Source organism: Amblyomma mixtum, chromosome 3 (genome assembly GCF_055824585.1).
Source record: "Amblyomma mixtum isolate Tamu chromosome 3, ASM5582458v1, whole genome shotgun sequence".
Taxonomy (NCBI): Eukaryota; Metazoa; Arthropoda; class Arachnida; order Ixodida; family Ixodidae; genus Amblyomma; species Amblyomma mixtum.
Genome location: NC_143014.1, coordinates 316,853,794 through 316,997,972, shown reverse-complemented (window position 1 = coordinate 316,997,972; position 144,179 = coordinate 316,853,794). Strand labels below are relative to the sequence as shown.

The following is a 144,179-nucleotide window of genomic DNA, read 5'->3' as shown; positions in this document are numbered from 1 at the left end:
CTTCAGCTAGAAGTGAACTAGCTACTTCGCCTGACCGTGTGGAGCAGCAGGATTTCCTTCACGACAACCTTTTATGTTCATCCCAGCAACGCGCTTTTTACTTATGCTGTGTACTAGCCATCTTCTCTGATATTTCCACTCTTCTATGAGTAATGTTCGAGACTTTGAAACTTTTTGTGCAGCCACACACATCTTTTGCGTTCATTTCATCACTGATAGTTGAACTGTGATGTTCTTGGGTGCTCAAATAACGTTTTGTAGGGGTTAAATGCATCTGTCCTTGATTATTCGATATTCGATTCGATATTCGGAACCAAGTATTCGTATTCGATTCGTATTCGAAAAATTTGATATTCGCACACCCCTAAGAGAAACACAAATCAGACGGGCAAGAAAATTTGGAATCATGAAATCAGCGGTCGAGTATCGATACAGTAATGTCATCGAAGTTATACCATAAGCAGGTTACCCTCTGCAGGGGCGACAAAAGCAGGAGGGCAGAGTTAAGGCAGCTTGCTTTTTAATCACCAAAGAAGTGGCGGACATGTGTGGGAAAAAAGTAACAAGATGCCCATAGAAAGACCGCGGTTACGATAAACTCATCGGCTTCATCAGAAAAACAGCTGGCAACGTAAAGCAAAAGACCCACTTGAAAGGCAAAAAAGAAATTATGGAGAGCACTAACACTAGTTATGTGCTGTGAATGCGCAACTATGCACGTAGTGCGTTCGGCTGCGGCGATGGCGTCCTATTCTAATGCAGAGCGGAGCTGATCTGCTCGCGCCGCCCGGTAGGAAGACTACGGCGAGGATACCCAAACCTAGCGCGAGAGCTTGGCAGTACAGCACGCGGGGCGTTTAGCTGTAATGATGGCGCAGTGCTGTCATAAGGTGGCCATGCAATGCTGATCTATTCGGGTCGCTGTGGGTTCGAAACCCTCCTCGGAAGAAAGCATTTATGACATTTTTTTCTTTCTTTGCTCGTGATCTAGGTACTGCCGATGACGTCATGAGATCACGTGGGCTTCATTCTCGTGGACGGGATGCCTAATTTTCTGACTGATGAGCCATAGGATACTCTTAGGGGGTCATGTATAAGATTCCTCTCACCTGTGGACAAATATAGACAGAGAGGTGCATTGATACACGTCTGAAAGAACATCCGGACTCACATAAGCTCAATAATTTAGCGGCCCATCGCCGTAATTGCAAATCTTGTTGTCCTTCATTACGTCGTAGTGACAATTTGTTCAAACACCCTGTCCGTTTAACACGAGAGATCAGCGAAGCTTGCACATAAAGAAAAACCAAGATTGTGCTTCAGCCAGCCCTACATGATAGGGGGGCTCATAATAGGGAAGTCATGTTCCTTTCTTAAAGAAGGGAATTGCGCTAAAATGACACGGACGAGAAAGGCCATGGACGGGCGCTAACTCGCGGCTGAATTTATTCACAAAGAACACACATACATATATATATATATATATATATATATATATATATATATATATATATATATATATATATATATATATATATATGTATACCTAGATTCTTATCCACTCATTGCCTTAGCGCACATGCCAGGAAAGCTTTCTCTTTCTCATACAATTTGATACTAGAATCGCTCACGCATTCATCACCTGATTTATCAATGAAAAAAGCCTCTGCGAGTTCACGTGCTACCTGGTTATGACTGCGCCTTAAGATTTTGGTTCTAGGCAGCAAAGGCTGGCATTCTTTATCAATCGTAGCCAAAGGGCATGCGCCGCAATATGAGGGCAAATTTGACCCTTTTCCGTTAACCATAGAAAGCTCATGTTCCCTTAGTCGTTCATTTATACAACGGCCCGTCTGGCCGATGTCAACTTTTCCACATTTCAGGGGAATATCATACACAGCCCCGACAGAACACCAGACAAACTGGGTGGCGTGACGTCTCGTGCAGTCTCTCACGCATTCCTCGCCGGAGACAATCCGGGGGCACAAAGAGGCCAACTTGCGCGGGGCAGAAAATACCACCGGCACACCGTAGCGATTGGCTACATTCTTTAGGTTGTGGGACACCCTATGAATATAGGGGACAACCGCCGGTCTGGTCTTCGGTTGACCGCCACCTACTTGAGGTGTTCTAGGTTTCAAGCTTTGCAGAAGCTTCTCTGCCACAGCAGCCACGACTGAAACGGGAAAACCAGCTTTCTGTAACCTGCCAACCTGATCGTTGAGGCTGTCATTTACCAGGTGAACACATGATTTCTGCAAGGTTTCTTTCAGGCACAGCATAACAATGGCGCGTTTTACCGTCTTAGAATGAGCAGACTCAAATGGCAACAGGTCTTTCCTGGCTCGTGGTGAGTACATTCAACACGTGTGATCTGGTGTTAAAGTGATGTTAATATCTAAAAATTGTAATCTATCTTGTTTTCATTGATTAGTCAGGTGATGAATGCGTGAGCGATTCTAGTATCAAATTGTATAAGAAACAGAAAGCTTACCTGGCATGTGCGCTTAGGCAATGAGTGGATAAGCATCTAGGTATATATATATATATATATATATATATATATATATATATATATATATATATATATATATATATATATATATATATATATATATATATATATATATATATATATATATATATATTTGTGTTCTTTCTGAATAAAATCAGTCGCGAGTTTGCACCCGTCCATGTCCATTCTCGTACGTTTCTTTTTAGCGCAATCCCCTTGTTTAAGTATGTACGACCGACTCGCCCAACAACGTGCTCTCTTGAATTGAGTGTCACATTCCTTTATCCCGTGTGGCAACATGTGCGTTATGTTTGATTGTATGACTGTTTGTCTGTGTTTCTGTTGTATTCGCCTTATTTCCTATCGATAGACCTGTTGTGATGGGGATCGATGGATATTAAGCAATGCGAACACTGTAGAAGGGTGAAATAATTCCCGGGCTAGCATTTTTGGACAACGGCTGGCAGGCTGCTTCTAGGTGTTTATGGAAAGACAAGCAGGGCTTTACTGGGGGATATGGGTTGGCCGTCCCTTGAGGGTCTGAAGCACAGAGCAAAATGTTGTTTTGAGGGGAGACTAAGAAAATTGGATTAGAAGGGGTTGGTATCTGAAGTCTTTAGGTAATCGTACAGTAAACAGGCGAAATACAGGAAAAGACTAAAAAATATTACGACAGGCTACGAAGACAACAGGAAAAAAGGAGGTTATCATGAACACTAAGAACAAAGTCCGCGTCGCCGAAATTGCTAACCACAGACAATAATGTAAACAAATTAAGCATTGCGTGAATTTGGAGCAGGAAAGAGCGCAAGTTGAAGGAAATGTGCAACAATTCAACAGGCAGTGTGTTCGTTATTGAAGCGAGGTAAGGTTGCTTTACAACGGGGCGTTATAGAATTAAGCATGAACAGGGCTACGATATTTTTATAGCATTCAGAAGTCATTGAGCAAAATTGGAGAGGACACTTAAACTCTGCCTTAACGATACGACGCGTTAGCTTTAGTGAATTAACTCCCATATATGCAGAATTGGTCATTCTTGATTTTACATTCACAGATCCATGGGAGTCCTGGTACAACTCCTGGTGCATATGTTCAGAGGATAAGCGATGGCCCTACGATGCCAGGTGCTGCCATGGGTGGGGCTTAGGCAACCCAGGTTGCTCGTCCTCGGCAACTTCTCGCGTTCAATAATTAATTTTACTACCTCCTGCCACGGTGGTCAGTTTGCTTCCAATCCGGCGGGCAGGCTGCGCTGACACTACATGGTCAGTTACACCTTTGGTTGCGCTGTGGTAGACTGTAAAAGTAGGGATCTAGATATCAACGAAAACATCATCAGCCTTCCAGACGCTCTGGGTCTAGGAATCCGGATATAATTAACACACAAGCTGTGGAGACGAGCAAGAGCAGACGAGAGTACGGGTGGCGTAAAGGCAGAATGAAAAAGTACAAGAACTGACGCAGAAAGTACAATATAGCTTAGGGCATAGGAATGAAGTGGTTCCAGATTAGGACTAAAAGAATACCAGAATAGGACAAAAGGTAAGAATTTGCGATGGAAACAAAACAGCCACTGCAGCTCAATAGGGAAAGGGGTGCTTGCTAATGCTCTGCTTCCAAGGTGATGAAGGTCAGAGGAATCTATCTTGGCAAGCAAACTAGGGTGCGTTAGCCAGCTTTTTAGGAAAAAAACATTGAGAATATATGCACACTGCCATAACAAAGCCATTTTTCGCACTAATGTAACAGCTTTGAATATAGTGGTGTGACCCTCAGAGCTCCTCAGTGACCGTTTAAGCCAGCTTCTACAGTCACAACTGCAACTTGCTATGCAGCACTTTCCGAGGGTCGAAGTTGTGGGTTTTGACTCTCAACATCAACCTGGGACAACTGGTAAGTAACCAGTAAATCAAATACTAAGAAGCATATGTTTCGTAGCAGGCATGAAACACAACAATGCTAAATATACTGCTTCTGCTCTACTTGAGCACCCCACAAACCAGTGATGAGTATTGGTATATCACGCGACAGATCAAGACTCCCCTGTTTATGCGAGCAAGACTCTCGATTAAGGGGACAGTACAGGCGAACAATAAAAAAAAAATAGAGCGGACACTTAAATTCCGCCTTCAGGTTATGACGCGATAGAGTTAAAGGTTAAATCTAGCACTCTCGGTTTGGCATTCACAGGTCCCTGAAGGTCCTCATGCCACTCTTTGAGCAGTGGTGCAGCGGTAAAGCGAAGTGCCACTGCCCTGCGATGGCCGGTGCTGCTACCGGTGGAGCTTGTACGATCCAGGCCACTCTTCTCGAGCAACCTCTCGCGAGCAGTCATTAATTTATCTGATACCGGCCGCGGTGGCCAGTTGGCTAAGAATCCGGTGGGTGGTTTGTGATGACCCCACATTGGCACGTGACCTAGGGTGGCCCAACTGGGCTGCTTCTCTGCGAATTTTAAGCTTTAATGCAATCTCGTTAAAATTGGAGTTTTTACTTGTTTTAATTCCGAATGGGACACTCTTTTCTACATCTTTTCCAGTGTCGCACTTCTTCCTGGGCTGTATATTTCTATTTAAACAATAGCTTTTGAAAGGAGGAAGTGACTGGCCAGGCTACTTCTTTTGTACAGACAACGTCTGACCAGCCATTTGAAAGACAATTCCAAGACCGGAACTGTATATTTCTTAGTTCAGTTAGGCAAAAAATACTTAAGAACACTTTTGGGGCTCTTAGGTGCCTTGGTAGCATTTGAGTGCTTCATTAACATCATCTAGAAGCAAGCTCGAATAAATGCGTCACTACTGCCAGAGGCACTAAGAATGTCAACAGTAAATGCTGTCATAACATTTAACGGCGGCAACATAGCAAGAGAAAGATTTTATATGCCTCTGGGCCAACCTGAAGTCGTAACACTGTCCGCTGACTGCGTGTAGGTCTGCACGTAACCAAAGGCCGGGAAACAATACTTTTGTCTTTCAATCTCGCAAAAACGTCTCTTTGGTAAACGTTAAAGCTAAAGCTAAAACGTTTGCAAGAAACTACACCTGGAAGCACTAAAGAATTCACTCGTCAAAACTGAATGACTTAGTTTAACGCTATTCTTCAGTGCTAAGATCCACAAACCGTAATGTCCACTTCTAGTAATCGTAGTGTCAAAAATTTGTGGTAACTTGCTTGAAGAAAATATTTGAAGAACATAAAATGATCTGCATCAGATGCAAAAGAATCAGATTATGTAATTCGTGCTTTAGAAACACAAAATGACAAAGGAATAACGGCCTGCTCAATTGACGTAAAAATTTGTACTATTCACTGCTGCTTGACGAGCTGTTTTCGCGCATAAGGATTATATTGACCGACAAGGTTTTGTGGCTTTCCAAAATGATACAGGGCTTTCCGTGCAGGAATATTTTTGGACTGTTAAGAATGTACTTAGCGTCTATCTTTTGCTACCTGGGAAGATAAAATCTCCCTGCAGGAAGAAGAAGAATGCATACGATCTCTCATTGCACCTGCCCTAAGCGATCTACTATCACCTCGAAAGGACAGGAAACTCCAAAGTAAATTGAAAGAGTCAAAGGATGTTGAATGCTTTCGCTTCGTAGATGATTTTGTGGTACCGATAGACGCCAGTGTTATTAACTTTGGCGACATTTTGCCATCAATCCAAAGTGTTTTTAGAATTGCCTTCATCAGCTCAAATTAACTCGAGAATTCAGGATAATGGTTTCAGGTTCTTGGACCACAAATTGCTATTTATGCTTGACCATATCTGTTGGGCTTACGAACCAGATAACATTAAACCATGCTTTCGTTCGCGTCATCTCATTCCAAACTAGTAAAACGTGCCGTGGTCAAGTCGTGCAATACTAACGCACTTAAAAAATCAATCCCAACGCCTTGTGAACGCTCCTAACCCCAAGCAGCTGCTTATCTCAAGAGCCGAATCAACGTTTAATGTCGCCGAAAAATGTACAGAAATGTTGGGTCGTCTGCGACTCATCAGAAAACTGAAACGCTAACTGTTGTCCTGTACATTCACCCCCTCTCCCACAAAATAAAAACGAGATGTAATCGAGTCAACGTTAAAGTAGTATGCAAGGCTCCTGATAAGGTGGGTAATATTTGCTGAAAGCTGAAAGGCGCAAAAGTTGTTGCACAAAAATGTTCGAAGACGCTCAAAAACGAATTAGGGCCATATCGAGTGAGGGATTGACTACTCCATCCCACTGTCGTCCGGTAATCAATATGTGGGGCAAACAGCAAGATGCCTCAGTGAACGCCTGAAAAGCATAATAACAGGGCAAATGAAACGGTGAATGGACACCTTAGCATACACTGCAGGGATTGTGACAGCAAACCATGCATGCCATACTTCGCGGAAACGAAAGTGATCAGTAGACATAACAAACAGCCAGCTCGTGAAATTCTTGAAGCTGCAGAAATTCCAAGGGTAAAGTAATCTTGTGTCAGCAGTCCCTCTGTGGCAATAACAGAAAGCGTACTAACGTTTTCAGTTACAGGTAAATGACGCCGCTGTTTTCGTCCTCTACAGTTGTTAGTATGTGTCTTCTCTTGTGATTATTTGTGTTTTCTATCCTGTTATTTCCGCCGGCAAAAGAAAGAAGATCAGTTGCAAACACTCGTCATTGAGTGTCTTCATCCGTCCCTGTTTAAGTTCGCTCTGATCAATTTAAGCTTAAGCGTCCTTTTTTACCTCACATGACGGATTTCGAGCTTTGAGAAGTCAACGACCCGTCAAGGAGGGGTAGGCCAAAGAACGTTATCGTGCCAGACATTCCATGCCAGAGGAGCCGTGAACCAGGCCAGGGGTAAAATTCAGAGTTCTCTATACACCTACTTTGTTTAAATGTGTAATTGCCATGTGCTTGAAGTAGAAAAGCTTTCACATTGAGAATGTGAAACAGCCCAGGGTACGCCGCATTCCTTATTTTCACTTTTTATTACAGTGAGGGAAGAAGCAGTCGCTGTCTGGCGTAGTAATCAGTTAATTGGGATAAACGAAACAATCAAAAACTTTAAGCTGACAGAAACAAATTACTGATCCAAAGCATAAGTAACATTGCGCAGGTGCAGTACAAGAGGACAACGCAAAATTCAAAACTCGGGCTCTACGATATAGCCACAGCAACAAAAGTTAGCAACAATTGAATTTCTGCGGACGGAATCTAATTTTGTACAGTAAGGTTGTAATACTAAGTGAAGCGCCTCCCCCCCCCCCCCCCCCCTTCCAGAACTTCCTCACTAAGATGCGTCATGACGGCACAGTTGACGCATGTAAATAGTTGAAAAGCCACGAGTAAACAGTCGTTTATAATGGCACCATCACACAAATATAAAACGCTAGAATATCGAAATAAAATATTACGCGAATTATTGGTAGCTGACTTACTCAATGGCATGGCTTCTTTTGCTTTTGCTTTCTTCCTTCTTTGGTCCCGTAGCCCTGTCTCGGGGCTTGCGTTCCAGCCTGAGTAGAAAAAAAGGTAATGCTGAACAAGTATTGCAGTGATACGATACTCCCTGCTGAAACTGGATCGTGAGATGACAGATCCTCACAAAGCACGCATTGCAATTACGTACAGGAAGAACTCTTTCAAACTAACACCTTTTCTAGGTGAGAAAGTTTTATATGAAAATGTTTAGCAATTAAGAGAAGGCATGGAAATTAGGCAGCTACAATGCTTATATTTTGTCCCTGTATGGTAGTTTGTTTTTGTGCGGCTCAATCACAAGAAGCGAAAATAAGAACATGTATTATGCGGACTTCAAGTTTCAGAAGCTGAAAGTGACCTATGTCACCATAAGGACGCCACAGTGAAGGGCTGCAGATTGGGAAACTAGTTCTCCTCGATGTGCGCTGAGTTAGCCCTGCAGGAGGCCATTTACGTTTTTTGCTTCGATCGAAATGCAGCGAGCATTTTATCCCGCAGCCATGGTCTAAGCAGTAGTAGTAGTCATAATATACATAAGAACAGTCAAGCCATGTTTATAAGAACATTTTACTCCTCCAGTAAACTTCCTCAAAAGGCGAGTCATTGGTATTAACACTGAGAGAAAATAAAAAAAATCAACCAAGAATTAAGAGCCCTTTTTTTGCACACTCCACTGGAGTTGTCATATCACAAAATGTTTGCGAACAGAAGTCCATTTTTTGGCTCAGACTCTCTGAAAAAGCTCAGAGTACATTTGTAAGAGCATCGTAGCATAAAACAGACGAGTGATTCGACGCCAAATGACCTAGGCACTGTGGTCGACCATCTTCCTAAAAAATCATGGTATATTTTGAAACTGTGCTGCATACTGTCCCAGCTTGTTTCTTTCCAACAAAGTTTTTTCGTGTCATATAGCCAATATCAGCATCTTAGGTTCGCAACTGATAGCCGATATTGCATACAAAAACTAAATTTCTTTTCTTTACATTTTGTGCCTGCAAGCAAGAGAACCTTATGCGAAATACGTGCAGTTTTACATGAATAAAAATAACAATGTCTTTGCTGTAGCAAATAAAGAATTTTTTCCCATATTGGCGGAAATATAAAGAAACCGTTAGAAATGTTTCTGGAAGTCACGAACGCAATACTTATCTCAAATATAATTCTAAATTTGGAAATAGCGCTCTTAGTTGGATATTTACCATGTTTGCACCTGAGTTTCCATGATAGTAGTACAGAAAAAGGAGAATTATAGCTTACCACTGGCTATTGATAGCATAATATTGACGAAAGCTCGGCAGCAAAAGTACTGAGGCATCCCTCTAACCTCTGATTTCAAATGAGACATGTACATTGATAACGTAACGTTGATAGTATTACGCAAACATTTTTCTGTGTAGACGACTGCGCTTCGGACACTTGTTTACTCAGCGTCCCGCGTACGCTACTTCGTCACACCAGTTTAAAAGTACTCTAAGAAATTTTAGTTTTGACTTTCAATCAATCAACCTTATTCAGCAATTTTTGTCCTGAAGAACAGAAAACAACAGTTTCTTCACTCGGTGACTCATAAAACGAAAGCAGAAAGAGTGCGTCGTGAAGCGTAGTGGCTTGGTTGTAACAAAATATGAGCCACCGATGCACCTAAAAGCAAGCGGCTATTCCGACCTTAGCGAAGCAGTCATCCAGAGCACAACCAGCACGACTGAAGTTTTTGTTTCAGTTCATTCACACCTATTAAGTGATGGACATACAGAGATGCATATCTTATTCGCAATCACGGTCATCGAGGCACAAGTACGCACGCGCTATGACCGAATACTTATGCGTTCATGTGTTCCAAATTTTCCCTCGTGATCAGTTAAAGTGCGTTGATCTTTCTATCACTACCCCACTTACTACATTTTTGACTTTACGGACAGATTTCGTATCAGTTAATCAAATATACAATGTTGTTTATATCTAAAAAAGTCTCACAACCCCTCATGAGATCCTTAATTTATCGTGAATAGTGTTTGTATTTTGTTGTTCCTGCATTTCCATTTGCTCTTCTTTCGTTGAAATTTCTGCTGCGATGGTGTACCTGATTGCTAGGTATGCATTTTTTATTAGTGCGTTCCTTATTTCCAACCTTCCTCGTTTCTTTGCGTTCACCTTCGCTTGGCTTTCCGGCACAATTCGCGAGTGCTATGCTGTAGTTTTAGTGCGAAAACACTACACTGCCACACCCAACAAAGAACCTTGTGTGAAGCCTCGGAGTAACTCGGGTAAGCTCGAGTTAGTTTGGAGCAGCGTCGCGCCAGCTGCAGCCTTGAAGGCGACCTTGGCCAAACCTAGCATAGCAATGGCCCATGTATAAACTGAACGCGGCCGCGACTGGGTTTCCACTCCGTGGCGGCGCGAGCAGATCAGCTTCGCTGGCCACTGCACGAGAGCACTGCGCTATCGCCGCAGCCGATCCCGCCTCGTGTTAGACTGCAACACACACTCGCTCTGTGCATTGCACATCGTCGTCTTCATCAACTTCCACCTGCGGCGCGAACAGATCGGATCAGCTCAACCTCGATCGGAGCTTAACCTGAGTCTAATATTTTCGACAGACGTTCCGACGACCCAGAAAAGCGAAACCACGAGCCAACCAGGCCAAATACATGCTTCCGCACTCGTCTACTCTGTTTCCTGCCAATTTTTTTGCAGCTATCCCGTACAGCAGATTGCGCGCAGCGACAAGCGCAGCGAACCTTATCCTCGGAGCACCTGAGCACCAGCTCCATGCATCCTTCCCGCCCCCGGCAGCGTGCACTGCAGTGAAAAGCGATCTAGGAGCAGCGTCAGCGTGGGCCGCTTCCATTCTTGTAGAGGTTACAGCAAATAAGTTACCGACTAAAATTCAAATTACTTCACCAGAAATACAACTTATTCCAGTGGTGAAATAAGTCCCAGAAGAATAGCTGAACACTAGCAGGAATGTAATCGATAACTATTACGTAATTTTTTTTTCCACCAGGTATTTCCAATACGCAGATTGACTCAGTTTTTGTAGAATTAACTACTGCTATTTTGGTTGATATTTTGTAACACGTTAAAGTTGTCATTGCTTACTTTTCCACGTTTTCTAGTTGTTGTTGTGTTGGGTTTATAATGAAACAAAGGCAGCTAAGGCCATCATGCACCAAGCACAAGGTATACGAAATGTTTTCTGCGGGATTTAACAAAAATGTGGAAAGTGATCGGTGGTGTAGAGGGCCTAAAATGTTTATCTCCCTAGTAATAACAGAGAAGAGGTTTAGGAATGGCTAATGATAAAAGGTTTAAAAAAGCTCAGGTAGCCTCAGCTGCCATCCTTCGCTAGGCAACGATGTCGAGGCTCCCAGCCAATAAAAAAAAACATCCTTTTTCCCACGAAAGAGAAAGTGGCGAGGGACATCTGGTGAAGCACTGGGTCATGAATCATATCTTTTTCAGAAAATCTCCTTCTCTTAAAAATCTAAAAACAAGATTCCTCGTGAAGAGGCCAGCAGCTATAACTGAACATTTTCTAAGTGCATGCGCTGGAGGGAAGGACGATATTATTATTTGTAACGTATGAACGCTTTCGCACCAGTTAGCGGTTGCGCACACATGCTGGCTTCTAGGGCTTGCATGTCCGGTAGCTTGCGCCACAACAGAGAGCATCCTGCTCATGAGGAGCTGCGCTAGCATGACGGGTTTACAATTTTCACTTGTTTCGTTTTCGTTCGCTTAACTGCCACTGTCACCACTGACGCTGCAGGGTACCCCCCGCCACCGTAATGCTGCCTGCAAACGCCCATTTGCCTCTCTTTACCTGGCTCTGGTTGACTGTGGTAGGTTATGGGCGTGTGCTTCGCGTTTTTTTATGGTACGTCCACCCCCAACATGCTCGAAACTTGTGAACGAGCTTGAAATATTCGTCCCTTTGAACTCGTTTTGTCGTTGCTGAGTTCCGCTCTACTGTCCGAGCGCCGGAACGCGAACTTTTTTTTCACTTTTCCTTCGGTTCTCGTGCCCAACGGGTGGCTAAGAGGTATCTGGTGGAGCAGACAGTGAACCAATAAGATAAATATCGATTAGGCACGAGGCTCGCACGAGGGTCGCTCGCAGTGGCGGGACTTGAAGGCGGAGGCTACTCCCAAGCCGTGCACCCAAGAAGGCCGAACATCGGGTCGGCCCGCGGCTTGTACCCATTTAAAGAGGCCTGTGGACACCTCCGTCACTGAAGGGCCGAAGCCGCGGCCTAGCGATCAGAGCATCCGCCCTGCATTCGGGAGGTGGTGACTTCTATCGCCTGTGCCCCCGGGCATCCACCGGTATGCTAATGAGTACACGGTTTCCCACGGCATGGTGCTTGGTCCTCACGGGTTGAAATGCTAAGAAAAAGGGTCTAAGGCATACCCGCAATCAGTGGCAAAATTTAATAATTTTACCTCCCTCCCCAGAACGGATGCAAGGCCCTAAGTGCAGTTGAAACTCCGTTTTATTTTCATGTTTACCCTGTGTGCCATTTGTTTATCATTTTCTTAAGCCCGCTTCCCGAGACAGAACCCAGACACCTCTCCTTCGTTTATGGTCGGCGGTGCTTCCCCTCGGGGCGACGGGACTCCCGGAACCCGAGGGAGAGGGGCAAAGGTCGAGACAGTTGGGAGAGCTCCCCCATCTGCCGGGGTAATGGAGAAGGCCAGAACGAGCGGGGGAGCCCAACAATGAGCATGTGGTTTTTCGAGCTCTTGCTCCCCTCCTAACGCACACTTTGATCATTTCTTGTTTCTTGCAATAAACGAAGTCACGTAAACGATAACAGTCTACTGTGATCAACAACGAACTAAATCAGTTTCTACAAGTACGCCTCGGCTAATTAGTTTTGAAAAGTATTCGCGAATTGCTCCCATTCCTGTTTTTTCCGCATATCTATGGGGACTAACGACAAGAACACTAGAGGGCTCCGGAATTATTTCGACCCCCCGAGGATATTTAACGTGCACTTACAGCGCAGAGCACACGGCGCCTTTTCCTATGACTCTCTAACTTCAATCACTCCCATCTTCCTGCCCTCCCTCGCGGCGCGGTGGAGGCGTCCACCGAGAAGAGACACAGTTACTGCGCCATTTCTTTTCCTCAAAAACCACTAATTGTGTTATTGACAAGAAAAGTCAGTACGTGCCTGGCGGAAGCAGATTAAAATTTTCTCTTCCTTTCAACTTGGTATCGCAGGTATAGATGTTATTTGGCGAATTGCCCTTCCCTCATTCTCATTCTTTTTCCATTTCCCTGCACCATATTCCACGTGCCCGATGCAGAGAAATGAAAAAAAGAATGATTGCCGCACTAAGCGCGTAGACAGCTTCGTACTTTGCAAAACTGGGGTGGTGCACCAAATAGCCCTCACATGTGGGAATTGTTACATAGGGCAAACTGGACGTTGCCTGAATGTTAGGCTTCAGGAGCACCGCGCACCCGTTGAATCAATGGCAGGGCGGCGGTGAACTGGCAAAATATTGTCGCCATTGTCGTAACTGCACGCCTAGGTTCCGCGACACAATTGTCCTGAAAAAATTAAGGACCCAGCTCAGCAGAGAAATTTTTGAAGCCTACTGCATAAAAAAAGAATACCTTTGCATAAGCACCAGTTTAGTGCCCTTATCCAAGAAAAAATTGAATATCTAGATGCTAACTTGTACCACGCGCGCCCACGTGCCTGTATAATGTGACGGTGTCTGCTGTTTGTCAAGCGCGAGTATGAATCTTGTATAAATGTGGTTTTCCTTGCAGCAAACTTTTGTTGAAATTCCGTGTTTTGTCCTGTGCTTTCCTCTCTTCGTCCCTCGTCGTTTTGCGCGGTTGCAATGTGCACTCCATTGTCGTAATTAATATCCAAATCACTTTTTAGAATTTCGATAACGCGGTTACCCTTGTTGCTGTGGCTCAGCAAATTTTAGCTGTTTTGACGAGTTATGAGCACTGGAGAGTTCGCTTTGCCTTCTAGCTTCTCGAAAGCACATGTATTTTGACGCGATGTAGCCAGAATTTGTTAGGCCGCAGCTCCGAAGGTAAACACGTTTTCGAAATTCTAAAAACTGATATGGACATTACTTACAGTGGGCTACACGCCTCTCAATAATTAAGGACGCTAAAAGTAATAGTTCACAAGTTAACTATTGACTATTAGTTAACCAGCCTGCTAGTTAGCACGTCTTAGATGTATTCTGATGTACTGCACTGGTGATATTGCTATGCCGGAAAAAGCGCTCTTCTAACCGAAAAAGCCAACTAACAAAATGGGTAAAGTCTTAAATAGTCCCCTCTTAGTATATTATAGCACCCTATATTGTCGTTTCTTGGGTCGGCAGCCGCCGCGGTGGCTAAGTCGTTATGGTTCTCGGCTGCTGACCCGAAAGACACGGGCTCGATCCCGGCTACGGCGGTCGAATTTCGATGGAGGTGAAAATTTAGAGGCCCGTGTACTATGCGACGTCAGTGCACGTTAAAGAACCAAGGTGGTAGAAACTTCCGGAGCCGTTCATTACGGCGTCTCTCAAACACTGAGTTGCTTTGGGACCTTAAACCCCATAAACAAACCAACCAACGTTTCTTCGGTGGGCATTGACCCCTCAGGGCCTGAGCATTGAATGCTACAGGAAATGAATTCGTTGTGGCCACTGCAGAAACCAAGGTATCGATGACTGACAAATGTGAAATACTAACCCAGAAGTGCTGTAGAGAACAACCTGCATTCTACCGCAACAGTTCCAGGAATGTAGAAAGCAAATTGAATGTCTAAATTACTTTCCTAATAGCCTCGGCTACCATTTTTTGTTCACTTCTTTTTGTTGACCCATTATAGTACGTCCACAAAAAAAGGCAGCGTTGATCACCAATAAAGAACAGGAAAGTGGAGAAAAAAAAACTACTTACTCGGACTGCAGTGCTGCAATCTTGACGAAAACACTTGAGATCGCGGATGACGTTTGGTTCTGCAACTCCAATAATTGTTGTTGGTATGGACGAATGCGCTCATAGAGCTCTTCCTCCGCTTCCCCAATAGAAAAAGGGCGCCTGCATTTAAAAAACAATTGTACAGTATGAAACAAGTGCCCATGCTACATAACTGAAAATCTACGACTGCTAGTCCCTCAGGAACTACTATTACTTTGGGGTAGCTGTTTTAATTGTGGAAGCCAGGGCAGATTTATTGACAACTCTGGGAGGGGGCAGTCCGATTTGCACTCTACATTCGCCGAACGTTAAGTTTTATATCACGCAAACGACTTACTACAAACTCAGGAGATTTCGACAAATGCATTATTTCCTAGGTGAAAGCTTGGTTGGAAAGCAGTCTATTCGTTGTATACCTACGCGCATGTTTTTCCAGTGATTTTCATTTTATTATGAGCTCATCTCCAGATCCTTAGCTCATTGGTTTATCTTGTATCATGAGAATAAAGTTGTCAGATGCTTACATCCGATGCTAAGGTGACACAAAATCCTTCAATGAGGCACACTTGTCTTCATGATTTCCATTCTGGAACGATTTGCTTAATCAGGTGGTGTTTGCTGCTTATTTAGTTGTCTCATGACGTGCGGCAGTTCCCTCAATTTACCTTCTACGAACTTCATACACTCTTTATGAGGCATGCTTGTTTTATTTTACCATAACGGGCACGCGTGACACATGCATCAGCTCTCTCCTTCCCGCCAATTCTCACGAATCTAGGGACCCATCAGATCTCAATTTTTATATCCTTGTGATTCTGCTATTATTATATTATGTACTGTGTCTTCTGTAAAGCGTTGAAGTGCTTTTCTCGAGTGTAGTGTTGCGCAAATACTGTTTTCAATATTCCTCTTTAGTATTTTTTCTGTAGCCAAAGCGATGGCGTAACACTCTGCAGTGAGAACTTACGCGCACGGAGAGAGCCTGACCATTATCCGCCTTTTCCCTTGTGTTGCTGCACCCCCAACGGAGAGTGCTGTTTTAGAACCATATATGTGAAACGATTTGTAATGCTCATTTTTCATTCAGTGCGAGGAACTCCAGCAGTGTATCTTTCTATGAGCTTCGCTTTTTCTGAATGTGTCTAACGTAAAGTTATGTAGAGAAGGAAAGTGCATCAAGGTGGCAGGGGACCAGGTGTTTCGGCATTATACGGCAGTCTATCCAGTATAGCTATATCTTTGAATTTCTCTTCTGCGCGAAGAAGGAATGGTCCGATGGCTTGAGCTTTGTAGGGGAAGAATGCTTTTGCACTTAGTAACTATGTGGTAAAAGATGTTTTGGCAGAGAATATAATGGAAGGAGAAAGAGTGGCCACTTGATATGCCCGGAAGAGGGCGCCGTCGCTAGGGACAGCACGACTTCCAAGGGTTTTTGCTCCCCCGATCCATCTAGCGTTCCCATGGAGCAGTGGCACACGCGCGCAAAACATTTGTGACGAGTAATCGTTCAAAGAGCCCAACCTTGATACATGCCTATTTATCTATTTAAACACCTAATTCTGAGCAGGTAGAAGGTTTCATACCACTTACTGTCCACATACCTTCAAATACATCGCCGAATTAATGAGGTGCAGCGTATTCAGTAATTTGTTGCCTCGTCTGGCCAATTGAAGAGCCATTTCATGACATGAAGCTATGAATAGCAATCCCCGACGGTGTGATTCGCAGCACAGCTGACAGCTACATGTATGGCGCTGTGCTTGACCGTCTCGTGCGTTCCCTGCGATTGCAACTGCAGAGAAAAGCTTTCATCCGCGGCTTTCGATCCTACATGCACTTGTCTACTCACTGAAGTGCATAGTATGCACTATCATGGGCAGGAACTGCTTTGTAGCTAGTCACAATAGTTGCTACGCGTCCTGCAAAAAACACGTACGCTGCTCTTCAGCCTTCCCGAAGACGGAACTCGCATGGAAACGTGGCGAAAGGCCTTTCCTCGTAGTGACCATGTTCACCAGTCCCCTCACTACGCGTGCAGAATGCATTGTCACGGCGCTATTATAACAACGAAAGCCGTTTTCACAAAAAGGCGCTAAAAACCTAATCCGTACAACCTGTCCACCATCGACGAAGTGCTTGAAAAACATCGGGTAGCATTTCCATGCGACGAGCACAAAGTGGATATAAATACACATGTAAATTACAATGTTGTTCTAAAAATGCAACAATTCAGGATGTAAAAAAAGACCTGCAAGCAGGAAGTGAGAAACTTGAGGAAGCTCGTGAATGCTACTGTTCTTGCAGCACAGGCATCAAATGTGGAAGACGATCTTGATTCAAAGAGCCGACCGTCGAATGATCAAGTGACAGTCCACATTCCGCGTCTTCTACAAGGCTTCGAATGTCCAGGAGCGTATGTAACGCAGAACAGAACAGCTGCACAGCAGCTTTAGTAGAGCCCACGGCGTATGCTAGCCCTGGTAGTTGATCAAGCTAGTCACACTGTATACATGCGTGGGCAAGGGAAACACACGAGGCGCTCCTTGTGTTTCGCTTCTAGCTGTTCTCAAACGATATCAGCGACCTGCTTCTTATATTTCCCAGTCAAAAAATAACAGTTGAAATGGTTGAGTTTCCAAATGGTTGGAATGGAGCTCCAGTTCAATAGTCGAAATGGACTCTCAATTAGACCAGTTAAATTGCTAAGTGGTGAGCCCAATGGGTCTTACCACTCGCATCCAATTGTTCTCTTGAACTCGGAACAATGTATCCCTGTGAGCATTTGCATATCCAACAAACAATGCATAACTAATAAGGTCCGTATAATAAAATATATCAGCAGCTTAATCTACTAAAGTGTATTCATCGTCTGCACTCTGAATGCGGTCAAACTGAAATGAAAAAAAAAACGTGCTTAATGGGCAAGCGCCACAGGCGCAAGCATGTGAGCCTCATAAATGAGTATATAAGTGGGAGCAGAAGTATTCTCTTGATGCACATATTGAGCGTATGCTATTAGCGTTTAAATAAACGTTTCTTGCCTGTTATGTAGGCATGTCGTCTGTTGGTGTTTATTTCCATGAAAAGATGTAATTCTTATTTTCAATTCCCTAATATAAGTCTTTATTCACACTAGGCAGACTCTGCCAGCAATCCCCACAAATCAGATTTCTTTTTGCACAATAATAACAGGCCAGTTAAGTTGTAGGAATACTTGTTAAATTATGTAATTTGCGCAACATATTCTGAGGCAAATTTTGTGACTATTTGCTGGATGCATTACTGCCCATAGGGCCTAATGTGTCCAATTGGTCGGGTGACTATATAAGACAACTGGAACCTGGCGGAATGTCCAATTGGTTGCCGTGAAAATTACCACTGATTTTTTTTTACTTGGTTGACATTACAGTTTTCCCAATAAAATTATAATGTGCGACTACAACGTTAAAAGTGATAAAATTCGGAAATTGATTATTATACCCTCCAGCTTGTGGCATAAAATGAGGCATGTGACAGTTGGAGCAAAAGCTTAGCTTGCGCATGTTGGCAGTTGTGCACTTATCTAGTGCTCTTGTACCCTTCTGAATACATGTTACAGAGCATTCATTTGAGCGCTTTCAATGAATGCCATTATGTTAACTATGTTTCTCCTAAACTTCAAAGTGCCGCCGCGGTGGCTCAGTGGCTATGGTGCTCGGCTGCTGACCCGAAAGACGCGGGTTCGATACCGGCCGCGGCAGCTGAATTTCTTTGGAGGCGAAATTCTAGAGACCCGTGTACTGTGCGATGTCAGTGCACGTAAAAGAACCCCAGGTGGTCGAAATTTCCGGAGCCCTCCACTACGGCGTCTCTCATAGCCTTAGTCGCTTTGGGACGTTAAACCCCATGAACCAAACCAAACCAACCTAAACTTCAAAGTTACATTGGGACGCAGCAACCGCAGAGAAGACAGTTCTTGCACTATGAATTAAGCGGTCACTGACGCGGTCTGCAGTCGAATTACAACACAGAATTTCGGCAGAGATATAAATTGACGTCCCTCCAAACAAGAAGAGTCGTTTCAAGCAGGCGAGTGCCATATGTGCATCGAAATCAAGCACCTGTGCCAGGCGCACCCATAAAAGCGCCAGCGAAACGAGCGACAGAAAAAGTTGGGGCCATTTAAGCTCCACCCGACAAGTGTGACGCGATAGCCTTAATGAACACACACATGCAGAACTGGTCCTTCTGTACTACACATTCAAGATCGCTGGGAGTCCTCGTACCTCTGCTGGCGCAGTGTTGCAGAGGTCGAGCTGCCGGGGCAGCCGCCGGATGGGCCTGTGCCTCCCTTGTCAGACGTCCTGAGCAAATTGAGATGACATCACAAGGTCAGTTCAGAAAATATCTGTGGGGATTTTTCGCTCAAGCCATAGAGTTTTTCGCTGAACGAGACCCTTAACGCTAAAGCATTAAAAGGCCCTCAGTACTGGTGCTGCCCCTTGCGGCCCTGCCGTGCGTAAAAGTCGCACTAACTGGCTGCGCCCCGTGTCACTATTTTATCATCTCTTTCTTCCACTGTGCTAATGGCGTTATTTTGAGTACGTGTGCGCAGCTAAGCACTATTCTGCTGTTTGCAAAGGGAGCTTAGTTGATTTCTACATAAAGACTCGTTTAATTAACAACAAAAAAGCTGCTAATTTCTGTGTGGAAGACAAGTTCAATTCTAAATTACCATGTTACTAGTGAAGGGGTGCGTTTATTATGTGTCCTTGTAGAGACCGAGCCGCTGGGACAGGTCTTGCAGCGTACCAAGATAGCGGGGCAATTTCTTTGCCTTCACGTGGTGGTGGTGGTGGTGGAAACAATTATTAGGAAGCGACAGGAGGTATGTTGGATCAGCCCGTAAGGAACCGATGCTTACAAGCACTAGGTTGGAGGTCCTTAACTCTGGACGGCAGTGGTGGTGGCCGCCGCCCAGGCTCGCCCGACTAAGGCTTGTTGGTCCTGTAAGTCGCGGCAGCCGAGCAGAATCGCCTTCCAGTCCTCCCGGGTTAGGTTGGGGACGGGGAGAATAGCCGGGTTGGAAGGGCAGGCCCACACCATGTGATAGGTGTACGAAGTACCCGCTCTACAGTGCGGGCAGCTGCCGTTAAAGGAGGGGTCAAAATGTTCTAGTGCTGCCGGGCACAGAAATGTATATGTGATAAGGAGGAGAACGAGCCGCTCATCCGTCTTCGCGAGGCTTTTACATGGGCGAGGGTAAAGCCGATGACTGTCTTGATAGTATGTTGTAATATCTTTTAAGGTGTATACCTGATTAAAATACTGTGCAGTCTGTCGGTAAGCCCGCGCAACCATCAGGCGCAGCGTAGTGTCGCGCATGCCGGTAACGAAACCCGCTACAGTTGGTACACTGCAGTTTCCCCGGTGGAATAGGACCCAGCCAAGGTGGCGGCTTATGGAGAACAGAAAAAAAAAACAAGACGGTCGTAGCAAGGCTTCAATCGATTTACGGTGACGGTTTCACGGCCGTCAGAAAATGAAGGATTGTCGGTATCAGTCCTGACAAGAAGGGGATAAAAGGCAATTTCCGCTCGGCCGCAGTCAATAACGGCACGATGAGTCGGAAGGAAGTCTTATCTCAGGATGATGTCGTTTGAGCTGCGAGACAGAACAATAAACTTGGGGGTGTACAAAACATCTTCAACGAGGACACGGACCGTGCACGCGTCTCTGGTATGAATGCGCTGTGAGGAAGCAGTGCGGAGTGAAAAGTCGGAAAGCGGAATGGTAACTTTGAGGCGGAGTACACGGCAGAGAGCTTCACTGATGACGGATACTCCAGCATCTGTGTCGACGAGAGCGTGAACTGTGGCGTCTTCCATGAACACGGCGATAGCAATAGGCGGGACGACACAGAAAGCTCGAGGAGTTCGAAACAAGCGCCATTCTTGCCACCAGAACTGCGCCTGTTATAACACCGCAGCGTCGGAGAACGGGAACGGCGAGGAGGGGAAGGCGAACGGCGTAAATTTGGCGATCTGGGGACACAAAGGGGCGACCAGCTGGCCTTCTCGGCGAATATCGAACTCGGCATCGTACGCGTATGAGCGCAGATCGAGTGTAGAGGGCGGAACGCACTGGCGGCAAAGCCGCGTGACGTGACCGGGCAGACCACAGGTGGAGAAGATCGGTCTGTTGTCCGCACCACAAGGGTTCGTAGGATGTGAGCGAGCTCTTGAGGACGGAGCATGAGACGGGGACTATGACGGCGGAGGAGGTCGGAAAGAAGGGGCGGCCTGGTAGGAAACGGGTGCTGGCTGATGTCGCGGCCTGGCCAACGCTTGGGGTACACCAAGGATGTTGTCACAGTGTATTCATGTGTGGGAGAACAGGGCTAGACGGCAGCCCATCATCAACCTGGTCCTGCATGACAGGGCGTATGTCATAGGGGCCAAAGACGGGGCTGAGTCAGGAAAGCGGTGGACGGGGTCTTGGAAATGTGAAATGAGGGACAGTTGGCGTCTGATCTCTTTGACTACGAAGGCTTTGATTTGATGGAGCAGAGGAGGGTCCTCAGGACTGGGGCCGCCCATGGCCAGTGTGGAGAGGGCCTCGTCGAAGACACCAGAGCACCGCGTACAAGCGCGCTGCTTGTGCAGCTAGTCGTAGCCCTGGCAAAGTTTAATGACCTCTCTGACGGAGGTAGGAATTTTCGTGAGGGGCATCTGAAGTGAGTCGTCATCGATGCCCTTGAAGATGTGATGAATCTTGTCTGCTTTATTTAGAGATCAGCATTAAATGTCAGCATTAAATGTCAGCATGCCAGACGATGAGTGCGCGAATTGAAGGTCGTCGACGTACACTAAATACACATTGGATTCGGAGATTATTTTCGCCATGGAATTCATTTTTTTAGACAAACAGCGTAGCCCGTAAAATGTTCCCGAGAGAAGTTCCTTGAAAGGGTGGCAATCAGACGTGCTTGAAATAAACGGTTGGACAGAAAGTCGCTCAAGCATTTCCGCATCCTTCAGAGGATGCCAAGGTCTCTCTGGTCGCGTAGGCTCCCAAACCTCTATGCTGCATCATAGGCATTCTCCAGGTCAATAAAGTCGGCAAGGCAGTGTCTTCAGTGTACAAAAGCTTCTCGAGCTGTATTTTCGAGCCGGACCGAATGACCAGCTTTTGAGCACACTTTTCTAAAGCCGCAGTGATTCTCGTCAATAAGCACACGGAATTCAAGAACAACCTAATATTCAGAACTCTGCCAGGTTTCAAGAATGGCATAATAACGGTTTTTTTCCCAAGCCTCTAGGATTTCTCCTAATACCCATCCATACCTTCTTAAATCATTTCATAACTGCCTCGACAGAGTGTTCAGGCAGTACTTTTAACTGATACTTTTGTAAATTGCAAAGATTATGGCCGGCCACAGGTCTCTCCATAACAGGGGAGGACGGGTGCAGGGGGGGGGGGGGGGCAAAGTTCATGGTAGCACCCTTTCATGTCTTCTGAGTAGCAAGGAACAGTAATACACAAAAGTTGCGCCCTCTCGCCTATGCCTATTAGGGCACCCAATGCACCTTGCCCCCGCCCCTTCTTGTGCACCGCCTATAACCAAGATATTTGCGCCTTCGCTCTGCCGATCACCGCATCACTTCGTGTGTTGCACGCAGAGGGCGGCTGGTTGCCACAACCGAGAACGATGGCGAGCGGTGGGGCAACGGCGAACCGCGATTCGCTATAACCGTAGTTAAGCTCGGAAACCGTGGTTAAGTATAACCGCGGTCAGAGTGGTCGTGCGTATAATAGTACGTCATTACAAACTCACCCTGCCATATACGTGGAGGTGCGGAGTTGAGCGGGCGTAAAACGAGTTTAGAGGGTTTCTAGCTGATCCAAAGCAACTGCTGGAAAAGAAAAATGCAAAAAACACAATACAGATTCTGGAAAAATGACAACTCTTGCGAAATATTTCGAAAGACTCACGTATACACGACTTAAAGGTTATGTCCCCATATAACTAAAAAACGAAATATAATTTCTTTTCAGTACAGTATAGGAGGTCACGATTTGGTTAATGTTGGTACGTTCAAGTATCTGGGGGTGTCAATTTCTCTCAACCTAAGTTGGCACAATCATGTCTAAAATGTGTGTGCGGTGGCACATAGAAAACTGTGTTTTCTAAGAGGAAAGTTGGGGAGACCAACGAAAGATGTGAAACTTTTCGCATACAAATCTCTTATACGGCCTTCCCTAGGATATGCATCTGTAGTATGGTCTCTCAGCAGAAGGTTCTTTCAACGGAAATAGAAAAGGTTCAAAGACGTGCAGCGAGATTTATTTGTTCAAAATACAGGAAAACAGATTCGGTAACGGAGATGTTAAACTCATGCTGCCTAGAAACATTAGAAAAGAGATGTAAAAAGCAGAGATTAAAAATACTTTACCAAATCATTCACGGAGAAATTAACATGAATAAAAAAAATATCTGCAGCCTGCGGGTAGACTCAGCTCCCGCCTTAATCACAACAAAGCGATTCGGCCATGCTTGAACTAACGTCTTTCGCTGCTCATTCTTTCTGGATGCTATTGAGCACTGGAATAAACTGCCCGCTCACGTTGCTGAGTCTACAGGTGTAGCGGCATTCCTGAATACACTTGGAGATTCCGTCTAGGCATGGGATTCCTGTAGATGTGCGCGTAACTGATTGTCAAATATTTCTTTTTGTATAGCAGGTGGCTCTACAGTGGTGTGAATTGTGTTGTGTTTCTATGCTCTCTTGTATGCGCGAAGAAGCTTGTTCATTCATGGTTACATATGCATTTTTTTTCTCTTCATTTGCCCTCCCTGCAATGACCCTCAAATGAGGGTTGACAGTATTAATAAAAAAATCTAATAAATAAAATCCTCACATTTTTCACATGCAGAGGAAGGCATAAATATCGCGCCTCTTCACAACCACCTTCTTTCAGAATGTCAAAAAGACGCCGCAAAAGCGTACAAATGTGCTGAGCACCAAGTCGCGATTTCTTTTTGAACAGCTGCTTTCTTTAGCTACACTCGGTCAAAGACATGCGCGGAAGAATTAACGCATGCGAAAGTATTGCTCCTTTCGGAGTGACGTTTGCGAAAGCAGAAGGTATTCATTTTTGCTTAGGGCCTCCTGTGATAATTATTTTGCACTATTCATGGCCACACTGTAGTCTGGTACAACTCGAGAACAAAGCGGAAAAAGCCCCTCAAATGATTCCTCCAGTCAAAGCCGTCGACCGATTGTTATGACGCTGCTGCTGTCAATCCCGGTTGCGCCTGCTAGTGTGAGATCGCACGGGGCTGGCAGGTGGAAGCAGATCGACCCCATCGTCACCGTGATTGGTCGACGCCTTTGGTTGGTAGGCCTCCTTTGAGAGGCATTTATTCTGCGTTCTTGAGTTGCATCTCACAGCAGAGCAATCGCTCATGTCGCTTAAGGTAGCCAGTCAGTAGCTGTACACGGAAATGGACACGTACAGCTATGCACATAAATGACGGGAAGCCATTTTCGAGGATAAGTTGGTGTCGTGCATCTTTCTGGGGCCTGCTGTGTCTATGTGCCGTTTGCGCAATCATTCTGTGCGCAGCAAATGTATCGAGCAGCCGGCCAACACGCGTTAATATCGTTTCAAGAGGTAAGCGCAGCCCCGGTGGATCAGGCGAGTATATGGCCGCGTGAAGCAAACGTTACCTTTTTAAGTGTTGTCGCAAGTGGTCGTTAGACTCCCGGAAAACATGCGACCCAAGGCAGGGTCGACAGACTTCGCCCGGATGGTCACCTAAGCGAAAAAAAAAATTCACAGGGCTATCACTCTTAGACTGCGGCGAATGACAGCCGGATTAATCGTCTTATACCTCATGTTTCAGCGGACACTTTCAAAAATTTCTGTAAATAGGCTTTTTGGGGTAAAAATGTGGCTGTTGCGGCACAGTGTTACAAATGTGAACACCGGAAAAGTGGTGTATTGTCTTAAGTACTGAGCTGGATAACTAATTTTTAATGAATAACTTTTTTAAATACTAGAGTTAGGCGCCTATAGCCGGATACAACTTAAGAAGGCAGCGGCTTTTCATCGTCAAAGGGTATCCTTCCAGCCAATGGCGTCGGCCAGTTCTCGTGACCCTGCTAGGGTGACAATGCAGGGAGCGGTGCCACAAAGGGGGATGGGGTCTATCCCTGACTATGGAGGGAGGGAACAATCACCTTCTATCTACCACTCCCTGTTTTGTGACACCAGCATGGTCATGACAATCGGCTGACGCCATTGGCTGGAAGGGGGTCTTTTGACGGGGAAAAGCCGCTGCCTTCGGTTTGGTTTGGTTTATGGGGTTTAACGTCCCAAAGCGACTAAGGCTATGAGAGACGCCGTAGTGGAGGGCTCCGGAAATTTCGACCACCTGGGGTTCTTTAACGTGCACTGACATCGCACAGTACACGGGCCTCGAATTTTTCCTCCAAAGAAATTCAGCCGCCGCGACCGGGATCGAACCCGCGTCTTTCGGGCCAGCAGCCGAGCACCATAGCCACTGAGCCACCGCGGCGGCGTCTTAAGTTGAATCCGACTATAGTGTCAATTATAGAATTGTAGCTGGTCGTTAGTAATAGCAATATCGGTTTTTAGAATTTCGAAAACGCGCTTCCCCTCTCCGCTTTGACTCGACAAAATCTCGCTGTATCGTGCGAAAATACATGAACTTTCGAAAGCATGCAGGCAAAGCGACCCCTCCAGTGCACGTATCTAGTCGAAAAAGCCAAATTTTGTCGAGGCACAGCGCCATGGGTAATCGCATTTTCTAATTTCTAAAATTTGATACGGCTATTACTAAAGACCGGATACAAATGTCTAATTGCAACTGGGTGCCAAAGTCGGCTAGTTAAGAAGTTAAATATTAAAAATTGGTTAAGGAGCTTACTATCTAAGATGATTCATCAGTTTTCTGGCGTCCGCCAACACTACTAATACTGTGCCGCAAAAACCATATTTTTACCTAAAAAAGCTGTGTATGGAATTTTTTTTCAATTTTGAAAGTGTTCGCTGAAACACCCGGTATATTGTTTAGAGAGCTGCTACTGACAGAGCGACTGAGTGTCTATTTGGGAAATGGTTTGCAGACGAGAATATGAAAGGTGATACTGAGAACTGATTGCAAGGGCACTAGTTGCAAGGAATGCTGTAGCAGAAAATGCTGATGAGAGAAATTGTTTACGCATTGCTTTATATATAATCCGACGATAACAAGAGCGGTGCAAAATGCCACACGTCGTGGTCATGGCAGCGCTTTATCACCTCTTCACGCATGTCGTTCGCGGACCTCGGGACCATCGACCGTTTGTGTGGGTCCCGGCATATCTGAGGAAACTCAGCGAGCGACGCACATTTTCACCCGGCCGTCTATATTCCACTTGCCCCGGAATCGGTGGCGAGACCAGGTGAAAGCGCATTTTCCCAACCAGAGGGAACTCAATTTTATGCACATGGATGCGACGAAGAAAAAACTGGAGGGGTCACTTAAGCTCCGCCTTAAGTGTATGACGTCATAGCTTGAACGGGCCCATACAGGCGGTATTGGCCTTTTTCGATTTTGCATTCGTAGATCCCTGGGAGTCCTCGTATATCATTGCTGGCGCAGCGGTGCAGCAGCTAAGAGATGCGCCACTGCCCTGCGATGGCCGGTGCTACCACCCGTGGAGCTTGTGCGACACGGGTTGCTTTTCCCGAGCAGCCTCCCGCTGCCTGTCCTTAAGAAAACTGCCATATCGCCACAATGTCGCGTGACCTATGTGGCCCACGTAGATCTGTGGAGCGACCGGCTGCTCCGGCCGCTGCGGCTGCGAAGCTTTGAACGGTCGCTTACGCCGACGCCGCACAATTGACCTGGCGCTACTCATCCTCGACGTAACAAAAGGCTGACGAAGTGGCTGCAGAACAGAACGTGATAGGACATTAGGCTTAGCCACACTGGCTGGGAGCTGTCCCAAATTCCTGGTAATGTCTAACAAACTGTAAGTACTTTCCCTTCCTGCTGCGTTTCTAGTTTTTTTTTTTGTAACATGTAATAAACTTCCACTTCCTTCCGCAGCACCACTTAACCTCACGGTTTCTAAAAAATGAAATGAAAATCACGATAACGAAGGGGAATGAGGGCAAATTCTTTATATAGCGAAGGAATATGATGTCCAAATTTCAAGCAACGTCTACGGGGTAGTAGAGCAGACTTCAGTGGGAGGGAGATATTTGCTGGCCAGCCGAGTTTATCATAATATAGTAATCTACAAATACAGAGTACGATGAGCTTTTTGATATTTGAGGCATGTTGTAACAGCTTGTTTCGGTTTTAGAGTGTACTTTCGGTCTATTATCGCTGCTACCGGTTCGTCTTTAAACTTTCAAATTTGTGCGTGCGTTTAATTCCCTTGAGTTGAATGGACGTGTCATGTTTTTGCCAGGAAAACTCCATTATTTTCTTTGCACTCTCGCCCCACGTTTGCCGCGCGGCGTATTTAGATTTTAGAAACCATGATTAGAGCGGCGAGGCCTGGTTTCATCATCATCCAGACTGGTGGTTGATCAAGCAGTAATTGTTACGCGCAGTCGGCTGCGAGTGCCTTCATCCTCTCCACTTCAGCATTTGCTGCAACTGAAGACAAGCAATGTTTTCAATTTTTCTAGTCTCTTATTGAGCGCATGGACATTCTTCTAAATTTAAGCCTGCTTATAATGAGTAGTCTTCACTGAGGATAGAGGCTTGTAAATTTATAATTTCTTCTAAGGAGGCTAACATGCTGGAAAACGCTTACGTAGACACAAAACATGCGCTAGATCCGCTGTTCTTCTCGACAACAAAGGATAGGGTAAAAGGGCCGTGACAATAGGGGCACATTCATATGAAGCAGCAACAGAATACTGCGATAAACTCACGGGACGGGTCAGCAAATCTGGATGATAACTCGCACAAAGAGCAGAGGCACCTGCCAACGCGGGCACTCTGCTGAGCCCAGTGCAGGAAGGAGTGCAGATGCTGCTCCTCCTACCGTGGCGCCACGGTGACGGTGAACGTAGGGGCGCTGAAGTTCACTATGAAGAAAGAGCACTGCAAAGAACAAGCATCGGATTGATGACCACTGTTCCTTGAGTCTTCCCGAAATAAATGGGAGCAAGAAGTTCGACGCAAAGACAAGACGCGATGGCGATTGCATGCGGGCTGCCGACACCACACACCAGATGGCGAGAAAACTGCAATGCGAGCTGTACCGTGTGCGTCATCTGAGATGTTGCACAGGTTCTAAATAGGCTGTCTGATTTAAAAGTGCGCTTTTTGGCAATAGAATTCAGCTAACGCGTGCTAACTAGTAGGCTGTTCAACTAATATTATACAGTTAACTTTTAACTAATAGTCAGCTTTGTTATTTATTCAGAGGCGTGCAGCCCACCGTGTAACTTGTATTCATATCAGACATTAGAAATTAGAAAACGCAGTTACCCTCGGCGCTCTGTTCCAAGAAATTTCGTCAATACAGCGCCAATATACATACGCTTATGAGAAGCTTCCACGCAAATAAATCTCTCCAGTGCATGTAACTCGTCGAAGTAACCAATTTCTTGGGCCACAGCAGCCTCGAGGGTAAGTGCATTTTCTAAATTCTAAAACCTGATATGGATATTATTTACGGTGGGCTACACGGCTCTGAATAAAAAGAGGACTAACAGCAACGATTAAAAAGGGAACTATTCAATAGGAGTGAACCAGTGTACCAGTTACGACGTCTTTGCTGTATTCTGATGCGCTACACAGCTGACAATGCTATGCCTAAAAAACCGCTCTTCTAGTGCAAAAACTCAATTTTTAAAAATTGCGGAACATCATAGGTGGTACACCCGGTATATTAAGGATGCGTGGGGACACACAACAAGCCGAACCGGAGACGAATGCCGCGTGTGGCAACATCTACATCTCTCACAGCGCACACGCTCATACAACGTAACAGCTATTGCAAAGTAGCACACATTACGCCCGCAAGCTGTCACTTTTACAGCGGCAGTTGTACAGGTGGCATTCGGCGAATTCATGCCGTCGTCGTCGTCGTCGTTGGCCTCGTCCGGGCCCGGCGCGCCTCAAAAGCACAAAAGCCGACACGCATTCCGTCATTACTTATTGTCTCTTGGGGCAGGCCGGCGTAATTAGTGTTGGAGTATATGAAACTACGTATTGGCAAGTGTATTGCAGTTTTTCGTCCCTCACATGCCCTAAACGCAGAGTACACACCACAGCCATGATTCGGTTGATGAAACCGAAACAGCATCAAGAAGAAATTCTATAATAAATTATTTAGCGGTCGTAGGCGAATGACATGCGGTGATCTATGTATTCTGTCAGACGAATCATTATTGAAAGTGGAAAACAAACAACTAAAATTTAGTGCCCGTTGCACAACATGCAGCGTAGCTATGGTGACTCGGACACCGCTCTGCACTAGCAGTGATTAGAGTTGTAGCATACCGCGATTCGCTACCGTGGTCCGCCTCCGCAAACCGTCACTGGACGCACGCTGATTGGTTCCGACTAGGTAGGCGCGCGCCACTAGCCGGGTACATGGCGCCATCTGCTGGCCTCACGGAGGTCTGCGCATGCGCGGAAGCTGATCACGGTAGCGGATTGTGCATTGCTATAACTCTCTACTGTCGCTTGCGCACGTACCAAAAAATTGTCGACGATTACGTTACTTCCTAATGCGAAATTTGAGCGCAGCTCAGCAGCTGTTGCAGCTGTTCGATAGATTGAGGCAAAGATTTTGAGCAAGACATGTATATATAATTTCAGACAACTTGTATTTTTTCACACATTTTCCTTCTTCAAGAAAGACTCCACTAGCAGTTCTTGATTGTCATGAAGGGAGCTTTGTGGTCGGAGATATAGATGTATATATGCTCGACTTGCTGCACCGACATCATCTACGAAGAGCTACCACCCATTGAATGTAACACCCATTCACGCGCGCACTGATATGTTCAAATTTAGCTTTTTCCTCGTGTTATCGAGCGATGGAATTCTTTACCCGGTGATATACGCTTGCTGGAACCAAACCTATTTTTCAATGTTGCAGATCTGTGATTAGTCTGTTGCATTTCTGTTCTGTATTTTAATGGTGTTCACTTCTGAATATGTTGTCCCTCTCTGCCTTTTTTTTCTTCTTCCCACTCGTGCAATAGCCCCATCGGGGCTGCAGTATATGTAACTAAATAAATAAATAAATAAATAAATAAATAATAAATAAATAAATAAATCCCTGGTTCTCAAAGACGAGGTCTATGCAAGTATTTCGTGAGGTTGTCCCAGCCGTGGCAGGCGTTACGAGCCATAGGAACGGGATGTTCTCCCGCATAAGTGGTAAGAAAGTCCAGTTTGTCTTTATATCTGCATTAAAGTCCCCACCCACCTTGCCACCTTGGAAGGCGGAAGTTAATGGTTGATCGCGAGAGTTCGCTCACCGTTATCGGCGCTAACGCATGCAGCCCCCAGCTCTCTCTCATCGCCCCACGCACTATCGCGCTCAATATGGTTTTTGTAGGCTTGCTCGGCTATCACAATAGTGACGCCCTATGGCCTAGTCATTAATGGCAATAGTAACCTTACCACATTCGAGCATAGTGCATTATCTTTCAAACCAGGCATGCACGTTGCATATCAAACGGAGCGGGTATTGTTTGTTGAGATATGGGGAGGACGAGCTCGCACGATGAAATCGAGTGATTCGGGTCACGTGACCATGTTCGAGGGCAGTCAACTCGTTTGTACCCAGGCATGGTGCCTATCAAACGAAATGGTTTTCCAAGCCCTGCTCGGCTGTCCCAATAAGAAAGCCGTAGGACCAAGACACTAGTGACAATAGCCACGTCACTACGTTCGAGCACGTGGAATCATTTTTCTGCCCAGGCATATCGCATATCAAACGAATCAGGTCTTGAAGTTCTCTTCGGCCATCAGCTTGAGGAGCCAGCATGATCGAATCACTAGTGACTCGGGTCACGTGACTACGTTCTAGCGTAGCAAACTCTCTTTGTACCCAGGCATATTGCTCATCAAACGAAATGTTTTTCCAAGCCCTGCTCGGCTGTCATTATAAGAAGGCCACATGACCAAATCACTAGTGACTATAGCCACGTGACTACGTTCGAGCACAGAGAATTATTTTTCTGCCCAGGCATGCGGCATATCAAACAACTCAGGTCTTAATAAAAGTCTGTTCGGCTGGCAGTACGACTAGTTGGCACGATCGAATCACTAGTGATCGGAGTCCCGTGAGCACGTTCATATGTAGTGAACTCACTCTGTACACAGGCATGATGCATATCAAACGAAATGTTTTTCTAAGCCCTGCTCGGCTGTCAGTGTAAGAAGGCCATATGACACACTCACTACTGACTACAGCCACGTTACCCCGTTCGAGCCCGGGGCATTATTTTTCTGCCCAGGCATGCTGCATATCCAACGACTCCGGTTTTAACGCTCTCTCCGGCTATCGGAACGACGAGCTTGGATGAAGAAGTAACTAGCGATTCCTGTCACGTGACTACGGTCGCGCGTTGCGAACTCTTTTTGTACCCAGGCATGATGCACGTCAAAAGATATTTTTTTCCAAGTCCTGCTCGGCTGTCAATATAAGAAGGCCACATGACCAAGCCACTAGTGACTGTAGCCACGTGACTACTTCGAGCACGGGGAATTATTTTTCTGGTCAGGCATGCTGAATATCAAACGACTAAGGTCTTAAAGCTGCTCTCTTCGGCTATCAGCATCACGAGCTCACATCAAAAATTGCGGCTAAAAATTTCGACTATCCACGTGCTGTGAAGAGGTTGCTTTGCCTGCAAACTACTCGAAAACGCATGGATTTTGGCGCAATATAGGAAGAGTTTGTTAGGCCACAGCGCCGAGGGTCACCGCTTTATCTAAATTCTAAAACCGATATGCATATTACTTAAGGTGCACTACACGCCTTTCAGCGAGGAAGCAGCCTAACAATAATTAGTGAAAGTTAACTATTCATACTAGTTAACCAGCGTGCTAGTGAGCACGTCTTAACTGTGCATTGATGTACTGCCCTACTGGCAATGCTACGTGGAAAAAAGCGCTCTTCGAACTCGTAAACCTTATTTTTAAAAAATGTATGAAGTCTCATGTGAAACACCCTGTATAGGAAAACAGCAACGAATTCGTCGATGCCTTTAAGTGCCGGTAGCAAGCTCAACAGCCCTTTTAAAACCGTGAAGTGTGCTCGCTCTTCTGTCCACAGAGTGAGGTATCATCCTTCAGGAGAAACATAAGCACCTAGATGCACTTGCCAAGCTCCTTAATGCAGTGACGAAAATATTATGCGAACCAGTGATACTGCATAACTATTTCTTTGTGCCGGTCGCGCCACTGACGGCCACAGCCCGTAGTTTTTCAGACGTGGGTGGTATGCCTTGCGTGTTAACGACGTAGTCAAAGGTATGCCAATTTATCAAATGGAAAAAAAACACGCTTCTTCGCTTTGAAAGGTACGCCTGCTAGATACCAGGTTGAGAGCAATAGCCTGAGACGGCGGTGGTGTTCGTCGCAAGCAGCCGCACAGAATGGGTTGTCGTGGAGGGACACCAGCGCCATTTTATATTTATGTGGCCGATAACATTTATATCAGGCACTGAAGCGTGACTGGTGTATTGATGTGGGTGAAGGAAATACTGCTGAATTGGTTTAGGTCGTTCATGTGAAGAAGTATTCCCAGCGTCTTCTGGGTCAAATGACATATGTTAGTAGTCGCATAAACGGACGTGAAACAGTGCGTTCCTTTCATTCTGCCGAAAGCGGGGAGGGAAGGCTGTACAGAACCCGAGTGCTGCTGTTAAGTCTTATGCAGTCCATGCAAGGCCGGAGTGACCAGCATTTTCTTTACAAATAGGGCTGGTGACCACTAAGGGCTGCTGGACGAAAAAAGCAATCATCAATCGATATCATGCTCTTTGTAACACGGAGTAGCGACTGGGCCACTCTGCGAAGCTGATGACGAATGGAGCGTGAGCCCTCAGTGCCGACGCGATGTTTTGCCCACTGCATGCAGCCCAGTTTCTGCAGGAAAAGGGTAATGCACTGCAAATTCTGCTTTAGGAGGGCCCACCCCGCATGCAATTAGTTCACTTAAAAACTGCGCTTGAAGTTAAACTTTTCTCATGACTGATTAGCGCGTTTGAACAAGTACCTTTTGTGGTTTGAAAAAAAAAAGAATGAAAGAATGAATAAATCTGTAGGTTCAGAAGTCAAGAACAGGAGACTACTTGAGAGCATGCTAACACTGACACCACTCACAGGCTTTTGCTATGGTGCAAAGCTAATTGATAGTCATTAAACATTACCGAACGCATCCGGCTGGTCTGCGGACATAAGTAACATAGCAGTGGGGCGAGGCTATTCCTTTCGCGACGAGGAAGCATATAGGTTCGCCTCGATCATAGCGTCAGTGATGATGCAAATAAGCACCTGCAGTCCCACTGCACAGGTCACAACTACTTCTGCGTTATCAGGCGCTCTTTCGGTGCAGTGCCGAAGGTGCGTCTACCAATGATGACGCGTTGAAAAAGGCGCTCGTCAGGGCGCTGGTCCAGGAGCACACAGATGTTGGGCACCGGTCGGAGCAACTAAGGGGAGCACTATGCCAGATGCCTGTCAAAGCCATTCGCAGCCGCCTCGAATCAATACCAACCAAGTGGTTTCATCGTTCGAGTGAACAGAATCACATCGACGAGTGCACATAGTCGCTGCGCGGGTGACTTAGAGGTGCCGCCGCCCCGCCCGTCAGCTGTGCATGCGCAGTAGCGGCGCATATTTACTTCGCCGAGACCGCGTCTGCCATCGCGAAGATTGCGCCTCGCGCAGCTCTCCCGTCGCACGTGCACACAAAGCTAGCAGAGCGTCTGCTGCGGCGGCGCCTCTACTTTCCGCGGTTCGCCGCTGCGGCGCTGGCGTCGCGCTCCCAAACTTGAGCCTGGGTTCCCTTTGGAGAGCGATGAAATGGCTCGATTCTAGCTTTCCCAATACCATTTGGTTAACCAGAGTTAACCACTTGTCAATTTTTTCGGCGAGGTCGCTCCAGCGCAGTCGTAAGAGTAGTGGCCATAGGATAGGAAACTAACAGCTGCATCATACCGGTACAAACCTATGGCGCGGAAACATGGAGGCTAACGAAAAGGATTCAACTTAATTTGAGGACAGCGTCGCAAGCAGTGGAAAGAAAGTTAATAGCTGTAACGCTAGGAGGGAGTAAGAGAGCAGAGTGGGTCAGGATACAAACGAGAGTTGATGATATTCTAGTCAAATCAAGAATAAATTTGATCAGGGCGGATGTTTGGGCGAGTTGGTTGCTCATGATAAAAAACTGTAGCGCTCGTCTCGAGCACTACAGTTTTTCATCAAGAATAAATTGTCTTGGGCAGTGCTTCAAAAGCGAAGGCTAGATAACCGATGGTCGTAAATTGTAAAAGTTTGTATTCTAACAGACTAACAGAAGGGAAGCTTATCACTGGCCGGCACAAAACCTGAAGGCCTGATGAGGTTAAGAACTTTGCGTGGATAAGCAAGCTGGAGTTGGCACAGGACCGGGTTAATTGCAAGGATATGGGAGAAACGTCTGCCTTGCAGTGGATGCTGTTAGGGCGATGATGATAATGAAGATGATTTGAAAGCTTAGGGCAAGCAGCAGCAGAAATTCGTGGAATTTCCAAAAGCAACGTGCATCAAGTAAGAGTCTTACCATCAAAGTGTTGTGTCGTTAAGATTAGGAATTTTTTTGGGAGAAGGCAGCGTTAGTGATTCGGAAAAATTCTGCGACAGCACAACCAGCGCAGCGAGAGGGCTTCTAAAAAGCACTAATTCTTTTTCCAATGAGGTAAACCCACAGCTGAAACTGTACCGAAGCGCGTCCCACACCGCTGTTTGTTACTAGCGCTTTATTTCATATCTGCAGAAAGCAGTCTAACATAAAGCTGTTACGTTGCTAAATGGCAAAGAGTTCACTGTCCTGAACGCAAGATGAGGTGGTACTTCCAGCAGCTACGTCTTTTCACAGAACGAAATAGGCGTACGAACAGTGCGCCTCGGACGGCTTTAGCTGAGGTTCTCGGTGGAGCACTGGCGGCTTAGAATGTGAATTGGTATTGCTGTTCAGCTAGAGTACTGTTGAAACAAAGTACAATATCGAACAACAGACCACATGGTAGTCGCTGTGTAGTAAATCCAGCTTCTGGCACCAATTAGACATGTCGCGCACTCCCAGCTACGCGGGTAATGACATCACTTCCGAGCTTCTAATGGCCACGTCACTCCACGGCAAATCACCACCTTACGCATCACATCAGGGTAGAAAAACACCGGCAGAGTATTACAAGTAACGACGCGTGCCGCCGGGAGAGCTATCAGTGAACCAGCAATAAAAGACCGTTTACAGGCATTGCTATTATTCCAGGAATAAGAAAATTAAACCGCGCAATGTACGCCTTCACATGAAATTATTGATTACGACCTGTCAGGCGATTCTAGCGCTTCCAAAAGAAGGTTTCAGAAAATCTTGTATTTAATACGTCATGCCTAGGTGGATAAGGAGCGTACGCGAATATGGTCACATAACACCAGTGCTGCTACACGTGTAAGCAAACCTTCAGTCTCACAATCTCGTCACGAGTTGTCGTGCCTTAATTCGTGAATGACAAGCCCTAGTGCCTTTTCTTTTGGTGAAGCTTCGTTTTTATTTCTTGTTTTCAATCTTCTTTCTTTTAGCCCCGCCGCGGTCGCTCAGTGGTTACGGTGCTCGGCTGCTGACCCGAAAGACGCGGGTTCGATCCCGGCTACGGCGCCTGAATTTCGATGAAGGCGAACTTCTAGAGGCCCGTGTACTGTGGGATGTCAGTGCATGTTAAAGAACCCAAGGTGATCGAAATTTCCGGAGCCCTTCACTACGGCGTCCCTCATAGACTGAGTTGCTTCGGGACATTAAACTTAAATAAACCAATAAACCAATCTTCTTTCTTTTCTTTCTTCTGCTTAAGGCTGCTTCACACGTGTATATGCACTCGCGCAATAAATGAATCGAGTTGCTAATCAGCGCTGCTGTGTGTCTGTTCTCTACTGTCCCTTCCCTTATGAGCTGTGTTTCTTCACAGTGTCCAGTCACCAACTCCCCCAACAACATATCTTAATACAAGGGAAGTCTTCGGTTTGGTTTGTTGGGGTTTAACGTTCCAAAACGACTCAGGCTATGAGGGACGCCGTAGTGAAGGGCTCAGGAAATTTCGACCACCTGGGGTTCTTTAACGTGCACTGACATCGCACTGTACACGGGCCTCTAGAATTTCGCCTTCATCGAAATTCGCCCGCCGCGGCCGGGATCAGCAGCCAGGTCAGCAGCCGGGTGCCGTAACCACTGAGCCACCACGGCGGGCACAAGGGAAGTCTTCTGATTTCTCATGAGTAATAGCCAAAAGGGCATCAAAAGCGTTTCGGACTGATGGCAATCATGCTTCCAAAAAAGAGCGCACTGTTTTCGTGTGAAGTCGCAAGGCACGATTCACTAATGGTTAGCTGATGCGAATTCCACATATTGATGGCCAAGCAATGATTCGAAAATCATTTCGTTTGATATGCATCACCACTCGGTAGCACAAAGCTGCCAAGGCTGTATCTGCAATTTTTATCTGCCATGAATCATTTCTAGGAAAGGCGGGCACCGGGATCCAACGTAGCCGGGGGGACGAATGACTAGTAAGTTTGGTTTATTGGGGTTTAATGTCCCAACCCAACTCAGGCTGTGAAGAATGCCGTAGTGAAGGGCTCCGGAAACTTCGACCACCTGGAGTCTTTGACATCGCACTGACATCGCACTGAACACGGGCCTATACAATTTCGCCTTCATCGAAATTCGGCCGCCACGGCCGGGATCGAACCCGCGTTTTTCGGGTCAGCAGCCGAGCGCCCATACCACTGAGTCACCGCGGTGGCGCTACTAAATAGGTACTAATCACTAGTAAGTAATCACTAATCGCTAGTAAGTAGCTCGTGTGAGCTCAATACAATGACAGCCGAGCAATGCTTCGAACACCATTTCTTGCGATATGCGTGCGCCTGGGTACAAAAACATTGGACTCCGCTCGACCCTTGTGAAGTGACAAGAGTCACCAGCGATGTGGTCATGCAGCCTCATTATAGTCAAAGCCATGCGGGGCTTAGAAAACCATTTCTTTTGAAATGCGTCATGATTAGTTAGATAGATTTCACTACGCTCGAGCGCAGTCACGTGACCCAAATCACAAGCGATTTCATCATGGGAGCTCGTCATGCTGATAGCCGAAGAGAGTTTTAAGACCTGTGTCGTTTCATATGCAACATGCGTGGGCAGAAAAATAATTCCCCGTGCTCGAACATGGTCACGTGGCTACAGTAACTAGTGACTTGGTCAGGTGGGCTTCCTACACTGAAAGCCGAGTGGTGTTTGGAAAAAATATATCGTTTGATGTGCATCATGCCTGGGTAGGAAAAGAGTTCGCTACGCTCAAACGTAGTGACGTGACCAGAATCACTAGTGACTTCTTCATCCAAGCTCGTCGTCCCGATAGCCGGAGAGAGAGTTAAGACCCAAGTCATGTGATATGCAACATGCCTGAGCTGAAAAATAATGTTCCGAGCTCTGACGTGGTCACGTGGCTGTAGTCACTAGTGACATGGTCGAGTGGCCTTCTTATATTCACAGCCGAGCAGGGCTAGGAAAAACATATGCATCATGCCTGGGTACAAAAAGAGTTCACTACACATTAAGGTGATCACGTGATCCGAATCACTAGGGGTTCGATCATGGCACCTAGTCATGCTGACAGCCGAAAAGACCTTTAAGACCTGAGTCGTTTCATATGCAACATGCCTCGGGAGAAAAATAATTCCCCGTGCTCTGACGTGGTTACGTGACTTTAATCACTAGTGACGGCCATGTGGCTTTCTTATTGCGACAGCCGAACAGGGCTTGGAAAAACATTTCGTTTGATAGGCATCATGGCTTGGTAAAAAAAGAGTTGACTGCACTCGAAAGCGGTCAAGTGACCCGAATCTCACATGATTTCGTCGTGCGAGCTCGTGCGCCCGGTAGTTCCACAAATGTTTAAGACCGATTCCGTTCGATATGCAACATGTCTGGCTAGAACAATAATGCACTGTTCTCGAACGTGGTCAGGTTACTATTGCCACTATTGACTAGGCGATGGTGCGTCACCTCACTATTGCAATAGCCGAGCAGGCCTACAGAAACCATTTTGTTGTATATTGGTCATTCCCAGGTATAAAAATAATTCGCTATACAAACAGCATTGTCACGTGACGAGAATCACTTGTATATACTTCACGCAAACTCATGACAGTCATAGCGGGAGAGGGCTACAAAAATCATTCTCTTTGATATGCATAGAGACAGCATTCAACAAGGTTTCACTAAAATAAAACATCATCACGTAATTAAATCAATTGAAGCAATTTGAATTCAATATCAAATAATTTGTCTATGCATGTCTAATTGAGCCCCTTAGAGGAAATTTACAGGGAACTTCTCGAGAGCTGTTGCGATGCGGTAGAATGTCGCAGCCAAAAGAATAAATTTCAAATACTGCAAAGTTTTTCTTTAAAGGGGGTGCGGTCGTTTCCTGGAACGGCAGTTTCCCCTAGAATTAAGAGCGACTGTTTGGAGAGCGCTCACTACGGAACGAGCTCCGTTGGATGAGAGCGCGTTGCAATCCATATTGAGCACGATAATACCTATAAGCGCGATTCAGGCGTAGGTTGTCAATGCCTGCAGCCCACATCTCTCTCTCTCTCATCAGCCCACGTACCTGTAAGCGCGATTCATGTGTCCACTCACCCAGGGATCCAGTTATGCGCACTTCCTTTCCTTAAAATGGCACAACGTTGTCACTGCCAACGCCTCCAGCGCACATCTGTCACAACCGCCACGTAGCTTAAAGCATGATTGAGGTGTCTAGTGTTCCAAGAGGGCAGTTATGCGTCTTTCCACTTTTTCCAAGCTCCTGCTCCATTGGTTTCGCAGCTAAGGTGCCCACTGCTGGTTACAACGGACAACGGCGACGGCAACAGCGACGCCGCGAAACGCGGAAAGAGGCGCCAAAGCGCTGGGCTCTAAAAATCGCCTGCGCGTAAACCGCGGCGGCGTGAATGCTCTTACTGCCTGTGAAACACGATACGAATTCACGTGCGGCTCGTTGCAGGAACACGTGCGTTTGGCCATAAAGTACGCGCTCTGCGTTTCGCACTCCAGTGGATATAGATAGTACGCAGTTTGCCGGCAGTGAAGACGGCATGACGCACTAGACCTAAGCGGTTAAGCCGCAGAGCGAAGATCGCGGCACTGCAGATGGTTAAAGATTAAAGCTGGTCACACCCTCGACACGTACAGAAAGGTGGGGAAGGCATGCGCGCCCCGCAAACGTAGGTGCGAGCTACTGTAGTAAAGCTGCAGTGCACAGTTGAAGATCCGTTCATAGGTGAGGCTCCCTCCGTGAGTGAACGCTTGTGCAGAAGCTCACCTTGTTGACAGCAGAAGCTTGAGCGAAATCTGCACCAACAGATGTGGCACTCCTTGTGGGCAGCAACCGTGAGTGAACCTCTCAACGCACGAGTAGCCTGTAGAAACTACCTCAAAATAAGCTCTGACGTATCACTAAAACGTGCTGATCAGCTACGTGCCTCTCAGGCGCCTGAATACGACCCTCGAGACGCTTTCGCTTCATCTTCCTCTTCGAGGGCAGCGTGCGAGAAGAAACGGAAAGATCAGCGCAAGTGACTTCCATCCAGATTTGTTACTTTGTATAGCGGATAGCTGAGTGGTCTTTGCCGTCAGACATTTTTCAAGTTTAAATTGTGTACAGATTTGTTTCTTCTAGACATGATTCCTCAATTACGTTTTCTTTTTCATCATCGCGTTCCATTGCCTTTAAAGGACTCTGCAAGGGACTCTCAATAAAGGTACGGTATTCCAGTGATGCAAAAGGACGCCGCTTCACGAATATTCTCCAGCAAGATTTGCTTTAAAGCGTTTCGCACAAACTGAGTATTCTGTAGCTAAAATTTGAATATCAGCGTCTTCGCTCTTTTCCCGCTCTTCTCGTCATTTTTTCCACGCTCAAAGACTCCGCCGGCCCTACCCACTCGGCCCGACCGCATGCTGCCATGACGAGCGCGGGAATTGCCCGACGAGACGCAGCTTGCTGACCCACCAGAGTGACAACTGGCCGCGTGGCGTCTGAAACAATAAATAACCATAACCGGCAAACGCAATAGCATGAAACGGAGGAGGGTGCAAGCTTCAGAAAGTCACCCGAAGGGGCTCGCCACTTTTGGGTCCTGTGTTGCGTGTGTTACGTGTGTTCTGTGCATTCTGTGTTGTGTGTAGGTTCTGTGTTGCGGGTTCCAGGCGCTCACGACAGCACAATGTGGTAATTGCCACAGTTAAAATCTACTCTCTTCAGAAGGTATTCAGGGCGCCTTTAGCAATGATTTCGGACCTAGTCTCTTAAGTTGACGACAAAGAATAAATTTTTTCAAGACACATGTTCAAAAATGTCACTGTCATCGAAAGCGAATCGGTGCAAAATGGTTCCCTTAATATTACTCTATTTTTCAGAATTACGTTTTATTTTTTATTCGGGTTGAAAACGACGAGAATGTTAGCGAATCACACGATCAAGCGCCGTCATAGAAGCTGTAATTTCTGACGATTATTATTCTACGTGCTTGCTTGGGCCCGGTGATAATTTTGTACTCTTTTTCAACTTTAATGGAGGCAATATTCCAATTAAAGACTTTTTTCCTTAAAGTAATAATTAATGTAGTGCACACTTCTTTACGCGTCCTCATATACGGACGGCACGGCTTGGTGGATTACGTGTCGCCAACTGAAGCTCTGAAAGGGTTGTTCGAAAATTGTTATAGCTGCACCTTAGGAATGCATCTCATATCCTTTTGACGATGCACTGCCCTACCCGGTGCAGTAGACGCTGCAAACATACCGAATGAGTTGAAGACGAAGATGGACAAGTCCAGCCTTCTTGGACATTGCTTTTAATTGTGGGGCAACTGCGGGATATTGCAAGGTGCCTTTAAAAAACTACCAATGACATTGGTCTTATCTTCAGAGGCGCAGCAAAATCCTGCATTTAAAGTTTGACCTGCTCTCGCATCGATTGGTTAACACTGGAATAGAAAACGAATAGGTTGTGTTTTTGACATTAAATAGCGGAAAAAACAAGCGTTCAGAGAAGGGACCTGTGTATATTGATTATTATGGTGCAATCTGACGATATGCGAAAAAATGGCATCCATGAAAAACTTCTCATTGAAAAAATGCGCTTGTCTAGAATTTTTGGGTACTATTAAAAGCAGGATTAAAGTAAGACATTGTACGCCAGTAGAAGTTCTGGAAGGAGGGAAAGTATAAAATTGGGCTTCCTCAGATTCAACACGAACGTAGTGGACGCAGCGGCATGGATTACAAGTATTTGCGAACGTAAAACTAGCGGAAGGCGACCATGTGACCCATTGCTTCCAAAGAAAAGACCAAGCCTTTCTGTGCGGTCAAGAGCAGAATCGATTCAACCTGGAAGATTCTAAGGGGATACTCGGGATTAATATTAAGAAACTACATGCACAGTATTGATTCAGCAGCTGAAAAGATAAAAACGAGTTTCAATGTTTTTTGTAAGCGAAGATATCTATCCGTTCTCCTAAGGTTAAAGCGACACTATAGGGTAATATTAAATTAGGCAACACTTATTCCTCGCGAACATTACCGACGTATTTTCAACACGGAAAGGTGCCTGCGTTGCTAAAAAAAAATGAGTCATGAAACCTATCTCAAGGGCTCAAGGGCTCCCGTCTGCCTGATTCCACCACCCTTCCCTTTTAAATTTGCGCACAAATAAAGACTTAAACAACAACAACTATCCATATTCAAAGCAGCTGCGAAAATTACGCTGTCATGTGACGTCTCTACAACAAAACCGAACAATCAGGGGCGCCATTTCCAAAAACCGAAATTTAGGCCGGAAACCGAAAGTCTGGTCTCAGCGCCAACGTGCACCAGGAACGTTTTATGGAAGGAATTTTATGTCGGCTGCGCATTGGAAACACACACATACCTTACACAAAGCTTCCTACTCACAGAACAAGAGAAGCCAGTCCGTGAAGAATGCGGAGATGAACTTGCAATAAATCACATTTTATTCTCATGTGTGAAACTTGAAAAAATAAGAGAAAAGCAGTTTACTGAATTGAACACATTCCTTTCCCCCCTACACTGGTCTTAAAGGTGCACTGAAGAGGAATCTGAACTGGTACTTTTACGGCTGGAAGTCTATCTGCACGTTCCAAGCTTTCTTGGAAACTTTGAATTATGGCCCGGTGCGGCCGATATCCCTCGTTTAAATCGAATTAACGTCGGGCTCCCGCATTTTTTTTTTAATTCCCTGCAAACGGTGGGAGGGGTCGACCAACCTTTCACCCAGCCCGTGGCGGCTTGCCGCTCTTCCATCGGCGGAGTGATACGTAGTAATCGGCGACACCAAAAAGTCCACGCGTATTTTTATTTCCGTGAGCCTAATTTGCTGCTATATAGTCTCTGGCTAAATCTATTTATTCACGGAAACCAAAAAAAAAAATAAACGCGAAAGAAAAGCTGGCACGCGACTGCCTGAAAGGCACTCCATGCGTTGGTCGACTCCTCGCACCGTATGCGGGGAGGCAAAAAAAAAAGGCGGGACCCGGACGTTAACCCGATTTAATTAGGGAAATCGGCCGCACAGATCAATAAATTGAAGTTTCTAAGAATGCTGGGAACGTGTAGATAGAGTTCCCGCGGCAATAAGACGAGTACAGATTCCTCTTCAGTGCACCTTGAAGCGACAAAGCAATTGTTGACATATCTTGTGTTCTTAGCTTTTTAAGTGAAGCAGGCTATCTCGAGAGACTACAAATTCAGATCAACTGCTTTGCTTCACTTTTTTATGCACCTCAACCGCCTACTCAAGCATGAGAAGAATGCTGAGGTCTTTACTTGATTGGTCGAAAAACCTCGAGATCCTTGCCCGGCCAAGGATGGGCGCTGAGGTTACTTGACATTCTTTAAAGGCTTTAATACTAGCCATTTCTAAAATTTCTTTACTAGCATTACAGTGTTGTAGCAACTAAGTTTTTAGGCTCTTTACACACCGATGTTTTTCCCTTTCTAGTTAAATCCGCAGAAAGCAATTCTCTTACACCTTGACCTTGGCGCATGATAGCCGTGGATGCTTATGTGCCACTAAACCCAACACAACACAACCAAGGGGCGAGAGTGGGGTGGAGATATTCTTTCCAGTTCATACTGCAACACTTACAGCTATTTTAGTCTTTTAGTTCGCAGAATGTATACCAGCAGTCATTCTTGAATTAGCTTCACCGTTCCAATACCCTTTTTTTGCGGTTTTTACTCCAGCATTCCTGCTCGTTTATTCAAGTGTCGCTTTCTCGAGAACATCCATAACTCATTTGAACAGCTCAAATACTAATTATATAGGCAGACGTGAGTGCTAGCTGGTGGTTCATGTTTCTTAAAACAGCGCAAAAGACAGGGACGCTGTGTGTCCCTTTTGTCTGCGTCCGTGTCTTTTCGGCTGTTAATAGAAGCTAATTATATGCTGATATTGGCGAGACAAGAACAATAGGAAGAAAACTGAAAACGTCGCCATTTTCCTGCAGTACACGATGAACGAATTCACAGCATCGTTAAGTCGCATACACGAGTTCATTATCATGGACATGCGTTTTGCCTCCCAGGACTATTCATGCCTGTGCAGGGCGGTTATGTAGCAGGATGTGGCTTGACCGAGGTGCGTGAAAGTTTGCAGGTGTGCTTTTATACAGCACACAATTTTAGCTTCTATACGTCCTCTGGAAGCGTCATCGAGAGTTCCATAGTGCACTTTTAGCAAGGCCCATATTTTGGACGGAAAAATGCTCTCTAAATTTGAGCTGTCAAATGAGCAAACGATGTCCAAGGTAGAAATGAAAAAGTACTCCTTTGTGCTAAATCATTTTTGCGCCATAATTCCAGGGAAACACAAAATTGGAGTTGCGCAACCCTTGGGTGACCACGTTCTATGCTGCTTAAGACAGTCGCGACTCTCGCGTCTTCGGGTCCTCCGCATTGGTGCAGCCTTTGCCCCGTCACTGTCGAACGCAGGAGTTGCCCCTGAACTGGTGGAACAAAAGTGGGGAAGCGTTTCCCACGCTGCTTCTGCCACAGCTGAGGATGCTCGTGCATGTCTTCCCTGCGCTCCTCGCCATCGTTCCCGGGTTCGCGGCCTCAGTGCGGTGCAGCAGGCGTCAGCTCGCCACGTATACGCGGTCTTCTCGATGCCGTCCGCCTTCTTGCACGTCGCGCTGCCGGTGCTTTACTTCGACCAGGGCATGACGACGAGCGACCATGTGAGAGCCGGCGCCAGAGGGCCTCAGAGTCACTTATATGTGCAGTATTGGTAATCATATGTAGCCTACAGTAGCTACGCTTTGAAGCCGTGTAGTGGGGCTGTGTAGCACCTGTAGTGCTGCTGAAAATTAGTATCACCTTCGAGAACCCGACAAGGCTCGGATGCGAACGAGGCACGCTGCATGGGCCTTGAGAAGACCCGGTGGTCAGCCCATTAAAGGTGCACCTTCCTTCTTGCTGCTGGGTCGTAGCGCGGGACCTCGCGACGGTCACTCTACGTCAAAAAGGGCAAAAACGGTGATAAGTACAACCAAGCAGTGTTGCGATAAAGGGGATATTTACGGCAAGGATGTCTAAGAATAGTTCCAAAAATAACTTCCAAACCTGCCGATATTCTTTTCTACAGAGTGCATATAAAAGGCAACGGCGCCGTCTTCACTTTCTGAGCTGCCCGGTGAACTGCTCGCAAACGTCAGAACCCCTTCAGGCGCTGTGCCCACATACGTGATCGCGACCAAAATCTGCTCACAGTTTCGTATACAAGGCGAATTTTTGACTATCATAGATTTTGTAAATATTACCTAGATGGAAAACTGGCGCCACCGTTTATGCGAGTTTCTTAAAGGAAACTTAATCCACCCAGCGAATGCAGGGAAGACAGCATGTCATACTTGGCTTGGCCATAAAACAGTACTACGAAGGCAGAGATACAAATTTTTGCGTATATAATTCAAGGAAGCGTTCTTATAATCAGTGTGCAATAAATACATTGCAATAAATGAGCAGAAAAGCAAATAGGCATAAACCAGCACCCAATTTGCCTGTGGCGAGGGAGAGCTTTCTTTCAGCCCCTTGTTAATCCCTTCCCTTATGCCGAGGTTCAGGTGTCCACCGAGATATGCGAGACAGACGCTGCGCTATTTCCTACCCAAGAACCAATTTAATTTAATTTTAGGGAGGGCTTTATCTTCATGCTGCCAAATATAGCGAAACGTGGAAGATGTTCTTTTTTTGTCGTTCAACAGGCACACGCCAAATGTGAAACGTCTTCGGGGAAACAGGTGTATACATCAGCTGGCGAATAAAGTAACATCCAACGTACACCAACCTGGAGCAATCCAAGGGGAGGTAATTTTCGGGAACGCTCAGCTGCCTACGGTGCCAAGTAACGACCGAGCTTTGTGGAGTCCTCTAGCTGCTGTCGCTGCACCCACACAGCAATAGCACAGAAAAATCTCACCGAAACGCCCTGCGTTGAACACATTTGTCAGAAATGCAAGATGTCGCTGGATGCAACCGCCAAAAACCGAAAACCTCTAGGAGAGGCGTAGCAGTTAGATCGGTACTTCTCAAATTGGCGCTCTACTACGATGAAATGTGTCTGCTTTGAAAGTGTTCTCTGGTACGCAAAGGTTTTAAATATATTACATACAACTGGCAAGTCCCAAGTAACGCCATATGCACCACAACGTTCCTGTACACTCCTTTAGTGCTGAGTGTGTTCCAGATCTGTCAGGCCGACCTGGCCTGCGAGGTTCGTATACGTCGCTGTTTTCCGAGCAGTGTTTACACTTCAACGCTTACCAATATGCTCATGGGTGTGTAGTCTTGGAGCTGATCGGTCAGCTCAGGACTGGCTCGAGGTATGAGGGCATGGGTTTTCCTTTTTATCCACTCATTGTGTTGTGCTCTCAGCTTTGTAATTTTTTCGTCTCGCGTTTCTGAAAACATGGTAATGATTCTTGCTAAGAACCGCGGCAAAATTATCAAAACGATGAAGAAAAAAGGGTCGTAAAACTCTGACAAGAATAAAAAATGGCAGCTTGATTCGATTGATCGAGCCTCTACATTACAAGCACGGGAGCTCTCAGATCCTTTCTGGGAGCTTCCTTTCCTTACCTGAAAAAACAATTTACTATTTTTACCTTACCTGTCGTCGCAGACGATGCGAATATGCAACTCCCTCTGATCGAATGCAGGCAAGAAGGCCAAACAAATGTAAAATGAAACAGTTCGGCCTACCGAATCCCGCTTGTGTGCAAAAATTGAGCTCGAACCATGCACCCGTTTAGCCGGAAGAAGCATTCTACCGCGTGCGTTTATTTGAGCAACACGCGATACTTACCCGTCCCGCCACAAAACTCCGTGATTTCCGACTTATTTTTTAATAACACATTTTCGTGTAGCTGCGAGAAATGGCGCCAACGCTTTAAAAAAATAAAGGCCCTTGATTTTGAAAGTAGCTAATTTCTGTGAACTGTGCCGCCGCGCCGCAGACTCTTGCATATGCCCGTCTCTCTGCTCGGCGCTTTCTTGAACGGTGATAGGCCCCTCCGGCCATCGACCGAAAAACGCGCGGGAAAGGATCGTTTTCTTCTGTTTTCGTTTCCCGTCTTCGCCATGTGTAGGCCGTCTGTCTCTGCTGCTGGTCGAGCTCCGTTGGTTTACACGCTGACTATTCGAAGTCTGCTTTTAGTGCTGCATTATGCCCGGTTGCGCTGCATTTCAGCGCACAAGCCGGAGTGAAAATGGCTTGTGCTGTTCCAGATTGCTGGAGGAAAAAATGACATCAGCCGTAGAAATAAGTGCATCCACAACATTGCCCCTAAAGGACAACTCCGGCGATTTTTCAGCCATTTTAAGTTAATGGCTGTTTTACGTTCCTAAGAATCTCCTGCAATGTGTACGATACATGGTTTTCAAAAGGAACCGTAAAATAATTTTTCAACAGCAAAAATCGCAAAACTCGAAACCCAAACCGCAAAACCAAAATCGGGGAGGTGCCTTCGTGCGGTATTGACTGTGGCGTCACTAGCGCGTTCGCCGCGGTGTCAAGTCCCCGAAGGTATCACAACTGCCCTCAGGCGCGCTGTCGACATGACTGAAAGCGCGGAGGACAGGTTTTCCGAGACCAGCGAGTCTTGAAAAGACGACTCATTCGACGGTTTTGGACTGGACGAGTCGCTTTTTAAGTATGATCCACCGCCGCGCGAGCCCGCCGAGTCACACCACAGGCCGCGTCACCTGCAGTATGGAGACGGTCTGAACTCGGAGAAGTAAGTACTTAAGTCATTTTTCGTGTATGCATTTGTGACACATTCGTCAGAACAAAAGTTAATGAGATGCTCCCGCTGACAGCTGTTCGTGTGGCCAGACGGCCGACCCAGCGAGATGAATCTGCTGCCGGAACGTTGCCGCGGTGCACAACGTCCTTACAGGGGCATGCATCACCAACCGTCATCTCTGCGAAGCTTTGTCTCGACGGCGAGCTTTAGGAAGTGAGTTAACGCCAGCTACAGTTCTACAATCCAACATACCGCTTTCAAAGCTCTCTCTGAGGTACACGCTGTCTTCATAGCAATCTGGCGCGAAATGTTCCAAGCACATGTGGGAATGCTTCCTCGGAGACCAGTTGACACGGCGAACAGCTCTCACCAACTTGTCGCGAAGGTTCTTATCGCTAGAAGGCATGTGGTAGGTCACGCCCGTTGTCACATATCAAGAATTTGTGCACCCCACAGCACAACAGAAGTTGCGCTGACCCATCACTCTGGCGTACACATCACATCAGGCACGTTGAGATGGCGCGAAATTGCACAGGTGGTCGAAATAATTCCGGAGACCTCCACTACGGACCTCTTTCTTCTTTTCTTCTTGCACTCCTCCCTTACTCGCGGATCGGGTGTCCATTACAGCGTCATTTACTTTCCTCAAAACTAATTTTCGGTTTTCCCCTGCACTGGCAGCGCCAGCGCGCGTCCGATCAGCTTGACACGCCGCCATGCCAGTGACGTCACAGTACGGGGTAGCCTGTAGAAGTTGCTCGATCAATGGGTGCCGCTCGCGTCAGCTCGCGTCGAGGAGCGCTTGTCTTCGAAATTCGCTTGCGGAAAAACTACGCCGCTTTCACGTGAGAAATTTTACATGAGACATCAGACTACCATGAAGAATACAGACTTAAAATTTCATTTCGATCGATGAACATCGAAAAATCGCCGGAGTTGCCCTTTAAGGACTGTTCCGACAAGAACACCGTCCTCAGCGATGTACTGTGCATTTGGTGGTACCTAATCTAGTGTGCGTACTTCTTTTGAGATCATGAGGAAGTTGATAATCTCGCTTAATTCGCTGATTATTGTGCGTCCTTTCGCACGAAGTTCTTTCCATTCCTTGGCAATTGCTGTACGTGTTCTATTCGCGACGGTTGGCATGCGGATTACACCTAATGTAGCCACTTTAATTATTGTATCTAAGTGTGAGTTTCCTCGAAAAATGTTTGCATCGCAGACGTTTTTTTTTGTAGTATTTAGTGTGCTTCTGAGGTTGCGCAAAATAGAAAACGCTGATTTTCATAGCGTATACGGCAGTCTCTCTCCCGTATCCCCAGAGCTTTGGTGCGGTAGCTTTAACGGCGTAATGCCATCGCATGTCTAGGCATGATAGGAGATGTTAGGTAATCGTTACAGCGATTAAGGAGTTTGTTCGACTGTCGCGACTGCGCGCATCTCTACCGCGATTCCGAGATCCAACGCCACCTGAGGAGCTAGTCCTGAAACGGTGCATTTCAGGGCGAGCGTTCACTTGTCGCAGGCGAAATCATGATATTCTGCACTGAATGATCTTTTCAAAATAACATGAGATTCTTTAACTCCGTAGTTTATAACATAGTACGAATTGTTTCCGTGAGGCTCTCTAAATCACGGAATGACTGCATCATTTCTGGCCGCGCTTTACAGCGCTGAATATATTTATTCAGCGCGGGCAGCTGAAGCACTCCTTAAATGCATTCCAGGGATTAGCGTAGATGAGTGATCGAGAGAATATCATCTTTCCACCACTGAATCAAGTCTTTCGTTCGCAGCAGCAATCACCCCAAAATTTAAAGCTGAACCCTTGGCCAGGCACACTTCTGCTGTAGCCAGTAAAGCAAACGACAAAAAAACTAGAAAACAAAAGCCTTCTCTTTCAAGCAGCCGTGATTGACCACGCAATAAAGCCGCGGCGCAGGCATCACTCCGAGGAGCGAAGCTTAAAATTTCGGGCCTGAAACTTGCTTAAAAAATGCATGACACGCTATAAAGAAAATCTTCCATCATTATCGCAGCTACTGTAGTGTTTCTGAAACTTCACTCGTCAAACGACATCTTTACCTAAATTACCACAATCTTTACCTCGTCCGATTACAAAAGAACAGCGTCATAGACAACAGTGTTTTTCGCGGAAGTGCAGCGCTAGGTCAAATCTACATTCAGCGGAGCGTTAGTGTGCTGAAGAATATTGGAGAATATACAATAATACGTAAATATTATGCTAATAAAAATTCTGCCATATTTAGGAGGACGGAATGCGCTTTCATTGTTCGTGCCGCAAGCGCTCACGTCTAGAGCTCTCATTTTTAATCGAGGTGATAAATGTGGCTCGTGGTAGAGTCAAGCATGACGCATCACTTTCTAGTCATTGTGTTGAATAACAGGAGCGTGAAAGAAAGCGCAAACTTAGGCACGCTCACGTGTGCCAGCGAGCACATCGGGCCGGCGAGCGCGCGATGGCCGTCGAAGCGTGCCGTGCGCATCGCGCACAGCCCGCGGGCGAGGCTAATGGAGGAGGAAGCCGCGGGAGTGGAGGAGAGTGTCGCTACTTTCAATATGAAGGGGCTTTAGATGGGGGGCATACGGTTTCTTACTATTGACTAGAAGGAAAGCTGGCGGCTCTGCAATTCATCCACCATGGACGCGCGAGGCATGCTGGGAACAGGGCGCTTCGGATTGATTTTTTTGTTGTTGTTCAGTTACGCTTTCACCGCTGTAGTTATTAGTGTTTTTGTGCTCTTTGTTGTAGTGTAGTTATCTATGCTGATACGCACGCAGTTCGTTTGAGATCCGAAGCATACGAAGGAGCCTAACTCGAAGTGAGCTGAGCACAGTGTCTGGTGCCTGCTAAGCCTGAAGTCCCTTTGGCCCTTCGCTGGGAGCCCTTTGCGCAGCAAGCTGGGTTTTGCTCAGCGGGAACCTCTGCTACCTGTGCATTGAAATGTGAAAGATGGGAACAAAGTTTTTTTTCTCTATTACGAACTTAACAATCTGCTGCTGTGACCAGTCTGCAGTTTTAAAGATATGTGCCTCCGAGACTCCTACGACAAATGTGCAAAGTACCTCGACAAGAGCAACTTAAGTTAGTAACCGTACTCACCGTGTGGATTGCGTTTGATTCATTTTGAAGACTGGCGGTGTCCTCGCATTGCATGCAAAGAACGACTTCCACTTCATGAATTATTTCACGCAGATATCCGCATGCTGCACTTGTCAGTGTGAATGCGGCCGTAGCTTACTTGTGGTGAGACAGGTTGCTGCATCCTAACCAATGCTTTTCTCAGGCAAATTCTGTGAGCTCAGCGCCAGGACGGGGCGGGACCCGGCACTCATTGCATGCAGACTAGTTTCTTATAGAAAAAGGGCTCGGGCAAGTTTCTCATGGCAAGAAGATAGTCCATGGACGGAAGTGGGGTGCGCACCCGCAATAGCAGGCTAGACCAATGAAACGTTTCTGATTTTTGCAATGCGAAAACTGAAGCTTTTAAAGTATAGTATTTGAAGCGCTAGCAATTTTTTGGGCAAGAGCATTTGCTCTAAAAGTGTGTCTGTTGAACGAAACAAAAAACATCTTCCACGGTTCGCTATATTTGGCGGCATGAAGGTAAAGCCCTCCCTAAAATTAAGTTCAATTGGTTTTGGGGAAGTAATTGGCGCTGTATCCGTCTCGCATATCTCGTTGTACACCTTAACCCCGCCTTAAGAGAAGGGATTAAGGAGGGACTGAAAGAAAGCTCTCTCTCGCCACAGGCAAATTGGGTGGTGGTTTATGCCTATCTGCTTTTCTGCTCATTTATAGCAATGTATAGTGACGATATTTTATTACATGACGTACTGATTATCAAAACGCTTCCTTGGATTATATAATTTGCGGAAATTTGTATCTCTGCATTCGTAGTATTGTTTTAGGGCCAAGCCAAGCACGACATGTTGTCTTCCCGGCACTCCCACGGTGGATAAAGTGTCCTTTAAGAAACTCGCATAGACGGTGGCGCCAGTTTTCCATCTAGGTAATATTTAGAAACTCTATGATAGTCAAAAATTCGCCTTGTACACGAAAATGTCAGCAGATTTAGGTGGCGATCACATATGTGGACACAGCGCCTGAAGGGGTTATGACGTATGCGAGCAGTTCACCGGCCAGCTCAGAAAGTGAAGATGGCGCCGTTGCAACTGCGATTTTGTGTTCTCCCGGTAATATTGCGCAAAACTCATTTAGTACAAGGCAGTACTTTTCCATGTCTGCCTTGGACACCGTTTGCCAATTTGCCAGCTCAAATTGAGAGCGCATTTTTCTGTCCAAACATTGGCCTTGTTAAAATGCACTAAACATGGAACGCTCGATGACGCTTCCAGAGGAAGTGGAAGTTAACATTGTGTACTGTATAAAAGTACACCTTCAAACTTTCAAGCACCTCGTTGAAGCCACATCCTTCTACGCAAGCGCCCTGCACAGGCATGAATAATCCTGTAAGGCGAAATGCATGTCCATGATAATGAACTCGTTTATGCGAGTAAACGAAGCAGTGACTTCGTTGGTCGTGTACTGCAGGAAAATGTCGGCGCTTTCCGTTGTTCTTCGTATGGTACTGGCGTCGCCAGTACCAGCATATAATTAGCTTCTTGGAACAGCTCAAAAGACACGGACCAAGAGAGCAGGACACGCACCGTTTTTGTCTTTTGCGCTGTTTTAAGAAGAAGGGCCGTGGAACCGGGAACATGACGGTGGCATTCACGCACTTGCTACTGCTTATGCAGGTTGTTTCGATCGACGTTGGTTCGGCAAAAGCCCATCCGGATTTCTTTGGTGACGGTTCTTGCCGTGCGGACAGGACCAGCGGCCCAGGCTTGCATTCGTCGGCGGTGGACCTAGACAGGTGCATCGCATGGCCTGAATTCGACAAACTTTGGAACTTCAGCTGCCAACACTGTGTTGCGGGCGGAATTGGCGGCGACCTTCAGCTAAAAATTCATCGGAGCGGCACCTGGTCAGCGGGGCGTGGAACCGGCAACATGACGGTGGCATTCACGCACTTGCTACTGCTTATGCTGGTTGGTTCTTTCTACCATGCTCTTAAAAAACCATATTTTTTTTGCCGGTTCCACCCCATATTGTTTTTTCTGTAGCTGTTACTCGGACGCTTAGACCAGTGCGGTCGAAGCGTCTGCACGTGAAGCAACATTTTGCTCTTTTACGCAGTGCTTCGTTTTATTTCTTACTTGTGTTATGCGGTCGGGACATTGAATTGAACCCCGGACCAGGAAAGAAACTAACAGATCGGCTAGAGGGTCAGAAGGCTATGATGTAAAAGTCGACATGTATTGAAGCGACACAAAACAAACTTACACTTGATGTAAATGACCTTAAAACACGTCTTTTGTCTATGGAGTTAGCACTTGCAAAAATAGATGCTATGAGCGTGGTTCTAACCGCAGTTGAAGAGCAGCAACGTCAGGTACATGAAACGTTGACGACAACTCAAGAAAAAGAGGCTAACCTTGAAAACAGAAAAAGGAGGTGCAACCTTTTGTTTTACGGTCTCGTGGATTCAGTAGCAGATGTGACCGCGACAAAGCCAGAGCAGCTGATTGCTGATTTGTGTAAGGATTCCCTTGGACTAACCAGTGTTACCATCGAGCATGCACATAATATAGGGACCCACCATGTTGAGAAAAAGCGTCCGATACTTGTGAAGTTTCCTTCGTTTAAGGAACGTCAAGCAGTGCTGCTTAACGCGTATAAATTGAAAGGTACAAAAAACAGCATATCAGAATATTTCTTACGTTCTACTAGAGAAAAAAGAAAGAAATTGTGGGAGTTTGCTAAGCAGAATGGCACAGAGGAAAAAAAAAACGATATTAAAGGGATACTGAAGCAAAATCCGAAAATTGAACAAAAACGCCGAAAATAGATTCTCGGAATGTAATTACACCGAAATGTAGTCGTCACTTTGCATATTTTTCAGTGGATATTTTTATTTCCGACGTTTTACGAGCGTGCGCGAAGCTGTCGCGGCCAGCGGGAGGTGAAGAGCGTGACGTCACATCACCCTCGTCCGACGGCCAGTCTGGGCCAATCCGAGCCAATCCATCCCAGTCGGTCGCTGTTGCTCGAAGCGTGATGCCGAACTGCTCGAGTCCGTCTACCAGCGATAGGGGCTCTACCAGCGGCGAGTGCAGCACTGACGACGAGGAGCATTTTCACCCGCCGAAAAAAATATGCGCTTACGGCTACGAGCCATGTGCGTCAAGCGAGGACGAGCAACCGGAGGAAGCGGGTGCGCCGGTCAGGCAGTCGGGGCCAGCTATATGGTAAGCTTTTTCTCACTTGTGCTCGACGTAGAATTACTGGAAAGGTAAAGTAATGATATGTCACGCGTTAGTAAACGGTTTCACATGCCGAGTTGAGACCGATAAACAATTATTACGACTCAGTCGTTCGTCGTTTTCTGATGTCCGACGCAGTTTGAAGGTGTTCACCACATCATTTACGGGGCTGCATGTTTTTGCGCGCCGAAGGGCAAAATACGTGGAACACTGCTGCCGTTTGACAGCTCGACGCTACAACAGCTTGTGTCACGTCCAAACTTGCCTAGAAAAGCTTTGCCGGTAGTGTTTGTCGAGATCGGCTGATGCATTTCAGGCCCCATCGCCTTCAAATCGCTTGCGCTACGTGGACGTGCGGCCGCAGCACGGATAGAGGAGACGCTGCTTGTACAACTTTCATGGAAGGCGACGCCTGCCCATGCAAAGGGCAATTGCAAACCATTCTGTAAAAGTCAATATTGCAAAGTAACCAGCTGAATTGTAATGTGTCCATGCAGAGCGTTTTACATGCTATCTTTACAACATGCAATCTACCGCCGAATGCTCGCTCTCGGGCCGCCTACCGCGCGTTTTCATTCGCAGCAGTGCTCATGCATTTTTTCAACTCAACATAATGTACACTCAGCATGACTGAGTTTTTCGTCCAAAACCTGCATGCATACAAAAAGCCATTCATCTTGATAACCTGAAAATTTTTATTCACAGCTAGCCCTTGAAATGTGAATTACAGCTCTTTCGAAAAACTCCACAGGTGCAGCTGTGGTCATCACTGCAGCGACATGCCAACAGAAAGAGAAAGAGTCTGTTGCAGAGAGCAAGAAGATGTACAAAAAGTATCCGAGGATGACATGTGCATCACCATGCACCCACTCTTTGAGTTATATTGCCTGAACCAGCACATACTAAAATTAAAATATATCAAGCTTCGGCATTACTGCCCATACCAAACTCGGCAAAGGAACCTGAATGAGTAAGTACTGCGAGATAACCAGTTTTGGCCACATGTGGAGTAATCCTCAAGTCAACTTACTGGTGTTTCTACTGGTTCTTATTGGTGCATTTCATATGATGAAGTGAAACAGGTGCATTTTTGTTTTAATTTTTCAGCCAACACAGGTATACTGCCTACAGGCAGTTCGCTTGGTGGATTTACGGACGACTTGGCGAGGGAAATAGAGTTGTTCTCCCAAGCTGCGTTGTCCACAGGATTCGTAAAGAATTTCCAGCAGCAAGTGGCACTTACACCGGATACCTGGACTCGTGACGGCTGCCTTTCCATACTAATAAAGAGCCAGAATCCTGCAAAAGTGAAACATCTTTCAATTCGCTGATCTGCACAGCAGAAACAAGGCAATACCAGAATACACAAAGACCCTTACCGCCCGACATAACAGGAAGAAACACCAGCCTCCAGTCATTCAGGGGTTGAAGCGCATTTTGTGCTCTCTCACAAGGGCTTCTTTGTTGCCAGGCTCAAAATTACTGGAGAGTGTAGGTGGCACCTCCACTCTTGAGTGCAGTGCTGCTTCCTTGTAGGAGCCAGCATTTTCGCACAGCTCAAAAACACACTGCACTAATTCCTTTACATAGCCTGGAACAACAAAAGCACAGTAAGTCACTCAGTATATAAAAAAATGGAGGTAAATACCATATGTGCACGCTTCCTTCACTGGTGCGACAACAGCGGCCTTCTTTGCTTTAGGATACTTCACTATCCACCTCTTGCTTCCGCTCCTGGTGCTTGCTTGCTGCCTTGCACTGTTTTCATTATAATGGAGAGCAGCAAGGCGCGTCCTGCAAGGAAGCCAAAAAAAAATATGAGCAGATCACAACAGGCAACTGAAACTGTTTGTGCATGGAACATACTTTACCTTGCTACCATGCTTTCATAACCAAAATGAGTGCTCTTTGGCGCAAACTTGATTATTGTGCTGTGGTAGCACTCCACGGCAAATGTTTGTACCGTGGTTGATAGCCGAGGAATGTCCTTCAACAGTGCCTTGTTTAGGATAATGGCTTTCAGTTTCTGGTGTGCCGGCGAGCCTAAAGGAATGTGTTGAAGGTAACACAAGAAGGAATGACAAAAAAAAGGGCAAAGGAGCATACCTTCTTCTAGCCACTTCTTGTTAGCCAGTGGAGCATGCTGGCATTTCGGATAGGCCTCCTTGTCATGATCGTGAATATTGACGACATGGCGGGCAAGGGTGCACCACTTTGCCAGAATGAGATCAGGCTGTTCTTGGCTCGACATAGCACACCAGTAGAGGTGGTTTATCACCGCAGGGATCCATGAAGTCAATTCCTGAAACTTTTTGAGTTTCCCTGCAGCCGTCAACTTCTTCTTGAGCACTTCACAAAAAAAAGAGCACCAGTTAAACACTAATAGATAGATCTCTGAACGAAGTGAACTCACTCTTGGCGACATGCCAGCAGTCAAATCTATGCTCTATATAGGTCTCTCGGGATGTGAACGCCTTGATCTGCGGGTGACGGTCTGTCACCAGCGTGGAGATCTGCAGACCATTCGCTTCACATATGTGAAGTGTCCTCTTGAGGCCTTCTAGCTCCATATGAGTGCTGCCTTTTGTTTCATTTGACTGCAAAAAAAAGCAATACGAAGCCAATTGTAGAGACAGTCATCAGTATCCTGATCAGCTAAACTTGCTGAATTATCCACGCACATGCTGCTCTTTCATACAAAAGAAATGACTACCTGGACAGTCTCAACATGTAGCACCTTGTTGCGATCTACGTCAACAAGTGAGTAGGTGCCATACTTAGCACAGTGTCCAGGGGAATCGGCCCTACCATCACCGGCAACACGCAGTGAACGGCCAGCAGACTCTTGAAAGAGGGTGTTTTGTTGCTGCGTCCAAATCTTAAAAGTGGAAAATATATAGTCTCTGAACTTGTTTACAATATAAATGTTTTGAAGTTACTTATATGACCTAATCAGGCAGGCCAGGTCACATACCTTAGTGACTGCAGGAATCAGAAATGCTTTCTGCACTTGAAAGTGCATTCGGTCACTGCTGCAGGCAACACCTATACTCCTAAGTGCTCTAAAAAACTTTGATGTATTGCACCCAGAGTAAAAAACTGCTGCAGAGAGCAGCAAATTGCCTGCTGCCTTTCGACTGACCATAGGCTGTGTTGCCCAGGTAGAAACGTGATGATTTGTGCACATGCGTTTCACTTGCAGTAATGTGCCTTTCACCTCCTTATCGATTGCTGTGCATGGGTGAGCACACAGTTGGCAGGTCGACAGCAGGTCATCTAAGCATGACTCGAAGACAAGAAACTTCCTCTCCTCCTCAAGAGGCACATTTGTGTGATCACTGTCATCTCTGAAACATAAGAGGTCTGTGTCAACATTATCGAATATTTGAGGTACAGCTACTACATACCTGGCCCAGCTGACATCAGACAGGGTGAACGAGGGATCGTCATATCGATTTGCGATTTCAGTTTCTGGTATGCCTTCATCAGGTGCATCTGCATAATGTGGCAGTGGTGTTGATGTCCGTGGCAACTCGAAGAAGCTAGTCTGGACGCCACAGGATTTCCCACTGACATTTGCCTGTGTCCCTAAAGAGGCATATGCTAAAATTATAATTCAGCTGTGAGAGTATGACTGCCAAAATACTACACAGTAAACACATTTTAAAAGTGCACAGATAAACCATGCCAAAACAAAGAATTACAATTGTTATGTTTATATGCAAGGAATAGCAGAGCTACCTATCAACATGGCAATCAAAAATCAACGTATAGTGATGTCACTGATGTACTTACCCCAACTTCGACAGACTACTGATGTTTGAACTGCTGCATCTACCCGAAATTGTTTGGTTTTAGTAATGCCTCCTGACCCACTGATAGCATGAAGTTCTGGTGCAGACTGAAGATGCACTGCTTCAGGGAACACTTCTCGATGTTCTTCATGCTGACTGTTTTGCCTTCCAATGGGATGTTCATCCTGAGCGTTACGCTCACAGCAAACTGGAAGAGAGCCGTATGGTACACAAAACTATGTAATAGACATGTTAATGCATAAAAATCTGCATTCTACTGAAGCGTCATTTTAGGATTACTCTTAATTACCTAATATTTTCTCTTCAGCTTATAGCCACAGTTACATGAATGCTACAGAAGTCAACTCCAGTTCCTTATTTGGGGGAAAGAACAGGTTTTAAGATGGCATCACTCATCCTCTATTCTCTTCCTTGTTGTTTTTCTGCTTTCCCTCAAAAAGTGGGCCGGAGTCGACTTCTGTCACATTCATGTAACTGCGGCGTTTGTTACAAGGCAGCATCATATTCTCAATCACCCCTTTTCTTTTGCGTATTAAATGAATGCTTCATGTGTTCATTTGTGCTAAACACCATCAGTCAATAGAATCACCTTACTAACGAAGTTATATTGCGATACCATTTGCCACAACCCTCCGTGTTCATTAATGACTGCATATCTGCCGTATTGTATATTTTACTTGTATGGTTTTTTTAAATTCATAATATAATGGCTTTTATTTATGTTTTTTAATGAAGATTTGATCGTTTCATTAGCCACAAACTTCAGTGAAAAACAATGACTAATTCAGCTTTATGATGCTTTTGATAATTCCCTTGTCACTTTGAACGTCTCCCTAACTCGATGGCTTATACATATTTATGATTTTAGTAGACTTCACTCTATAGTCTTTTTATGCCTACCATGCAAAATGCCATTTTCAGGGACTACGGTATGAATGCATAATTGAAATAATTTTATTTTGATGCTTCATGCACTGTACCTTCTTGAGCTGTTATGCTCAACTGGTGTGTTGGATGCCTCACCTGTGCCACAGTGCCGTCCTTCAGTCAAAACTCTCGTACTACATGCTTCACCTGCGTCTCCTGTGGCAGAAGGACCTTGAAGTAGTTGATCAATGATCTGTGACAAACGAAAACCACATAGCATAAAACTAGGAACGAATCTACAAACATGCTCTTCCGCAAATTAGAATGCACGAAAATTATTCACAGCACTTTACTCAGCAGCGTGCAATCATCGGTAGCAAAATGGAATAAAAAAAGGATTACCACAAGTGACTGCCGACCGGTGCGGCGGAGAAATGAATGAAAAATCGAATTCCATGCATGCGGTGACTTTGTGTCGGACCTCTAGCGAGTAAGAAGTGGGGAAAGAATTGCGCTGGGAGCGCCGCGAGTTGAGATTAACTTGGGGTAATATTTTTTTTTACTGAACACTGTACTCTGCATACCACTCCTACTCTTTCAAAAGCGCGAGCACGCGAACGTTTACTATGGCATACTGCAAACTCTGCACTGAACGGAACGCTGCGCTAATATGAACGCTAGTTTGCGACATGCAAGAAGTTACGAATAGCAGACAGGCGGTACTAGAACGCTGCATGCGAACGGCACCTACCTCCTTTCGCCTTTTCTTCTCAACCTCGCTGCTGATGCTCTCTGCTTTGCGTTTTCTTGAAAACACGGAGGGCACAGCATCAGGCTTCAGGCGTTGCCTTTTGAGCGGAATGCCGAGACTTCTCAGCAAAGCTGGACTGGTGACATAATCTTCGTCGAGAAAGTGCTCCGAACAAATAAAATCGTTTTTCAGAGGTGTCCAGGTTGGGCGTGATGGCTGTGCAACACGAATCCACAGTCTTCGGATCTTTTCATCTCGCGGAAACGTATGCGACGGTGTGTCGCGACCAACGATGCTGTTTCCACAGCCTTGAGCGCAGCAGTATCTAGGCATTCCCCTTCGCCACGCCGAACGCTTCAGGCCGAAGGCAGATAGCGGGAAATAGAGTTTGGGTAGATCAAGCGATTACGCGCCCACACTCCGACGCCACCGACGCAAAACAGACAAGAACTTGGATTTTGGATTTGGATTTTATGTGGATTGGATTGGCATCGCAAAACATGGGTGTTGTGACGTCTAGTCAGAGCTTCCACAGGCGGCCGCCAGTTGCAGCGATACGGCAGTAAATCGCGAAAAAAATATGTTATCCGCCTGTTTTCGCGAAAATGCTTGTCGCATTTAATAATTTTAGCAGTCGAACTCTTCTTTACATGTGAAAGAGGAGCTCCAAAAGTTTGGTTCAGTATCCCTTTAAGATATGAAACGTTGCACCTAGACGATAAACGATATCAGGTTGACAGCGCGTCAGGGAGCGTGGTTCAGATATGACCGATTAGCTCGCAGACAGCCGTTTAGCCACTCACTGTTATGATAGTCAATTGCAGAAGCATAAATAACAAAGTTGAAGATTTTTTCTTACTTATCCGTTCGGTGCAACCAGCGAGAATACTGGGCACGGAGTCGTGGCACGATTGTTCTATATTGGACTCGGAAGTTTTTTCCGATGGCTATCACTGGTTTCGATGTGATAGAAATGCAAGAGGAGGCGGGGTGTTTGTTCTCGTACGCCGCGGTACACCATGTGTCTTACTGGATTGCAGTGCTACTGAGATTGAGTCTGTTTTTTGTAAATTACGCTTAGCAAATGGCAAAACGCTTGCCATTGGGTCATACTACCGACCTCGGAATGCAACCTACGAAGAGATTGCCAAACTGTCGCAGCTAGTCGATGCCATTAAATGTGACCACATTTTGCTAGGGGGGGGGACTTCAGCCTGCCTGACATTGGCTGGTTGCACAATGATCTCAGAACTACTGCTTCTGGTAGTTTATATTCTGCTTTTTTTACTTTCTTGATGACCATACGTTTCAGCAAAATGTTTGCATGCCATCAAGAAACGATGGCACCGGTCATGTACTTGATTTATTGTTGTGCAACACTCCGAATATTGTATCAAATGGGCACGTCTTGCCTAGTATTAGTGATCACAATTTATTTGTTGCTGACATTAATGTTGAAAATTTGCCAATAATTAAGATACCCAATAGAGATTTTCTCTTTTCCAGGTCTCAATTTACAACTGTCAAATACCACAATTTGTCTTTCAGCCAAGTACACTCTGACGTCCCACAAGGAAGTGTGCTTGGCCCCGTACTTTCCTAATATTTATCAAAGATTTACCGGATTCCATTTCTTCCCATATCAGACTTTTTGCTGATGATTGTGTAATTTATCGCAAAATTTATTCTGACACCGATTGCCAATCCCTTCAATCTGACCTGGATTCAGTAACAGCATGGTGCTCAACATGGCTTATGCAACTTAATCACTCAAAAACTAAATTGATGTCTTTTACTAACCGAATGTCTTGAATTCAAACAGCATACTCCTTAAATAATAGCTCACTCGAGCTAGTCACCACGTATAAGTACTTAGGACTTCACCTTCATTCAGACTTAAAATGGAACCACCATATTAACCTTATGCTTGCACCTGCTAATCGGTCATTAGGTCTCTCAAAACATAACCTAAAGCATGCTCCTCCTCACCTCCGTGCTGATGCCTATACCACTCTAATTCGACCTAAAATTGAATATGCCTCGGCTATTTGGGACCCTTACCCATCTTACCTAATAAATAACATTGCATCATTGCAGAACCGCGCCGTTCGTTTTATTTACTCCGATTATTAACGCAACACCAGCATCACAGCCTTAAAGAAACGCGCAGGTCTCCAGGATTTATGTCACCGCGGTAAAATTGCACGACTATCACTTTTTCATAAACTTTCTCATCATCCATCACTTCATAACGACTTTTTTTCATTGCCTCCTTCGATTTTTGACCGCCGCGATCATCCCTTTAAAGTTAGACGTTTCACGTGCAGAACATTTATCTATGCGCATTCATTCTTACCACGCACAATATCTGACTGGAACACTCTGCCTTCACATATCGCAACCACCACTGATCGTGATAAATATTTTAAACTTATATCTTCAATAACTACTGCTTAACTCTTCGCATACATTGTTATTTTATTTGTTCATGGCTTCGTTTTTTGCAGGGTTTGTTACTAAAAAGATTAATTGTATTAGTGTTCTGTTTTTATAATTTTAATACTGCAGTAATCTTCGTTCTTTGCCGCGCTACCATTCTTTTGATTCTTTTGCTTACTTATGTCATTCAAAGTGTCTTATTTGTGCTTTTGATTGATTCTTTTGCTTACTTATGTCATCCAAAGTGTCTTATTTGTGCTTTTGTTGTTTGTTTTATATTTGTGGTTTTGTTTATTCTGTTCAATTGCCTGTGCGCCCCCCCCCCCCCCCTATGTAATACCCTCTCGAGGGCCTTTAGGGGTATTCTGTATAAATAAATAAATAAATAAATAAATAAAAAGCGTACGTTTACAGTAAAGGCAACTTTGATGCGATTAATTCAGCCATTGAGTGTTTTCATCCAACGTTTGGTCGCTAGCAGACGACCTGAGCACTGAACAGCTATGGAACGTCCTTAAAGAGAAGCTGCTTACACTCAGCGAAACTTTCATCCCGACACGGTTCTTGTCAAGCAGGCGATCCAGAGATAGTGTAGAGTGTAGTGTGTAGAGTGTAGATAGTAGAGTGTAGTGTGCAAAACAATGGAACATATTCTTTATAGTTGCATTATGTCTCATCTCACCAAGTACAGTCTTATTCATGCTAGTCCAAATGGATACCGTCAAGGATTTTCTTGTTCAAGGCAACTGGTTGAATTTACACATGACTTAGCAGTAGCTATGGAGAAAAGACAATTGATTGATTGTATTTTTCTTCACTTCAGGAAAGTGTTTGACGTTGTTCCTCATGACCTTCTCGTCTCCAAATTGCGAACGTATAAGCTTAACGAAAGTATCATTATGTGGACAGCCGAATACTTTTGCCAAAGAGGGAAGAGCGTGGTGGTCAATGGATGTTCATTTCCTTATGTTGATGTGACTTCAGGAGTGCTCCAGGGTTCAGTTTTGGGTCCTCCTTTGTTTTTGCTTTTGATAAATGATGTTGCTGAAGGTATTCAGTCATCTTTCAGAATGTTTGCTGACGACTGTGTGGTCTACAGGGTGATTAATAATGCACGTGATCATTAGCGCTTGCAAAATGATCTGGATACAGTACTGGAATGGTGCACTAAATGGAAGATGTCTCGTCTCTTAAAGTGGAAAAGTGGGTACACGTCACTTTTACCAGAAAGAGGTCATATCAAACAAACACTTATACATTAGGTAGCACAGATTTAAAAAGCGTTTCCGAACATAAATACCTGGGAGTTCTTTTTACGTCAGATCTGAGATGGGCAAAACACATTACCTGCATAAAGACTAAAGCTGCTCTGGTGTTGGGATTCTTAAGACGCAATTTTAGTCTGCTTCCAAGTAGTCTCAAAGAAAAGTTATATTTTGCAAAAGTCCGCTCATTATTAGAATACGCTTGCGTGTGCTGGGATCCGTATACTGCCCAATTTGTTGATGCAATTGAGAAGATACAAAACAGGGCAGTGAGGTTTGTTCACGGTAATTGGAGGGGAAATCATAGTGTGCGAGATATTAAAACCAAACTGAAATGGCAGGAGCTGAAGGAGCACAGGAAAGATTTGAGGTTAAAATTTTTTCATAATATATACCACTGTAAAACCGGTATAAGTAGAAATCTATTCATAAAACCTTCATCTTATATATCAAAAAGGCGTGACCACTCTCTGAAAGTGTGTGAACTTTCTTTTAGAAGTGACGTCCTGCGTTATTCTTTTTTTGCACGTACGATTACAGACTGGAATGCTTTGCCGCCGAATGTTGTTTTGAGTGCTAGCAAATGATGCTTTTTACCATGTTTTGCGCATGTGATTTCGAAGTGATATGATGATGTCTCCCCTGCTGTAATGCCTGAAACAAGCGATGCGGATAATAAATAAATAAATCAATGAACCACCAGCTAGCCTTCATGTCTGCCCATATAATTAGCATTTGAGCTATCCAAATGACTTATGGGTGTTATCGAGAAAGCACCACTTGAAAAAGAGTATTAGACGGTTCACCAAATTCCAGAATTACCCCTGGTATACATTCTGCGAACTAAAAAAACTAAAATAGTTGTAACAGTTGCAGCATAAACTGGAAAGAATATCCCGACCCCGTTCCCGCCCCTTTGTTGTGTTGCGTTGGCTTTAGTGGCGCATAAGCATGCAAGGCTATCAGGTGCCAAGCTCAAGTTGCAAGAAAATTGTTTTCTGTGGATTCTACTAAAAAGTGAAAAACATCGGTGTGTAAAGCGCCGAAAAAGTTAGTTCGCTCACACGCTGTAATGCTGGGAAAGAAATTTCAGTAATGGATTGTATTAAAAGCTTTTAAGAAGGTCGAGTAACCTCAGCGGCCATCCTTGGCTGGCAAGGATCCAGAGGTTTCCCGAACAATCAACTAAAGGCCTTAGCATTTTTCTCAGGCATGAGAAAACGGCTGAGGTGTATAAAAAAAGTGAAGCAAAGCAGTGGATCTGAATTTATAGTCTCTCGGGAAAGCCTGCTTCTCTTAAAAAGCGAAAAACACAAGATATGCCAAATATTGCTTTGTCGCTTAAGACCAGTGTAGGGAGAAAAGGAATGTGTTCATCGTAAAATTCACTAAAGTACTTTTCCCTTATTTTTAAAGTTTCTTGCATAAAAATAAAATGTGATTAATTGTAAGTTCATCTCCGCATTTTTCACAGACTGGCTTCTCTTGTTCTCTCAGCAGGAAGCTTTGTGTAAGGTGTATGTGTGTTTCCAATGGGCAGAAGACATAAAATTATCTCATAGAACTTTCCTGGAGCACGCTGCCGCGGCGACCAGACTTTCGGTTTCCGGCCTAGTTTCGGTTTTCGGAAGTGGCGCCCCTGATTGGTCGGTTTTGTTGTAGAAACGTCTCACGGAAGTTTATTTTTCGCAGGCGCTTTGAATGTGGAAATGTTTCATAACTTTCATTTTTTTTCAGCAACGCAGCCGCCTTTCCGCGTTTAAAAAAGTCTTTAATTTTCGCGAGGAATACGTGTTGCCTAATTTGATATTTCCCTGTAGATTCGCTTTAACCTTAGCATAACAGTCGAATATTTTTGTTTACAAAAAACATCGAAGCTCTTCTTTTTTTTTGTCTTTTCAGCTGCTCAAGCACTGCTGTGCATACAGTTTCTGAAAATTAATCCGGAGTGTCCCGTAATAGCCTTCTAGGTTGGATCGATTCTGCTTCTTTCCACCAAACATCGCACCAAACGTCCTGACTTGTTGACCACACAGAAAGGCTTGGTCTTTTCTTTGTATGCAGTGGGTGACATGGCCGCCTTCCGCTAATTTTGCGTTCGGAAATGCTTCTAATCCTTGCTGCTGCGTCCGCTACGTTCCTGTTGAATCTGAGGAAGTGCAGTTTTATACTTTCCCTTCTTCTACAACTTCTACCCGCGAATCATCGTGTTATTTTAAAGGCGCTCCTTACATTATGCAAAAATTCTAGAGAAGCGCATTTTTTCAACGAGAAGTTTTCAATGGATGCCATTGTATTGTCGCATATCTTGAGATTTCGCCACAATAATCTATATCCACAGATCCCTTCTCGAGAAGCTTGTTGTTTTCCGCTATTTCTTGTCAAAAACACAACCTATTGGTTTTCTATTCCAGTGTTAACCAATCGATGCGAGAGCAGGTCAAGATTTAAATGCAAGATTTTGGTGCGCATCGGAAGATTAGACCATTGTCATCGGCACCTTCTTAATGGCACCTTGTAATATTCCGCAGTTGCCTCACAATTAAAAGCGACGTCCAAGAACGCTGCATTTTTCCATCTTCGTATTCAACTCATTCGGCATTTTTGCACCGTCTACGGCACCGCGAAGTGTCCACATTGTCAGAAAGACATGAGATGCATATCTGATGTGATGCTATAACAATTTTTTCAACAAGCCTTTCCGAGCTTCAGTTCGCGACACGCTATCCACCAAGCCGTGGAGTCCGCATATAAGAACATGTAAGGAAGTGTGGTCCTACATTTATTGTTATTTTAAGGAAAAAAGCCCTTAGTTGGAATATTGCCTCCATTAAAGTTGAAAAAAAGTACAAACTTATCAGCGTGCTCAAGTAAGCACGTATAGAATAAAAATCGTCAGAAATTGCAGCTTCTATGACAGCGCTCGACCGTGTCATTCGCCAACATTCTCGTCGCTTTCAACCGCAATAAAAAAAAGTAACTCTAAAAAGGGGAAAAATATTAAGGGGGCCATTTCGCACCGATTCGCTTTCGACCTCGGTGAATTTTTTGAATGTATGTCTTCGAAAAATTTATTCTTTGTCCTCAGGAGAGGAGACCAGGGCCGAAAACATTGTTAAAGACTACCTAAACACTTTCTGAGGAGAGTAGATTTTAACTCTCTTAATCACCACATTGGGCTGTCTTGAGAGCCTGAAACAAAGAATACACTTCCACACGCAGCACAGCACCCAAAACTGCCGAACCCCTTCTGACGACTTTTTCAAGCTGAAACCCTACTCCGTTTCACGTTCTTGCGTGTGCCGGTTAAGAAATGGTTATTATTTGCATTGTTTCAGCCGCCACGCGGCCAGTCGTCACTCTGGTGGGTCAAGAAGCTGCGCCTCATCGGGCAATTCCCGCGCTGGTCCTAGCAGCATGCGGTCGGGCCGAGTGGGTAGGGCCGGCGGAGTCTTTGAGCGTGGAGAAAATTACGAGAAGAGCGCGAAATGCGCGAGGACGCTGAAATTGAAATTTTACCTACAGAACACTCAGTTTATGCGAAACGCTTTGAAGGTATTCTTGCTGGAGGATATTCGTGAAGCGGCGTCCTTTTGCAACACTGGAATAGCGTACCTTTATTGAGAGTCCCTTCCAGACTCCTTTACAGCCAATGGAACGCGATGATGAAAAAGAAAACGTATTTTAGTAATGCGTACAGAAGGACTAAATCTGTACACAATTTAAACTTGAAAAATATCTCTCGAGAAAGACCGCACATCTATCCGCTATACAAAAGAACAAATCTGGATGAAAGTCACTTGCGTTGATCTTTCCGTTTCCTCTCACGCGCTGCCTTCGAAGAGGAAGAAGCGAAAGCATCTCGAGGGTCGTATTCATGCGCCTGAGAGGTACGTGGCCCATCACAGCGTTCGAGTGATACGTCACGCGTTTTTTCGAACTGTGTTGTGCCTTCTCGTCGTTTATCGCCGCTGCTGACTGACAGAGTGCGACATCTGCGAAAAGGTGAGCTTCTGTGCAAGCGTTCACTCACGCAGGGAGCCTCAGGTATCAACGGATCCCCAACTGTGCACTGAAGCTCTACTACAGTAGCTCGCACCTACATTCGTGGGGCGCGCCTGCCTTCCCCACCTTTCTGTACGTGTCGATGGTGTGACCAGCATTACTCTTTAACCATCTGCAGTGTCGCTCTGCGGCTTAAACGCTTAGGTCCAGTGCGCCATGCTCTCTTCACTGCCGGGAAACTGCGTTGTACCTATTTCCACTGGAGTGCGAAACGAGGATCGCGTACTTTAAGGCCAAATGCAAGCGTTCCTGCAATGAGCCGCACGTGAATTCGTATCGTGTTTCACAGGCAGTAAGCGCTGCTGTACACTTCACGCCGCCGCAGTCTACCCGCACGCGATATTTAGAGCACAGCACTTCGGCGCCCGTTTCTGCGTTTCGCAGCATCGCCATCGCTGTCGTCGTTCTAGCCAGCAGTGGACACCTTAGTCGTGCTTTAAGCTGCGAAACCATTGGAGCAGGAGCTTATAAAAAAAGAAAAGGCGCATATCTGCGCTCTCCAAACAGTGCACACCTCAATCTTGCTTTAAGCTACGTAGTGGTAGGGAAAGATGTGCGCTGCCTGCTTTGGCATTGACAACGTTGTGCCATTTTAAGGAAAGCAAGTGCGCGTAACTGGATCCCTGGGTCAGTGGAAACGTGGATCGCGCTTATAGGCTCGTGGGGTGATGAGAGATGTGGGCTTCATTCGTTACTGCTGACAACGGTGAGCGAACTCTCGCGATCAACCATTGACTGCCACCTGCCAGGGTGGCAAGGTGGGTGGGACATTAATGTACATATAAAGACAAAGAGGAATTTCTTACCACTTATGCGGGAGAACATCCCGTTCCTCTCACTCGTAACGCCTCCCACGGCTGGGCCAACCTCGCGAAATACTTGCCAAGACCTCACCTTTGAAAACCAGGCATTGGTGCAGCAACTCGGCCATAGATTCATATATTTCTCCGACCGCAATGCTCCGTTGATGACAGTCAACAACTGTTAGTGGAGTGTTTCTTGGAGGAGGAAAATATATGAAAAATGACAAGTTGTCTATAATTGTCCATACATGTCTTGCTCGAAATCTTTTTTCACAGATATTGGTAACTGCAGATTTGCTTTTCGCATCGAGGTGTAATTAGTCGTCCATGCCTGCTGAGCCCTGCACACTGGTGGTATGTGTGGGTGTTTCTGCCTCGTAGTACGTACAGGCGCAACGGGAGACCGTCATGGCTTTCAGCTTTGAACGAGTGTTCCCGGGCGTGACCAGTCAGGCGGAGGTGTGCGCCGAAGTCTCCCACCTGGTGCAGAGTTCACTGGACGGCTATAACGTGCGCATCGTTGCCTACGGCCAGACGGGCGCCGGCCAGACCCACACCATGGAGGGGGACGAGGATGGCGAGCTGAGGGGCGTCATCCCCCGGGCCCTCCACCAGGTCTTCGAGACATCCCAGAAGCACCCCCAGTGGACGGTCAGTGTGCGCAGAAAGGGAGGGGGGAACGTGGACGCTCTTGCGCACTGTTCTTTAAGCCTGCCATTGACTGCACCCCTTTTTGATTCCGAGGTGATGATTGATGTGGCTTGCCTCCGTTGCAGTACACCATGGTGGCCAGCTTTGTACAGGTGTACAAGACCCTGCACGACCTCCTGGTTCCTCCGTCCCAAGCAGAGAAGGCCCCGTTGCTGCAGCTCAAGATGAGCAGCAAGGACGGGCCCGTCACGGTGGCCAGCCTGACCGAGGTGCCAGTCCAGTCAGCCCAACAGGTATGTTAATAAGTACCTTAACAGCGTGTAGGGAAAACTTCATTGACTGTTCGTTCTAGTGGCGGTGGTGTTTCACACTACATCTCAACGTTTGCGTGTGCATACTCATCGTATATCGTAGTAGGCTACAAGGATTGTGGTGCGTTTGCTGGCTTCTACCGGACAATTCATTTTTCCCGGCCGCCATTGCCCGTAGAAATGGACTGTGTATCCACCTGGTACAGTGCATGTTAGGTGGTGAGGGGCATACATCGCAGCATGCTAGAACAGAATTAATTCGTGGCATGACCCATGGCTATGTCCCTTATAAGGGTGTCATTGCAAATGTGGGGTGGGCTGGAGACACAACTAAAGCACTACTCTGGCACGCATCGAAATCCCTTCTGAGCTCAAAACCACTGCAGCCGTCCAAGGCTCGCATGCAACGTTTCGTGTGATATGTCTAGTGCCCAAACTAGTATGCAACGTTTCGTGTGACATGTCTAGTGCGCAGGCCAGCATGCAACTTTTCGTTTGATATATCTAGTGCCCAGGCCAGCATGCAAATTTTCATGTGATATGTCTAGTGCCCAGGCCAGCATGCAACTTTTCGCGTGATATGTCCAGTGCGCAGGCCAGCCTGCAACTTTTCGTGTGATATGTCCAGTGCGCAGGCCAGCATTAAACTTTTCGTGTGATATGTCTAGTGCCCAGGTTAGCATGCAACTTTTCGTGTGATATATCTAGTACCCAGGCCAGCATGCAACTTTTCGTGTGATATGTCGAGTGCGCTGGACGGCATGCAACTTTTCGTGTGATATGTCTAGTGCCCAGGCAAGCATGCAACTTTTCGTGTGATATATCTAGTGCCCAGTCCAGCGTGCAACTTTTCGTGTGATATTGTCACGTTGTAGTGACGGCAGTCCAGCGGTCAGGAAGACACCAACCAGTCTTGGAAACGAAGTACTTTAATTGGGCTGACTTGCGCCCGCAAAAGAACCGAATCACTCGGCGGCGGCGTAAGCAACAACGGTGCTCGCCAGTCGTCGAACTACGAATGCCCGCCACTCGCGGCATCGCTCAATTTAAAGCTACCAAGGAAACTTCGAGATAACAAGTCAAGATCATCTACAGTAATCTAGAAAAACGTAGATGCAGCTCTTCATGGCTATGAGCAATCGAGATTAGTCCGGTCGCTTCTCGCGTCTCAAAAAAAAAAAATTATAAAACCCCTTTCCTGCAGCCTTGAGCGCGAACGAACGGCCACTAAAATGATACGTGGCAGTATGTCTAGTGCCCAGGCCAGCATGCAACTTTTCGTGTGATATGTCTAGTGCCCAGGCCAGAATGCAACTTTTCGTGTGATATATCTAGTGCCCAGGCCAGCATGCAACTTTTCGTGTCATATATCTAGTGCGCAGGCCAGCTTGATAGCTTCTATGTGTGCCATCTCTGTAGGCCGTTGTGCTCAGGTGGTGAGGGCTGGCCAGTTTTATTTTCTTCTTTCCCATTCTACCCTTCGTGCCGCCACTGTAGGAACAGCGCGGCCGCGACTCCTTTTCTCTTGATAAACTTCGCAAGAATTGTCTTGAGCTTGGGGTGCACACCAGCCTTCAGGCTGTGAAACAATCTCCTCTCATATGTTTGCTGTTCTGAGAATTTCTTCTTCTGCCAGTTGCAAACTCAGGGTTTATCCACGTCAATTTTCTTGCGGCTGCTCTGTTGCTGATTTTTGAACAGAGAATATGATCTTCAGTTTCTCTTTCGCTTCAGTGGCCGCTGCCGTGACACAATCATGATGCCTAAATAAGGCTGGCCAGCCCTGTAAAATGGCCTGCACAGAAAATGGCAGCCGACTTTGAAGGTGCAACAGCGTTCTTTCGGAGCGTTGCTCTATGCATAAGCCAGCATGGATGGAGTTGTCGAATAAACACATAATTGTGAATTTGGCTTTGCTTTTCTTGGGCCCCTCATCGGCTTCACACGTGTCCATGTGTCAGTGGGGGTAAACTATGCACAGGAGGCCACGCTTTGCCATAAAGTCATTTGCCCCTCGAAAAAAAAATTCTTTAATAACCTGCACCCCTCCACCAATTTTAAACTGATTTTTTTTTCTTCAAATTTTTGTGCAAATGGCTTGCGAGGAAACACGGTATTTCTTGTCTCGCCTGGTCAGAGAAATTGGTCGGGGACTTCACTGCATGCTTAGCACATCGTTTAACTTGCTCTTTTCTCACAAAACAGTCTGGCAGCAGACGTAAAATACTGCTGTTTGCATGAGCCAGAAAATGAGGTGCAACATCACATGTCATAGCGTCCGCTCGTGCTATCAAGCAGTTGACTGAACGCTCTGGGGATGAAATCTGAACGGGTGCCAGTGAACCTGTTCTTTCCTAACGCTATGCTAAGAGATGTCGCGTGCATGGAAACGCAGCTTGCAAAGGGATAGTGGAACAGGCGGAGCTGTCCCACTGTTTTTTCCAGTTTGTGAACGATGTATCCTCAGTCACTGCGGACAAGAGAGACAGTGAAAAGGGTGACGGAAGTGAAATCCTTAAAACCCGCTTTGCGCAGTTGCACTCGCAGCAGATGGGTTGTGCTGTACATCTCGTGGCTTGGTATTGTTTTCATGCCTTAGGATGAAAATAGCTCCAGTGTGGCTGCAGTCCAGTGAAAGGTACACAAGAGTTCAGGGGGGCTACATCGCCTAGGGGACACTACGCTCGGGGAAGAAGGGACTTTGACAGGGATGGACCAACCCCTGTTGGTGTCCATGGTGTCGCTTTTCACCACATGTCTCGTCACATTTTGCTGATTTTTCTGTTTTATATAGTACCAGCTTTGCTTGCAAAACTTCCCAATGGGCATTTGAACTCCCATGGACGTCGTGCGGGTATTCAGGATGTCTGCAGGACGTCCGAGGGGGGTTCATTGTCCATTGGATTTCTTAGTAGCTTGGTTTTCTGCCCCTACATTCGTTAACCTCTCTGGTCATTTAATTAATCCGCAAAAGTTTGTTGCCCCGCAGGGGCGTCTGATTCATGCAGACGTTGGCGAGTTGCGACACCACGGGTACCTGAGCATCTGGGGGATGATGGTACCTGGGGGATGATGGTGACCAGTGCGTCACCACGGATCCGAGCACCCGCGCTTAGCCGTGAGTGGCATCGCCGTGTCCAGGGAAAAGGGGATCCTGGTGCTTGAGCCTATGCCTATCGTTTGGACCTTTAAGGCCCCTCAGCGTAGGCAACACAACACTTTGGCCCCAGCTTCCTACAGGCAGCACCCCCGGCCTGACCCGACTGGGGGAAATCGGCAGTCGCCTTTTCCTATCCTCCCCTCCATCTTAAACTTTCCTATCTTCTTTTTACAACTCTCCTGTCTCCTCCTCCCTTTTTGTTTTTCCTTTTTTCTTGGCGGCTAGGGTTAACCTTGTGCGGCCAACCACCCTGAGTTACGTCATATTTGGTTATATTTGAGGTGTACAGCTGGCGTGGGCGGGACTTGCTCGCAAGTTCCTGTCCCATTCCCTCGTTGGGCTCCATGGTGGGTGGCTGGCACCATGACTGAAAAACCTGAAATTTTTATGGCTCCCCACCCTTTCTAATCCTGATCGCTCTCTGAAAAGAGGGCAGAACGATGCAGGCGAGTTTTTCCAGAAAAGAAAGATAACTTTCCCGAAATTCCATGTTGTACTCAGCAATGCAGAAGAAACACAAGCAACACTCATATCACCGTTCCTGGTAGCAAAGTGCTTGACAGATACCTTGGGCCTTGGGTATAAGGTATCAAAAATGGCCAGCGGTGACTTACTGCTCGAACTGCATGACACAGTCCAGATCTCTAAATTCCCAAACCTCGTGTCCATAGGGGATATTCCCGTCTTCGTTACTTCACATCGATCTCCAAACACTGTCCGAGGCGTCATACCTGAAATCGACTTTGTCCACCTCTCTGAAAAAGAAAAGCTTGAGGGCCTTACCGATGAAGGTGTCATAAATGATCAGCGAATAAAGATTAGGAAGGACAACAAAGAAATAGACAGGAAACACCTAATCCTCACCTTCAACACCAGCATACTGGCTGAAAGCCTTGAAGTCGGATACCTGAAAATAAATATGAGACCTTACATACCCAACTCACGCAGATGTTTCAATTGCCAGAGGTTTGGCCACGGCTCACAGAGTTGTCGCGGCAGCAAAACGTGCGCAGAATTCTCTTCGAAGGACCACCAATGTGAAGAATGTATTGCTACACCGCGGTGTGAAAACTGTGCAGGAGACAACGCTGCCTTCCAGGGCTTGTCCTTCTTGCAAGAAAGAAATATACATAATTACTCTCAAGACTACTGGAAACATTTCTTTGAAGGAAGCAAAAAGTCGATATGCTCAAACAAACAGGTTTTCCTTTAGTGCAAAAACACGCTTTGCCGATGTGGTGCGTGGGCGCGGCGCACCACACCAGACTTCGGCACCTGTCCAGGTCACCATCCGCGCCATCCGCGCCCTCGTGTGGAGTAGCTAGTGCTACTACGCCAACCCCAAAGGAGGGGACGCAGACCCCCGGGGCGGTGGGCCTCAAGACCTCTTACAACAGGTCAAGGTCAAACTCGAAAATCAACGTGCCTCCTCCACGGTCGTCCAGCGCCTCGGCAGAGGCGATGGACACGACCCAGGGCAGCCCCGTGCCTTCCACGTTGGATGGTGGGCGGAGCTCCCTGGATCGGTCAAAAAAACAGGCCCCGAGTCATGGGGTCATAAACAACTTGATCTAGTTTTTCACCCTATAGAAACACAAAATTGAGATAGCTTTCATATTACAATCTTGAAAAAGGAAAAAAAAATTCAGCGTGGCGCATTGTTGACCTAAAGCGCGATGAGGCGAAAGTCATAAGAGCGGTGTTGCTCCTTGTGTCACTGATGTGTGGTTTAGATATTAAGCTAAGCGTCCTCCTTGCAACTCTGCCTGGGAGTCCACAGAACTGTACGCCTTCCTCATCGGCAAATTGCACTTCGTCAACGGCAAATTGGTTACTGAGGAAAGGAAATGTATGTCTCGCATATCTCGGTGGACACCTGAACCTCGCCGTAACGGCAAGGGAGGAAGATGGGAGTGAACGAAGACACTGTATTCACTAGACGCGCCTTTGTTCATTCCAAGCCATAGAGCTGGAACGGCGGAGTGGTTAGCGTGCTCGTGTCGCACTCCGGAGACCCTGGTTCGATTCCCCAACTCGACCGATTTCCTACTCGGTTTTATTTATCTGGTCTCACTAGAAAGGTTAATTAGCCTAATTGATTAATGAACTAATTAACTAAACTCAGCCCCACTTACGTGGAGCATCACTATACGCTTCCTTTAACTGGTTGCATGGTTACAAGCCAAAGCACAATTGGCCCCGTTTGAAATTCGTGCACTGTGACGTCACGACCATTACAAACAATTGAAAATTTTCAGCGTAGCTACGGTGGACGGCGGCCACCCGAGGTCTCACTTTGTCTGTCGTATTGTTGCTTTCGCAACAAAAAAAATAAGAAATAGATGTCAAGAGCTAGAGGCTGGCTTTGTTGCGCTGTTCTTCAACTGCTGAATCCTGAAATCTGTCGTGCGGCTTATATCTGCCTCTCACTGTCGCACTTCCGGTTCTTGTTGTGCGAGATGAGAGCCTCATGCTTGTTGGTGTTCTTTCGTAAAACGATTGGGCTACGGCATACGTGGAGCATTCACAGCAATCTGCCTCGACTACTTCTGCTTTCATTCGGAGGGAGGCTGAAGGCTGGTGAAGGTGCGTTTTTACCAGTGAGTGCCCGGATGTGTCCTCAAGTGCACTCATGCACACGCGCGCACCACGGTTATTTTTGAGAAAGGGGGTTATGCTGCTAACGCAGTAAAAGATAAATTGGTGGAGGTTTAACGTAATTAAGGAGAGAAGACATGATCCAGAAGGTGTTTGTGCTTCAATGGAAGGGACACTTACACCCCACCTTAAGGGTACGACAGACATATCTTAAGTAGGTTAATGTTCATATATGCACAATTGGCCCTACTTTACTTAGCATTCATAGATGGCAGCGAGTCCTCACACCATGCACTATCAGCGCAGTGGCGAAGCGGTCAAGAGATGCGCCACTGCACTAGTAGGTGGCTGGGCCTGTCACAGCCACCGGTAGGGACTTTGGAACCTATGTTGTTCTTTCCGAGAAACCTCTCGTAAACAATCGTTAATTTAACTTAATTTTTAATTAAGTGGTCAGTTCAGCTAAAATTTTGTTAAATAAAGATTGGGGGGGGATGCGTCGGTTTGCAGTACAGTATTGATCACAATGCCAACTTAGAGGTGCGCCTATTATGCTCGGAATGAGAAAAATCTTGTTTTCCACGACCAAACTGGGGGTGAGCCTATTATGCCAGTAAATACGCTACTCCGCCCGCAGATCAAAATTCCAGAAGGCGCACACGTCAAGAAAACGCAACCAATCAGCAGGTTGGACTTTATAAGCATACACCTCTTGTGTTAGAATGCACTGTTCTCTGAACAGTGACCTAGTTGAACACGGCGTTCCTGCCTGTTTAACCATCACTCGGCTTTTCCACCCGCTAAAAATTTCTATTAACACGAAAAGTTCGCACAGAATTCTGGAGCCTTTCATCACAGCCAGAAATCTTACCGTAAGGCATGATCTCAATGTCTTTTTTAAGTGTCGACTGATGTATGCATCTAAAAAAGGGAGCATCACCACCAAAAAGAAATGATTTAATTGCTCACTATAGTTTCTCGTTTCTCGCACGGATACCAAATCACTGATCACAGCACGAACGCCCCGTCTATGTGAAGGCACGTCCTAACTCGCTAGGACCACGTTTATAGTGTAGGGAAGGTTTTTGTGGCCAATTTTATCTACATCTGCTGAACTCGCTTTAGTATAATGTCAAGGAAGGTTATAGGTAATGCTGCAGACTTGTGAGTAGAGGAAGTAATAACCAAGCAGAACCTTTGTCATCTGCCTCCTGGAGAGGCCGTAAGGTATTCTAGGCGAAATTGATCAGTAAGGCGAAGCTTCTATTGCGACCATGTCCAGAAAAGAAACGTGCACTTAGAACCCTATTAAGCATAGCTACCAGGAAGGGGTTGTCTGTAGTTTAGAACAGCCGAAAATAAAAGTGAACTTAAGTCTCCTTGCATGTAAAAATGCGAAAGAATTTATAGTTCCTTTACCACCTATGCTACAGAGTAATATAATTAATCACTGTTTGTAATTATCAATTAATGTATTGTTTGGTTAATTATTTGTTATTAGATATTGTTAACTACTTTAATCAATTAGTTTAAGTGATTACGTAATTTGACATATAACTGATTATTTAATCAGGTTCGTTAAATATTTATTGATTATTTTTCTTTGTGATCTTTGTGGTTCGTTCAATTCTGGAGCAATTATTAGCAATCCCTAAATTTCATAAATTACTCGGAGTAATTAGCTAAATTAATTATCATATTAGTTAAATAATTATCTTATTTAGCAGTTCAGGCATTCAAACATTCTATTCATTCCATATTAATAATTACAAATCATAAGTACATTCTGACTGGATGATCGGCAGTTCACTCTGTCCACAGCCCGTGGCGACACATCCTGTCCACGCCACTCAGGAGGCAAGAAATCCTTTCTGATTAAAACGCTAAAACAATGTGTAGCAAAATATCAACCAAGCCACAGTATTAGAATGTTGTCTAAGTAAATGTGTTATGGCAATAAATGTTGGAAGGAAAATAAACCCATACTAATCTATTACTTTGCTGTAATTGTTCAGTTACTTTTCCGAAGCCATAATTTTCTATTACAACCAGTTTCATTTCAGAAGGAGTAAGTGTAATTGTAATCTGTTTCTTATTTTCTGTAACATGTCCAAGACTACTGCAGATACAGTCAGCATCAACTGTATGGCCAAGCTGATTCGCACTCTTATCGAAGCATTTGTTAACAGATAAGAAATGGGCATTCAGTAGACTGTAACGAAATGGGCAATACTTTCATTCAGTGACATTGTTGTTTCTATACTTGCTCTCCCCTGTTTTTGCTAGCTGCCTTTCACACCATTCCTTCTCGTGAGTCAAGGATATGAACCTACGGGTTGGGCTCCTAGATTAGAATCTGGATGATCTGAAACCTTACCGGATCACGACAAATTGGTATCATTCAAAATTTCGTGTCTTTCAAAGCAAAGAATCTGTATGCACAAGCATGGGATATGCTTTCACGCCGATTTTTTTATCGCTGTGCAGCCACAACTTTCTACTCCTGCATACAACGCAACTGGTGATTGCGATGTGTTGGCAGCACGTAGTGCTCGAGGGTGCGGTTGCGGCTCACGTGTTTCTATCATCCGTAGGGGTGCAGAAGAGTTTTTGCAACATCCTAAATTCTACACATTGTATCCGATGCTCTCAGGCCAGGGAGTTTTTCCAATTCATATCGGCCACATTCATACAATCAGAGTGTACTAATCACTGTGATGCTGGCTTTTTTCTATATCAGCGGATAAGTTGACACGCACGCAAGTCAGTACTGTCGCAGTATATGCAAGCACAGTGAACTATGCCAGCACTGTTGAACGTACAAGTCTCCCCTCGTATTGGAGCTTGGCGCCTGCTTGCCTCCTTTCACTATGCTCATGCCAGGAAGCTATGAAGAGTTTCATTTGGTTGCAAGTTTTCTATGTGCTGTTGCAACACCAGTGATTACTAGCGCTGGCTGAAGTCGAACCTGGTGCCAAAAAGTTTAATTTCAACTCGAGGAAATTGCTTTTCAGCTATCAGCCTCCCAGTCTCCCGCATAAACGTAGCAACAGTGGCACATTTCGCTCCGCTGCTCTGCTTATCACTGGACGCATTGCTGGAACGTGGTGCGGTTGAACTGCGTGTACGTTGATTCCGAGGTGGCATTTGCACGTACAGCCAACTGACGAGAAATCCTAATGGGCACTGAACCTGCTTTGGACGTCCTGTGGTAGTTTAGGTCGTCCATGGGACGTCCAAGGGAGTTTCAATGCCCTAATATTAGTGGTTGCATGATGTTGTCGAGTGGTAGAACTGTCGCCTGCAAAGATGGTGTCTGCACAGGCAACAAGGAGCAGAGTGGGAGCTGCCCAGGCGAAATGGGTCCAATAGGAGTTTCCAACTGGATCAAATTGGGATTTCCATATGGTTCTAGTTGTGTATTTGGAACCATCCAGTTGCGACGTTCCAAGTGAACATTCCATTTGGTTCGACTTGGCCTGTCCGAATGAAACCAATTGGTTCGAAGTACACGATTCCAACCCGTCAGATATTGGATACATTTTAAAGTCCTGTAGTATTCTTGGCGATAGTTTTAAAGAAATTTTGCTGGAGGGAACCTGATAGAATACATGCCGTTGGTTTCTGTCGACATCAAGCTATGCAATAAGAATAAAATTATTATCCCGCTTGTAATAGAAGTGGATTTACAGAGTTTTGAAGTTACCACTTCACGAAGAGGAAGAAAAATTTGTAATCCTGTTTCTTAAGTGACAGCTTCCAATCCTAATAACTTCTATTGCAGGCAGGATAATTTTATCTTTACTGCATAGTGCGATGTCAAGAGAAACCAGTGGCATACAATCTAGCCAGTTCCCTGCAACAAAATTTCTTTTAAAAGTTGCATAACATGTTGCGTAACAACTTCTTGCATAAAAAGTTGCATAACATAACATAAAAGTTGCATAAAAGGCACAGACTTGTTGTACATAAAATTAAATAACATATTTGGAATCCGCATGCAAAAATGCAAGTTTCCTGACAATCTCGTGACTGAGACTTCATTAATAACTTTTTTTCAAGACGCTGTCGCACTGTCCATGCACTGGAACAATTTTTTTTGTTTCACTGAGAACCTGCATGCCATTCTGCATTAAAAATCGAGGTTGGGTGTTGTTACTTCAGATAAGTGCATCATCTCCAGCACGTGTTCAACTCCAGTTGATATGAATTTCTTCTTGCATGCTTGTCGGTTCGACCTATTTCTCCTCTCTGCAGCCAGCAAGCACCGCGGAGCAGCCGAAGCGGCCCCGCCCCGGTGCCGGCATGCCCCCACTGCTCAGCAGGTTGAAGCGGAATGTGGCCAGTTCTGCCATCAACATCGTCGCCAACATCGCCGCGGGGGCCACAGGCAGTGCGCGTCCCAAAGGCAAGCTGCTTACTTTGTGGTCACAGATGTTGTTGTGTTACAAGCATGTTTGCTGGCAGTACTATTGGACTACTGTCAGGGACGATGAATATCGCTGGGAACAAGACTGAGCTCTAGCTGTTGACTGGAGTGTCACTTACCGTAAAATATCAAGCGCTCACCTAAAATTTGAAGATAATCGTGAAATATTGTGGGATGGGTCCTTGCTACCCCACGGCGCGAAAATCCAGAACGCACACATGATGGAATGGATCCTCGCTTGATCAGATGACAGATCATTAAAAATAAACCTCGATGAACATATACGATTGTGTGGAGAGAAAGTAAGCTAAAACAGAATGTGACCACATGATCTGAAACCCTCCGTCTGTCCACACCACTGCATCCGGCTTTCAATTCGTCAGCTCTCTCTTTCCTATGCTCCTTTCATCACGTTCACGGAGTTCGTATATCACCTTTCTGGTTCCCTCTTTCGATCCTCCCAAGGTTTCCTTTGGAAAGTGCTTGAGCTTGAGCTTAGGCTTATCATCTGAATGACCTAAGTACCATGTTCACCTCCTCCCCCCCCACTCTCCCTCCACGATGAGCATCGAGGAGATGCCAAACAAGGCTCCTGATGCGTCTGCGGTGTTTTTGAACTTCTTCCATACATGGTGACATAATGCATGGGCTTTTGTTCAGTGTTTTAGGAAAATTCAAAATCTTAAGGAAAGGAAGTGGGCGCTTATTCGGACATGGGCGCATGGTCGGTATTTTACACGCACATGCTTAAGTGACGGAGCACCATGACTCCATGGCTTTGTCCGGCATTAAAAACAGCAGCTCTCAGTGGTAGCGCACAGGTAACGGTGAACACTGGGGTGCTAAACAATGTGGTGCGATCCATGCACATTCGAGACAAGCTGTGTCGAAACCCATACCAAGCAGTCGATGTCAACTGCGTGCTGCAAGGCGCAGCACTTGAAGAATTCTGAAAAAATGTGCCTTTCCTTAGTGTGAATGGCCAGAGTGCATGGCCGGTGTACTCCGTTCTATGCACAGTGTGTAACACTGCCAAAATTGGCACTCTTATTATTGCTGGCAATGTCAGTGGCTAAAAAAATGGTTGTTGTATGTTCGATGTAGACACTGCAACTGCCTGAACTTCATTTTGCTTAGCGTTTTCTTCCTGCCCCTCACTTAGACCTGGAGGAGTGAAATGCGCCGGAGTTGTATGTGGCTGGCATGCCTGTTTGCTGCCAGTGAGGATTATTATCGGAGGGCTCAATAACTGAGCTCAGTTTGGATTGCCTGTCATATCTTATACCACTCCATGCTTTCAGCCAAACCCTCACTGAGGGTTCGAAAAGTGATATATTCAGCGGAGCAAAATGCTCTTGTGGGTAGCTATACTAGCCCAGATTCCACAACATTGCATGCCGAGTGTAAAACGGAGATTAGGCCTCTAACCCTGCTGGCTTCGTTGTGTGACCAGCGCCGGCTGTGACGGCTGCACTTGGGCCGTCGGCAGCTGGCAAACAGAAGCACTGCGAGCTCCAGGGCCGGATCCACGACCTCGAGGAGAGGATGAAGGGTCTGTCGAACGAGAAGGAGCAGCTCAGCCTCCAGAGCACCACAAGAGTGAGCTCAAATTTGTCCTTCCTCTACTTCGCAGTTTTTGCTCCAGATACGTGCGGAAATCAGAGGCTGGCAGTCATGTAATTTGCGAGGCTTTGATGCCAGGGCTCATGCTCTGCCATCAATGAAGCGCTCCTAGGCCTCTTAGAGAGAGAACAGAGAACTTACACACACACACCCACACACACACGCACACGCGCGCGCGCACGCGCACGCACACACACACACACCCGCATGCACACACGCACACGCACACACGCACACACACACACACACGCACGCACGCACAGACAGACACACAGACACAGACACACAGACACACACACACACATGCCTACAATACATATGCATATTTGCATGTATAAAGTGTGTGCGTGTGTGTGTATGTGTGTACATATATGTGCGTAATGTGCACAGTCGCACCCTCGTAGCCGCATCAAAAATAGCGAGGCAATGAGCCCGCGGGAGAGGCATTCGATAACCCACCAGTGGAAACCGCACTGCACGTGTGGAAATTTCTGGGCACATATCCAATTTTGCGCTGTCATGGATTCTGTGCAATGCCGCAACGAGTGACTCTGTGACCATTTGACGGCTGCCTCTGGTAAGTGCCACAGGCCTCTCCTTAAAAGCGTGTAATGCATTTACCTTGGACACATACAGCACCAACTTCAAACCGTTGTGTGTCTCAACCTTTGTCTCCACCCTTGCCTCGTAATGCGTTGCAGGGTTTACAAAAAACGGACCAGTGAGCCTAACTTACACTATGCTGGGGATCTGCATTAGAGGCCTTGTAGTGATTAGTGTGGATCCTGGCCGAACTGCTTCTAATTGTACGTTTATTCAAGCTGCGTGCCCAGTTCTTGGTAGACGTGGCTCCTCTGTGAGTGGTTCGAGCAGTGCTGTGCACTTCGCTAGTAGACGGGTCGTGTAATCAGTGCTCTTCACTCTGGAGTAATGATGGATGACATGTGGAAGGCCACCTGAAAACCCTGCAGGGTGCTTGAGACCTGTGGTTGCGCAGTTACTAGGTGCATTGTGATGTCAAATCGGGCCGCATTCTTTCTGGAATCAAAGCCAATATGTGTTCACTGCAGGTGCCGGCACTTCTACTCGTTACCAACATAACGTTCACAACCCACAGAGTAAGATTCACCATGATATGCAGCAGAGTCGTCACCTTGCAGCACAATGGCGAACCCTTTTTAATGTGGATGTCTGCTCGAGTCTCCTGCCAGCCAGCATGCTCTTGAGTGGCTGAAGTGTCTACCCCAACAGGAGCGCTCGTTCTGTTCGCGTGAATTTCTAGAGACTTGCCCTTCTAGTCACTATTGGGGTCCCACTTCTTGCTTCACGGCTCTGCTCAGTGCATTTAGAGCGGAAGCTCTACTCCCGAGCAAAACCTCAAGGTCATGTTGCTCCGGAGGATGACCTTCAAGCGGTGGAGCAGGGGTGTGGCTGCGCAGTCATGCCATAAGACTCGGCGAAGCTGTGGCCCATGAACCAAGCGGCGTTCGATTGCCTTCGCAACTGCATTGGACAACGTGACTCAACGCTCACCTCGCAGTTGCGTTGAATCACGTGACTCTCCATTCATCTGATAAGACAATAAAAAGCGCGAAGCGTTACTTGACGTTCACAGATAGCCATGGAGGAGTCGCACGCTGGAACCAGTGCTTCGGCTGTGAATCGCAGGCGGCTGATGTAATCTGATGACTCTTAGGATCAAGAATGTCGATAGGGCACGTTGGCTAAAGCTAGAGAGGGTAAACATGCTAAGATTGAAGTAGAAAGCGAGGAGAGGATCGCCTTCCACTCTGTTAACTGGGTTCAGCTGGGTTGAATCCCAGGCATTTTTTTCTTTGTTCCTGCATCATCCTTCTGCTTTGCATAGGGGAGTTCTCTCGATGCCCCCTCACTAAATTCTGCTCAGCTGCGTTCGTGCTCTAGATCAAGGGTTTTCATACTGGTTCTGCAGGAACCCCTATTCTTTTTGGAGTGCTTTTTGGGTTCCCAAACCACTTACATCCGTGCATGTCTGTGACCTCCAACCTTTCCTTTACCCACTTTGTTTTGGGTCTAATTGTAGCAGACTGTTTCTCTAATTAGCAGGTGATTATTAACTCAACTTGGAATTTCCATGCCAGCGGGAAGGGACTGAAGAGTTAACTCGCGAGTTCCTTGGCGTCTTTTGAGAGCCGTATTGTGTGAATTTTAACTGAGTGGATTCCAAGAGAAGCCAGGCTTAGCAGGGGGCGGCAGAAAACTCTCTGTGCAGATGAGGTAAAGAAGTTTGCGGGGGTTAAGCGGTCGCAGCTGGCACAGGACAGGACAAATTAAAGCGATATGGGGGAGGCTTTTCTACTCCAGTGGTTAGTCGGGCTACTGATGACGATGAGTGTTTCAATGAAATGGCTGTGTCGTACCCCCCTCCGCCTGTTTTCTAGCTGCAGGAGCTCGAGAAGGTGGTCGCTGAGCTGAATGAGGAGCGCACCAAGAATGCCAAGCTCTCTACGACGGTCTCTGAGCTCCAGTCGGCTGTAAGGTAAGTGGCACGGGTGTGCGAACCGCAATGAGAACAAGAATCCTGCTGATCGAAACAAATTTACTGCTTCTGCTGACCATGCAGTTTTTAGTGAACATTTGCAGCACTTCAGTTTGATTGTAGTTGTTGTTGATTGCCTTTGACCAGATATTTTTTCACTCATTTCACACGCTTGCTTGAGTTTAGTAGCAGTTTGGAGAGAGAACTTTAATTCAATGCAATACAGTCGCCGACAGTTTTTTCGGACTCGGCCGGACCCGAAACATGGACCGAATAATCGAACAGTCCGAACAATTCGTGAAATTAAAAAAAAAACTTTTGTGCGAAAAACCACCTTTCAAAATAGCGAATATTGCCGCTCCCCATGTTCCGCCTACAAGGAATATTAGAGTGAGTCATACCCTGGTTTCTTCATGCCCGCACCCTATCACATGACACCAGGTAGTGCAACGCAGCCGCGGTCATGCCTCGAATGAATGCACTCGCTGCGCGAAGCAAGAACAATCAGTTCGCATGGCGCAATGATGTTCGCGAAGACCGAGAGGTAACCCATAGGTAAACCAAGGGAAGACGCGAGCGGAAGCGAGCGCCTCCGAATGCAGTACCCCCTCCCCCCCGTCCTCCCCCCCCCCCCCCTCTGCCCTCCTACCGTCTACCGCGTTTACTGCCCCACACCACGGGGTGTGTCGTCCAAGCAACAGTGGACGCTGCAGCTGTCACGCTGTACCGTTCTCAATCCTATCGAGCGTCCTTTGTAGGCCATCTCGATGGCAATGGAGAGCATCTCTCTATCACGAATGGCAACGATGGAGACCAAATAGCCAAGCCTATCCAAACTAGTCGGATTCCTCCCGGCAAGATGACGCCGTTTAAATCCAAGATGGGGCCTTTTACGGTGGCTGCAAATGGGTTGGAAGTGACAGCAATGCCCGCTCGCATCTGTATTAGGCCGAAATAACAAACTTTTAGTTGAGAAACTATCACAGCAGTATTGTTGACGTCTATTTTAGTCATAAAATTAGAACTTTTATACTCCGCAAAGTCCTAAATATCAGTAGTGAAAATTCCTATGAGGTGCGCGACGGTTCCTCAGCGAAGTCCTAAATACCACGCTAGTCCAAATTATTGGAGTCTGAAATGTCGGTCGGCTACTGTATTATGCGTCTCGCATTGTCCACGGCCAAGGTCAGTAAAGCCAGCTGGTCTGCGCTAGCTGAGCCCGCGATATTGGGGGATAATTCACCCCCATTGAAGTGTGTGTATTTGAGACCTGTATGTAATGAACGTGTAGCGGCAGTTCTCCTTTATAAAACGAACTCCCTAGGCCGACTATATCTGTTAGCTTCCACTGGGTAACAAAATTTAGCACAAAAGTTTCAAGACTATAAAGCACGAAGTGACATGAGAGCAGAGTCAACAATCGCAGCGACACACTGTAGTTGAGATAATGTGTCATGCTCCAGCGCCGTCGGCGCATCTCCGTTGCTTTCACTTTTGTAACGCCATACCACATGGCACTACAACAGTTCATGCCCAAAAGCAGCGAAAAATGATAGGACATAGCAAAAATAAAACGGCACGAGCAAGGCGCGTCCATCGCCGGCACGCGGTTGGTTTGCGTAATTCCGCCTCCGCCGATAGCTCTCGCGCGTTGGAACTCCAGCGACGCAAGGCAAACAGTCCGTTTCCTGGGACAACAGCGGCTGCTAAAACAAAAGAGGGAACATGCAGGAAGAAGAATTCGCCTCCGCGGCCGCCGGCTGGTCTACGACAGCGACTCGACTGTACGCGCTCTCCTTCAGCTTGGCCGTGGTGCTCCCGCCTTCCCCGTCTCCTCACCTTACAGTGGCGTTGCGCGAGCTGCGGCAGAGTGGCGGCGGCAGTTGCACTATAAGACATTGAATAATGGGGTTTTCTGTAAACATTATCCAGGTGATTTCGCCTACATTTCATTTTTTGGTTTCCGTTCTGCATTTCCCTTTTGGATCTTCTTGCGAAAACGTCATGCAAAGAAAACCTGGATGTAATGAAAAATCCCGGAATTTTTTCAACTTCGTTACATTCAGGTTTCACTGTATATACCAGCCCAAGGTCAAGCACTGTCGCCAACTTGCGTTCCCCACGTAGCGTGCAGGAACACTTCCATAGTTGTGATTAACAGCAGAGTCTGTATTGTATAGGTTTCTATTGGAGCTTCGATGGGATTGGCTCACAAAAATGTAGCAGCCCGGAAAACTCAGCCTAAGGGAACTTAAGAGCAGGTTTCTCCTACAACTCAGCTACTGGTATTGCACTGGTAGTAGCTACAGGTGCTGTAGCCACTTTTTGTTGATTTTGCTGCTGCAGTACAACCTCGTTAATTCGACCCCCATTAGTTCGGATAATTCACTGTTGCCAGAGTCCCACCAAGCTCTCACGCAACTCTATGGCATTAGAAGCCTGTTTTTTCGAATGCCCCAAGGTTGGCATCGGCTAATTTAGACAGCCTCCCGATGTGACGCCGTGGCAAAGTATGACCTGCTCGAAAAGTAGTTGTACAAATATTAGTCTTTATAGACCTGAACTGTAATATTGCATTGTTTATCGCATCCCTCTGACATGCGCAAACAGGCGTGTTTGCAATCTGCACGCCCCCATCGACAGGCTTACAGAACCCATAAGCCTAGTCCCTTTTTCGGAGCTTCCATTTAGAACGGAAGTTGCCTTGTTACTGATCTTTTATTTCTTGACTCATGAAGCAGCTTGTTGATCCGCATTGGTGCGTGCCTCTGTCGTTTCTGTCTGCGTGGTATCTTTACTTCCAGCACGCAGAAACTCTACATTTGTTGTGCTGTTTGTCGTTTGTGTGGAGAAGCCTCCTGTATTGCAAACCCACGTGCAAAGAAGCTACAGAACTACCACGTTACACAGTGACTTCGCAGGGACCTTTAAATCATCATGTGTGCGTGAACTAAAGGATTCGATGGAACTCCAAAAATCGCCGTTGTCGCATTGTTTTCCTCCTTAATATTTCTTTTCTAAAAGCTAGGCACTGATCTTTTGCTTTCATGCGAGTTGCTTTTCTCTAATTCTATAATTTCAGTTTCGGATAATTCGGACATTTTCTTCACTCGCTTTCGAATGAAGTCCGAATAAACAAGGTTTTGGTGTACTAGGCTGGCAATGGTGCTGGAGTGACTCTGTGGTTTTTCCACCTTTCTCTCTGCACTCAGCACAACGGAGGCCAAGCTGTCTTCAGCAGAGCCGCAGCGGGACTCGCTCACCCTTCAGCTGACATCCGCCACAGAGCAGGTGGCAACACTGCAGTGGTCTCTGGCCCAAGCCACTGGGGCGTTGGCAGGGCTTCGCTGCGAGCGTGCGGCCCTCATGGTGCGTTCTCCTGTTACTTTCTTCACTGCAGCTGCTCTTGGATATTGCAGGATGGAATCGCCAAGGGTGGGCGCTCCTGAGGGGGGGCAGGGGGGGTCCAGTGGGGGGAGGTGTGATAGAAATGTGTCAACCATTGGCACCAGTCTCCGCTGTGGAATCTGGGAAGACTTTTTCCAGAGAAGATACTTTGGGGCGTGCTGGAGAATAATCATAAGTATTGTGCAGCTGCTGCTTGATTGACTCAGCTGCTAGTGTGCTAGTGGTTACAATGGATTAGTGGGGACAATCTGGATGAAATTTCCTTTGCCATTTCTGAGCTGGCTGCTTGAAAAACCCTAGAACTTGGGTCCTGCAATCGGCAGGGTTATAATTTTGCCCTTACTGCATATCTTGGCATTGGGAAAATGCAATTGCATGCATTTTGTCAAGTTTCCTGCAGAGGAATGTTTTTAAAGGTCACAACAATTGCTTGCATGACACATTACAGAAGTGCACAGACACATGCTTTGTTCGAAATTGAATGGCATGTTTTGAATGTGCATGTAAAAATATTCTCCCTTAAGGTTTATAGTTTTGACTTCATTAAGACTATTTTATGACCCTCTTCCCCTGCTAAGTGCAGAAATGGCTTGCAAAATGAGACTGGTTAAAACGAACTGCCCTGAGAGCTAGCTTTTTGTCAGTGTCCATTAAAACTTTTTCTATCGTCAAGAGGCAATAATGTGATAGCCCATTGAAAAGATATCGGGAAGTTCGCTTTAACAAATGAGGGGGCGGGAAGCAAGGGAGATTGCAGCACGCGCCTCACCTCCAACATTTTTTACTGTGCCTTCTGGCCTAGTTTTTGTCACCATTGCATTGTTCGATTTGTATTTATGGACTTCGTGCTACGCAGGAGCTTGCGCTTTGGTTTTGCCGTCGCTGTATGGCTGTGATGGCACGGGGCAGAGGTCGCTGCAAGTGTAGCTAGGTTCACTAACACCGTCGACTGCTTTTGTAGCGTAAAGCTATACTAACCGGGCCAGACTCGAGCTTCGCATGAGTGTGCGCCGCACGTTATGCGCATGCGCGAGAGCCGCGTGACTTCCCGAGAGGCGCAGGTGCGTCGGCTCGTCGTCACAGCCGGTGCGCGGACCTCTCCGACGCCTGACCTTTAGCTGGAGCCGTGTTTAAGACAGTTGCGCTACTGCGCATGTGCACGGAGGGTGCGCCGCGTATACATAATGCGCTCGGCGGAAAAACGATGTTCGCGCTCGGCATGGAAGCTAAGGAGAGTTGAGCCGCTGCCAGACGGCGCAGAAGACTGGAAAATTGAAATTCTTCCGATCCCGAGGTTGTCCAAGAATAACCGTCGCTTTACGCTCCGTATATCCGGGCATAGCAGAGCAAAGCTAATTCCAATTTTTTACTTGAGTTGTATTAGACTTTAGTTATTTGGCCTGTATTAAATTTATACTTGCTCATTTCATCAGTCGTTCATGGTTGATCATAGTGTTCATTGATCACTGCAGCTTAACTTCACTTAGTTTTGGTTTCTCCACTTGTCTCATTTCGAAAATAACTACTTCTCTTATTGTACTGTGTCCTTGGGCTCCCAACCTTTTCCTTGCCTTTCAGGCACAGGCAGAACAGGAGTCCCCGGAGGACCAAGAGGCGACACTGGCCGCGGAAAAGGGGCGGCTCGAATTGCTTCTTGCAGACCTGCGTGCAAAGGTGGCAGAACAGCAGGAGGAGCTGAATGCCTCTGAGCAGGACCGCCGCGCCCTGCAGAACAGCCTGCAGGAACTTAAGGTGAGCGGTATTTCTATAACGTTGCCATCTTGCTTTAGATATTAATCCTATTTATTTCTGGCAAATTTTTATCCAGAACTTGTATGCTTGCGTCTCCGCCTTGATTTTGAGCTACCAATTTTCCTTTCGCTACCTGCTAACGCGTCTCAAATTTATTCAAATTACCCTTATCTCTAAGCTACTACCGCGGGAAGAGTGACTATGGCTATACTCTCAACATCTGGGTGCATACTGCCGCATTCTAGTGAGGTGTGTTTCATTGTATCTGCTGCTTTACCACACACTGCACATGTCATCTTCACGGTTAAATTTCTTTGCGCTCCATGTCCAGCCCTTTGCTGGTTGCCCCTTGCAGTTTGCTCCCGTGCTGTTAAGAGCTGAGGCTGTGTGCACATCTCTCCGCTTACAAGGGCCCAATAGCACCCCCAGTTCTGACCGAGGGCTGTTGTACGCATACATGTTCTTCTTCGTTGCAAACAATAAGCCTTGTAAACTGTGTTCTATCTATCCTCTAAAAAGAAAATTGTTGGAGAAAGTCTAAGAAGGAACAGCTTGCCAGGCCAGTGACCTGGCAAACTTCATTTCACCTCAACTGCAGCTTACAACTTTTAGATGATACGTCAATATCAGCATCCGTTCCGCGCCAAAAAAAAAGCTTATTTCCCGTAGTGCGCAGCGCTTTTTCCGAACTGTGCAGCGCTTTTCCCGAACTGCGCAACGGTGGAATGCAGGGCATACCACAAGCGCTATTTGTTGCACAGTATGAGTATCGGAAAATGTCCTGATCCTGTCCTTGTCCTGTCCTTGTCCACTCTTGCTACTCACCTGGGCAAAAAATCTTTCAGACCAGCACAAGCTGCGACATGTCCCACTGGTTGCAGTGGCTATTCGCTTCAGTCACGTTTGTCATAGCGAGCCCCTCTTTCCTCTTTCCTTGTCTGCTGAATAGCTAAGGAGGACCTTGATTCTGGCAGTCTTGATGCTATAGGCAGCATAAGAAGGCTCTTGCTCAGCTTCCACCCTCACTGCTCAACCACGTTTCTAAGTGACACTCACGGTAATACAGGACATGCTGCGTCTGCCGCTACGGATGACGGTAGCGCAGGAAACCAAAGTGATGTTCAACAGTCTAGCAACGGAACAGCAGTTCGCAATTGGTAGCGAGGTGCTGGAAGTAGTAAGGGAATGGGGCGGAGCGCGTATCGCAGGCTCTCTCGGATCATGAATTGCAGTTTGTCAATATTCCTGAAGAGAAGAGCATACAACAGCTGTATCTTACGGGTACTCACCTATGGGGCAGAAACGTGGAGGCTAACAAACAGGGTTTAGCTTCAGTTAAGGACCATTCAGCCAGGTATGGAAAGAAAATGATAGCTGTAACGTTAAGAGATCGGAAGCTGGCGGAGTGTGTTAGGGAACAAACGTGGGTTAAGAACATCCTAGTTGAAATCAAGAGGAAGAAATGGGCTTGGGCAGGGCATGTAATGTGAAGGCAAGATAACCGTTAGGCCTTAAGGGTAATGGAGTGGATTCCATGTGAAGTCAAACGTAGCAGGGGGCGGCAGACAGTTAGGTGGGCGGATGAGATTAAGAAGTTGGCGTGGATACGGTGGCCGCAACTGGCAAAGGACAGCATTAATTGGAGAGACATGGGAGAGGCCTTTGCCCTGCAGTGGTCATAGTCAGGCTGGTGATGATCAGCATATTCGCGATCGATACTTCGGACTCGAGCCAAAATAAAGTCCCTGTGAGGTGTGTCATGGTTCCTGAGTGAGGTCTGAAATATCGCGCAAGGTCAAGATTATGATTGTGATTTCAACAGGTCAAGGAAAACGGAAACATGGCCAGGCATGATGCGTATGCTACTGTACATCGCTTGTTTCTTCTAGGGATGGTGAAACTTGAAGGCAATGCCTTTATGGTCTGCTGTGAAGGTGCTATGCTGTTGCTTCATTTGCTGCAAGTGAGCACGGACCGGTGTATATTCGGTCTCCTCTGCACGCGGTGTCGCAGGGCAATATCCGCGTGTTGTGCAGCCTGCGTCTCCTCCTGCCCTCCGAGAAAGCTCCGCAGCGACCTTTCCTGATGCTGCCAGATGAGCGGATCGTCGAGGTGCTCCGCACGGACCCGGAAGTGAGCGGGACCCTGTGGCCATAGGGCTTTCGTAACCGTGCCAGTGGTGTGGTTGTGCCACACTTCCTGGATTAAATTTACAGAATTTAACTATTGTTGTGCTACTTGTGAGCGTGAAGGCCAACTGAAAACTGCATGGCAGTGCAAGTGGGTGGCAAGACACCCTGGACTGCTTGTTTCCCATGGTGGACTGCATGTTCTGTCGGCATGCTGTAGAACTCCGAAACATCAGAGAGATAGCCGTGTTGGCATTCTGTTTGCATCACCCGACAGGCATAAGCAATATATTGTCACGTTGTAGTGACGGCAGTCCAGCGGTCATGAAAACACCAACAAGACTTGGAAACGAAGCTCTTTATTTGGGCTGACTTGCGCCCGGAAAAGAACTGAATCACTCGGCGGCGGGGTAAGCAACAAACGTGCTCGTCGGTCGTCGAACTACGAATGCCCGCCGCTCGCGGCATCGCTCAATTTAAAACCGGCAAAGAAACTTCCAGATAGCAGGACAAGATCATCTACAGTAATCTGGAAAAAGCTAGATGCAGCCTTTCATGGCTGCGATCAATCGAGATTAGACTGGTCGCTTCTCGCGTCACGAACAAAAATGATAACAGCCCTTCCCTGCAGCCTTGAGCGTGAACGAATAAACACTACAGTGATACGTGGGATTACCCCCTTCCAAAGAAGCATCGTCTAGATGCTTTAAAATGAAAATAAACACGGAAAATGAAACTTCGAGTTCTTTAGCGTTCATAATATGGCTTCAGGCGTACGACATGTACGACTTCCGGGCGTGGGCGGCGTCGCTGAGATGCTGTAGTGGCGTCGGGGATGACTTCATAGTCGAGGTCACCGATGCGACGGAGAACCCTGTACGGGCCAAAGTAGCATCGCAGCAACTTTTCGCTCAATCCACGGCGGCGAACTGGCGTCCATATCCAAACCCGATCACCTGGCTTGTAATGCGTGTCTCGTCGGCGCAGATTGTAGCGTCGGGCGTCGGTGTGCTGCTGGTCTTGAATGCGAAGCCGCGCAAGTCTTCGGGCTTCCTCGGCGCGATGAAGGTAGGCGGCGACGTCGAGGTTGTCTTCGTCGGAAACGTGCGGGAGCATTGCGTCGAGTGTTGTCGTGGGCTTCCTGCCGTATACCAGCTGGAATGGGGTAAACCTGGTTGTCTCCTGGACGGCAGTATTATAAGCGAAGATCACGTAGGGCAGAATGGAGTCCCACGTCTTGTGTTCGGCGTCGATGTACATGGAGAGCATGTCTGCGATGGTCTTGTTGAGACGCTCTGTGAGTCCGTTGGTTTGTGGATGATAGGCAGTGGTCCTCCGATGGCTTGTCTGGCTGTAGTTTAAAATGGCTTGCGTCAGCTCCGCTGTAAACGCCGTTCATCTGTCTGTGATGAGCACTTCCGGGGCGCCGTGTCGCAGGAGAATTTGTTCGACAAAAAATTTTGCGACTTCTGTTGCGGCACCACTAGGCAACGCTTTTGCTTCTGCGTAGCGGGTCATGTAGTCGCTGGCCACGATGATCCACTTGTTTCCTGATGAAGAGGTCGGAAAGGGGCCGAGGGGGTCCATCCCTATTTGCTGAAAGGGCTTAGTTGGCGGTGGTATGGGGTTCAGGAGTCCGGCTGGTCTAGTCGGAGGCGTTTTGCGTCGCTGACACTCACGGCACGTTTTCACGTAATGGGAAACGTCGGTAGCTAGCCGTGGCCAATAGTACTTCTCCTGGATGCGGTGCAACGTGTGAGCAATCCCGAGATGTCCTGCAGTCGGCTCATCATGACATGCCTGCATAATTTCTTGCCTGAGATTTTTGGGCACGCCAAGAAGATGCACTGTCCTGTTCGGCGTGAAGTTCTTCTTCAGGAGGACATTATTGTGAAGGACGAAGGACGACAGTTGTCGCTTGAACTCTCGGGGAGGCGATGCGGTCTTGCCTTTCAGATAATCAACTAGGCTTTGCAAGCCAGGATCTGAGTGCTGCTGCTGCGCGAAACTGCTGGCGCTTACCTGTCCTAAGAAAGCGTCCTCGTCTTCCTCTTCGGGTGCTGCGTAGACAGGAGCTCGTGACAAGCAGTCTGCATCGGAATGCTTGCGGCCAGATTTGTAGACTACAGTTATGTCGAATTCTTGAAGACGCAGGCTCCAACGAGCAAGGCGGCCGGAGGGATCTTTCAAATTGGCCAGCCAGCACAGAGCATGGTGATCGCTCACAACCTTGAATGGTCGTCCGTATAGGTAGGGGCGAAATTTGGACGTGGCCCAAATAATGGCGAGACATTCTTTCTCTGTCGTAGAATAGTTGGCTTCGGCTCTCGACAGTCAACGGCTAGCGTACGCGATAACTTTCTCCTGTCTGCCATGTTTCGGAACGAGGACCGCTCCTAAGCCCACCCCGCTTGCATCGGTATGAACTTCGGTTTCGGCGTTTTCATCAAAGTGCCCGAGCACAGGAGGGGACTGTAAGCGGCGTTTCAGCTCGTTGAAAGCTTCCTCTTGTGGCGTTTCCCATTTAAAAGGCACGTCATCCTTGGTAAGTTGAGTCAAAGGTTCAGCGATGCGCGAAAAGTTTTTGACGAATCGTCGGTAATAAGCGTACAATCCAAGGAATCTGCGTATAGCCTTCTTGTCATTAGGCTGTGGAAACTCTGCGATCGCAGCCGTCTTCTGGGGGTCTGGGCGAACTCCATCCTTGCTTACGACGTGACCAAGGAACAGCAGCTCCTCGTCGGCGAAGTGGCACTTCTCTGGTTTCAGTGTCAGGGCTGAAGACTTGGTCGTTTCCAGCACTATCCGAAGCCTTCTGAGGTGGTCTTCATAGCTTGAGGAGAAGACAACAACGTCATCTAAGTAGACTAGGCAAATCTGCCACTTCAAGCCTGTGAGCACCGTATCCATTACTCGCTGGAACGTCGCAAGGGCAGAGCAGAGGCCGAACGGCATCACCTTGAACTCGAAGAGTCCGTCTGGCGTGATGAACGCAGTCTTCTCGCGATCTCTTTCGTCGACTTCAATTTGCCAGTAGCCGCTCTTCAGGTCCATCGATGAGAAGTACTTAGCGTTGCACAGCCGGTCCAGTGTATCGTCGATGCGGGGGAGGGGGTAGACATCCTTCTGCGTAATGTTGTTCAGGCGGCGGTAATCGACGCAAAAGCGAAGGGTTCCGTCTTTCTTTTTCACTAGGACGACCGGTGCTGCCCAGGGGCTCCTCGATGGCTGTATGACGTCGTCACGAAGCATTTCCTCAACTTGCTTGCGGATAGCTTGGCGTTCTAGCGGCGATACGCGGTAGGAGCTCTGTCGGAGTGGTCGTGCGTGTTCGTCTGTGACAATGCGGTGCTTGGCAAGCCGGGTTCGTCGCACATTCGATGCTGATGAGAAGCAATCGGTGTACCTTTGAAGAAGACTGCGTATTTGGTCTTGTCTGCTCCGGGGTAATGCCGGGTTGATGTCGAACGTGGGTTGATGGCCTTGGTCAGATGGTTCTGCGGGTTGGTCGGGTAGGGCAAATACGTCTCTGATGTCTGCCAGCTCGTCGAGGAAAGCGATCGTCGTACCTTTGTTTAGATGCCGGTATTCTTCCTTGAAGTTGGTTAGCAACACCTGGGCTTGGCCATTTCGGATTTCGGCCACTCCCCTCGGGACGCCCAATCCTCGATCCAGGAGTAACTGGGTGTTCCCCTCGATAACGCCTTCGGCATTTTCGATGTCTCCAGTACCTATGCTGACGAGAACACTTGATCGGGGCGGCACGCTCAATGCTTCATCGAGGACGTTTAAGGCAACGTGATGAGTCGCGCCCGTCGCAACAGGTATGGCTTTTTCCGTGGAAAGCTTGATCGACTTAGATCGAAGGTCTATGATCGCCCGATGTTCGTTCAGGAAGTCCATTCCCAAAATCACGTCTCTCGAGCATTGCTGTAGGATCAGGAAGGTTGTCGCATTGGTTCTCCCATTTACAGTAACTCTCGCGATGCAGCGTGCTTACGGCGTAATCAGGTTGCCACCTGCGGTGCGGATCAGCGGGCCATCCCAGGTTGTTGTTACCTTCCTGAGTCGGACAGCGAGTGGGCCACTCATGACAGAGTAGTCAGCTCCCGTGTCCACCAAGGCAGTAACCGCGTGACCGTCGACCGTAACTTCAAGGTCACTTGTTCGCGTTCTCGTATTGTACGTTGTCTTCGGTGTCCGATCTCGGCTTCGTCGAGTAGTGAGGCTGCGGTGGGCGTACTGCGACGTTACTTCACTGGGCAGCGGTAAAAGCTTCAAGTCTGGCCGCGTCGTCGTCATCGTCGGTGTCGTCGTCGTCGGTGTCGTCGTCGTAGTTGAGGCATGGTCTTGAGTACTCGTCGATGGAGGATCTTTGTCATTGCGCCTAGAAGCGACCTCACCTCCAGAGGCTGCTTTATTTAGTTTAACCTTCGGGGGCTGGGGGAGCGTCCACGCACGGCGTAACCTCGGCTAGGAGATACAAAGCGCGGGGACGATGGCGACGGGGAACGTGTAAGGCGGCTCGGCGATGAGTATTCTTCCCGACGTAAAAACTCCTCGATTTCGGCTGGTCGCTGGCCGGGTCGGGGTCGTGGAGCATCGTAAGAGAACCCTCGGATGCCCAGTCTTCTGTATGGGCAGTGCCGGAGGACGTGACCGGCTTCGCCACAGTGGAAGGATAGTGGGCGGCACTGGTCGGGAGTTCTCCACTCGTCGCATTTCCTCGGCTGCGCGCGTCGCTCGTAGGACGGGCGGGCTGGGTGAGTGGGCGGCGGTCCAACGCAGCTGGCTGAGGGCGATAGGGGCTTGGGTCCCGTCGTCGAGGTGCAGGACTGCGCACAGCTGCGGCGTAAGTCATGGCTGGGGGCTGCAGAGGCTGCGTTGGTGTCGGCGTCACACCCAAGGCCTGTTCAACCTCGTCCCGGATGACGTCAGTGAGCGATGAAATTTGCGGCTGCGTTCCCGTTGGCAGCAATCGTCGGAGCTCCTCTCGCACAACTTCACGTATAACCTCCCGCAGGTTATCGTTGTTAGCGGTATCCATGCAGCTTGCTGACAAAAAGCGCTGCTGGCGGTGATACTGGCGGGCTCGGGCGTCAAGAGTTTTCTCCATTGTGGATGCCTCTTCTACGAATTCCGCGACGGTTTTCGGTGGGTTGCGAACGAGGCCGGAAAATAGTTGCTCTTTAACTCCTCGCATAAGCAACTTCACCTTCTCTTCTTCCTTCATGCTCGCGTCGGCACGCCGGAAGAGACGCTCCATTTCCTCAGTGTACACAGCAACGGTCTCGTTTGGATGTTGTATGCGAGACTGTAGCAGCTGCTGGGCTCTCTCCTTTCGCACGACGTTCGTGAAGGTCTTTAGAAGCTGCTCCTTGAAGGTTTCCCAGTTCGTGAGGTTAGCTTCCTCATTCTCAAACCAGACTTTTGCTGGTCCCTCCAAGGCGAAGAAGACGTACCTAAGTTTCGTGGCATCGTCCCAGTTGTTGAAGATAGCCACACGGTCGAACTGCTCCAGCCATTCCTCGGGGTCGGCGCCAGGCGAAGCGTCGAAGGCCGGTGGCACCCGGGGCTGGTGAAGAATGATTGGAGTCGTCGTCTGGGGCAAGCTCATGGTAGATGTTGCGGCTGGCTTCCGCTTCCGGGTAGGGTCCGGCAGAGTCCCGAACTCTGGTGCGTCCCCTTGCAGGCGTCGGCTAGCGCGGTGGATTGGACTCAGGTCCTGCGGTTGATGACTCAGAGGGCTGACGTCACGGCTTGTAGGGGGTGTCCGGTACATGGAAGGCTACCCAGCACCTCCACCAGATGTCACGTTGTAGTGACGGCAGTCCAGCGGTCATGAAAACACAGACAAGACTTGGAAACGAAGCTCTTTATTTGGGCTGACTTGCGCCCGGAAAAGAACTGAATCACTCGGCGGCGGGGTAAGCAACAAACGTGCTCGTCGGTCGTCGAACTACGAATGCCCGCCGCTCGCGGCATCGCTCAATTTAAAACCGGCAAAGAAACTTCCAGATAGCAGGACAAGATCATCTACAGTAATCTGGAAAAAGCTAGATGCAGCCTTTCATGGCTGCGATCAATCGAGATTAGACTGGTCGCTTCTCGCGTCACGAACAAAAATGATAACAGCCCTTTCCTGCAGCCTTGAGCGTGAACGAATAAACACTACAGTGATACGTGGCAATATTGTACTTTGAAATTTGAAAGGGATTATTAGTGTTTTGTCTCCAAGGCTCGCTGAATTCTCACTCTTTCATAAAGCCAAGCGTTGAACGCCTCATTTCGCGTGCTACCAATATGCGTTGTATCAATTAAAAACTGCTGAAATTGTTCACACAGAGCCCAATCACCCGTTTCTAATCAGTTTGTTTACAATTCCACCCCAAAATACGGGAGGTACAGCCAACCACAAGTTTAATCTGCCTGCGTCTCATGATATACACAGTACGAGGGGGTACCCAAAAGAAACCGGACTAAATTTTTTGGTCGGCAAAGCTTCTGTGGTACCGCGTTTTGCCACTAGGAGCGCATAGAACGAACATTCCAGAGTCAGTAAGCCGAGTGCCATCGTTAAAGGAGGTAAGACTAGTTTATGCAGAGTTTTAGAGTGACGACTGTTTTGTGTGAACGTCGTTTTTGCAATGGCTGATTTTCGTGAACAGCGTGCGCCGGTGATATTTTGATTTTTGCCCGGAAAAAGTTGAATGGAAACTCTTGAAATATTAAGAAAGACGTACAAGGACGATGCTATGGGGACAACTCAAGTGTTCCTGAATCGAATCCTGAATCAAAGCAACAATCATGCCAATGGAAAACTTCAAATTCACCTCGCCTCAAGAAAGCTCGTCAGGTGAAACCAAACCTCAAAACAATGCTGATTTGTTTTTTCGACGACGTGAGAGAAGTCGCCCATCGAGAATTTGTTTCGCAGGGTCAGACAGTTAGGCAGGCTTTCTACTTGGATGTTTTGAAAAGATTGGGCAACAGTGTGCGGTGGAAGTGGCCAGATTTGTGGCGGTCGAGTGACTGGGTTTTCCATCATGGCAATGCCCCTGCTCACACAGTTCTGTCTCTACGACAATTTTGGACCAAAAATGGCATGACCCCTATTCCTCACCCCTCATACTATCCCGACCTTGCCCCGTTCTACTTTCATTGTTTCCTAGAATGAGAAAATAGGTTAATGGAAAGCGTTTCGCTGATGTTACTGAGGTGAAGAAAAAAACGACGGAGACACTGTCAAGCATCACAAAAGATGAATTTAAACAATATTTTGAAAAATGTAATGAAAGATTCGACAAGCGTATCATTGCGAGTGGGGAATACTTTGAAGTAGATTGAAGGTCTGTGCTTAAAATGTGAACAAATAAGTTCAAACAAAAATAAGTCCGGTTTCTTTTGGGTACCCCCTCGTATAACGCTTGAAGTATTTAATGGGGAACTACCCTGGAATTCACTGCCAGTACACATGAAGTCAGCCCTTAATTTTAAGGCAGCACCAAAGATATATTTTTGAGGAGTGCCTGCAATACTTAGCTGATAGGTGGGTTTATCTTAGAATATATTGCAACAAGCAATGAACTAATGTCTTTTTCAAGTTGTTATTTAACAAGATGTAATTTACGGTTACGTTTGCGCAGGCCGACACAGATCCCGGAGCTTTGTATTTTGTAAATTTTGTAATTACCCGATTTCAAGAAGAGAATGTGCTACAGTGATATTTTTGTTCGGTCATTCTGTTCACGTGCATGACATGACGTGGTCTATTTCGGCTGCATAATTTGTTTGCTGATCTGCTGCTGCTTGAATTTGAAAGTTTTTCGTTTGGACCCGTGATTAGCCAATGACTGCGCGTCCAATAACTGCTTTTCTAGTTTGCATAACATGCTGTCATAATTGCAAAAAAAAGGAAATATGCTTCAACAAAAAAGCACAGTAGATGTTCATTAAAATTCATTACACTCATTTCAAACAAGGGCTCCGGTGTGGCAAACAATGTGAGGATATTTCCTAGCGCTGGAGAGATTGGATGCTGCCCTTATAAAAATTTCTATAGACAGTCCATAGACTGTCTATAGACTTTAGTCTATGAAGTCTATAGACTGTCTATAGACAAATCCTTTCGACTGGTATATAGACAGTCTATAGATTTATGGCCATACACTTTTAGTAGACTTTTGTCTATAGACAGTCTATAGACAATGTCTACTGAAAGTCTATAGGTCTATAGGAAGTCTATAGACACATGTCTATAGACAGTCTATAGACGATCTATAGACTTATGGTCATACATTTCCTATAGAGCTGTCTATAGACCGTCTATAGACACTTGTCTATAGACGGACTATAGACTTATGGCCATAGACTTCCTGTAGATTACTTTCTATAGACAGTCTACAGACAAAAGTCTACTGGTCCAGTAGACAGATGTCTATAGACTGTCTATAGACATCCCATAGGTCTGTGGCCTGGCAGTGCTATAGACCTTTGTCTATAGACGGTCTATAGACCTCTGTCTACTAAACTATTTGTAGACCATTATCTATAGACTGCCTATAGAGTGTCCACAATCATTGAAAAAGGTCACCAGACAGAGTTCACACATGAAACAATCAATATACTTACAAATTTAGTTTATTTCCAAGCTATCCAGGCTGGGAATATGCAATACATGCACCATAAAAACGCACCACAGTAACATAAAAGTTGAAAGTAACAGTCCGGCTAGTTTCCTCAGAAGCATTCTTGTGGCCTGTTGTCTGCAGTAAATCATCCGGGCATGTTCACCTGTACAGCACAAAGGAAAAAATAATATAAGAGGAACTGAAAAAAAATTCCCATTCCATCTCTCCACATGTGCTTTACAATGCAAGGCATATCCTGGCTATGCCGTTATAGAAAGGCAATCTTGATCTTTTGGTTTGGTTTTATGGGGTTCAAAGACCCAAGGCGACACAGGCTACGAGACGCTGAAGTGAAAGGATGGGGAATAATTTCGGTCACCTGTGCAGAGTACACAGGCCTTTAGCATTTTGCCTCTATTAAAATGCGACCGCCTAGGTCGGAATCGAACCTGCATCTTTCAGGTCGCCATACGAACATGATAGCCACTGAGCTATCACGCCGGCTCAATCATTTCAGTAAATACACGACAGATTATAAGTGTCGTCATAAAACATTGTAACAAAGACCCCTAATCCCTGGAGCACTCTACTCTGAATCCAGTACTGATATTGATTTCTGTATGGCAATACTGTTACAGCCAATACTGATCTCTTTATGACAATCCTTTTACACTATTTGTAACAGAAGACTTCGAACAATTGTGCCACATATCTGCATTGACTCGCAAGGAGCTGTTAAGAATGCCACCTCCATAAAATACAGATTCAGTGCACCTTACAGAGGGATCCAAAAAGGAGAATATTGCAGCATTTATTCTTATAACCGCTATAGAAGAAGCGCTTCAGAATACCCTGCCTGTATTAAGCCTGGTACACCCGGCCAAATTTTTAACTGCCTCGGGTGTTGCATTGCTAAATGCACCTTGTAAAAAAGGTGCCTTTCGGCTAAACTGCTGGCATATTCATGCTGTAATTTAACGAGTGAAATGTCATTTCGTGGTTCCTTTTTGTTCATATAATGTTTGAGTGCAGTACTTGCGTGTTTAGATCAACGTTATCAGAAACATTCGTCTGCCACTACGAACAGCTGAAATAAGCGGCATACGCAGCAATGGATCTGGTCCATATGGCCTCATCCTCTGGGTAAAGTACCACTCCTTTCATGGCGGACAAGTCGTTTACCCAGATTAGAGCAAATGCGCCACCAGAACCATTGCTGCGTATTCCGCTTGTTTCGGCTCTTCGTAGCGGCAGACGATGAATATTTCTGATAACTTTGATCTAAACATGCAAGTACTCCACTCAAACATTATATTAACAAAAAGAAACTATGAAATGCCATCTCACGTGTCAAATTACAACATGAATATGCAAGCAGTGTGGCCAAAAGGCCCCTTTTTACAAGGTGCATTTAGCGATGCAACACCTAAGCCAGTTAAAGATTTGGACGAGTGTACGTAAGCCGATACTCAAACGGGCACAAGCTATACAAAACCTGCAGGCAGAAGCAACCAGTTCACCACAGATATGCGCCTATAACTTGAAGCACAAAGACGGAACAGCATACTCGTACATCTGCGCGCGCTCTTAGAAACAAGCGGGTTGCAGCGCTTCCATGCCGCGCTCATTATTCAGAAAACTAATATAGCACACAGAGGCGGCAGCTGCGCCGTTTCAAAAGCAGTCGCGAGGTTGAGACAGCAAATTACTGTCACGATAAAATACCGTCTGAAATTCACTTAGTTTTTCCTTCAAGTGCAGCTCCAACAGCGCAGTAAAGAGGTGTGTTTCTTGCATGGAGGCAGCCTAACCCAACGCTGCTATAAAAATCTGCGAAAGCATTTAACGTGCTCAAAGTAGAAAGTATTTCAATGAAACAATTAACGCCTTCAACAGGCGCATCCATAATAACACGAGAGCTTAATTTAATTTTAGGCGCAAATAAGCGGCGAGTCACATCGGCGCTTTCGTAACGTAGCAGTCTGAAATCAGAAACACATACTTTGCCTCTCGCGCAAATGGTATTAGAAATCTGTGCACGCGTGAGCGGGATTCATGAACGAACCACTCGGAACGAAATGTAAGCCACCTCTTGTCGAGCCGACCTTTACCCAGCTTTCAAAATGAAGTGCCCGCAAGCCAGCGGCGGCGGCCAACGGCTCTGATGACAGACACGGACGAATCCATACGTGTGCAACGAAGGGGAGATCGGATGGAGCTCGTGGGTTCTTCGCGGTGTTTGAGCACGCCGGCCATTCGAGCCGGCAACGAATTTTATTCACCCATCACACTACAAGCATTCCACCAGCGCCCCTTGAATACAACTCTGACAAACATCTCGCGCTCCAGTCTATAGCGTTACAAGACACCTTTGCTGAAACGTCGGCGTCCACGACGCGCACCGAGCGAGCGTCCATACGTAGCAAGCAATGCACACCTAAAAAAGAACAGCACTCCATGGTCCAGACAGGCGATAACACAAAGATAAGAAAATAAATGTAATCCACCACTGAACGAGACTATGTAAGTACGTTTTCGGAGGTGCAAAGTAAATTGAGCTCACAAGGCGCTAACTAACACACAGTTCCATTTCGGCCGTCATTCACAGGCTCAACGACATTTCTGGCCGCGCATCTACCTTGAAACACGAAAAATCGAGTAGACAGCTCGCGAGGAGCGGCTTATCATCAAGGGCATCGCAGAGACTGCCTTTCCGCGCGTTAGTAAAGACAGCGGGACAGAGATAAGCGGCATTAGTCGAGAACCCGATGGCTTCCGCCTTAGAAACGAAGATAGGACGTTTGTAACTGCGCACATAATCTGTTCTGCACACACAGCTCTGCTTAGAGTGGTTTAGGAGACCAAATGAATAAAATATAAACGTGTAGACTTACCGTAAGCGGACGATGAAGCTGGATTTTGAAGAAAACATAATCCGCGAAAAACACGCCAACGCCATGATGCAGCCACGCACAGGGTTGTTTGCAGCCCGAATGATTTTCCACCGTCTCGCGGTAAAATGGGTAAAACGTGAAACAGAAACCCATTTCAGGGTCGTATCTTTATCGCTCGCACTCTTGCCGTGTGCAGCTTGATCTGATATCCAAGACCAAGCTTAAGTTCTTCGCTTACCTCTAAAAATCTTATTGTTTTCGTGAAAACAGAACCGAAATCTAACTTCTTGTCGGTATACGCGCCGCATCTCCCACCGAATAGTATGTGGTACAATTCTCAAATAATAATTATAAGGTTGCATAGTATATAACGTCTTTTTTGCGTGTGCTCGTGTTTAGAAAACTGATATGCGCCACATCAGCGTGTCATCGGCTCCGAAGCAACAAGTGCAAGGAGGGTAGGAACGAAAAATTACTGGCTTTGCGATTGTTGCGTCGCAGCACTTATTCACGTGAATACAAACTGCAAAGGTAGAAATGGCAGATGTTAATCGCACAGAGGACCAGGCTCTTTGAGATCAATCGAAGATGTTTCTAAGGGATGGGCGCTTCCTTGAATTCTCACACCCGTATTTCCCCCTTTATTTTCAGGACGTTTTAAAAAGAAATGTAGAACCGTTGATGAAATGTTTCTGATTTCAGCGCGTTGGACAGTAACGATAGAAAGATGGAATGGAATTGTGTAGAGCGATTTCTTTAAGGGACAGTGTATTCGTTCGATGTAGTACAGTTTGCGGGCGCCCTTACTTAAAGAACGGCTGCCTTTCCTCGGCTTACTTGTTATCATTAAATATCTAATTCTATTGACAATATACGTCACGGTATAACGAAAAGGAGCTTGTCAATGCTCCTGAAAACAATATACAGGAGGGTGTTGTAATGGTCTTACGCAATACTTTTTAATTTCCGTAATAGCGAAGGAGGTGGGGGACTCCCGACAGAGTTGCGGTCACTAGATGCAGGTCCCCTCAACATGCAGTGCAAAAAGAAATTGACATTGTTCTGGACTTAGTCGAAAGTCAGTGTATCGAACATTGTTAAATAAAATTACGATTGTTATAGACTGGTCTATAGGCAGTAGACAATCTATAGTGTACAGTCTATAGACAAAAGGAAATTGAAGCAGCTATAGACCGTAGTCTATAGAGAGTCTATAGACCGTCTATAGACGAAAAGAAATTGAGGCAGCTATAGACTTTGGTCTATAGAGAGTCTATGGACCGTCTATAGATGAAAGGATATTGTGGCAGCTATATACCTTAGTCTATAGACCGTCTATAGACGAAAGGAAACTGAAGCAGTTATAGACTTCAGTCTATAGACAGTCTATAGACAAAAGGAAATTGAGGCAGCTATAGACCTTAGTCTATAGCGAGTCTATAGACCGTCTATAGACGAAATGAAATTGAAGCAATTATAGACTTTAGTCTATAGACAGTCTATAGACAAAAGGAAATTGAGGCGGCTATAGACCTTAGGCTATAGCGAGTCTATAGACCGTCTATAGACGAAAGGAAATGGTGGTAGTTATAGACTTCAGTCTATAGAGAGTCTATAGACCGTCTATAGACAAAAGTTAATTGAGCCAACTATAGACTTTAGTCTATAAAATGTCTATAGACATTCTATAGACAAAAGGAAATTTGAGCCAGCTATAGACTTTAGTCTATAAAGTGTCTATAGACAGTCTATAGACGAAAGGAAATTGAGGCAGCTATGGACCTTAGTCTATAGAGGTTCTATAGACAGTCTATAGACGAAAGGAAATTGAGGCGGCTATGGACCTTAGTCTATAGAGAGTCTATAGACAGTCTATAGACGAAAGGAAATTGAGGCGGCTATAGACCTTAGTCTATAGAGAGTCTATAGACAGTCTATAGACAAAAGGAAATTGAAGCAGCTATAGACTTTAGTCCATAGATTTTCTATAGACTGTCTATAGACAAAAGGAAAAGTCTATAGGATGGCTATAGAGTCTATAAAAAGTCTATAGAAAGTCTATAGACCATTTTTATAAGGGTGGGCCGCTAAGCTGTGCTGCTCTCTGCATGACACCAACCAGCCCAAAGTTCCATGTTAGTAAATTTTATTTCCTATTGTGTAAAAGAGCAATGAAGAAATTCTTTTACGGTGAATGCAAACCACGGCGCCTTCTCAGAAGGTCTGTGCAGCGCTTTAAGTGAACAAAAAATTGTGGAACACTACATTACAGGAAAACTCACGCTCGTGAAAGATAGATTTCAGCCTTTTGTGCGAGGCTGTGGGGCAGCTACCTTGTGGGGATTGGAAAGCACTTAGGCACTTTTGTGCCTAGCGGCGCCAGGCACACAATTCTGGTACGGTCATATATATTGCGTGCATGCCTAAATAGGTTTTCCCTTTGCTAATGGTTTTACCTCTCGATATTTCCAACTGCCCAGCCTTGCTCTACATACAAAATCTAACCTTGACTGCCCAGTGCAATGGCACCTCTACAGCCAAGCGAAATTCTCTCTGGGCTCAACATTGTGCATTCGGTACATTGCACATTGGTCACTGCAGATTTGTTTTCCGCATCGAGGTGTGATCTGTCGTCCATGGCTGGTCAGCCCTGCACAGTGGGGGCAAGTGTGGGTGTTTCTGCCTCGTCCGTACAGGTGCAACGGGAGACCGTCCTGACATTCAGCTTTGACCGAGTGTTCCCGGGCGTGGCCAGTCAGGCGGAGGTGTACGCCCAAGTCTCCCAGCTGGTGCATACTGCTCTGGACGGCTATCACGTGTGCATCTTTGCCTACGGCCAGGCGGACGCCGGCAAGACCAACACCATGGAGGGGGACCTGGATGACGAGCTGAGCGGCATCATCCCGCGGGCCCACCACCAGGTCTTCGAGGCATCCCAGAAGCAGCCCCAGTGGACGGTCAGTTTGCGCAGGAAGGGAGGAGGGAGCGTGGACGCTCTTGCGCTACTGCTCTTCAAGCCTGACATTGACTGCACCCCTTTTTGATTCCACAGAGTGATGATTGACGTGGCTTGCCTCCCTTGCAGTACACCATGGTGGCCAGCTTTGTGGAGGTGTACAACGAGACCCTGCGCGACCTCCTGGTGCCTCCCTCCCAAGCAGACAAGGCCCCGCCGCTGCAGCTGAAGATGAGCAGCAAGGACGCGCCCGTCACGGTGGCCAGCCTGGCTGAGGTGCCAGCCCAGTCAGCCCAACAGGTATCTTAATAAGTACCTTAACAGCGTGTAGGGAAAACTTCATTGGCTGCTCTAGTGACGGTGATGTTTCACACTGTATCTCACCATTTGCGTGTGCATACTCATCGTATAGTGTAGTGCTCTACAATGAGTCTGGAGCTTTTGCTCGCTTTTACCGGACAATGCATTTTCCCCGACCGTCATCGCCAGTGGAAAGGGACTCTGTACCCACCTCGTGCAGTGCATGTTAGGTGGTGAGGGGCATACATCGCAGCATGCTACAACAGAATTAATTCGTGGCATGACCCATGGTCATGTCCCTTATAGGGGTGTCATCGGTAATATTGGGAGAGCTGCAGACATAAGAGAAGCACGACTCTGGCACGCATTGAAAACTCTTGTCTGCCCATAAACCGCTGTAGCCATCTAAGGCTGGCATGCAAATTTCGTGTGATATGTTTAGTGCGTAGGCCAGCTTGATAGCTTCCATGTGTGCCATCTCAGTAGCCCGTTGAGCTCAGGTGGTGCGGGCTGGGCAGCTTTATTTTCTTCTCGCCCATTGTACCCTTCGTGCCACCTCTGTAGGAACAGAGTGGCCGCGACTCCTTCTTTCTAGATAAACTTGGCAAGCTCCTTGTCTTGAGCTTGGGGTGCACACCATGCTTCAGAATGTGAAATAACCTCCTCTCACATGTTTGATGTTCTGAGACTTTCTTCTTCCGCCTGTTGCGAATGTAGGGCTCATCCACGTCATATTTTCTTGCGGCTGCTCTGACTTAATCATGGGAGCAACAAATTCTGTCGACGCACAAGCTCCCTTTGGTAACACCCCAGAAAAGTCCGGAAAGAGTATCGGAGCGCTTCGTCGCAACTGAGATGTTCCGTATTTGTGTCTGTGCAGGGGCAAAGTGCTCCCAACCTATCCAACCCTGCTTTTCCTTTTTTAGCGTACCCTTTTCATCATAACAAGGGTATACTGTATGTGATCATAGGCCAAAGTCTTAATTTTACGCCGTACTTGAGAGAAGCAATGATCAGCTATGTTCTTGAAGATACTGAGCTATAGGGGCCCGAGATATATAACTCAAATTACGAAGACAATGTAGAACAGGTTATTTAAATAAATATGTTTGGTAAGCTTTTCGTTGTTAGGGAGAGCCAGTGTTCGCTCTTGCTAGTTGGGGGATGGGCGGTTGAGGTGGTCTTGCACATTCTCATACCATGTGTTAGAGGGTGGGGACGGCTTGCAAGATGGAAAGGTGTCTGCCTGTATACATAAAGGTGCCGGCATGCAAGACAGCTTCCTTTGTGATTAGTGTGTGGTAACGTAAAGGGTGCATGCGGTGGTGCTGCCGTCGCCCGCCAAGGTACTCCGCTTAGGACAAACTCTGACTGACACTAGCTTCAGGGGAGACTTATATGTCGCGAGACGAGGCCTCTGAAACTGCTGAAGCTGGAAGGTTTTATGCAGGCAAAATCCATCTGTTTTGCTTTATGTATGAGTACCTCATCAGATTCATTCAAGCATGTATATATATATATATATATAGGGGAGGGGAATGAGGGGCTCGTTATAAATATGACAGAAGCCAACAGCCACAGAACCAAAGGGCACAGGGGATTTTTTTTTAATTCATTAATTTATTTTATGGTGTTGATCAATTTAGAATATTACTGAATATGTTATCGCTTGAAGCTAATTGATTAGAAAAGCCGAAGAAAAAACAACCACGTGCCGCCGGAGGGATCCGAACCCACGACCTCCGAATTACGCGTTCGGTGCTCTACCTCTCAGCTACGGCGACGGCTGTCAAACCTTCTGCTTTCGGGGGTATTTATGTTTACAAGTAACCTAACTTTGAGAGTGTTCATCAGCGCCACCCACGTTCATAAGCGGCGGACGTAGAACGTCCTGAGTTACCGCAGGCGTGACGTAGAACGTCATCGAACGGAGAGGGTGAAAGCTGCGTGAGAACCCTCTTATGCTTCCTATGGCGTCAAGGCTGCCAGAACCGAGGCCCTCGCTAAGCAGTTAAGCAAACAAGGGAAGGGGAATGAGGGGCTCGTTATAAATATGACAGAAGCAAACAGCCACAGAAACCAAGGGGCACAGGGGATTTTTTTTTAATTCATTAATTTATTTTATGGTGTTGATCAATTTAGAATATTACTGAATATGATATCGCTTAAAGCTTATTGATTAGAAAAGCAGAAGAAAAAACAACCACGTGCCGCCGGAGGGATCCGAACCCACGACCTCCGAATTACGCGTCCGGCTTCTGTTACGCTGTTGGCTTCTGTCATATATATATATATATATATATATATATATAAATAGATTTACAATAATTTTCAATTCAATTATTTTTTGCCATGGAGACTAAATTAAAGAGTAGAAGTGAAAATATCTCGCAACATGCAAATTTTGCACCTTTCGATTTATATGCAAATGCCACACATGAAAGTAAACACCATAAGAAGTTTGGTAAAGCCCATTACTCTTTTTTCAGAATTTTTCTTGCTTCAGAATATTTTTTTATTCCTGAACCCATTTGAACCTGTTTGAACTGGTTCAATAAACTCCCAACCGGTTCGAACGGAATGTTGCTCAGCAGCTCAACCCGGAACTGAGCCCGAAAGACAACAGCATGCCGGCTAGAGCGTGTGCGTACAAAAAGAACTATTCAAAAAAGAAATTATTAAGATTGCGGTTCGAACCCATTCCTTCCGTGTGCCAGGCGGGCACGCAACGTATACGACATGAAGTGTCTGTGGTACAAGTGTGTTAGAGGGGCATGAAGTGAACGCGGTGTGGTCTGTTCGATAGTAAAGTGTGTTGGGGATGTGTATTTGCAAAAAGGGCAGTTGTCGACGTCACCCGAGGGTCACGTGAATATGTCATGTGACAACGGTAATTTCCAAATAAAAAAAGCTGCTGACATCCAAACGCAAATGCTTTAGCATTTCTCCAATGCGGCTGACTGGAGTGCTCTAATATTCATGTAGAGTGGGTCTTGTTTTTTATTTGATTTGATTTATTTGTTTCCTTTCTGAAGGACCCGCCCTTCGCTTTCTTTATTTTGCAGGTCAACCAGTGCCAGATTGGCGCAGCACGCAAGAATCTTTGAGGGCTCAGCAGAATGGGACAAGGCATTGTTGCCGCGACCATTTTATCTGTAATTGTCTAATTTTATATAGCATTGTTTTACTTTGGACAAGTGATGAAGTCATCGTGCTTGCTTAGCTATGCGTGCTTTTGTAATGGACACTGTTGTGAGCAATGGGCAGTCAAGATTCAGCGACTGCAATGCAAAGGCTGCTGGAGACTTGAGAACTGCAAGAGCTGCTGGCACGAGGACATCGGAAGATACTATAGTCCTTGTGCACTGAGGCGCAAAATTGTGCTGTGTTCAATTTGATGTCTTTGTGCTCAGCTTACTTATCCCGATGAAGAACTTACATTGTGTTGGTGTTCTATGAACTAGTTGTAATTTAGTACGTAGCCGATGTATGCGTCATGACGTATGACGCAAAACAACGGCAATCTCTTGGTCGCAAACACCTGCTGGCTGGACTCTTCAGGTCTGTAATGATAACATGAAGTGTCACTTTTTCAAACAGGTTGCAACACTCCTTGTGCTTAGCAGTGGTCTTCAGTCTGCTCACCTGGGGTAATACATGGTATCACAGAAACCACTGTGCACCCTATGTACCATTCTGTTTCTTTTGTTGTAATGTCTGAAAACTGTGACGGATTTTCAGAAAAGAGCATCAGAGCAACGCCTTTCTTTGGCCGTTTGCTCTACGCTTTCAAATTCAGGTATGCAAGTTGTCCAGAGATGTTGGCTTTGGGCAAATTTTTACGAATTTTATGCGAAGCATATTACTAGAGGTACACTACAGCCATTCGCCGTGGTTACGCGCCGTGCACACCACGTGGTACAGTGACGTCACACCACGTGACATACCACGTGACACATGACGTCACGACAGATCGCCGTCACGCGCTGGGAGAGGGAGAACGATGCCATCGCACAGACACCGGAATGTCCTCGAACGGCATTCCCGCGCATTTCGAACGCGCGTTCACACTCGGTGTAGGTGAAACGCTCGCTCCACCGGGCAGGCGGACGCGGCTTCCGTGGCAATCCAGGCGCCCACCCAACGCGCGTCTCGGGGTTAGTCGTCGTTCCGATGTAGCCATGCCGTTGTCTTCCCCCCCCGACGAAGGCTTCTAGTAATTGTATTAAAATGACCAAGTATTCAACCAAGGAAAGCCATGTATTACCAAGCCTAGCCATCAATATGCATCGCATCTGACCAGGGTTAACCAAGCTAAGCCTCAGCCATTTTTTTAGCGAGTGCAATGCTTTTGCATTTGTGTTCATTACTTTAAGTATGGCCTCTGGTAGCATGTGTACATAGCATGCTTGTGGTAACTTTGGCTTAATTGTTGAATGCACATCGCTAGAAAGCTTCACAATGTATTTTTTTTAATTAATGCTTTTCGCATGAAAACCATGCGTATCCCATGTTTATTCTCTGCTACAGTGTTGTGCTAGTTTTCTCGTATTTGTACCATGGAGGCCTTGAAAACGTGGGCAAATAGCCTAATGTAATAAAGTTGAACGTATATCATTTGCGAGAACTTCCTTCAGCCTTGTCTGGGAATCCAGAGAGGCTTCACGGTGCCTGACAAGACCGCAGACTGCTCTGGCTTTTTTATAGCATTACGGCAGTCAAATGGTCGGTCGTCGCTCCTCATGAAATACGTTTTCTGGGACTTTAACATACTAGAACTTCTGCTCCGGCTTTCCTTAATTGGTTTAAACTTCATTCTGTTGCCATGCCAGTGTTGCATTTCAGGGCTTGCCTTGCTAAATAACTGCAGGCGAGGGGTATGAACTTCAAAGCATGGTTGACGATCATGCATTATATTTGGAAGTATTTCTCTCTATTTGTTTTCTGTAGTCCGTACAACCCGCTCGCAGAAGACCTCTGCTTACAGAAAAAAACGTCAAACAGAATTCCTCCGGGACAACAAGCAAACAGTTATTCAAGCTTTTCTGTTTACCAAAACAATAAGTTAATCATGAGACAAAATTAGACTTTATTGCCTCCAGCAACAGCTTGATAGCCAAACATAAAAAAGCCAATTTTGTGCACAACTGCAACTGGTCAACAGAGTAATACAGGAAGCAGCGGACTGCGGCCTGAGTTGCTGACTGCTGTTTTTTGAACGTTTCTTCATACTGTAGACATTATAAAAAGCCTGCAGACTATACTAAATGTCAAATACGTCTGGTTTAACCTATTCAAAGATTCTTAACGTCTTGTAGGTGTCACGACAGTCTCGGAATGTTTTTTTTTGCCCAGACATGAATATTTCGTAATTTTTTGTCCTGTAGTTGGCATGGACATGCAGACTAAGATTATATCACAATTCTCCAAGCTCTACAGCTAAGACTGTCAGTCACTGCATTTAGGCTATTTCCAGGATTGTAACAGGACCAACTAGGTCAAATAGAACAGCCTCAAAGCAATCCGCTCCACAATGTGAACAAAAGCCCGGGAAAATCTTGAGAAAAAGGTTTTCCAAGTTGAGCACCATATCTACCAATCTTGAATGCTCAGAGGTTCTGGCTTGTATGTTTCACCATTTCGTGCACTTTTAGGTGCGTTCCCACACACCCTTAGAGCTTTTAGGGGCAGCGGTCTCGGTCACAGAGATGCCCACGACTCAGCGTGGCAAACTCAGCCGGAGAGCAGCTACCAAGTGGCAAGAGATTTTTGGTTGTTTGGTTCCCAGCTGTCGCCAGCCGTAACCCAGAGAATGGGTCGGAGCCAAAGGTTCACAAACAAAACAAAGCTTATACAGCAATGAGACGATAGAGAGGAGTTCACAATCACTCGTACGAACAGAAAGTGATTTACAATACAAAGCAACTCGTGCAAAGTTACACTCGAGAGCGATTACAATACAAAAGAAATAATGCGACTAAAGTGCACTAACACAAGAGAGAGGCAAACAAACAAAACACAATTTGTTCACCGGGCACTGCGACAGTCCGACGACCAGAGATCCAGGACGATGCCGTCCCGCAGACTGGACGCGCTGCCTCGTTGGTCCGTGGCTGAGCGAGTGGTGTGGTCCCGGGAGTCGAGCGGGCGCGCTTCTCGGAAGCTTAAACGGCGGCTCGGGCTGCGGGACAGCGGTCAACGCCCCTCACATATAGGCGAGCTCTGCGTCTGTTCGTTCTTCGCGCCAAGGCAGGCGCGCACATACAGTATCAGCTGGGCTATTTCCTTCTTTCGCCGGGCACGCGTTCCCATTGGTCAGGCACGGAGACTGGCTTCGAGTCGCGTCGAGGTCTGTGTGGCGCCGCCATTGGCTCGCGAGTGAAGCGAGAATCACTTAGCATACTCAAGGCTACGCCATCTCCGTCAGCAATGAGTAGAAAGTGCTCCGACATTCTGGTAAAATCGACGACGCGCGCGAAGTAATTCTCATGGCGCCGTGCCTGCGAGCGATGGTGGAGAGGGCAACAACACACACAAGGCTTGGCGCTCTCCGGGGTTTCTTTCTCCCGTGTACTAAAGGGACGCGCTGGCGTGATCGCTTCCGCGCGGCGCTGATTTTTTTGCGTAAGCAATATTACGACAGGTTTCAGGCCTTCGCGTCGGGGCGGCCCGAGGCACGTTTGACCTCCAAGGGCGGCGCGAGGCGCGGCGCACTACAGCTGTAGCCGCGCCGCTGCCGAGTGGAGGCGCTACCCTCGCCGCGCTCTCGCCAGCCGCGGAGTGTGGAGAGGAGGCTGGAGAACGTCGGGGGGTGTATAAAATGCGTTCGCTCGCTTGCCGGCTCCGTCGTTATGCCGCCTGATAAACAGAAAGGGAGGCTACGCCGGCTTCACGAAGCCAGAAAACGACAACGGGCTTCGGAGACAGATGGAGAACGCGAACAGCGCCTTGCTAAGCGGCACGCTCAAGACGCTGCTAGACGGGTTCACCGCGCCTCTATCGAAACCGAATCGTCTACAACCGGTGATTATCCAGAATGGAACGCTGTGGATGCTTACGCAACGTATAAGGTTTAACCATAGTTAAACCCCAGCAAATTTTTTTTTTCAAAAATGCGCCAGATTTTATGACAGTGTGTCCCTTTGCATTCGGCATTGCTTGGCTACCTGGCCTTTGACCTCGTGCGCTTTTTATGAAGGCTTTTGCCGCATGAGGTCCTTTTGGAGCTGCTTGTGGAAGGTTGCATGCAACCAACAGCGCCCCGAGAGCTTCGCTGCGCTTCACTGACTTCCATCGTGTGGTTTACAGGGTCTGTTTGCACTACCAATTGCGACATTATCCGCAGGCGCACTGCCAGCGGAGACTGACGTCCTCGAATACGCGTCCATGACGCCGTCCACGATAAATTCATTTCCAGCAGTACGCAGAAAGGTGCCGTCCTTGACCATTTGCAATTTTAATTCACTTGTGGTTGCCGTCACAATGAGCCGTTTTGTACTTCCTTTCGAAGGTATATCGGTACGTGATCGCCGAAGACCAAAATCAAACAATATAACGTGAGACGAGCAAGTGTAGCTATACTTGACAATTTTTTGGGCAATTAAAAGAAATTTGCAGGGGCTGGGCCTAAGTAATCATGTTGCTCTTTTCAATAGGGTTATTTTCCGCTTTGGCCGTGGAGCAGCTGGCGCCATGTATCAATGGAAGCTTCTTTGAACCGGACATGCCTCAACATCTGATTGTAGTCAAACTATTTTCGGATTCACCTTCCATGACAGTCTGACGTTGACAATGTATGTTATGTTAGAAACATGCGCATCGCCAATCTACTATGTTTTAAGAGAAACCTAATCACTAAAGCAGGAGACTGACGCAGGAAGAAAAGGCCTGTTTTGGCTCTGGACCCGTGGCTGCATGCGTTGTCAAGAAAAATTGTCGCAGAGGGTATCCGAGCACAGAAGCAGACGCCGTGCCACAGGCTGGCGCGGCAACTCCTGCCGCTATGGGCAACTGCTATGACGCCATTGGTGACACCGAGCAGACACGTGGCCAGTCCTTGAACCTTTTCACCTTTATGACGTGTTTGCTTCTGTGCGTGAAATGAGATGATGCACCATAATTCAGGGTCAAGAAATAAGCTTTCCACCGTAGCACCGCTTGGTCATGGCAAACACAGAGAGCTTACAATTCCAGGTATTTACACTGTTTCACTCAGTATAAACCATTATAGCGCTTGATTAAAAGAATTTTCTCGGGCTTAGAGTATTTTCCGGTTCCCATCGGCAACACTTCGGGGCAGCATAGAAAACGATTCACACGAACCGATGCCCTAAATTTCTGTGACTGAACTTGACGTTATTTTTCGAGATTTGAAAACCGCGTCCCCCCTGAAGCTCCACCGTAGTTTCAACGGCAAAATCTGACAGCGTTGTAAACAAGCACTCGGGGACTTATGAGAGAAAATCATTTCATGACGTACATCATGTATAAAAATCCTGGAGGACAATACTCAGGAATTGTTAGCGCCGCCTCAAAGCGAATTGCCTGCAATAAATGGTGCTCGCCATTCTGACAACGCAGATTTACACTCCATATCCGGCAGCTTAGAAAAATGAAGTCTGTACTCCGAAACACTTCGCAGTGACTTGAGGCATATGGTGGACACTCTGCAGCCATCAAACAGGAAGTGGTCGTGGAAGAGCCCCAATGATGAGACTAAAAATGAAATACACTTCATACTGCGCGCTCAACCTGGCATTGTCTGTCAGATGTTTAGGGGAATCCTCCAAGGTGGATTCAATTTGTAATAATTTGTAAATTTGTAATAAATTTGCTTCGGTGAAGTGGTGGTCCCGGGTTCGAACCCCGGACCAGGACGAATTTTTCTATAACTACGAAGTTTCTGAGAAAGCTGTATAGCTTTCATTTGTAGCCGCATGCCTGCGCTTGGGTGGATGCCAATGAGTAATCACTCCCTTATTACAAATTTACTCCACCTTGGGGGATTCCCCTAAACATTTGACACTGTTCCCACTTGGAGTTATAGATCAATTCGCTCTCGCCCTACCATTAGCTTCCCGTCCCGGTTAGGTCAGTTGGTAGAGCGACTGCTCCGGTGAAGCGGTGGTCCCGGGTTCGAACCCGAGACCAGGACAAATTTTTCTTTCACTACGAAGTTTCTGAGAAAGCTGTATAGCTTTCCTTTGTAGCCGCATGGCTGCGCTTGGGTGGATGCCAATGAGTAATTACTCCCTTATTACAAATTTACTCCACATTGGGGGATTCCCCTAAACATCTGACAAACACTGTTCCCACTTCGAGTTATTGATCAATTCATCTTCGCCCTACCATAAGCTTGCCGTTCCGGTTAGCTCAGTTGGTAGAGCAACTGCTCCGGTGAAGCGGTGGCCCCGGGTTCGAACCCCGGACCAGGAAGAATTTTTCTTTAACTACGAAGTTTGTGAGAGAGCTGTATAACTTTCCTTTGTAGCCGCATGGCTGCGCTTGGGTGGATGCCAAAGAGTAATTACTCCTTTTCACCCTGGCATTGTCGAGAATGGGGAGGTCCTCGGAAAGGTCTGTTGTAGCGACCACAGAATGGTAAGGTCTCTTATTACCTTAGATTTGGAGAGCGAATGGAGGACACTCGGGAAGCGGAAGGCTATTAACGACTTAGCGTTAAGAGGGAAAGTAGAGGACTTCAGGATGTCGCTGCAGAACAGATTTTCCGCTTTCACTGAAGAAGACGACGACCGTAGTCTTGAAACAATGAAAGATAATCTCACTGCTATCGTTACGGAGTGCGCCGCAGAAGTAGGTGGTAGGATGGTTCGACAGGATACCGGCAAGCTATCTCAGGAGACTACAGAACTGATTAAGAAACGCCGAAAGAACGGAGGTACTCGAAAGAACGGAGGTAGCCTAAAAGCAGTGAAGAGAAAACTAGGCATAGGTAAAAACTACATGTAGGCGCTAAGAGACAAAGAGGGCAATGTCATGAGCAATATGGATAAGATAGTTAAGGTAGCCGAAGAGTTCTACACAAATCTATAGAGTGGCAAATGTAATCAGAAAGTTAACGAGAGGCAGCAGAGCACACCAATGGGACATCCCGCCAGTAACGAAGGAGGAAGTAAAGAAAGCCTTAGGAGCAATGCAAAGGGGGAAAGTAGCTGGTGAGGATCAGGTAACAGCAGATTTGTTGAAGGACGGAGGAGATATTGTGGTAGAAATACTAGCCACCATGTATACGCAATGCCTTGCGACCTCAAGCGTACCAGGAGCTTGGAAGAACACTACATTATCTTAATTCGTAAGAAAGGAGATGTCAAGGACTTGAATTACTGGCCGATCAGCTCACTGTCCGTTGCCTACAAATTATTTACTAAGGTAATCGCTAATAGAGTCAGGACCAACCTTAGACTTACATCAACCAAATGATCAGGCAGGCTTTCGTAAAGGACACTCAACAGTAGATATATTCACACTATCAATAAGGTGATAGAGGAATGCACAGAATATAGGCGACCCCATATACAGGGTGTTTCACCTAAGACTTTCTACAATTTTTAAAAATAAGCTATTTGAATTAGATGCGCGCTTTTTCTGGCATAGCATTGTCAGTGGTGTAGTACATCATAATGCAGCTAAGACGTGCTAACTAGCAGGCTTGTTAACCAATATTTAATAGTTAACTTTTAAACTATTACCGTTGGGCTCCTTAATTATTGAGAGGCATGTAGCCCACCGTAAGTGATGTCCATATCCGTTTTTAGAATTTCGAGAACGCGATTATCCTCGGCGCTGTGACCCAACAAATTTTGGCTATTTCGACGAGTTAGGTGCACTGGAGAGGTTGCTTTGCCTGCAAGCTTCTCAAACCGCGTGTATTTTGGCGCGATGTAGGCGAAATTTGTTGGGCCACAGAGCCGAGGATAATTGCGTTCTCGAAATTCTAAAAACGGATATGGACATCACTTACGGTGGGCTGCATGCCTCTCAATAATTAAGGAACCCAACGGTAATAGTTTAAAAGTTAACTATTAAATATTGGTTAATAAGCCTGCTAGTTAGCACGTCTTAGCTGTTTTATGATGTACTACACCACTGATAATGCTATGCCAGAAAAAGGGCGCATCTAATTCAAATATCTTATTTTTAAAAATTGCAGAAAGTCTTAAGTGAAACACCCTGTATAGCCTTCACTGATTACGAGAAAGCATTTGACGGAGTGGAAACCTCACCTGTCATGCAGACATTGCGAAATCAGTGTGCAGAAGAGTGTTATGTGAAAATATTGGAAGATATTTATAACGATTGCACAGCTGCCATACTCCCCCATAAAGTCAGCAATAAAATTCCAATAAGGAAAAGTGTCAGTCAGGGAGAGACGATCTCGCCAATGCTATTCACTGTTTCCTGTTTACAGGAGGCATTCCGGGGCCTGCATTGGGAACAGTTGGGGATAAGATTTAATGGAGAATATCTGAGTGATTTGCAATTCGCTGATGAAATTGCCTTGCTAAGCCACTCAGGACATGAACTGCAAAGCATGATCAATGAGTTAGGCAGGCAGAGCAGAACGGTTGGGATCAAAATTAACGTGCAGAAAACTAAAGTAATGTCCAACAGCCTCGCAAGGAAACAGCAGTTGGCAGTTGGAAGTGAGGTACTGGAAGCAGTAAGAGAATATGTCTACTTAGGGCAGGTAGTTACAGGTGACCCGGGTCATGACAGGCAAATAACTAGAAGAATAAGAATAGGGTGGAGTGCATATACCAGGTTCTCTCAGATCATGAATAGCAGTTTACCAATATCCTTCAAGTTAAAAGTATACAATAGCTGTATCTTACCAGTGCTCACCTATGGGGCACGAACGTGGAGGCTAACAAAGAGGGTTCAGCTTGAGTTAAGGACAACGAAGCAAGCTATGGAAAGAAAAATGACAAGTGTAACGTTGAGAGATCGGAAGCGGCGGAGTTGGTTAATCATGGAACAACCTGGTTAATGACATCCTAGTCGAAATCAAGAGGAAGAAATAGGCTTGGGCCGAACCTGTAATTCCAAGGCAAGATAACCGCTGGTCCTTAAGGGTGATGGAGTGGATTCCAAGAGAAGGCAGACGTAGCAGGGGGCCGGCAGAAAGTTAGCTGGGCGGATGAGATTAAGAAGTTTGTGTGGTTGCGGTGGCCGCAACTCGCAAAGGACAGGGTTAATTGGAGAGACATGGGAGAGGCCTTTGCCCTGCTGTGGGCGTAGTCAGGCTGATGATGATGTACACGGTCGTCCACTTCTAGTTTGAACACGGCTCCGGGCAGCCGGCGCTCGGCGCAGCGCCTCTGTCAGGCGCCTGGGTAACTATCGCGCAGGCGCAGTGGAATCCAGAGGCGTGGCTTTCGCCGCTTCGGCTGCTACAGCGCGGCAGCTCAGCCGGATAAGCCTCGCCTTCCGGTGAAGGTCACTTTCGCACTGAGCGGGCAAAGCGCCAGGGTGATTACTGTTTCTGACGAAGCAGCTTAGAAGCCCAGCACCTACGCGTGGTCCAGAGCTGCATAATCGGTGGCTAAGCCTTTTCCTTATCGCTTCGTCTTGATATCAACACGTAACAATAGGCTGATACGAAGAAAGACATGGTCCAAATGGGAGTTCAAGCGGTTTACACTGAGGCCACTACCATTACTTAGCTGCAATATTTTATCATTTGAAGCTATTCGCGCTCAGCAGCCAGAGTAAGCCGGCGACTCACGGGTGCTTTCATCCGCTCAAATAGTCATTCTGCAACGTCACTCCTAAATGTATGGCGCGCTACCCTGGAGGGAGATTAATACAAAGCCAGTATGAACGCCAGCACTGCACGGTAAGATTCGTAAAAAGAGTGAACGAACGAGCGGAAAACATGGTCATGTTTTGCTCATATGCGTAGAAGAGTGGTTGCTTATGGGGAGCAACCAAGACCATCGTAGAGACCCCTGAAAATTATTTCCAGATGAGTGCATCGGTGTGCAAAATCTTCAGGCGTTATTTTAACCAAGTCTTGAAACTCCCTAGCAACTTAGCTCCTTCTGTGTTAAGCTAAAGAACTAAATCAGAAAATTTCGCCTAACCTGCACTTGTATTGCCAGTAAACATAATTTAGCACTGGCATTGTACTGCGGTGCGGCTCTTCAGCGGATGAAAGCACCCGTGAGTCGCTGGCTTATTCTGGCTGCTGGGCACGAATAGCTTCAAATGATAAAATATTGCAGCTAAGTAATGGCAGTGGCCTCAGTGTAAACCGCTTGAGCTCCCACTTGGACGATGTCTTTCACCGTATCAGCTTATTGTTACGTGCTGATTGAAAGAAGAAACGATAACGAAAAGCCTTAGCCACCGCGGATGCAGCTCTCGACTACATGCAGGTGCTTTCCTTCTAAGCTGCTGCGTCACCTCTGTGGTTTGCATGCTGAGTGCAAAAGTTATCTTGACCACAAGGCGAGGTTTATCCGGCGGTGCTGGCGCGCTGTAGCAGACGTCACTCAATCACTCAATCAATCTTCCGTTCGCAGCACCAATCACCCAAAATTTTAAAGCCGAACTCTTGATGAGGCACACTTCTGCTGTACTGAGGAATATAAACGAAGCAAAAAACTAGAAAACAAAAGTCTTCTCTTTCAAGCAGCCGTGAAATTTGGATTGACCGCGCAATAAAGGCGCGGCGTATGCGTCATTGCGAGGTGCCAAGCTCAAAAGTTTAGGTCTGAAACGCTTAAATATTGTATGACGCGGAATAAAAAAAATTTTCCGGAATTTATATACAAATGCAAATCACACTAAATAAAATGTCTGCTCGGGGAGAGAGAAATGGGTTCAAGTTTTCTCCTCCAAAAACAGTAGCTGTTCTGTTCTCATTGCGACGAGTCCGGCAGATCGATCCCAATCTAAGCCTCAATGAACCCGCACTACCAATTGAACAAGAGCATAAATTTTTAGGTGACACTTTTGCCAATAAACTCACATTTCTACCACACATGAGCAGCCCGAAAAAGGAAGCTTCTCAAGTCCACAATCTCTTAAAAGTGTGGTTAAGAAAACATTGAGGATCAGATAGAACACGTATTTTACAAACCTATTGCTCTCTGGGGCGATCGAAGCTGGTCTACGGGTGCGTAGTATATGGTTCAGCAAGAGCATCCCACATGAAACGATTAGACCCTGTTCGTAAACTTGGTCGGAGCCTATCATCTGGAGCATACAGAACATCACCTGTAGCTAGCCTTAACGTTGAGTCTATTGAGCCCGCTGAGAGGATCGAAGAATTGCAGTTACATGCACGTACGTCCTAAAACTCCGTTATCTTCCGAAACTTATCTGCCATCCCATTGTCAAAAAGTGTCTGTCCAAAAGATTATTCAACAACAAACCATATTTTATCAGTCCACTAATAGTGCGCTACTAAGATATATGCGAAGAGTAAGCCCTATTAGATGCCCTACCGAATATTGCACAAAGATATGAATATTTGCCACCATTTGACAGCCTCCCTTCAGTCTGTGACTTCACAATGACTCATTTACAAAAAGAGGAAACGCCGCAAGAGCACATACTACACAAATTCTTTGCACTGCAAGAAAAATATGACACTTGCACTGAATTTTACAGTGATGGCTCAAAAATAGAAAGTCATGTTGGAAGTGCAGTAATTAAAGAAAAATATGTAAAAAGAATGCGCATTGGTTTTTACTTCCGAGTGTTATGCCGTCTTCATAGCTGTAGAACAAATAGTAAGAGAGAATATCAAAAATAGCATTATTTACACAAATTCTCTGAGTAGTCTCAAAGCAATGCACTCCAGGATTGCTGCACAACCCATAATAAGAAACATCATACATGGCATGTTTAAAATCGCAAAAAAAAACATAAGATTAGATTCTGTTGGGTCCCTAGCCACTTTTAAATTCTGGGTAATGATAAAGTAGATGGATGCGCAGCACAAGTCGGAATTAGACAAAGCAAGTGAACATACCACGCAGGGGTTCTTTGAAGTTGATGTACAGTGAACTTAAAAGTAAGTGGCAGGCTACGAGGGAAGAACAAGTAAACAACAAACTGCACTGTGTAAAGCCCATTTTAGGAGAATAGAAATAATGTAGCCATCAGGAACGTTTTACAGAAGTTATCTTATGTCGACTGCGCATCGGACACACTCACCTTACACGCAACTTCCTGCTTGCAGAACAAGACAAACCTCAGTGCGAAATGTGAGGCGACGACCTCACAGTAAACCACATTTTAATTTCATGTCCAAAACTTGAACAGCTTAGAACAAAGCATTTTAGAAAATTCTACAATTAATACGTCTCATTACACCTTTGGTGCTTTTACGTGATGAAGCAGTTATGGATTTTTCAAGTATTTTAAAGTTTCTGAAAGAAGCCAGTATCTTAAATAAACTACAGCTATCTCCTTTAACATAAGACATTCAGCCCTGTGCTTGGCGCATCGTAGCCTTTGTTGCTATTGCGATAAATGAAAAAGAAAACATAACTATATTGAGAAAGAATAGGAAGCCGACGCCATCGCACGAAGCAAAGTTATCGACACTAGAATATTGTGATTGCGTCCAGAGGCCAGCACGAGGGGTTCCCATTCCTTGTTAGCTGTCAGATTGAGCGCAGGAACGGTTCCCGCTGCGAATGCTATCGTAAAGTGCACCTGTCGTGCTGTCATGCAGGAGCCTGAACTACTAATTGTGAGCCGAAAAATGCGACCCTTTATATCGCTGGATCCCCTTTTTAGAAAGTAACGTCAGCCGATAAACGCGTGTGTTTCAATCCAGGGACGGGATTTTGCCGCGTACGAATGTGTCGGCGCTGTCTCCGCTTCTTCGCCGGCGGGGCGAAGCCTCGTGGGAATTCAGGAACATTCTCACGCATCTCATCCCGTCGGGCCGCGGAGTATTCCCTGCCCTAGCGTGGGCGAACATTCGCTCGTAACCGTGCTGGTGAGTCGGACGACCTCCATTCCTTAGCGTATTTTGTTGCTAGCTGGCGTTAATTTTGTTGTGGCAATAAATGCTTCTTTGTGCCAGCCAGAGTGTCGTTCCTTTGTTTCCCTCAGAGCAAGGTCCGTCGTGGTCGTCGTGCGCACGGTAGCGTACGCGATCACGGGTTGAAATCTAGTGGTTTTGAATGGTGTCAGCCACGGTTAGCGAGGAAACGTATTTGTCCCCCCAGTTCAAAGCCCCACAAGCTAAGACGTGCTAATTAGCAGGCTGCTTAACTAATATTGAATTGCTAACTTCTTAACTACTACAGTTAGGCTCCTTAATTACTGAGAGGCGTTTAGCCGACATTAAGTAACATTGAAATAAGAAATTGAAAGTTATTCCACAACAAAGATATGCTGCGAGGAGGACAGGAGAAAAGCTGTGCGAACAGCTTGAAAAGCCCTGACCCCCCAACACACGGGGTAGGACAGAAGCGTGCGGCAAGAGAGCACAGTCGGATATGACAACATCGTTGAAAAAGTAAGCATAAAACAGGCAAGAAGAACTACAAAATCATATCACAACATTATACAAAGAATAAACGCAGTTCGTTTGGTGATATATCTGATATGTCAATGTTAGCATCCATATGTCAATTTTAGCATCATGTGATTCAGACGTGTACGCAATTTAAATTTTATCATTTGATTTCCACAATTGGTTCTGCATTTTGGAAGATACCACACCTCAGGATGGCGCACATTATAAGCAGAGATGTTTTTCACTAGCCTTGCTAGGCTAGTAATATTATCATTATATTTTATTAAACTGAGTTTATATAAGCGGAACAGTCTGTAATCGTTCACCGATGAAACTTGTATACTGTGGTACTTCTTAAATAGGCCTGCTGTGTGGAAGCGATATGGAACTTTACAGGCGAGGCGTAAAGCCCTTTTTTGCAAGACAGTAAGTTTGCTAATGTTTCCAGCTGTTGTTGTTGCCCACACAGAAAACGCGTAATTTAATAATGAGGAAAATAAAGAGTTGTATATGAGCATGTTAACAGATATAGGAAAATTGTAGCAGTAACGACGCATAATGCCAGCTGTCCTGGATAGCTTACCAACGATATAGTTTACGTCATCATCCCATGTCATGTTTCTGAGAAATACACGCCCAGTGATTTAAAGCACTTTTCCACTTCAATTTCAGTGTTATTTAAAAAAAATAGAAGGTCGCTGGACATGTGTGTCGGGCGTGAAATAAAATAGCCTTCGTTTCATTAATGTTTAGCTTTAGGCAGTTAATTTGAGCCCAGTCATTAATCTCGGACAACGTTCTATTCGCTCGGATACCTAGATCAACAAACGATTTGCCTGAAAAGAATAAACTGGTGTCGTCAGCATAGATTATGTAATGTGCCGTTGCATCAACGCGAACTATCTCGTTAATATAAAGAATGAAAAGAAATGGTCTAAGGATGCTTCCCTGCGGGACACCACAGTTTCACACTAGTTTCGAGAATCTCTAAAATGCGGTTACCCCAGACGTTGTGGCCCATCGAATTTTGGTTACATGGCGCCAAAATACATGCGCTTTCGAGAAGCTTGCAGGCAAAGCAACATCTCCAGTGCACGTAACTCGTCGAAATAGCCAAAAATTTGTTCGGTCATAGCCGAGGGTAACCACGTTGTCGATTTCTTAAAATTATATGCATATTACCTACAGTGGGCTACACGGCTCTAAAGAATTAGGGAGGCTAAAAGTACTAGTTAAAAAGTTAACTATTCAACATTAGTTAACCGTTCTGCTAGTTGCCACACCTTAGCTGTATTCTATGTACTACACCGCTAACAACGCTATGCCGCAAAAAACGCTCGTCCAAATCAAAGCATTTTTTTTGACAAATTGAGTAAAGTCTCAGGTGAAACACTCTGTATGTGCATCCCCGCCGAGAGTTATAGCCGTCAAGCGGAACTACAGTTGGGCGGAACACACCCTGATTCGGTTCCGCTTTAAACCCACAGTCGCAACGACGACAACAGAGTCAATGAGAAGGCTTGTCTGCGATCGTACTTACATACTGCATACTTAATCAACAACCACGCGTTGATCGACAGCATAATGCGCGGTTTCATGAGAAAGGCGCGTGCAATTTTTCACTCTGAACTGGTCTCGGATGAATACGTTACAGTGCTACAGCTGCTCGCATAATTTTTAGGTTACCTCGAAGCTTACACAACGCAACAAAGGCTGCACGCTCGCGTTTTCGTCTCCTTGTTCACATGCGTTAGCGCGGTCAGCAGTTTTTCTGCTGTCTGCGGCTGCCCTCGATAACTTCGCGTAGTTTCTTTCGCAACCTCGGAGCTTCCAGTGAGACACACAAGATGCAGCGGACAGGCCCTGTTCAGATATGGGGGGGTGGGGGCAGAGGCGGTCGCCATTTGCATGTTGCCGCAGTGACCAGACTTTCGATTTGCGGCCTACCTTCCGGTTTTTGGAAGTGCCGCCCCTGATTGGTCGTTTTTTTTTGGTAGAGACGTCACACGCCAGTTTATTGTTTGCAGGCGCTTTGAACGTGCAAAGGCTTCATGACTTTCATTTGTTTTGTTTTGTTTTTTTCAGCAACGCAGCCTCCTTTCCGCGTTGAAAAAACATCGGTAATGTTCGCGAGGAATAAGTCTTGCCAAATGTGATATTTCTGTATAATGCCGCTCTAACCTCAGCATAACGGACAGATATTTTCGTTTAAAAAAAATATGACACTCTTCTTTTTTATCTTTTCAGCTGCCCAAGCACTACTGTGCATACAGTTTCTTAAAATTATTCCTCAGTGTTCCGTCACAACCTTCCCGGTTAAATCGCCTCTGCTTCTTGGCTGCGAATAGCTAGTGGCCTGCTCGATCGCACCAAACGTCCTGGCTGTTGACTGCACAGAAACGCTTTGTCTTTTCTGTGGATGCAGCGGAGGACATGGTAGCCTTCCGCTGTTTTTGCGTTTGCAAATACTTCTAATCCTTGCCCCTGCGTCCACTACGTTCCTGTTAAATCTGAGGAAGTCCAGTTTTATACTTTCCCTTCTTCCCAAGGCCCGCCGATGAGGTTACCCGGCCTCCTTAAAAGCTTTAACTTGTAGATAGATCTAAAATTTCTTCCCTCTCTTATTACTCAGTACCAGAAACTCTAGACCCTCTACAACGTTTTTCCACAAATTGGCAAAAATCTGCATAAAAGAAATAACCTATACCGTCAGCGGCGCATGATAGCCTTAGCTGCTTATGTGCCATTAAACTCAACACAACACATTTCCCTTCTTCGAGAATTGCTACTGGCGAATCATCGTCTTACTTTAAACCTGCTTCTTACATATTCCCCGCAGGGGGGCGTCTGCAGCGTGCAGACGTTGGTGAGTGGCGACACCACGGGTTACCGAGCATCCGCAGGGACATCCCCGCAGGGGGATGACGGTGAGCAGTGCGCCACCACGGACCCGAGCATCCGCGCTTAGCCGCGCGTAGCATCGCCGTGTCCGGAGAAAAGTGAATCCTGGTGGTTGAGCCGATGCCAAGCGTTTGAACCTTTAAGGCCACGCAACACACCACTATGGCCCTAGCTTCCCGCAGACGGCACCTCTGGCCTGACCCGACCGGGGGACATCGGCAGTTGCCTTTTCCTATCCTCCCCTCTATTTTTCACTTTCCCATCTCTTATTTGCAACTCTCCTGTCTGCTCCTCATTTCTCGTTTTTTTTTCACTTTTCATAGGTGGCTAGGGTTAACCTTGTGTGGCTAGCCACCCTGAGTTGTGTTGTATTTGGTTATAGTTGAGGTGTACAGCTGGCGCGGGCAGGACTTGCTTGCAATTTCCTGTCCCGTCCCCTCGTTTGGCTCCATGGAGGCTGGCTGGCACCATGACCAAAAAACTACATTTTTTACGGCTCCTCCCCTTCACATAATGATCGCCCTCAGAAAAAATTGGCTATAGCTTAGCTTGGTTAAGCCTGGTAATTGCGAAGGAATACGTGGTTCTGTTGCATGATGTAAAAAATAGGAATAGTGGTTCTGTTGCATCTTGAGCTCGTCGCTTGGAAAGCCGTTCTTCTCGTTCTTCTTCCGTCTCCGTAGCTCAATGATGCTTTCTCTTTCCAACCTGCCGAAGCGTATAGGCGGCAGGCGGCATCTCATGGGCTTGACGAGAAGAGCGCAGTCGGGCCGCGGCCGTGGCTATGCGCCGCGCAAGGCAACGGCGTGACATGGGGCCCCGTTTTTAAGTAGATGGTATGACGTCACATAGCGCGCAGCGCCCCTGGTAAAAGGAGCGGGAGTCAGGCCACGGCCGTGGCTATGCGCCGCGCAAGGCGACGGTATGAGATGGGGCCCCGTTTTTACACAGATGGTATGACGTCACGCAGCGAGGTCACGCGAAAGGTCAAGCGTGGCTATGCGGCCGCGGCACGGCACGGGCTGAGGTGGTAGCGAAAGTAGTATTGCTTCGCAATAAAAAGTGCCGACCAAACTGACTACCCAGTAGTTTCAGAAATCGAAAGAAACGTTCCCAAAGTTTCACGGCGTTCACAGTGGAGCAACAGATAAGACCGCCCGAGCAATATCCCCATTCACAGTAACAAGAACTCTAACCTGTGCGTTGGGCATAGGTTACAAACTAAAGAAAATGCCTAGCGCTGACCTTCTACGAGAACTGAGAAACAACGACCAATATTCTAAACTGTCCAACATAGCCTTCATTGGGGAGATACCTGTGTCAATTACTAGGCATAGGTCCGGGGTGTGCTCTCGTAAACCCATTTCTTTGAACTCACAGAAGAAGAAATGCTCGAAAGTCTAAAAGACCAGAATGTCATCAATGTTCACCGCATCCAGAACAGAAAGCAAAACAAAGAAATAGCAACAAAACATCTTGTCCTCACGCTCAGCTCAAGCATACTGCCTGAATGAATAGAAGTTGGTTACCTCAAGATAAATGTCCGACACTACATCCGAAACCCGCGACGGTGTTTGAACTGCCAGCGATACGGCCATGGCTCGCAGAGCTACCGTGGTCGAAAAACGTGTGCAAACTGCGCCTCACACGAGCACGTCTCTGGAAACTGTGAAGCAGCAGCACTACGGTGGACAAACTGTGATGGTGATCTGATCACCCTTCCTATTCCAGGTCATACCCCTCATGGAAGAATGAGAAGGAAACAATAACAATGGAGACAAATCAAAACATAACTTTCAAGGAAGCGTGACAACTCTTCTATGCCAAAAAAAAACATTCAACTTCACACAAAGAACAAACTTCGCTGATGTGGTGCGCGGGGGTGCTGCACCGCACCGCGTTCCGGCTTCAGACAGGTCCATCTGCGCCCCTGGCGCGGTCAGTAAATCCTGCCCTGCAACCCCCAAAAAGGTGTCGCCGTCCCCTGAGTCGGCGTACGATCAAAACACCCCCTCTCGGATTAGGTCTGAAGTTGGTACACCCGCGGCATCCCCACAGGCCTCCAGCGCCTCCACCGAGGCGAGGGATGCATCTTCCGGCACGCCCGACCTGCTCGGGCAGCCCAGCTCGCTTGACCGCGAAAATAAAGGAAGGACCCGAATAACGGGTGCCCCTAAACCAGAAACCTAGGTCCCCACTTCTCCTATATATAAAAAAGCCACAGAAAATGGCGTTCCGTATACAGTGGAACTGCCGTGGACTTTTCGATCAGCGCTCATCCGTGTGGTTTCCTTCATCAATGTCTTCCGTCCTTTGCGCTGTTGTTCCACCCAAAATGAACTTTTCAATAACTACAGTGATATAGGAGATCTTTCATACACTTTTTCCCTGTGGCCTTATTTCTACAGGGAACGAACCTAGGTCCTAAACACAAGAATATTTTGAGGAAATACAGCCTTTCGCTCTGACAGAGAGCAAACTAACAGGCTCTCTGGAGGTGTTGCTATTGTCATTCAAGGCGGGGATGCAACGTGCAAAATCTAACTTCAGACTAACTATGAAGCTGTTGCAGTCACCGTCCTACATTTCAAAACAATTACAATATGTTCTATATATCTCCGGCCACACCAAACAGTTACATTTAATGACTTGGAAACACTTTTAGAACCGCTGTCAGAGCCATACCTTGTAGGTGGGGATTTTAATGCCCACACCGGTTTTTGGGGAAGCGAACAGACTCACACTAGAGGTCGTGTCTTAGAAGATTTTATATTGTGCGACAAACGTTTGCCTGCTAAATACAGGTACTCACATGTTGTTAAAGCCGCCGAGTTGGCTCAGTGGTTGCGGCGCTCGGCTGCTGGCCCGAAAGACGCCGGTTCGATCCTGGCCGCGGCGGCTGAATTTCGATGGAAGCGAAATTCTAGAGGCCCGTGTACTGTGCGATGTCAGTGCACGTTAAAGAACCCCAGGTGGTCGAAATTTCCGGAGCCTTTCAAACTACGGCGTCCCTCATATCCTGAGTCGCTTTGGGACGTTAAACCCCAATAAATCAAATCAAACCACATGCTGTTACACAGCCTCGGGAAAAATGAGTGTCATAGACTTGTCTTTTAGTTCACCCTCCGTTTTTAGTGATTTTAGTTGGGATTTGAGACGGAACAGCGGAAAAGACCGGGACAAGAGACAAGCGCTAAATACATAGGGCGGACTGGCAGGTGCATGAATGAAAGGCTACTAGAACACAAAAATAATTTCGAGCAAGCTTGCAGGAACCTGGCAATTCATTGCAGAGATTGCCCTTCAACAAGTTGTGCACCTGTTTTCCAAAAATGTAAAGCTTTGGCTAATCACAAAGACCAGTTAGTCCGGGAAATAATCGAGGCAGCTTCGATAGCGAGTCTGCGCGACGATTGTGTCAGCACGCCGTCTGTGGCTGTGACAAAGAAATTGACATGTTAAAAATGTGATTATAAATCTGCGTGATTATTTGTCTTATGTTTTTTGGACGCTTGAACGATACGATATGGTTGTGACGCATGTGTTTTTTTTTTTTTGAGGGGGTGAGGAAGGTATAAGAAACAGTGTTTCTTCGAAATAAAAACCAGTTGTAAGTCAGCGCTTGTCTCTTGTCCTGCTGTTCTGCGCTGTTCCGTCACAAAATCCTGTGGAAATCGGCCATTGTGCAACGCGGTGTGGCCGACCAACCGGTGCCACCGAGCGGCCTGACCGACAAGCGCAACGGAGATCACTCTCCGCATCATATCCCGCTCACTCGTGCCAGTTGTATGAACATACTGGTCTAAAGCCAGCTTCTAATTTCTGATTTCTAATTTTCCTACAAACCGAAAGCAATTTGTGTACGCTAACAACCGCTCCTCGTCTTTTTCTCCAATTCTCTCCGGAGTCCCCCAAGGTACAGTACTCGGACCATTGCTGTTTCTAATTTATATTAATGACCTGCCTAGTAACATGTCCTCTAACGTCAGCCTTCTCGCACACGACTGCGTACTTTATCGTCCCATCCATACCGGCTCTGACTCTATAACTTTACAGGATGACCTTAAACAGACTGAAACTTGGTGCGACAAATCGTTAATGTGCCTAAACAGTACGAAAACATATTTGCTTTCTTCTCAGAATCGCAAAAACTATCAGGCATCCAGTTACACCATTTGTGGCTCGGTAATCCCATCTGTCCACTCTTACAAATACCTTGGCGTTACTCTTCCATAAACACTAACCTGGTCAGTGCATACAATGAACATTACTCACGAAGCCAATCGCACTTTGGTTGCCTCCGTCGAAACTTGCGCCTAGCCTCTGCATCCGTGAAAACACTTACTTATCTGACATTTATCAGACCTAAAATAGAATACGCATGCTCGGTCTGGGATCCCCATCAATCTAATCTTTTTAACAATCTCGAAGCTGTACACAATCGCGCTCCCAGGTTTATTTCCTGAGACTACTCCTATCATTCCAGCCTCACTGCACTCATATCACGGTCTAATCTTACTAATCTTGAAAAGCGACGCTGCATCTTGAGGCTGTGCCTTTTTCACAAGTTCTACCATACGGCACTCAATGTTTCAGCAATCTTACCAGTTCATCAAAAATCAAGACGCACCAGCCATCCTAAAGCCCCAGCACAGACCACAGCCCATCTTCGTTCGTTTTTTGTTCAGACCGCTCGGGACTGTAACAGACTGCCTGTCGACGCTGTGCACCCCTCCGACCCACATTCCTTCAAGACTGCCATCGAACCACTCTTCATTTGAACATTATGACCTTCCCTCATGTAATACCCCACACCAAGGGGCATTTGAGGTACTAACAATAAATAATAAAATAAAATAAATAAAAGTGGTTGGTGCTCGTTTGATCGCTGTAGCCACTGTAATTGGGGATCGGCTGGGCTGTGCGGATTGCAGCGCTTGCTGTAACGCGCTGGCCAGAACGTCGCCGAGATTTCTCGCGTTTGCGGGTGTCTCGCTGTCAGGAGCCGTGATGAGCGTTGACCTCGTCGCTTCTGGCACGGTCTTCGTTGCGCCGTTTGGCAGCTATGAGACAAAGGGCGTTGTGCCCGCCTGTGCCCAGGCGGCACTCGCCGATGGTGAATGGACGCCAACGCTTGGCGTGGTCGCACCGTGGCGTCTAGCGGAGTTCTCCGGCGTCCACGGTGTTGCATGCATCGCGGCTGCGGCGGTGTGTCATCCCGTCCGTTGAGCTGCGTCGGCTGCTGGTGTGCCAGCGGCAGGGCCTTCCATAGACCTCTGGCCGAGCTCTGTGAGCCACATCAGATCAGTCAGCGCACGCTGCGGATCCGCCATGTCCGCCGGGGGCGAGTTGCTAGAGCGTGTCTGCGCGTGAGAACCATGTTGAGGCGCCAGTTGTGGGGGTTCTTACTAACCCGTTGAGCCTCCTTTGAGGTCTAGGCCGTGAACTCCGAGCTCCCGGTATCGCACACCACGCGCGGCTGTTCTCACACATAACAGGGCGATTTGCACGGAGCCAGACGTTTATCGAGTTCTCCCAAATTTCTGGCTGCTTGATGCTTGATCTTCGACCCTTGCCGTCTGGCTTGGTCGTGCGGCTGACGGGGCAAGATGGCGACAACAAAAAGGGAAAAATGGAAGGTATTCACCTGACGCCCTCCCACTGTCGCGGCTCGCTGTTCTCTCTCTCCGGCCGCAGCCGGTCCCCTCCTATCTCTGCGCACTTGACCGTTTTCACTTTCGACCAATCAGCAACCGCTTCGGCGGTGCCTGGTGGTGCGCGCTTGCGACCAGTTTGGGGAACAGGGCAGCGCAGCACTGTCGAGCGCACCATCTTTTTGCTCACCCGTGAGGAAGGAGGAAAGCGTCCGCTTTCCCCCGTCTCAACGGCGGGCCTCACCGGCCAGGCAAGGATACGGCATTCCGAAATTCCCACACATATGACAAGGAACTCTCGTTTCTGCCACACATAAGTATCATCAAAAATAATGCCTGCTAGTCCCTGCATATACTCAAAGTACTCTCACGAAAACGGTAGGGAGCTGATAGAACATGTCTTTTAAAAATCTACCGGCCTTTAGTACACTCTACCCTAGACTATGGATGCGCTGTGTATGGCTCTTTGAGGCCATCATATCTGAAGCGACTGGACCCAGTGCATAACCTTGGTTTACGCCTCTGAACTGGTGCAGACAGAACTTCCCCCATAAAATATATTTTATGTCGAAACCAATGAACCCTCCCTTGCAGACAGAAGAACTATGCTCACATGCGCACATGCCCTGATAATCCGTTCCCTGCCGAAACACCTCTGTTATTCGATAGTTACAAAGGGCACCTCAAGAACACTGTTCAGCAAAAAACCCCCGTCTATCAGACCTCTCCTTCTCCGCTGCGAGGATATGTTACCAAAGTTTAGGAATACTGGATACCCTTCCTTACGACGCCTCAGGGAACAACCCACTGCCCGCTGTATGTGAGTTCACATTATCATATTTTCGGAAAAAACGAACTCCACGCGAACACATACTACAGGAATACTTGACATTGAAGAAAGATATGCTTACCACACAGAATTTTAGACTGAGGGCTCAAAAAGAGCCGATTAGGTCGGATGCGCGGTAGTACAAGGAGAGTGGAAAAAATAGTGACTGTCAAACTATACGTCCATTTTTGCCGCCGAATGTTATGTTGTTTCTGCAGCTGTTGGTAGAATTGTAAGTAATAGTATTGAAAACAGCATCATCTACACGGATTCAATCAGCCCCTATTGAAACAACTCTGCGTGAGTTTGCATGAGCACAGTGATTTTTGTACGATCACGTTCATTTTGCACACGAATGCGCAGAAATTGTGCGTTGACCTGTGCGTATTCTGTGCGTCCTGTGTGTACATGTGCGCGTACTGTGCGCTGATAGACGTCCACGCACACTCTTTGCGTGGAAAAAATCGTGGACTCTCGTGGAGAACTTTCTGTGCGTGGACACCTGCGTGCTGAGAGGGGGCTTGCACACTGTCTTATGTCCACACTGTTCTAGGGACTCTGTGGCTATTGTAAATGCCTATTTCGCTGCATTCAAGTGCCACTGAGTTGATAGCCATTTGAAAGCCTTCAAAATGCCTGTGTGACACGGTTATTAGATTTTGTACAGTTTTCATGCTGAGCAGCCTGCGTGCTTGAGTCGGGTTTTCCAGTGTCTGTATTTCAAACCTGAAACTTTTCGAAATCATCTTTAGTTCATTAATGGAAGAACTACTTGTGCCCTTTTCTGAAATTTCCAGAAAACAGATTAACTGATTTTTTTTGCATATACTGCTACCTTTTTGAAGGTGCCGCATAGTGAGAACCTGTATCAAGACGCAAACCTGCTGGACTTGGAGAAACTGAAGAAATTGTTTAGCCACTGTGTGGCACCCATCATGAGGGATGTGGCATTAATGAACCCAGTTAAGGTGACCTTATCTATGTCCTTTTGCAAGCATGCTACACACATGAGAGCCATCCCACGAAGCACCATTTCTGCAAAGGTTGTTATCTCACAACATGCATGCTGAATGAGGCAGTGACAGACAGATCAGGAGGCCTTAAGGTAGGACATTGGCGTAACGTGTTGAGCAGTGATGTAGGAGCCTTGCAGCCATGCAAGGTATTATCGGTATCATGATGGTAACTCCATCTGACACTGTCTAGTGCTCTGTGAGCCAGACTCGGCTCTTGCACATTCTGGGACTCAGCCTTGGCTCTCGGACATTCTGGAAACCTCACCCGGCTTGCGCATATTATGCGAAGATGTCTCCTGCTGTGCGAGCCTTACGCGGCTTGCGCACTTTATGTGAGAGATGTCTCGCGTTTGCGAGCCTTGCTCGGCTTGCGCAAATTATGTGAAATATGTCTCGCGTTTTGCGACCTCGCTCAATCGTCGCATTTGGCGTGGCAATAAACACGCAAAGATTGCCACGCAGAAGCTGCGCTCAATATTTTCAATCAGGGCCTGCTCACAGCTTTACATCAGAGAAATGCAGCCGAACCATTAATAGGAAGAATAATACACAACATAGAAAAAATCACAACACAGGGGCATACAATAAAATTATTCTGGGTGCCGAGTCATATTGGAATAGTTGGAAATGAAAGAGCCGACTTGTGTGTGCTTACAGTCACGAAATCAAAAAAATCAGTACACGCCATAGAGATTGCATGAAATTAATGCATTCTGACTTGAAGGCTAAATGGCAGACAACTTGGGATAATGAAATAAACAACAAGCTGCATTATGTAAAACCCGTCCTTGGGGAATGGAAGACCTGTACGCACCAAGAACGTTTTATGTAGGTAATTTTGTGTCGTCTCCGCATAGGACACACACAGCTTCCACATAACTTCCTAATGATGAAACAAGGCAAACCTCTTTGTGAAACATGTGGAGACGAACTCACACTAAACCATATTTTAATGTAATCCTCAAAACTCGAGAGGCTGTGGCAAATGTGGTTTGTTTGTTTGTTTATTGGGGTTTAACGTCTCAATTCGACTGAGGCTATGAGAGACGCCGCAGTGAAGGGCTCCGGAAATTTCGACCACCTGGGGTTCTTTAACGTGCACTGACATCGCACAGCACACGGGCCTCTAGAATTTCGCCTTCAAGAAATTCAGCCGCCGCGGCCGGGATTGAACCCGCGTCTTTCGGGTCAGCAGCCGAGCGCCGTAACCACTGAGCCACCGCGGCGGGTGAAAGACTGCGGAAAGTGTCCTTCACTCAATGTTATAATGAACACATTCCTCTTCATTCAATGCTACTCTTGGGTGATAATGGAATTGTTTAGATTAGTTTTGTTTTATCTTTTTTAAGATAAGGTGCTTTTCTCGACAAACTATAAATTTTAATCTATTGCCTCACTTGTTTTTCAAACACCTCAGCCACTTTCTCACTCCTGAGAAGACGGCTGAGGTCCCTATTCCATCGGTTGGGAACCTCGAGATCCTTGCCCAGACAAGGATGGCTGCTGAGGTTACCTGACATTTTTTAAAGCTTTTACCATAAGTGACTTCTAAAATTTTATCTTACAATTTTACAAGGTTGCACGAATTAACTTTTTAGGCCCTTTACACCACCGTTGTCTACACTTTTGTATAGCATCCCATATATAACAATGTTTTATACCCTGAGTTTGGCACATGATAGCCTTAGCCGCTTATGCACCTCTAAACCCAACACACACAAACACACGCACGCTTCTTATATACTCGAAAATTCTAGACAAGCCCATTTTTTCAAAGAGCAGTTTTTTATGGAAGATATTTTTTTCGCATATCATGAGATTACACACACTAATCAATATCCACAGATCTCTTCTCGAGACGCTTCTTGGTTTCTGTATGCTAATTATTCTAAAAACCACAACCCACTGGTTTTATTTCCATTGTTAACCAATTAATGCGACAGCAGGACAAGCTTTAACGGCAAGATTTCGCTACGCATTGAAACATTAGACCATTGTCATCAGTACCTTCTTCATGGCACCTTGCAATATTCCGCAGTTGCCTTACAAATGAAAGAAATGTCCAAGAACTATGGACTTGTCCATCCTCGTCTTCTACTCATCCGGCATGTTTGCAGCGTCTACTGCACCGGGAAGTGTTCGCATCGTCAAAAAGATATGAGATGCATACCTGAGGTGCAGCTATAACAATTTTTTCAACAAGCCTTTCCGAGCTTCAGTTGGCGACACACTATCCACCAAGCCGTGGCGTCCGCATATGAGGAGGTGTAATTAAGTGTGCACTACATTTATTATTATTTTAAGTAAAAACGTCTTCAGTCGTAATACTGCTTCTATTAAAGTTGAAAAAGAGTACAAAATTATCAGTGTGCCCAAGCAAGCGCGCAAGTGTAAAAATCGCCAGAAATCGCCACACGCTGAAATTCAAATTTTAGTTGCAGAATCCTCAGTTTCTGCAAAGCGCTTGTTGGAGTATATTCGTGAAGCGGCGTCCTTTTGCGCCACTGGAATACCGTACCTTTAATGAGAGTTCCTTCCAGACTCCTTTACAGGCAATAGAACGCGATGATGAAAAAGAAAACCTATTTAAGTAATGTGACTAGAAGTAAATCTGTACACAATTTACACTTGAAAAATGTCTCCCGGGGAAGACCGCATAGTTATCCACTATAAAAAAGAACAAATCTGGATGAAAATCACTTGCGCCGTTCATCTTGCCGTTTCCTCTCCCTCGCTGCTGTCGAAGAAGAAGAAGAAGCGAAAGCGTCTCGAGGGTCGTATTCACGCGCCTGAGAGGCACGTGGCCGGTCTGGGCGTTCGACTGAGGCGTCGGAGCTTTTTCTACGGTGGTTCCTGCTAGCTACCCGTGGTTGCAGAGTTTTGCTGGCGGTTGCTGCCCACGAGGAGAGCCACTTCTTCGCTCAGCTCACGCAAGGTTCTCTTCGAAAAGGTGAGCTTCTGTGCAAGCGTTCACTCACGCAGAGACTCTCGCGTAATAATGGATCTCCAACTGTGCACGGCAGCTTTACTACAGTAGCTCGCACCTACGTTCGCGGGGCGCGCATACCTTACCCACCTATCTGTACGTGTTTAGGGTGTGACCGGCATTAATCGTTAACCATTTGCAGTGACGCGATCTTCGCTCTGCGGCTTAACCGCTTAGGACCAGCGCGTCATGCCCTCTTCACTGTCAGCAAACTGCTAGTATCTAAGGAAGCGTCCTTGGGTGTCGACGGTCGCGTTTTCGAACGCCGAACATGAGCGTCGCGTCCGCGACGAGGCCGTCACCCTGCGGCGCCGAGTATAGGACGGAACACTCGCGGCACAGTTTCCGGAGCTCCCGGGCCCACAGGCCAGCAGTGTCTTGCAACGCAACAACGCGTTCGTGCAACGAGCCGCACGTGAATTCGTGCAGTGTTTCACATGCAGTAAGCGCGTTCACGCCGCGGCAGTCTACCCCCAGGCGATTTTTAGAGCGCAGCTCTTCGGCGCCCGTTTCTGTGTTTCGCGGCATGGCCGTCGTCGTTGCCATCGCCGTTGTAAGCAGCAGTGGACACCTTAGTCGCGCTTTAAGCTGCGAAACCAATGGAGCGGGAGCATGGAAAATAAGGAAAGGCGCATAACTGCCCTTTTGGAACAGTGGACACCTGAATCGTGCTTAAGGCTACGTGGCGGTAGTGAGAGATGTGCCCTGCATGCGCTAGCATTCACAACGCTGTGTCATTTTAAGGAAAGGAAGTGCGCATAACTGGCTTCCTGGGCCAGTGGACACCTGAATCGCGCTTACAGGTACATGTGGTGATGAGAGAGAGATGTGGGCTGCAGGCATTGACAACCTACGCTGGCATCGCGCGTATAGGTATTATCGCGCTCAATATGAGTTGCAACGCGCGGTCATCCACCGGAGCTCGTTCCGTGGTGCGCGCTCTCCAAACAGTCGCTCGGAATACTGGGAGAGACTGCCCTTTCAGGAAACGACCACATCCCCTCTAAAGAAAAAGCTTCCAGTAATTGAAATTCTTTCTTTTGGCTGTGGCAGTCTATCGCATCGCAACAACCCTCGAGAAGTTCCCTATAAATTTCCAGTTAGTGGTCGAATTAAATGCAGATACAACTTATTTGATATTGAATTCCAATTGCTGCAATTGATTTAATTACGTGATCAAGTTTTATTGTAGTGAAACCTTTTTCAATCCACTCTTGATGCATATCAAACGAAATGATTTTTGTAGCCCTCTGCCGCTATGAATGCCATGAGCTTGCATGAGGTATTTACTAGTGATTCTCGTCACGTGACCATGCTGTTTGTATAGCGAATTATTTTTATACCTGGGAATGACTAATATCAAACAAAATGGTTTCTGTAGGCGTGCTCCGCTATCTCAATGGCAAGGTGACGCCCCATGGCCTAGTCATTAGTGGCAATAGTAACCTGACCACGTTCCAGAACAGTGCATTATCTTTCTACCAATGCATGCATGTTGCATATCAAACGGAGGGGGTCTTAAATATTTGTTGAGCTATGGGGAGGACGAGCTCGCACGATGAAAGCATGTGATTCGGGTCACGTGACCAGGTTCGAGTGCAGTCAGGTCCTTTTGTACCCAGGCATGATGCATATCAATCGAAGTGGTTTTTCAAGCCCTGCTCGGCTCTCCCAATAAGAAAGCCATACGACGAAGAGGAATTGAAGTCACGTGACCACGTTCGAGCACGGGGAATTATTTTTCTGCCCTGTTATGTTGCATATCAAATGACTCAGGTCTTAAAGCTCTCTTCGGCAGTCAGCATGACGAGCCGGCATGATAGAATCACTAGTGATTCGGGTGCGTGGTCACGTTAATGTGTGGTGAACTCTTTTTGTACCTAGGCATGATGCATATCAAACAAAGTGTTTTTCCAAGCCCTGGTCAGCTGCCAGTATAAGAAGGCCACATGACCATGTCACGTGACTAGTGACTATAGCCACGTGACGACGTTATAGCCCGTAACATTATTTTTCTGCCCAAGCATGTCGCATATGAAATGACTCACAGCTTAAAGGTCTTTTCGGCTGTCAGCATGACTAGCTGGCATCATCGAATCACTAGTGATTCCAGTCACGTGATCACGTTAATGTGTAGTGAACTCTTTTTGTACCTAGGCATGATGCATATCAAACAAAATGTTTTTCGAAGCTCTGCTCGGCTGTCGTTATAAGTCCACTTGACCATGTCACTAGTGACTATAGCCAAGTTTCCAAGTGACAGCCCGGAACATTATTTTCTGCCCAGGCATGTTGCATATCAAATGGCTCGGGTCTTAACGCTCTCTCCGGCTATCGGGACGGCGAGCTTGAATGAAGAAGTCACAAGTGAATCTGGTCACGTGACTACATTCGAGCGTAGCTTCTTTTTCTACCCAGGCATGACGCACATCAAACGATGCGTTTTTCCAAGCCCCCCTCGGGTGTCAGTGTAAGAAGTCACATGTACAAGTCACTACTGACTATAGCCACGTGACCACGTTCGAGCACGGGGAATTATTTTTCTCCCCAGGCATGTTGCATATCAAATGACTCAGAGCTTAAAGGTCTTTTCGGGTGTCAGCATCACTAGCTGGAATCTTCGAATCACTAGTGATTCGAGTCACGTGATCACGTTAACGTGTAGTGAACTCTTTTTGTACCTAGGCATGATGCATATCAAACAAAATGTTTTTCGAAGCTCTGCTCGGCTGTCGTTATAAGTCCGCTTGACCATGTCACTAGTGACTATAGCCACGTGACCAAGTTACAGCCCGGAACATTATTTTCTGCCCAGGCATGTTGCATATCAAATGGCTCGGGTCTTAACGCTCTCTCCGGCTATCGGGACGGCGAGCTTGAATGAAGAAGTCACTAGTGATTCTGGTCACGTGACTACGTTCGAGCGTAGCGAAATCTTTTTCTACCCAGGCATGAGGCGCATCAAACGATACGTTTTTCCCAGCCCCTCTCGGGTGTCAGTGTAAGAAGTCACATGACCTATTCACTACTGACTTTAGCCACGTGACCACGTTCGAGCACGGGGAATTATTTTTCTGCCCAGGCATGTTGCATATCAAACGACTCAGAGCTTAAAGGTATTTTCGGCTGTCAGCATGACTAGCTGGCATCATCGAATCACTAGTGATTCGAGTCACGTGATCACGTTAATGTGTAGTGAACTCTTTTTGTACCTAGGCATTATGAATATCAAACAAAATGTTTTTCGAAGCTCTGCTCGGCTGTCGTTATAAGTCCACTTGACCATGTCACTAGTGACTGTAGCCACGTGACCAAGTTACAGCCCGGAACATTATTTTCTGCCCAGGCATGTTGCATATCAAATGGCTCGGGTCTTAACGCTCTCTCCGGCTATCGGGACGGCGAGCTTGAATGAAGAAGTCACTAGTGATTCCGGTCACGTGACTACGTTCGAGCGTAGCGAAATATTTTTCTACGCAGCCATGAGGCGCATCAAACGATACGTTTTTCCAAGCCCCACTCGGCTGTCAGTGTAAGAAGTCACATGACCATCCAACTATTGACTATAGCCAAGTGACCACGTTTGAGCACAGGGAATTATTTTTCTGCCCACTCATGTTGCATTTGAAACGACTTAGGTCTTATAGCTCTCTTTAGCTATCAGCATGATGAGCTCCCATGATGAAATCACTTGTGATTCCGGTCACATGACTAGGCTCGAGTGTAGTGAAGTCTATTTGTAACTGAGCATGACGTATTTCAAATGAATGGTTTTCTAAGCCCCGCATGGCTTTCGCTATAATGAGGTTGCATGGCCACATTGCCAGTGACTCGTGTCACTTCACAAGGGTCCAGAAGAGTGCAATGTTTTTGTGCCCAGGTGCCCACATATCGCACGAAATTGTGTTCGAAGCATTGCTCGGATATCACTGTATTGAGCTCACACGACCTACTTACTAGTGATTAATGCTTATTTCCGCCGCGGTGACTCAGTGGTTACGGCGCTCGGCTGCTGACCCTAAAAACTTGGGCTAGTTCCCGGCCGTGGCGGCCGAATTTCGATGAAGGAAGGGGAAATTATTGAGTCCCGTGTACTGTGCGATGTAAGTGCACATTAATTAAAGAACCCCAGGTGGTCAAAATTTCCGGAGCCCTTCACTACTGCGTCCCTCATAGCCTGAGTTGGTTTGGGACGATAAACCCCTATAACCAAACCTACTAGTGATTCGTCCCCCGACCACATTGGATCCCGGTGCCCGCCTTACCCAGAAATGATTCATGTCAGATAAGAAATGGCAGATACAACCCTTTTCAGTCTTCTGCTACCAAGTGATGATGCATATCAAACGAAATGATTTTCGGATCACTTATTGGCTATCAATATGTGGAAATCACATCAGCTAATGAGTAGTGCATCGTGCCATGCGACTTCACTCGAGAACAGTGCACTCTTCTTTGGAAGTATGATTGCCATCAATCCGAAACGCATTTAATGCCCTTTGTGGCTATTACTCTGGTGAAATCAGAAGACTTGCATTGTATTAAGGTATGTTGTTGGCGGAGTTGGTGACTGACCACTGTGATGGAACACAGCCCATAAGGGAAGGGACAGTAGAGAAAAGACACAATGGAGCGCTGATGAGCAACTCGATGTATTTATTGCGCGAGTGCATATGCACGTGTGAAGCAGGATTGAGCAGAACAAGGAAAAGAAAGAAGATTGAAAAAAAAGAAAGAAAAAGGAAGCTAGGGCTTGTCATTCACGAATTAAGGCACGACAACTCGTGACGAGATTCGGAGACTGAAGGTTTGCTTACACGTGTAGCAGCACTGGTGTTATGTGACCATATTCGCGTACGGTGCGCTGCTTATCCACCTAGGTATGACGTATTAAATCGAAGATTTTCTGAAACCTTCCTTTGCCAGTGCTAAAATCGCCTGACAGGTCATAATCAATTTCTCGTGAATGCGTACATTCCGCGGTTCAGTTTTTTTATTCCTGGAGTAATACAAAGGGCTGGAAAAAGTCTTTCCTTGCTGGTTCACCGATAGCTCCCCCGCCGGCACGCGTCGTTACTGGTAATACTCGGGCGGTGTTTTCTACCCTGATGTGATGCGCTAGGTGGCGATTTGCGGTGCAGTGGTGGGGCCGTTAGAAGCTCGGAACTGATGTCATTGCCCGCGTAGCTGGGAGTGCGCGACATGTCTAATTGGTGCCAGAAGCTGGATATACCACAGAGCGACTACCATCAGATCTCTAGTTCGATATTGTACTCTGTGTCAACAGTACTCTAGCTGGACGGCAATACCATTTCCCATTTTAAGCCGCCAGTGCTACACCGAGAACCGCAGCTAAAGCAGTCCGACGCGCCCTGTTCGTACGCCTATTTCGTTCTGTGAAAAGACGTAGCTGCTGCAGGTACCGCCCCATCTTGAGATCAGGACAGTGAACTCCGTGCCAGCTAGCAACATAAGAGCTTTGTGTTAGACTGCTTTCTGCTGATATGAGAGAGAGCGCTAGTAACATACAGCGGTGTGTGATTTGCTTCGGTACAGAATTCAGCTGTGTAATTACCTCATTTGAAAAAGAACTAGCGCTTTTTAGAAGCCCTCTCGCTGCGCTGGTTGTGCTGTCGCAGAATTTTTCCGAACCACTAACGCTGCCTTCTCCCACAAAATTCCTAAACTTAACGACACAACAATTTGATGGTAAGACTCTTACTTGATGCACGTTGCTGTTGGAAATTCCACGAATTTCTGCTGCTGCTTGCCCTAAGCTTTCAAATCATGTTCATTATTATAGTCGCCCTAACAGCATCCACTGCAAGAAAGACGCTTCTCCCAAATCCTTCCAATTAACACGGTCCTGTGTCAACTCCAGCCAGCTTATTCACGCAAACTTCCTAACCTCATACAGCCACCCAGTGATAAGCTTGCCTCCTGCTGGAATCCAATCTTTTACAATTCACGACCATCGGTTATCTAGCCTTCGCTTTTATTCTTGATTTGACTAGAATATCATCAACTCTCGTTTGTATCCTGACCCACTCTGCTCTCTTACTGCATCCTGGCGTTACAGCTGTCGATTTCTTTTCCACTGCTTGCGACGCTGTCCTCAAATTAAGTTGAATCCTTTTCGTTAGCCTCCATGTTTTTGCCCCATAGGTTTGTACCGGTATGATGCAGCTGTTTGTTTCCTATCCTATGGCCACTACTCTTAGGACTGCGCTGGAGCGACCTCGCCGAAAAAATTGACAAGTGGTTAACTCTGGTTAACCAAATTGTGTTGCGAAAGCTAGAGTCTAGCCGTCTCATCGCTCTCTCAAGGGAACCCATAGCTCAAGTTCGGGAGCGCGACGCCAGCGCCGCAGCTGCGAACCGTGGAAAGTCGAGGCGCCGCCAGAGCAGACGCTCTGCTAGCTTTGTGTGCACGTGCGGCGGGAGAGTCGCGCGAGGCGCAGTCTGCGCGCTGACAGACCCGGTTTCGGGCAAGAAAATATGCGCCGCTACTGCTCATGCACAATTGGCGAGCGGGGCGGCGGCATTTCAGAGTCACCAGCGCAGAGACGGCGGCGGCGCGCCAGCTGTGCGCCGTGTGACATTCCTGCTCCTCGCGCACGCGCAGTATGGCCTTTCCTCAGCGCAACGAAATGGCTCGGCGACTCGCGTAGTGTTGTTTTCGTAACAAAATACTCACGGCAAACCTGAAAGCTCCGCCTGTCCACATTCACGTGCAATAAGCACAGTTTCGTTGTCAAGGTTTGAACTCCGTTCACTTAATTCAGGAATGCCTAACACGCTATGTGCCCTCGTCGATTTGATTCTGTTCACTCGAACGATGAAAACACTTGGTTGGTACTGATTCGAGGCGACTGTTAAGGGCTATTACAGGCATCTGGCAATGCGCTCTCCTTAGCTGCTACGACCGGTGCCCAACGTCTCTGTGCTCCTTTACCAGCGCCCTGGAGAACGCTGTTTTCAACGGGTCACCACTGGTAGATGCCCCTTCGGCACAGAATCGAAACAGCGCCTGATAAAGCAGATGTAGTTGTGACCTATGCAGGGGTGCTGAAGGAGCCTATTATGCATAATCACTGACGCTGTGTTCTAGCCGAACCTATATGCTTCCTCGTCGCGAAAGGAACAGCTTCACCCCAATGCCGTATTACTTGCGTTAGCAGACAAGCCGAAGGCGTTCGGTAAAGTTTATTGACTATCATTTTTCTTTGTACCATAATGAAAGCTTGTGAGCGGTGTCAATGTTAGCAGGCTCTCAAGTAGTCTCCTGTGCTTTCCTACTGAAGCTACAAATTAATTTAATCTTTCATTCTTTTTTTTTTTCAAAGAACAAAAGATACTTTTTGAAACGCGCTAATCATTCATGAGAGAAGTTTGGTTGGTTGGTTTATGGGGTTTAACGTCCCAAAGCGACTGAAGTAATGAGAGACGCCGTAGTGGAGGGCTCCGGAAATTTCGACCACCTGGGGTTCTTTAACGTGCACTGACATCGCACAGTACACGGGCCTCTAGAATTTCTCCTCCAAAGAAATTCCAGCCGCCGCGGCCGGGATCGAACCCGTGTCTTTTGGGTCAGCAGCCGAGCACCATAGCCACTGAGCCACCGCGGCGGCTAGAGAAGTTTAACTTGAACCACAGTTTTTAGAGAACTAGGTGCATGCGGGGTGGGCCCTCCTCAAGCAGCATTTGTAGTGCATTACTCTTTTCGTGCAGAAATTGGGCTGCATGCAGCGAAAAGCATCGCGGCGTCGGCACTGAGGGCTCACGCTCCATTCGTCATCAGCTTCGCAGAGTGGCCCTGTCACTACTACGGGTTACAAAGAACAAAAAAAAACATGATATGGATATCTGAAGCATTGTATTGATTTTTTGTCCAGCAGCCCTTAGTCGTCACCAGCCGTATTTACAAAAAAAAGGCTGGTGTTGCATGGACTGTATAAGACTTAACGCCAGCACTCGGGTTCTGTGCAGCCTTCCCGCCTCGCTTACGACAGCCTGAAAGGAACGCACTGTTTCACGTCCGTTTATGCGACTACCAACATGCGTCATTTTACCCAAAAGACGTTGGGAATACTTCTTCACGTGCACGACCTAAACCAATTCAGCAGTATTTCCTTCACCCACTTCAATACACCAGTCACGCTTCAGTGCCTGATATAAACCTTATCGGCCACATAAATAGAAAATCGCACTCATGTCCCTCCACGACAACACATTCTGTGGGGCTGCTTGTGACGAACACCATCGCCCTCTCAGGCTATTGCTCTCAACCTGGTATCTAGCAGGCGCACCTTTCGAAACGAATAAGCGTTTTTTTTGTATTTGATAAATTGGCATACCTTCGACCACGTCGTTAACAAGCAAGGCATACCGCCCACCTCTGAAAAACTTCGGGCTCTAGCCGTCAGTGCCGCTACCGGCACAAAGAAATAGGTGTGCAGTATCACTGCTCCGCATAGTGTTTTCGTGACTCCATTAAGGGGCTTGGCAAGTGTATTTAGGTGCTTAAGCTTCTCCTGAAGGATGGTGCGTCAGTCTGTGGACACAAGAGCACGCATACTTCAAGATTTTAAAAGGGCCGTTGAGGTTGGTACCGGCACTGAAAGGCATCGATTAATTCGCCGCTGTTTTCCTATGCAAGGCGTTTCACCTAAGACTTCATACATTTTTTTAAAACACGGTTTTTGAGTTCGAAGAGCGCTTTTCCCCCCGTAGCATTGTCAGTGGTGCATTACATCAATGCACAGCTAAGACGTGCTACTAGCACGCTCGGTAACTAATATGAATAGTTAACTTTGACTAATTATTGTTAGGATGCTTCATTAGTGAAAGGCGTGTAGCGCACCGTAAGTAATATGCATATCGGTTTTTGGAATTTGTATAAAGCGCGTACTATCGGCGCTGTGGCCCAAAAAATTCTTCCTATATTGGGCCAAAATGCACTAATTTTCAAGAAGTTTGCTGGCAAAGCAACCTCTCCACAACACGTAAGTAGTCGA

General features: G+C 46.6%; 3 protein-coding genes across 3 annotated transcripts; 2 read left to right on the top strand and 1 right to left on the bottom strand.

Moving 5' to 3' along the window:
- The first annotated feature begins 53,513 nt into the window (after positions 1-53,513).
- Positions 53,514-55,209, top strand: LOC149355714 (P2X purinoceptor 7-like). The gene is made up of 3 exons (XM_089583991.1): positions 53,514-53,893; positions 54,660-54,878; positions 55,016-55,209. The coding sequence occupies exons 1-3, from the start codon at positions 53,703-53,705 to the stop codon at positions 55,170-55,172; spliced, it is 567 nt and encodes a 188-aa protein (XP_089440117.1). The 5' UTR covers positions 53,514-53,702; the 3' UTR covers positions 55,173-55,209.
- LOC149355713 (uncharacterized) lies at positions 54,852-59,708 on the bottom strand. The gene is made up of 12 exons (XM_089576169.1): positions 59,342-59,708; positions 58,747-58,843; positions 57,704-57,910; positions 57,316-57,496; positions 56,883-57,255; positions 56,622-56,786; positions 56,322-56,505; positions 56,015-56,257; positions 55,780-55,951; positions 55,557-55,702; positions 55,288-55,499; positions 54,852-55,207 (listed from the first exon to the last, which is right to left on the bottom strand). The coding sequence occupies exons 1-11, from the start codon at positions 59,672-59,674 to the stop codon at positions 55,327-55,329; spliced, it is 2,274 nt and encodes a 757-aa protein (XP_089432295.1). The 5' UTR covers positions 59,675-59,708; the 3' UTR covers positions 54,852-55,207; positions 55,288-55,326.
- Positions 59,709-68,321: 8,613 nt separating this feature from the next.
- Positions 68,322-105,281, top strand: LOC149355712 (uncharacterized). The gene is made up of 10 exons (XM_089576168.1): positions 68,322-68,564; positions 68,690-68,857; positions 78,891-79,041; positions 80,516-80,661; positions 83,106-83,203; positions 86,416-86,572; positions 88,196-88,363; positions 90,377-90,496; positions 104,713-104,973; positions 105,102-105,281. Exons 1-10 carry the CDS (start codon positions 68,322-68,324, stop codon positions 105,279-105,281), a joined length of 1,692 nt encoding a protein of 563 aa, XP_089432294.1.
- The last annotated feature ends 38,898 nt before the right edge of the window (positions 105,282-144,179 follow it).

Bases quoted from the DNA above. Each gene is read 5' to 3' on its own strand.
- LOC149355713 (XM_089576169.1), bottom strand. From the start codon at position 59,674: ATGCCTAGATACTGCTGCGCTCAAGGCTGTGGAAACAGCATCGTTGGT. The intron at 56,787-56,882 runs GTATGTGACCTG...TCCACTTTTAAG, and splicing joins TGATTCCTGCAGTCACTAAG to ATTTGGACGCAGCAACAAAA. The intron at 56,506-56,621 runs GTAGTCATTTCT...TTTTTTTTGCAG, and splicing joins TACATGTTGAGACTGTCCAG to TCAAATGAAACAAAAGGCAG.
- LOC149355712 (XM_089576168.1), top strand. From the start codon at position 68,322: ATGGCTTTCAGCTTTGAACGAGTGTTCCCGGGCGTGACCAGTCAGGCG. The intron at 79,042-80,515 runs GCAAGCTGCTTA...TTGTGTGACCAG, and splicing joins AGGCAGTGCGCGTCCCAAAG to CGCCGGCTGTGACGGCTGCA. The intron at 86,573-88,195 runs GTGCGTTCTCCT...TTTCAGGCACAG, and splicing joins GCGAGCGTGCGGCCCTCATG to GCAGAACAGGAGTCCCCGGA.
- LOC149355714 (XM_089583991.1), top strand. From the start codon at position 53,703: ATGCCGAACTGCTCGAGTCCGTCTACCAGCGATAGGGGCTCTACCAGC. The intron at 53,894-54,659 runs GTAAGCTTTTTC...AAAACTCCACAG, and splicing joins CAGTCGGGGCCAGCTATATG to GTGCAGCTGTGGTCATCACT. The intron at 54,879-55,015 runs GTAAGTACTGCG...TTAATTTTTCAG, and splicing joins CGGCAAAGGAACCTGAATGA to CCAACACAGGTATACTGCCT.